The sequence below is a fragment of the Epinephelus lanceolatus genome, chromosome 9, assembly GCF_041903045.1.
Source record: "Epinephelus lanceolatus isolate andai-2023 chromosome 9, ASM4190304v1, whole genome shotgun sequence".
Taxonomy (NCBI): Eukaryota; Metazoa; Chordata; class Actinopteri; order Perciformes; family Serranidae; genus Epinephelus; species Epinephelus lanceolatus.
The window spans coordinates 2,331,360-2,439,980 of NC_135742.1; the positions used below are offsets into that span (position 1 = coordinate 2,331,360).

Below are 108,621 nucleotides of genomic sequence, written 5' to 3' on the forward strand. Positions count from 1 at the left end.
GCTCTTTGTGCTGATGATAACTTACAGGTTTTTGTGCTGATGATAACTTACAGCTCTTTGTGCTGATGATAACTTACAGGTTTTTGTGCTGATGATAACTTACAGCTCTTTGAGCTGATGATAGCTTACAGGTTTTTGTGCTGATAACTTACAGCTCTTTGTGCTGATGATAACTTACAGCTCTTTGAGCTGATGATAGCTTACAGGTTTTTGTGCTGATAACTTACAGCTCTTTGTGCTGATGATAACTTACAGCTCTTTGAGCTGATGATAGCTTACAGGTTTTTGTGCTGATAACTTACAGCTCTTTGTGCTGATGATAACTTACAGCTCTTTGAGCTGATGATAGCTTACAGGTTTTTGTGCTGATGATAACTTACAGCTCTTTGTGCTGATGATAACTTACAGCTCTTTGAGCTGATGATAGCTTACAGGTTTTTGTGCTGATAACTTACAGCTCTTTGTGCTGATGATAACTTACAGCTCTTTGAGCTAATGATAGCTTACAGGTTTTTGTGCTGATGATAACTTACAGTTCTTTGTGCTGATGATAACTTACAGGTTTTTGTGCTGATGATAACTTACAGCTCTTTGAGCTGATGATAGCTTACAGGTTTTTGTGCTGATGATAACTTACAGCTCTTTGTACTGATGATAACTTACAGCTCTTTGTGCTGATGATAACTTACAGGTTTTTGTGCTGATAACTTACAGCTCTTTGTGCTGATGATAACTTACAGGTTTTTGTGCTGATGATAACTTACAGGTTTTTGTGCTGATAACTTACAGCTCTTTGTGCTGATGATAACTTACAGCTCTTTGTACTGATAGAGAAGATAAGAGAAATTGGGGAGAAGCAATCTAAATATATATTAGGTTTTACAGCTGTGTTTGAGGTTAGATAGGTACTATCTGAGGACAGGAGGTCATGAATTTTGCCTCTAATAGTTAGAATTTTGTCATTAAAAAAGCTCATAAAATCATTACTGCTAAGGGCTAAAGGAATACAAGACTCAATAGAGCTGTGACTCTCAGTCAGCCTGCTACAGTGCTGAAAAGAAACCTGGGGTTGTTCTTATTGTCTTCTATTAATGCTGAGTAATAGTTTGCTCTGGCATTGCGGAGGCCCCTCTTATAAGTTTTGAGTCTGTCCAGATTAAACGAGATTCTTCCAGTTTGGTCAATCGCCAATTCCTTTCAAATTTTCGTGATATTTGTTTTAACTTACGGGTTTGAGAGTTATACCAAGGAGCGAACTTTCTTTGCTTTTTTAACTTCTTTTTAAGAGGAGCTACAGAGTCAAGTGTTGTTCGCAGTGAGCCTACGGCGCTATCGACAATATGATCAAAGTCGGTACAGGAAACCTCTGTTACTGAGGGACTTGGTATTGAATTTAACGACGGAGTAATCTTTTCCTTAAATTTTGCGACAGCACTATCTGATAAACATCTAGTATAGTAACTGTTGTTGAGTGGCGTGTAATCGAGTAAAAAGAAATCAAAAGTAATCAGATAATGATCCGATAGCGAGGGATTCTGTGGAAAGACTTTTAGGTTATCAATTTCAATTCCATACGTCAGAACTAGATGGAGGGTATGGTTAAAACAATGAGTGGGTTCATGTACACCCTGACTGAAACCAATGGAGTCTAATAATGAGATAAACGCGGTAGCCAGGGAGTCATTATCAACGTCGACATGAATGTTAAAATTGCCTACAATAATAACTTTATCTGATTTAAGAACTAAACTGGATAAAAACTCTGAGAATTCAGATACAAATTCAGAATACAGGCCAGGAGCACGGTACACTATAACAAATAAAAGTGGCCGCGAGGTTTTCCAGGTCAGATGTAAAAGACTAAGAACGAGGCTTTCAAATGAATTATAATCTAGTTTAGGTTTAGGGCTGATTAACAGACTAGAGTTAAAAATGGCTGCAACTCCCCCTCCTCGGCCGCTGCCTCGAGGAATGTGGGTATTATTATGACTGGGAGGAGTGGACTCATTTAGACTAACATATTCATCTTGACACAGCCAGGTTTCAGTGAGACTGAGTAAATCAGTATGATTATCTGATATTAATTCATTTACTAACACTGCTTTAGACGATAGAGACCTGATATTTAACAGTCTGCATTTAATTCTCCTGTTTTGTCTTTCTGTCACAGAAGGGGTTTTAATTTTTATGAGGTTGTTATGCACAACTCCTCTTTGTTTAATTTTAGATTTAAATAATTTAGGTGGTCGGGGGACAGACACCGTTTGTATAAAACTATGAAAACTATGGCTGGGTAACTGAACTAGAGGCTCAGAGAGGCGTATAGGACTGCGTCTCTGAGTCCTGATCTCAACTCTGGGTTGTCAGGGATTTAAATTGCTAATAACGTTTGCCAGGTTCCTAGAAATGAGAGCAGCTCCATCCAAAGTGGGATGAATGCCGTCTCTCCTAATAAGACCAGGTCTTCCCCAGAAAGTTTGCCAATTATTAACGAAACCCACATCGTTTGCTGGACACCACCTGGACAGCCAGCAATTAAATGATGACATGCGGCTAAACATGTCATCACTGGTCAGATTTGGGAGGGGTCCAGAGAAAACTACGGAGTCCGACATCGTTTTTGCATATTCACACACTGAGGCAATATTAATTTTAGTGACCTCCGATTGGTGTAACCGGGTGTCATTGCCGCCGACGTGAATAACAATCTTACTGAATCTACGTTTAGCTTTAGCCAGCAGTTTTAAATTTGATTCTATGTCACCCGCTCTGGCCCCAGGGATACATTTGACTATGGCTGCTGGTGTTGCTAAAATTACGTTTCTCAGAATAGAGCTGCCAATAACCAGAGTTTTATCCTCAGCGGGTGTGTCGCTGAGTGGGGAAAAGCACAAAAACTTACAGCTCTTTGTGCTGATGATAACTTACAGCTCTTTGTGCTGATGATAACTTACAGCTCTTTGTGCTGATGATAACTTACAGCTCTTTGTACTGATGATAACTTACAGCTCTTTGTGCTGATGATAACTTACAGCTCTTTGTGCTGATGATAACTTACAGCTCTTTGTACTGATGATAACTTACAGCTCTTTGTACTGATGATAACTTACAGCTCTTTGTGCCGATGATAACTGACAGCTTTGTGCTGATGATAACTTACAGCTCTTTGTACTGATGATAACTTACAGCTCTTTGTGCTGATGATAACTGACAGCTCTTTGTGCTGATGATAACTTACAGCTCTTTGTACTGATGATAACTTACAGCTCTTTGTACTGATGATAACTTACAGCTCTTTGTGCTGATAACTTACAGCTCTTTGTACTGATGATAACTTACAGCGCTTTGTGCTGATGATAAGTGAGAGCTTTGTGCTGATGATAACTTACAGCTCTTTGTACTGATGATAACTGAGAGCTTTGTGCAGATGATAACTTACAGCTCTTTGTCCTGATGATAACTGAGAGCTTTGTGCAGATGATAACTTACAGTTCTTTGTGCTGATGATAACTTACAGCTCTTTGTGCTGATGATAACTTGCAGCTCTTTGTACTGATGATAACTGAGAGCTTTGTGCTGATGATAACTTACAGCTTTTTGTGCCGATGATAACTTACAGCTCTTTGTGCTGACGATAACTTACAGTTCTTTGTACTGATGATAACTTACAGCTTTTGTACTGATGATAACTTACAGCTCTTTGTGCTGATGATAACTTACAGCTCTTTGTACTGATGATAACTTACAGCTCTTTGTACTGATGATAACTGACAGCTTTGTGCTGATGATAACTTACAGCTCTTTGTACTGATGATAACTGTGAGCTTTGTGCTGATAATAACTTACAGCTCTTTGTACTGATGATAACTGAGAGCTGTGTGCTGATGATAACTTACAGTTCTTTGTCCTGATAACTTACAGCTCTTTGTACTGATGATAACTTACAGCTCTTTCTACTGATGATAACTGAGAGCTTTGTGCTGATGATAACTTACAGCTCTTTGTACTGATGATAACTTACAGCTCTTTGCGCTGATGATAACTTACAGCTCTTTGTACTGATGATAACTTACAGCTCTTTGCGCTGATGATAACTTACAGCTATTTGCGCTGATAACTTACAGCTCTTTGTACTGATGATAAGTGAGAGCTTTGTGCTGATGATAACTTACAGCTCTATGTACTGATGATAACTGAGAGCTTTGTGCTGATGATAACTTACAGTTCTTTGTCCTGATGATAACTTAGTTCTTTGTGCTGATGATAACTTACAGCTTTTGTCCTGATAACTTACAGCTCTTTGTACCGATGATAACTTACAGCTCTTTGTCCTGATGATAACTTATAGTTCTTTGTGCTAATGATAACTTACAGCTCTTTGTCCTGATGATAACTTACAGCTCTTTGTCCTGATGATAACTTACAGTTCTTTGTCCTGATGATAACTTACAGTTCTTTGTCCTGATGATAACTTATAGTTCTTTGTGCTGATGATAACTTACAGCTTTTGTCCTGATGATAACTTACAGCTCTTTGTACCGATGATAACTTACAGCTCTTTGTGCTGATGATGACTGACAGCTTTGTGCTAATGATAACTTACAGCTCTTTGTGCTGATGATAACTTACAGTTCTTTGTACTGATGATAACTTACAGCTCTTTGTGCTGATGATAACTTACAGCTTTTTGTACCGATGATAACTTACAGCTCTTTGTGCTGATGATAACTGACAGCTTTGTGCTAATGATAACTTACAGCTCTTTGTGCTGATGATAACTGACAGCTTTGTGCTGATGATAACTTACAGCTCTTTGTGCTGATGATAACTGACAGCTTTGTACTGATGATAACTTACAGCTCTTTGTACTGATGATAACTGTGAGCTTTGTGCTGATAATAACTTACAGCTCTTTGTACTGATGATAACTGAGAGCTGTGTGCTGATGATAACTTACAGTTCTTTGTCCTGATGATAACTTACAGCTCTTTGTACTGATGATAACTTACAGCTCTTTCTACTGATAACTGAGAGCTTTGTGCTGATGATAACTTACAGCTCTTTGTACTGATGATAACTTACAGCTCTTTGTGCTGATGATAACTTACAGCTCTTTGTACTGATGATAACTTACAGCTCTTTGTGCTGATGATAACTTACAGCTTTTTGTACCGATGATAACTTACAGCTCTTTGTGCTGATGATAACTGACAGCTTTGTGCTAATGATAACTTACAGCTCTTTGTGCTGATGATAACTGACAGCTTTGTGCTGATGATAACTTAGAGCCTTTTGCTGATGCAGGTTTTCTGTATTTCCTGTATTTGTGACACAGGCAAACTGCACCAGCAAACACAACATTAACACTGGATGAGAATATTTTTGACAGTTTGCTCAGTAACAATAATCCCATGTTATACTTTATTACATGTATAGTTACTGGAGTAGTATTGAACACAGTAAAACATGCATATCTTGAATTACGATCGAATGAAAAACAGTCAAACTATCACTTTTTCATTTACAACTCTAACAGTTTAAATGTAACTATAACACAAATTCCTACTGTAATTATTTGTTTTTACTGGGCCTTTAACAACACAAACCTAAACTGGAATTACCACCCCCTACTTGTATGACTCCACCCACCAGTCCAGTGTCTCTGACAATCTCCATCCATGTCAGTGAAAACATGGATGCTTCACACACAGAAGATCTATACAATCAGCACAGTTTCAAGATTAGAGTCACCAATTCAGTATCTGACCAAATGTCTCCCCTTCTGTTCCTGAGATATGACGTTAAAACATGATGATGTCACAGTCAAGTTGACCTTTTATCCTGTTAGACATTTGAGTGAAGTATTTTCATAATTAGAGTATGAATTCTTGAGTTATGGCCTAAAACATATTTTGTTAGCTCACACTGACCTTCATCCTTCGACCACTGAAATCCAATCAGTTCGTCAATGAGTCCAATATTTGTGCCAAATTTGATGAAATTCCCCTGTGGCCTTCTTGAGATATTGTGTTCACAAGCATGTGATGTAAAGAAACCCTGAAAACATAATACACAGCTATCACCAGTGTGGAGGCATCAAAACAAACACTGACCCTAACCCTCTCCAAACTTCAGTTAGTTATTCTTTACAGAGCAGTTGTATTAAATTACCTTTAAAGGTTTCTGCTTCGTTCAGTTCAAAAATTCAGCAACCCTGATTTTGATAATTGCAGTTGTTAGCAGAGGAATAACCATACTTTTGTAGATGTGCACATTTTACTTTGAAAAAACATTCTAAAATAGTTTATATGTGATTGTATATGTTTAATGCTCGTTAACGAAGACACTGTTGGTCAAGAAAACATTTTGTTGTGGAACTTTTTGTCTCCAGTGACTATAAATCACAAACCATACGTTATACATAAGAATCAGAATCTCACACTGAGATATGAAACAAACGAATATTCTTGTCACTTTATTTTCAATTTAGTTTGTTTAGTTTGAAAATGATAAATTTCCAAGTTAAAACACCAAAAACATGTAAAATCATCTCACTGATTGACAAAAACAAATAAAAAAAAACACCCATATACAACAAAAAAACTAAATATACAAAATACCAACAAACATCTCTAAAAAGAAAAATTAAATGCGTGTGGAAATTATTTATTACAGTTAACACAATAACCTGTTAAAATAAATTGTAAACTTAACCCTTTTATGTTTGTATTTAAAAAAAAATCCACATTCAACAACAAAAAAAACAAAAAACAAAAACAAATAAAAAACAAACTAAATATACAAAATACTAACAAACAGTCCAAAAAGAAAAATTAATATGCATGTGGAAATAATCTATTACAGTAAACCCAGTACTGGCAAAGGTAACCCCAAAACCCAAGAGGCACTACACTAAAGGCCAAAACACCCTGTCAGCAAATGCCCCACATCCAAATACGCACATTCTTTTTAATGTACAACCCCACACTGGCGGTGCAAGACACACGTCGGCGCTCCTGGACGCGCTATCTTGCGATGCTTTATGCCACAGTCCTATTTCCAGCCTTGCTGCCCCCAGAATTAAATGCATTTTCCCCCACTTGCTCCCTGCTTGTACTTACAAGCTCACTTAGCAGCTCGACTTCTCTCTTTAGCATGGATGTATAAATAGAACTCTGTAGCTGTTGCTGTGTCTCGTGGGTGACAAAGATTAGATGAGGAGAAACTCGTTGCTGAGGTCAAGAAATGTCCCAAGCTAAACGACCCACAATCCCAACATTATAAAGACAATGGCAAAAAAGATATTGCCTGGTGAGTCATAGCTCAAATCAAGTTTAACTAGAGGCTTTGTCTACCAAGCGTTTTTAGTGTTTTCAGCATAGCTCAGTAATTTTTGCAGTGGGAGCACCACATATTTACACTTTAACAAATGGCAGCAGCATGACGAGGTGCTGAGGGTCTTTTCTGCGCTGTGCGTTGAACTTTGGCATTATTTTTCTGGTCAACGAGAGTTCAGAAATGCTTAACCAACGTGACTGACTATCACTGTCAAATCCTGCAAATACAAAGGGGAAAAAAGTGTTTTGTTGGGTAAACAGCTTTACAGTTTGGTAAAAAAGGTAAAACACTACCTCTTCCACTGAACTTGTGATAGATGGCAACAACGTCTGTATCCATGGTAACTGTATATAAACTGTATACATCAAAGATGGTGACAAGTCTGAATGCTTAGAGGGCCTAAAAAATGAAAACGTAGGACCCAGGTTGGCATTAGTGTGACATTGAAATAATTACGATTGTTCATGCGATGCAGCAGGACTGTTGCTCCTGTGGGGTCAAAAGTTTCTCTTTCAGCTCATTCATCTCTTTTTTGTGTTTTTTCTGCAGTTCATCCAGCTCTTCCTCCTGATCGTCTTTGTCCGGGCTCTTAACTTGCTTCAGTGCCTCCATTTCTTGTTCATGATTCTTCTGCAGTTCCTCTATTTTTTCTTTCTCATTTCTTTCGTTTTCTTCCAGAAGTTTCTGTTTGAATTCATCCAATTTTTGCTCATGTTCTTTCTTTAATTTGTTCAGCTGTTCCTTCTGGTTTTGTTGCTGTTGCATCAGAAATTCCATTTTCAGATCAATAATTTGTTGCTCATGTTGGATGGACAGCGTCTCCCGTCTTACGTGTTTAGTGTCTTTGGTTTGGGTTGAAAGTTCCTTGTCCAGGGCTTTCATTTCTTGTTTCTGTTTTTTCCTCAGTTTCTCCATTTGTTCCCTCTCTTTTCTTTTGTTATGGGCTAAAAGATCTTTTTTAAGGTTCTCCTCCTCTTTTTTGTGTGCTTCCTGCATTGCCCTTATTTTCCTCCTGTTTTCTTTCTTTTGGGACAAAAGTATCAGTATCAAGTCGGCCATTTCTTGTTTGTGTTTGTCCTGTAGTTTATCCATGGCTTGTTTCAGACTTTCTTCTTTGTGGGTTGAGAGATCGTTCAACCTGTCGTATTCCTCTTGCTTCTTTTGCATGTCTTTCTCCTGCTGTTCCTTCAGATCCTCGACTTCTTTCATGTGTTTTTCGATCATAGCTGCAAAGTCCCTTTCTTTACTCTCTCTGAATTCATTGAACTCTTCAGCTTTATTTCTGGCCTCCTCCTCGTACTTTTTCTTTATGCCCTCCAGTTTTGTCTTATAGTTTTCCTCCAACTCTTTCAGCTTCTTCTCCTCCTGCTCCTGTCTGATTCGGTCCTCTTCATTTCTTTTCTCTTCATACTTTTCTCTCATCTGATCATACTGATCTTGAAGTTTTTTCAGTTTCGTTTGCTCTTCCTGTCGTCTCTGTTCATTTTCTTGATTTCGTTTGTCCCACCATTCTTTTTGTTTCTTCTCCTCATGTTCTCTTTCTCTTTTCATCTCTTCTCTGCTCTCCTCCAGCTTTCTGTCAGTAGTTTCCTTTGATTCCGACTCTGATCTTATTTGTTGCTCCAAAGCTTCAACTTTTTGTTCCCACTCTTGTTGTTGTAATTCTTCCTGTTGTTTCCTCTTCCTGTCTTCTTCTTCTCTCATTTCCTGTTCTTTCTTCCTCTCCTCACGTTCTTTGTTGATGTTTTCCTCCATTTCTTTGAGTTGTTTTCCTCTCAGTTTTCTCTCTTTCTCAATGTCTGCTCTCTGTTCTTCCATTCTTCTTTTCATTGCTTCCATTTCTTCCTTATGTTTTCTTTGAAGTTTCTCCCTCTCTATCCTCATCTCTTCTTCCTTCTCCTTTAGAATTTTCTCCACTTCTTTCTTTATAGCTGCCTCGGCCTCTTTGAAGATCTCATTAGTGTAGCAGCTGCCTCCATTTGTCTTCACCATGGTGTCAATCTTCGTTATCAGGTCGCTGACTTGCATGTGGTTGCCGTCATCATAGTTATTGAACACATGGTATCTTCCTCCACAGTCAGTAATCATATTCTTAAATGACTGATCACATTTTTTTTCAATGTACTGCTCAATGGTCCGCTTCTCACGCTTCAGTTTATCTCCTCCAGTTAAAAGAATGAAGGTGAACTTCTTAGCATTCTTCCCAAAGACTTCCTTGATGAGTTTTAATGTCTCCTTCTCCTCTGGTGTAAATCTGCCGATTTGTAACACCAACAGGAAGACATGTGGTCCTGGAGCCAGAAGACTGATGCATTTCACCATCTCTTCAGTGACTTCCTCATGAGTTAAACTATTGTCAAACAGACCAGGAGTGTCGACCACAGCAACAGGACGACCGTCCACCTCACCCACTGCTTTCTGACAACGTTTGGTGACTGATGTTTGGCTTGCTTCGGCTTCAAACTCATCTCTCCCCAGGATGGTGTTTCCTGAAGAACTCTTTCCGCTGCCAGTCTTCCCTATCAGCACAATCCTGAGACACTCTGGGCTCTGCTGCTCATCATCACCTGTGAAATAAGAAGACCTAGAGTTACCTTAAATGGTGACAGTTTTAATATCCAGTGGATGGATGAGGACACAGAAAAAAGGTCATGATTTATTATTGTTCTAATGAAAATATTTAAATCTATATGGTACTTACAGCTGGCCATGTTTTTTGTTTTCAGGTCCTTCAGTTCAGCCTGCAGTGTGCTGATGTGTTTGTCTTGTTTTATGATCTTTTGTATTTGGACATATGCATATGTTTCTCTAGTGTAGCTGCATGTTTCATCTTGATTGGGTCTCAGTTTCATTTCTTCCACAGCATCCAACAGCTCTGGGATCTGCTGCTGGTCCTTGATGTTGAGAACAACATATCTTCCTCCACAGCTCTGACAGAGCTCCTGGATGTCTCCGTTTTGCTTTAGAAAGTTAACAAAAGCTGACGCTGTAGGATCTGACTCCACAGTGAACAGGATCAAGGTGAAGTCATTGACTCCAGAGCTGAATGTGTTCCTGATGGTCTCTAACTCTCCCTTGTCTTCATCAGTGAGGGGACGCACAGGTAGGACCAGGATGAAGGCATGGGCGCCCTCAGGATCACAGAGGGAGATACACCTGAATGATTCCTCCATCACTGCCTCCTGAGGTTTTCCATACAAGGCAGGCAGCTCCACCAGGGAAACCCAACGTCCACACACCTCTCCCTGATGTTTAACACACTCTGATGAGCTGGAGACTGAATGAAGCTCTGTCTGACCTAAAATGGCCTTGGCTGCTGAAGTCTTCCCTGCTCCTCTCCTCCCACACAGGACCAGGTTTAAAGCTGCTCTGATGGGTTCAGACTTTGGTCTGATGGGCTCTTCAGTGAAGGTGAGGAAGGATTCTTTGTTTTCATGCACAATGTTCTCAATCTTTTCCATTAACAGCTGGCGATCACTTTTAACCATGTTGTAGTGTCTCCCTCCACAGTCTTTAAGGAGCTGACTGACAGCAGGGCTTGCCTTATTCTCCTCGTGTGTCATGATGACCATCGAGTGTTTGAAGGCATCTTGATCAAACAGACTCAGGATGAACTTCAGTGTTTGTCTGTTCTTCTCTGTGAACTCAGAAGGTTTCACTAACAGCAGCAGAACATTTGGTCCAGGATGACAAAGACTTACACAGCTTCTCATCTCTTCTCTAAAGGCTTCCACAGACAGACTGAACATGTCTGGAGTTTTCACGACTTTCAAAGGCTTTCCTCTCCACTCTCCATGGGCGACCTCACATTGCTTTTTGGTGTTTATTTTATGTTGGACTTGTTTGCTTCCAATGATGAAGTTGCAAAGTGTCTTCTTTTTGACCTCCCTTCCAAACATCACAATCCTTAGTTCCTTTGCTATGAAATAACAACGCAAAAAAAAAAGAGTTAGTTAGACTATAGTGAGCACATTGGTATCCCTCATTAATTAATCACATTTACAATCTGACCTTAAGTTATCAAAAAGGGATGCAAACACTGATCAGTAATTGCTTCTTTTTTTAGTCAAAATCTGTGTACCTTCCACATTTCAATATATGGCCCTCTACCGCACAAATTCCAACATAACATGCCTGAGGGTTGTTACAGTTTGCACATTAAGGGTCCTTTCAGTCAGAGACACTGACTCACCAAAATGGTTGATTTCTTGTGGAGCAACATTTTGTAGTTTCTACTAAATCTGACGGATACAACAGATATCAACATCGTCATCAGTCAGTATGTTTATAAGCACAGTGAAGTGGAGCTACAGTCCCAGCTGGACGAGGACATCTAACTGGCCTACTGTCCTTGTCCCAGTATACAAGCACGGGAGGGGAATCCATTTATTGAGCCAAGTATGTGCGACTCCTCTATGATAGGTGGAGATATGCCCCCTTTCAGCTTGTTAGTATTGGACCTTTTTCCTGTTGACCTATTACGTCACAGACCAAACAATGGACAAACAAGTTAGCTACGGTTAGCTAGCAGCTAACTGCTACCATGGTGGACAACTTTACAGCTCTGTACATTTGGTCCGTCCAAAAAGTCACGGCTCTGGATGTAGATTTCTCCATGTTGTTACCGGCTTCTTCTTCTCTTACACATTTAATGCTATTGGACTTCAGGGTCAAAGCCCGGGGCGGAAACTGTGGAGCATGCTCAGAGCGCCTCGGCCAGCTTGGGTCTGATTGACTGTATACATGCAGGAGGAATTCAACTCCCAATCACATTTTCTGAGTGTGTTAGTCCAACTTAAATATTCACTTCAGTACGATTTCAGTTGGACAACATTTTTACATGTGTTTTAAAAGTCCAGTTTTAGTCGGACTGATACAATAAATCCATTTTCCCTAATGTCATGTAAACATACTGACTGTTACTTATTGCCCCTGTATGTATCTGAATAATAAAATTTGATTTACTTACACTGGTGGGACGAGGTTGTTTTTCTGATAACTGTAAAAGACACAGTAATATCAAGTACAGCAGTGTTATTGTACAGTCATTTGTGGTAATGATAAGATTCTCATTAACTGAATTACTGTCCTGCACTTACCAGCAGCTTTTGTAGGATCCAATTTATAACCGACGTCTTCTGGTTTTTTAAGGCTTTCTTGATCACAAGGTAAACTTTGTGTTACATCGTCAGACACATCACAGCTCATGTGTTCTCCATAGTTCTCTTTTACAATTTGACCCAATCGTGTTAACAGCTCTGGACGTTCAAGGTTCTTCTGCTTCAGGTATCTGTATCTACACATTCTGATCATGTCTTTTAAGGGCTGGTCTGGTTCATCTTTGAAACCTGAGCTCTCCTCTCTGGGTGTTGATATCAGTATCAATGAATGATCAAATGATTGATCACTGAAGAGTTTCAGGACTCTGCAGAGTCTCAGTTTGTGTTCCTCAGTGAAGTCTTCAGGCTGTAGAACCAGCAGGAACACATGAGGTCCAGGAGCAGAGAGTCTCACACAGTCTTCTACATGTTCTGACAGTTTGTCTTCAGAGATGTTGAGATGCAGCAGATCTGGAGTGTTGATCAGAACTATTTCTTTGTCCTTTATCTGTCCTCTTTCTGTCAGACAGCAGTCTGGTTCTTCTTCAGTGTTGAACTTAGTCTCTCCCAGTATGAAGTTCCCCACTGAACTCCTCTGAGACCAGCTGTTCCCCAGCAGAACAACCCTCAGCTCAGACACTGGAAAGTAAATGTGATCAATCATTTAATCAGAATTATTAGAATTATTGCATTAATAATAGAGAAACTTATGTAGCCTCTCTAAAGGATCACCCATTAAACACTGTAAATTGAAACCTAATAAAACACAAGAATCATTCTGGCTGGTTGGTGGTAGCATGTGATAGTAGTTGGCAGTTAAGGATGTTGGAACACTGTGCTACCAAGTTTGACTCACAGTCAGGTGGCAGAAATTCATAGCTCCTGCTGTGTTTCAGTGGCTGATGTTCATCTTTGACTGTAAGAACACAGAAACGTACACATTAATAGGCATGCTTGGGTTACAAACAAGGGGCTCATTTAAATATGCAATTATTCAGAGTTTCTGCATTAAGATACACTCAAAACATTTCATTTACAATGACATCTGAATGTGTCAATTAGCGTAACGAGACAAAAGCAAAGTGGAAGGCGAGTCCTTCTCCTCACAGAGTTCAAGCAGCCTCCCACTGCCACTATGTGGGCCTGGCTCTGTCCAGAGGCAAAACATCCCCCTATCAGCTCCTCTTAAGCTCACGCCTGCAAGGAATTTACCTCCTCCTTCACTGACAAAATCCAGAAAATTAGACAAGCAGTCAGTGCCTCCATATCAGGTACAGGATATGTGTTGTCCCTGTGTCCACTTAAGACCAATTCAAGTGACATGACACAATTTTACCCGATCAACTTCAAAAACCTGGAGGACATTATACAGCATCTGAAATCCTCCTCCTGCTGCCTTGATATTCTGCCAACGGGCTTTTTTCAAACGGTTTCTAACTGCATGGCCTCAGATCTACAGATTATGAACACATGTCTTCCCCCAGGCCCAGAAATCTGCCGTCATCAATCCACTCTTAAAAAAAACCCAGTCTAGACATCTCAGTAATGAACAATTATAGGCCCATATCAAACCTCCCGTTTCGCAGTAACATCATTCAAAAAGCTGCTTTTCAACAGCTAAACAATTTCTTGACTCTAAACAACTGTTTTGACGTCTTCCAGTCAGGATTTCGACCACACCACAGCACTGAGACTGCTCTTGTTAAGGTCTTCAGTGACATCTACTGAAACACAGACAGTGGCAGAATTTCAGTTTTAGTGTTACTGGATCTTAGTGCAGCATTTGACACAGTTGACCACACTATATTACTAGACCGACTGAAAAACTGGGTGGGACTTTCCGGAATTGTACTAAACTGGTCTGAATTCTACTTAAAGGACAGAGACTACTTTGTGTCTATAGGTAATTACACATCTGAGTGGATGAAAATGACGGAGTTCCTCAAGGCTCCATTCTGGGGCCTCTTCTGTTCAACATCTACATGCTCCCACTGGCTCAAATTATGGAAAACAACAAGATATCTTACCATAATTATGCAGACGACACACACATTTACATAACCATATCACCAGGGGACTATGGTCCAATACAAGCATTGCATAAATGCATCGAACAAATCAATGATTGGATGTGCCAGAATGTTCTTCAACTGAACAAAGATAAAACTGAAGTAACTGTTTTTGGAGCCAGAGAAGAACAATTAAAAGTCAGCACTCAGCTTCAGTCTGTAATGTTAAAAAGCACAAACCAAGCCAGAAATCTTGCTGTAGTCAACGCCACATTAAGACAGTTACAAAATCAGCCTACTATCACCTGAAGAACATATCAAGGGTTAAAGGACTGATGTCTCAGCAGGATTTGGAAAAACTTGTCCATGCATTTATCTTTAGTAGACTCGACTACTGTAACGGTGTCTTCACAGGTCTCCCTTAAAAATCCATCAGACAGCTGCAGTTGATTCAGAACGCTGCTGCTCGACTCCTCATAAGACCAAGAAAGTGAATCATATCACTCCAGTTCTCAGATCTTTACAGTGGCTTCCTGTCTGTCAAAGAATTTACTTTAAAATACTGTTGTTGGTTTATAAAGCACTGAATGGTTTAGGGCCAAAATATATTTCTGAGCTGCTGCTACGTTATGAACCATCCAGACCTCTCAGGTCGTCTGGGACAGGTCTGCTTTCTGTTCCCAGAGTCAAAACCAAACATGGAGAAGCAGCATTCAGTTTTTTATGCTCCACATATCTGGAACAAACTCCCAGAAAACTGCAGATCTGCTGCTGCAACTCTCAGTTCTTTTAAAGAGGCATCAGATAGGATTCGTTTTTTTTAGCTTAGTGCCACCTAGCGTCAGTGGTGTTGCGTCGCACTGTCGCAACGACTAAATTGACCGCGGGGATCAGCGATAATCAATAAAATGTAGGCTGTAAAGCCACCAGTATACCTCTATATATATGTAGAATGAGAAGGTGTGTGGACACTCTACTAAATAAATGAGTAAAGAGACCGAGCAACAATTATCAGATTTATCTGAAGAAAAAACAAATAGTAATGCAAATAATTATAGCAGAATGCACAGTACCAGTACAAACAGCTCACAGTAAATGATACCAATATGTACAGTATCAGTACAAACAACAGTAGACACAGTGGAATTATACCAATATGCACATGTAAACAGTCCCCATTCTAGAATAAACGCTACCGTATGGAAACCATGCGGCCGGTTGGAGCTCAAATTGAATGGGAAACAAAGTCCAGTGTTCACTTAGCTGGGCGTAACTTAGCTGGGCGATGTCCGTGGATAGCTGCCTCCGTGAGAAGAGAACAGAAGGAAGGGAGGGGGGTATCACTGTCCGAGGGCTGCCGTAGAATGGCAACCAGGATGTCAGCCGACCAACACTCGCTACCCGCTCCCTGGTTGCGGTGATTTGCGATGCTGGCCAGCTAGGAATGAACTAGCAGCCAGTACAGTACAGTCCTCTCTGGTCTAGCTAACATTTAGCCGTGTTACTTACTGATCCATTAGAAAGAAAGCTAGCTGGACATGGGTTTTGAAGCCTCTTTGGTCACGGAGCTCCCTCCATCTCTTGAACGCCTGACTGAGGTTTACTCTTGTTTTTCCTCTTCTTTTATCACTCTCCTTTTTGCTCTTCTTTGCCTCCTCACACAGAGGAGCTCCTTTTCTTTTGCTAGGCTGTTTTTTACTTGTCTCCAAACTTTGTCCGTCTGCCATTGTGCTCATGACTCAACTATCTCATGCCCAACTCCTCATAAGGACCAGCTCCAGTCCCTGATTGGCTGACTGACCAATTTCGCAATACATGACGCGTTTCCTGCCGTAAAGCAGATTTTTTCCGCAAAATTTCGGCACCAGTGGCAGAAGCTCATTGCAAAGATTGCAAAGCCACTAAGTAACCTATGTAAACGCTGATAATCTGATTTTACTGTGGCCACTACCCTGTGCAACAACTGACAGGTAAAGGTAGCACGCACATCCCAAAAACTTAATGCTGGGTGCTGGACCAAAAGGTAAGTATGAAATAAAAGATAAAGTCCACACACCAGAAGCTGCTGCTTGAAAATTTATTTAGACATAACATTTCGGGCCTTTATCAGACATGAAGGGCAGGAGCCCGAAACGTTACGTCTAATTAAATTTTCAAGGAGCAACTTCTGGTGTGCGGACTTTATCTTTTATTTCACTACCCTGTGTAACCCACATTATTTTCATAATGATATGTTTAGGAAAAGATGCTGTCTTTCCACGTCCACATACCACATGCAAGGTTCCCTGGGTGTGTTGGCTGTTCACGTTCTGGGACTCTGTGTCAAATTCTTTTCTTTCAAAATACGCTTCTGTTTTCACAGGAAATGTAACTTTTACATGCAGTCTTTTTCAAAATAAAAGCACAATGCAATTTCATTTTTTTTTCCCTTCAACAACAAAAACACGTGGTTGGGTTTAGGAAAAAAGAACAGAGTTTGGCTTTAGAATCTTAAGGGATACAAACATCGCTCTCTCAGGTGAAAGTCGGTGGTTGTTGGACCCATCCATCACCTCTACCGCCAGCCCCACTCAGACTTTTGCTGCCTTCACTTTCATTCTTGTCCCATTGTGATTCCCCCTGACGCTGCCGGGCACCATTAAACTAGAACAGCGAGCAGCTGCGCATCATTCAACATTAAAAGACGCCTTTTTATTAGTTTCTGGTGCTGCAAGTCACCACCCAAGAGTCGGATTTTGACGACTTCGGAGTGAGATCGTGCTCGATCCTGCGCTCCAGGCGCCTGTCGTTTTTGCCAGAGTGCGAACCCTTTGAGTTGAAAAAACTTAAACTCAGAGCAGAAAAGTGCCCCATGCCATCTTTGCTTTTTTTCCCACCGTGCAATAAGATGATTTAAGAGGCAGTCCTTCTGTGGTGGTCACGACAACAAAAGGTAAACAGTGGAGGAGAAACTGGTGCTAGCGGTTGCTGGATACCGCAGTTAGCACCATCTCAACAGAAAACTCAATTAGAAAATAGTCACCTCCAGCTTTCTGTGTGATCAAGCCAAAGATCATCCTAATGACATGAGCTCAACATTCAGTTTCACTCATTCAGTCTGGACTCAGTGCCGGCCAAATTTTTTTTCCAAAAATTAAAATCCAGTTGGGGCCAATCAGGGATCTGTACTGCAGTTAACAACAAAAACAGCCAGTCAGGGACTGCGCTGTAGTTGATGACGTAAAATGCAGGCCGTTGTTTGCAGACCAGTAATGGCGGCTCCCATAGCAACAGGCACTAACTCTAATGTTAGTAAAGACAGCAATAAGTGAAGTTACTGCAGGAATAGATTCAATGACAACAATTAAAGAAGAACAGAGTATGCACTCGCAGAGTTTCAGAGGAAAAGATGTTGTCACTGTTCTTCTGACAAATCTGTGTTTCTGTCAAAGGAGTCTGGTGACTGTGGACAGGGGGAGCAGCAAAACATAGTCTCATAAAAATATGATCACTTATATATTTAGCATATTTTCACAGCTTCACCCTGCCGTCAGACGGCCCTCTACGATGGGAGACTGACACCACAATGTCATGCTCTCTTCAAAGTCACCAGACTTTGCTCTCTTGTCCGTCTTTCCAAACTGGGAGTGTAATATTGATAACAACCAATTCTCAATAAAGGCTCAGTCACAGAGGACGCTCAGTGATGTCCTCCGCGCCGCTCGCCCTGCACCTGCCCCAGGCCTAGTCTGTGCCTGCACAGTGCTGCTGAGCATCCCTTTGCACAGCAGCACTACAGTGCTGCTGTGCAAAGGGATGCTCCTCAGAGGAGCCATGGACTGTGATTATTCTGTGCAGCATGCAGGGGAATGAAATATATTTGAATACATTTCTTGCTTTTTTCCAACACATCCTCACTGTGACCTCGTCACATGTCCATGTTTGGTCATGGACTTTCCACGTCCACATATGACGTCCAAGGTACCCTGGGTGTGTTGGTTGTTGACGTTCTGGGACGCCGTGTCAACTTCAGCCTGTTACATGCATTGTCTGTTTTCAAAATACACTTCTGTTTTCACAGGAAATGTACAGTTTGCATACAGTCTCTTTCAAAATAAAAGCACTATGTCGGTACAACACCACCAACTGATGTTTTTTTTCTTCAACAACAAACATCCCCAAGAATCTTACAGGATGCGAACACCGCTCTCTCGGGTGAAAGTCTGTGTTTGTTTAGCCCTCTTAACTTTCATCCTTGACCTGTTGCGTTTCCCCCTGAGGTCGCTGGGCGCCATTAAACCACAACGGCAATCGCCCGCCTATCGTGCCGATATTAAAGGGCGTTTTCTTCGTTGGTTTCTGACACCAAAAGTCACTGTCCAAGTGCCAGATTTTGACGACTTCGGAGCGAGACTGGGCTCAAACAGAATGTCGAGCTAATGTCATCTGGATGGTCTTACCAGGCTAACTGATCAGTGCTTTCATTCAAGAATGACAGTCAGTTTAACAATAGGCAGCCTTCTTATGAAAAAATAAGATGCAGTACTAATTATAATAGTTATAACATAATAATAATAATAATAACATTGTTTATTAATAATAATGTAAACATAGTTTTAATTCATAACCTGCTGGAGAAGGTACTGTTTTAATTGAATTTTTGGTCTCCTATTCAGCGCTGGGAAATGAGGCCATCCAATCAGACGAGCTCCTCTCAGAAGTCACAGTCCTGATTTACGCTGAGGACAAAGTTCTTTTTTATGAGGGTAATATGTGAACAGTGAGAGAAGACAGTGTGTTACTGAGCTAATAAAGTCTGACTGGACTCACCTGATGGTGCAGTCGCCATGCTGTACTCCAGTGAAAACATCAGAGACTAATTCACCTGGAGGGAAGAATAGAAAACAAATGTAGGTTCTTTTTCCTCCTTTTCATGCACACACACAAAAAACCACAATAAACTAATGAACGTGTGTTAAGTTAAAGTCACTGAGCAATCCAGGCGCACGCACAGACAGGTGGTGCTCACACACCTGCCCCTTTGCCCTCTGTAGAAGTGCCTGTTTTGCAAGACGTGTTTTTCTATTTCTTTTAATAATTTTGTATTTCAGTTTTTAAATTTGACCCATGGCATCAGTTCTTAGTTAAAAGTGTGTTGTGCCGACAACTGCATTTGAGTCGAGCCCCTACCCCTCCCTCTTCAACTTCCCTGGTGTCAGCTGCACGCAAATTGAGCTCCCTGCAGAGCAACATCACGTCACCATTATCTGCTGACATGGACAGCCAGATAACAATAGTGTTCGCCCTGAGCCTCAGCTTTGTTTGTCTCTGCTGTGCAACATTAAACCACTATTAAACCATCTCACACAGCCAGTCTAATTTAGGCAACAACACACCGTTAACAACCAGTAACACAGTCTGGTATAAAACCACACCGTCTCCCTCCAACTCTCAGATTCAGGTTCACCAGCTGCCCAGTGTAAGCTGACATAGACGCTGGATTGCTTTCCCACTTCTGTGTGTCTTTTTAGACCAAAACTTCACTTGAAATAAAGTTTGCGTCTCCCACATCTCCTCTCTGATAATTAATTGAAACAAAAATGACATGCGGTTTGGGGCTGTGCTGCAGTAAGAGCACAGGGGAGGAGGGAGAAGTGTGCAGCTGCACGTCTGTCCTCTGGGACTCTTAAACAATATTTAAAGCTTATTTAGAAGATAATTATACTGTGCACAGTTTTGTATGTGTGCAAAATAAAAAAAAAAAAAGATGGAGGAAGCGATGCCCTGTTTGTCGGGACAGTCAGAGAATACTTACATGTGTCAGTGTTGCTTCACTGAGGGTTTCTGCTGACGTCACAAGGCTCTGTGTCTCCGTCTGTCCTGTAACATGTCAACATCACCGTCAGCATCAGATCAGAGTAAAAACACAAGGTGACAACTGTGAAGTCTGACACATGATTTAAAATATGTTCTCAGGTGAAGCAGCTCTCAGGTTGGACTTTGACACTATGACTAACTGTGGGCCGCTCCTAAAAAAAAATCTCAGCAAGGCAGTTTCCTCTTCCTTTATCTGGTACACTTTGCCCAATGACCCTTGACCCTAAGGACATGTGACTCCACAGGTAGGGTCCACAGGTAGGGTCCTTTGGTCTAACACCTCTGCCAGGAGTCAATGATGTAAAAAGAACACACTACCCTGATAAACACTGCAGACACATGCACCAACATGACACTGACGTACAGAGAGTCCGTCAGCCAGTGAACCAGTCCCTACATGCCCACAGTGTTCTTCTTGAGAAACCTGAAAGTATCGACACTTTCCTAAATGTCCGTGAATGTAGCATGGAGGAGTTTTAATGGCTCTTGTTCCTCTTTCTGCAGAGACACCGGTCAAACATGGCGGAATCACCTCTGATATTAATCTGCCAGAGATAAAACGCTGAAAGCTTGAACCTGAGCTGCACATACACATTTAAGAGAAAATGTTTTTTACAGTTTCATCTGTGAAACGACTTCCTCTGAATCCTCAGCTCCACTGAAACACAAAGTGTCGCAGTTTCCTTGCAGACACTTTGACAGGATCTCTGAGCGGATGTTTGTCTTGACAGACCCGAGTTCAGACAGACCTCACTTACCTCCTTTATTTATTCCTTCACTGTTACTGATCTGGTTTGAACTCTTTCCTCACCAGCTGAAGGTCACATGCTGCGCCATCAGTGCAGGACAAAAGCGAAAGTTCCAAGTCAAAAAGGCGGGACTCCTCGTCATCAGGTGACGTAAAAAAAACAATAAAACCTGTGATCAAATCAGTGAAGAAGAACTACAGCCTGTGTTTATGGTTAAGTAATATTTCCTAAAAATAATTTTGACTTTATAAAGGAAACATCTGGAAATGATCATTTACTTCTCAAACGATTTGATTCGTCTGATGTGCATTTGGACATGTTTGTTTCATTTCATATTTCCTGTGTGAACTTGGGTTTTAAATCAAGAGATATGATTCATATTGTCCCAGTGATGTTGCATACATGATCTTCCTGTCATCCAAAATGAACAGAGTGTGTGCAGAAAAGCAGATTGCTATAAAAGCTGCAGAGCTGTTGCTTTTTCACTCTTTATTCATAAAACCTTCATTTTATATCAGTCAAGTCCAAATGCTGGTTAGGTTGTTTATTCCAGCTGCTCTGGTTCAGCCTGTCAAGTGTCACACGTCTTCCTTCGGTGTGTGATGTTACAGCGCCACCTGCTGGACACACACAGGTCATGTCAGGATGTGGGGAAACTATTTAAGAAGCACTCGGACCTCCACCTGTTTCTGACACATTTGAAAGAGTATTAAAACACTGGGAGGAGGTTGGTGAATGTGTGTGTTGAGAGATTATATGAATCACGTTTAATACAGATATTTGACTGATTTGATCACAGCAACAACACGTGTCTGCCCACTTCATGTGTCTCCTTCTCTCTGTTATCATATGCTCTGTAGGGTGACCTTGGGTGTTTTGGAAGGAGGCACGTTTTAAATAAAATGTATTATTATTATTAGATACATGTTGCTCTTACCTTCATGAGCATCAGTGTACCCTTGGTGACCAGAAAATTAGGAACCCAGCAGGCTGAAATGTGCTGCGGTCCTGTACAGGCCTGTTACAGAGCCTGCAGAGGAGATGCATCTTTGTGGTCGTGCTGTGTTGTTTGTATCAGACCAAATAAAACACACTTCATTTAATATAATCCAGTTCAGCAAACTAGCTGCAGCCTCTGAAACTAATCTCTGCGTCTCCTCTTCTCTGCTCACTGAGAGTTTTACAGTCTCCACTTCCTGACTGACCCCAGAGCTCTCACATCTCTCCATGAAAACATCAAATATCACCTCTCTCACCTCGAGGTCTCTGCAGGAGCTTTCTAGCATGTCATATGACTTCTTCAGCAGCACAGTTGCCCAGTTGCCATCAGTAGATTTCCATTTTTTTCTGATCACTTTAAGGACGCTGATTAAAAGCTGAGATTAAATCTTAAGCTTGGAAACAGCACTTTACAAAACAATCTCACCTCAGGGTCCATGACATCTGGAAAACTGCTCCTAGCCACTGGTTCAGATATGTGGATGGCACCTGGGTCAAAATCAAAACTGAGGAAGTGGAAACCTTCACAGAACACATTAATGCAGTGGACCCCAATATCCAATTCACATGGGACGATGCCAGAGGAGACAGTCTACCCTTCTTAGACTGTGCAGTACACATTGAAGAGGACAGAAACCTGAACATTGGGGTGTCCAGAAAACCTACACACACACCAGCACCTGCTGTTTGACTCTCACCACCCACTGGAGCACAAGCTGGGAGTCACCAAGACCCTGAATCACCGGGCTGAAAACGTGCCCACCAGGACAGAGGGGAAGGTGAAGGAACAGAAACACATCAGCGACCCCAACTGGGCCAAAACCTCAGACAGACCCAGAGCAGACAGAGAGGAAGAGACACAAGAACCAGACAACACTGTCATTCCTCATGTCGCAGGAGTGTCGGAGAAACTCAGGAGGATCTTCAACAAACACCACATCCCTGTGCACTTCACACCCAGTAACACACTGAGACAGAAGCAGAGTCATGTAGTGTGAGCAGTTCAGGGAGGGGAAGTGGAAACAGGTGGGCAGGTGGGAGTCAGGTGACTGGGACAGGTGGGAAAGTCTGAGGACACCTGGTGGACAGGTAGAGAATGAGATGAAGGGTCCTGGGGACGTAGAGATGCAGCTGAAGGGAGGGACACAGAGGCAGGAAGTGACGGCTCATAAGTTCAAACTTCATCAACACTGACATCAGAGATTTACACATCACTACATTAAAACAGGCTGCACATCACAAACTAGTTCCTACACACACACACACACACACACACACACACGAGTTGTGACTGTTGACACACACTGTCTGCCAGGTGGAGCTGTTACACTGTTAGGTCACTGAATTAGCTAACTGACAGAGCTAACGTTAGCATGGGGTCTTTAGACACAATATCTGACCTGACTCTTCCAGTGTGCTCTCATAACTATGGAACTTTAAATGACATGAAACAGAAACACACATTATAGCTCAGATTATAAAGCAGGAGCCTGATAATAAAGGCTACATGAACACATGTTGTTTATTAGCTTGGCTACAGATTACAGGAGCATCATGTAGCTACACATATAATGTGTTTCATGTGTTTTAGACACACAGCTCAACAACAGTCCACACTGAACTACACACAGACACTTTATTCATCTTTTATAATGAGAGAAAGAAAAAGATCAAATACAGAACATGTGATTACAGACTGGTCTGAATTATGATCTAAATGAATGAAATCAGTAAAGCATCCACTCATATTTGGCATGTAGCAAAGCACAGGAACATCAAAGCTTCATCGTCTGTGACGTTAGTCTTCATCAGTGTGACTCATCTGATAAGCAGTTTATAATAATGTTGGTTTAATATTTCATATTTGATGTGTGATGTGTGATTTGGGTGTTGCAGACAAAAGAGGCTGAATGACATCTGAACATTTCATCTCACATCACAAACGTCATGTTCTCATGTTCATTTGTTTGTAATGACACAGATAAGTTGTGACAATACTCAACATATTTAAGGTTACATAGTAAAAACATATAAAATATGATCCTTATTTTAACAAACTTTACAGAAAACACAGTGAAACACCACAAGTTTTAAACATGTTATTGTACAGAGTCAGAGAGTTACTGAGGTTTTAAAGCTTGCTTTGTCACTGAACAGACATTTTGTTCATTTAAAGAGTTCAAGTCAAAGATACAGAAGAATCTAGACCTGGGATATATCAGCAGGGATAATCTGACTGCATTTCATCTGATCACTGATGTATCTGTATTGATCTCTTTGCACGAAGGAACATTTATTGATGTCAATAATTTGGCAGCACCGTTGATGTGATTTTTCTAAAGGCCTGTTTTTTAGGGAATGTTTGTTTGGGTTTTTTTTTTAAGTCATGTTTTTGAAGGTAACAGTCAGCCAAAGCAGTTCATAGATTAACCCTGCAACTCTCAACACATCACTCAGGTCAAACAACTCTTTACCCACCTGAACCAACCTGGATTATCAGACAGCGAGTTGCTAACCAAAGACAAGTTGATCATGTCTAACGTTAGAGCATCTACAGGCGGCTATACTGAACCGTTTTTCATTGAATATCATCATCGTACACTTCGCTCGTGAACGTTGTAATCAGTTACACCTCATCTAAGATCAGCTGTGTCATCAGTGCACCTCCACGTCAACATGTTCACAGCCTGGGACAAAAGCTGCACAACAACTCTGTCTCTTACAAAGTCTTGTATTCTGCACCAGGCTTTAGTTTCACCAGTCAGAAAACTGAGCTGTCAGTACTGTTGCTATAGTTACCTGCACTTTAAAGCCACAGTTCACTCAATATCTCCTCCCCTCTGTGCTGATGTGAGGATGGGTGAAGATCTCCAGTTCACAAAACGCTCCTTGAGTTTCAGCAGAAAACAGCATTGCAGCCAAATCCAGTGTAACTGAAGTGAACGGTGACCAGTTTTAAATGTAAAAAAGAAGAACACACACAATCCAAGTGTCAGCAGGCCGCGACGTTCAAAGTTCAACCCCAAAAGATGCCATTGACACCATGTCTTTAGCCTAAATATCAACTGTAGCCTCTCAGACTGGAGCCGCGTGCATGTTCGTGAGCACACGCCTAAAGCACGAACACAAGCGACGTCATGACATGAGATCTGGCGATACCTGCACACCTGTGTTTCCATGCTACCTGGAAGCCACTCACACAACAGAGAGAGATCTGCCTGGTTTTCAGGAAGCAACACGTGTCGGATCTAAAATAACATTTCAGATGACAAGAAGCTGTTTTAGCTTCTATTATTGGCACAAATATTGAAACTGATGGTTCCAGTATGTTCTTTGTCTGGATGCTTCATCCAAGAGCAGCGTGTAAGAACGGTACATTACCACAGACTACCGCTACATGAGCCATACAGACTATGGCTGTGGCTAACGGCTCTTTGTCTGGATCTCTACTCCTCTGTTGAATCACTCAGATCAGCCCTGGTGTGTAGTGAACATTTTTCACCAGAGGATTATCGTCTTCCTCGTGTTTGTGTACGCGCTTCAGGCGTGTGCTCACCAACAGTTGACATTTAGGCTAAAAACATGGTGAAAATGGTCTCTTTCAAGTCAAATTTGAATGTCGCAGCTTTCGGACACTTGGATTACATCACATGAGACATTTTGTTTTGTTTTTTTACATTTAAAACTGGTCACCGTTCACTTCAGTTACACTGGATTTGGCTGCAACGCTGTTTTCTGCTGAAACTCCAGGAGTGTTTTGTGAACTGGAGATCTTCACCCATCCTCACATCAGCACAGAGGGGAGGAGATATTGAGTGAACTGTCATTTGTGAGAGAACTATCCTTTAATATTGTCTCCAGTGAGGACGCATTTTAGTCCCGCCCCCACCAGTGGAGTATGACGCTGCTGAGACACCTGGCAGCCACTGAAAACCATTTTGTGTTGCCATGACAAACATCACAGTGACGTCTCTGCTTCTTTAAAGTTCCAGATATTGAAACCAAATAACAGCAGAATAAAATCATCTGAACCTGCTCTGCTGTCACATTTACATGAGACAAGTCCTCATAAAATGTGACACCATGATGTGTCCTCTTGTGTCAGAAGTGTCTGTATCAGGTCACTCATCTCTCTGTCATGTGTTTTCTGCAGATCCTTCTTCTCCTCCTCATTTCTCACCTGTTTCAATTCTTGTTCCTGTTTTTTCTGTAAGTCAGTGATTATTCCCACATTTTCTCTCCTTCTGGTCACACATTTCACTAAGTCCGAAATGTCTTCCTGCTTTTTCTTCAGTTGTTCTTCACTGCTGTCTGAACGAGCCTTTAAGAGTTCATACTGCTGCTCTTTGTCTTTCAGTTGTCTCTCATGCTCCTGCTTTAGAGCTGCACATTCCTTCTTGTATTTCTCTTTGAATTCACTGAACTCTTCAGCTTTCTCTCTGGCCTCCTCTTCATGTCTCTTCATCAGATTCTCCATTTTCTTCTTATAGTTCTCTTCCATGTCTTTTTCCTCTTGTTCTCTTCTGAGTCGCTCCTCTTCTTTTCTCTCCTTTTCATATCTCTCTCTCTCCTGATCGTATTCTTCTTGAAGCTTTTTCAGTCTTGTTTGTTCTTCCTGTCGTCTCTGTTCATCTTCTTCATATCGTTTCTCCCACCATTCTTTTCTTTCTTTCTCCCAGTTCTCTCGTTCTTTCCTCATCTCTTCTCTGCTCTCCTCCAGTTTTCTGACAATAGTTTCCTTTGATTCTGACTCGAACTTTAATTTTTGCTCCAAAGCTTCAACTTTTTGTTCCATCTCCTGTCGTTGAATTTCTTCCTGTCGTTTTCTCTTCCTGTCTTCTTCTTCTCTCATTTCCTGTTCTTTCTTTCTCTCCTCACGTTCCTTGTTGATCCTCTCCTCCTTTTCCTGAAGTAGTTTTTCTCTCAGTTTTCTCTCTTTTTCAATTTCTGCTCTCTGTTGTTCTTCAGTTTCTTTTCTCTCTTTTTCCTCTTGTTCTCTTCTGAGTCGCTCCTCTTCTTTTCTCTTCTTTTCATATCTCTCTCTCTCCTGATTGTATTCTTCTTGAAGCTTTTTCAGTCTTGTTTGTTCTTCCTGTCGTCTCTGTTCATCTTCTTCATATCGTTTCTCCCACCATTCTTTTTGTTTTCTCTCCCAGTTCTCTCGTTCTTTCCTCATCACCTCTCTGCTCTCCTCCAGCCTTCTGACAATAGTTTCCTTTAATTCTAACTCTAACTTTAATTTTTGCTCCAAAGCTTCAAATTTTTGTTCCATCTCCTGTCGCTGAATTTCTTCCTGTCGTTTTCTCTTCCTGTCTTCTTCTTCTCTCATTTCCTGTTCTTTCTTTCTTTCCTCACGTTCCTTGTTGATCCTCTCCTCCTTTTCCTGAAGTAGTTTTTCTCTCAGTTTTCTCTCCTTTTCAATTTTTGCACTTTGTTCGTCCTCGACTTCTTTTCTCTCTTTTTCCTCTTGTTCTCTTCTGAGTCGCTCCTCTTCTTTTCTCTTCTTTTCATATCTCTCTCTCTCCTGATCGTATTCTTCTCGAAGCTTTTTCAGTCTTGTTTGTTCTTCCTGTCGTCTCTGTTCATCTTCTTCATATCGTTTCTCCCACCATTCTTTTTGTTTTCTCTCCCAGTTCTCTCGTTCTTTCCTCATCACCTCTCTGCTCTCCTCCAGCTTTCTGTCCTTTGATTCTAACTCTAACTTTAATTTTTGCTCCAAAGCTTCAACTTTTTGTTCCCACTCCTGTCGTTGAATTTCCTCCTGTCGTTTTCTCTTCCTGTCTTCTTCTTCTCTCATTTCCTGTTCTTTCTTTCTCTCCTCACGTTCCTTGTTGATCCTCTCCTCCTTTTCTTGAAGTAGTTTTTCTCTCAGTTTTCTCTCTTTTTCAATTTCTGCTCTCTGTTGTTCTTCAGTTTCTTTTCTCTCTTTTTCCTCTTGTTGTCTTCTGAGTCGCTCCTCTTCTTTTCTCTTCTTTTCATATCTCTCTCTCTCCTGATCGTATTCTTCTTGAAGCTTTTTCAGTCTTGTTTGTTCCTCCTTTTGTCTCTGTTCATCTTCGTCATATCGTTTCTCCCACCATTCTTTTTGTTTTCTCTCCCAGTTCTCTCGTTCTTTCCTCATCTCTTCTCTGCTCTCCTCCAGCCTTCTGTCCTTTGATTCTAACTCTAACTTTAATTGTTGCTCCAAAGCTTCAAATTTTTGTTTCCACTCCTGTCGTTGAATTTCTTCCTCTTCTTTTCTCTTCCTGTCTTCTTCTTCTCTCATTTCCTGTTCTTTCTCTCTCTCCTCAAGTTCCTTGTTGATCTTCTCCTCCTTTTCCTGAAGGTCCTTCTTTTTTGTCTCTCTGAATTCATTGAACTCTTCAGCTTTATTTCTGGCCTCCTCCTTGTACTTTTTCTTAATTTCCTCCAGTTTTGTCTTATAGTTTTCCTCCAACTCTTTCCACTTCTTCTCCTCCTGCTCCCTTCTCATTTTATCAGCTTTTGTTTTGTTTTCATATTTTTCTTTCTCCTGTTCATATTCTTCTTGAAGCTTTTTTCGTCTTGCTTGCTCCTCCTTTTGTCTCTGTTCATCTTCTTGTTTTCGTTTCTCCCACCATTCTTTTCTTTCCTTCTCCCGATTCTCTCGTTCTTTCCTCATCACCTCTCTGCTCTCCTCCAGCTTTCTGTCAACAGTTTCCTTTGATTCTGACTCTGATCTTATTTGTTGCTCCAAAGCTTCAAATTTTTGTTCCATCTCCTGTCGTTGAATTTCTTCCTGTCGTCTTCTCTTCCTGTCTTCTTCTTCTCTCATTTCCTGTTCTTTCTCTCTCTCCTCACGTTCCTTGTAGATCTTCTCCTCCTTTTCTTTAAGTTGTTTTTCTCTCAGTTTTCTCTCCTTTTCAGTTTCTGCTCTCTGCTCTTCCATTCTTATTTTCATCTCTTGCATCTCTTCCTCATGTTTTCTTCTCAGCTCCTCCCTCTCTCTCTCCATCTCTTCTTCCTTCTCCTTCAGGATCCTCTGCACTTCTTTCTTTATAGCTTCCTCGGCCTCTTGCAGCATCTCATTAGTGTAGCAGCTGCCTCCACTTGTCTTCACCATGGTGTCAATCTTGATTATCAACTCACTGACTTGTTTGTGGTTGTGTTTATCATAGTTATTGAACACATGGTATCTTCCTCCACAGTCAGCAATCAGCTTCTTAAAGGAGTCATCACAATATTTTTCAATGTATTCTTCAATAGACATCTCCTCATTTTCCAGTTTATCTCCTCCAGTTAAAAGAATGATGGTGAACTGTTCAGCATTCTTCCCAAAGCCTTCCTTGATGAGTTTTAATGTCTCCTTCTCCTCTGATGTTAATCTGCCGATTTGTAACACCAACAGGAAGACATGTGGTCCTGGAGCCAGAAGACTGATGCATTTCACCATCTCTTCAGTGACTTCCTCATGAGTTAAACTATTGTCAAACAGACCAGGAGTGTCGACCACAGCAACAGGACGACCGTCCACCTCACCCACTGCTTTCTGACAGTGTTTGGTGACTGATGTTTGGCTTGATTCGGCTTCAAACTCATCTCTTCCTAGGATGGTGTTTCCTGAAGAACTCTTCCCACAGCCAGTCTTCCCTATCAGCACAATCCTGAGACACTCTGGGCTCTGCTCCTCATCATCACCTGTGAAATAAGAAGACCTGGAGTTACTTTAGAGACATTTTCAAGTATTTTCTTTTATTTTTCTAATGTCAAATGTTAAAATGATAAAAATATTTCTGATGAATCTTGAACACAGGGCAGAAACCTCATATCTTTATCTGTATTTTTACATAAATCAGTGCTATTGGTCACCCTTTACATCTGTCTGGGTTTTACAAATATTTAACCTGTAAAAATAATTAAAAGAGGTTGCAGGTAATCATAATAACTCCATTGGATCCTCAAACTGTCGACAGAAACTCATGCCTCCACCTATGGATATAGAAACATAGATGCTTTAATGACCGCTGGATCGTATGTCAATGGTGCCACCATATGGGAGAGAGCAAGACTTGTCTGTAAGTAAATGCAAGTATTGAGGGAACTGCGTCTTCAGTTAAGTAAAATCTTATTATTTAGGCTATAATCACTGCTGGACGATCAATACATAAGTGTGTTTGGCCAACATGAACTGAATTATTTATGGTATGAATAATTCATTGTCAAATGAAACTGTAAAAACACCTGGATGTGTCTTATTCTCTGTGGTTAATTATTGTGGACTCCTCCCTATATATTATAATTTAATATGGAGGTAAACAACTTTTCAACCAGTTAGCCTGCTAGCTAGCTAACATTGTCTGCTTATCACCAACTCCTTGATCAGAACAGAATATAGTAACTTTCACCTCTGCTCATTTTAGAAGGGACACCACAAGAAAACGTGTTTTTTGTTTTTATTAGATTGGTTCCCATCTGCATGATTGATTGATTTACCCTGGGAAAATAAAGGCTCACTAGCACTAGCGTGCTAGCTACATTAGCTGTTGCTGATCACTGCCAGCCAGAAACAGATATCTATTCATGGTATGAAGAGGGAGGTTTTCTACTTTGGAGAAGAGAGAAAATGGCAGAATTACAGTGTAAAGTGAGGCATTTATTGTATTAGCACAAGTTTGCTGTTTGTGTCCTGAGATTTGTTTGGAAATCTAAAACAACTCTGATCACTTTGCTTGCTTGAGTCAGGCTTCACCTCTGGGGCACTGACTATTAAATTATGATTGTCTTTTTATCACTAAAAGTTCAATCAAACAGTTGACATCTGTCTATTACTAATTATTGTGTTGTTTTATTTCGTGGAGCCATTTTAATGAAAGAGCTCGCCTCCCCATATGCAAATGTTCCACCAAAATAATGTGTTCAGTCTGAGTTATTTTATTTTTTTAACCACTGAAAAATTAACTGTTATTTGGCAGGCAATCAAAATGTCTACATTTCATGCCAAAGTTTGGCATCAGTTAGTTGAGGTAATTGAGAAAATTGGCAACATTTGCTGCTGTCACTGTTAGCAGCAGATAGTAAGACTTGACACTGTAGTGATGGAGGAGGAAACACACAAAGCGGTGGCTAATTTGTGTACGCTTTACTATAGGAATGATAGTTAAGAATGAAAACATTCTTTTTCTATTAAATTACTTACAAGTGACTGTGCTCTTTGTCTTCAGTTCATTCAGCTCAGCTTGCAATGTGGTGATGTGTTTCTGTTGTTGGAGGATTGTATCCATCTTGCCATGTGCAAAGATCCCTGTTGTATAACAGTGTGGTTTATCCTCGTAGGCTCTCATCTTTCCCACAGCATCCAACAGCTCTGGGATCTGCTGCTGGTCCTTGATGTTGAGAACAACATATCTTCCTCCACAGCTCTGACAGAGCTCCTGGATGTCTCTGTTCTCCTTTAGAAAGTTAACAACAGCTGGAGCTGTAGGATCTGAGTACACAGTGAACAGGATCAAGGTGAAGTCATTGACTCCAGAGCTGAATGTGTTCCTGATGGTCTCTAACTCTCCCTTGTCTTCATCAGTGAGGGGACCCACAGGTAGGACCAGGATGAAGGCATGGGCGCCCTCAGGATCACAGAGGGAGATACACCTGAATGATTCCTCCATCACTGCCTCCTGAGGTTTTCCATACAAGGCAGGCAGCTCCACCAGGGAAACCCAACGTCCACACACCTCTCCCTGATGTTTAACACACTCTGATGAGCTGGAGACTGAATGAAGCTCTGTCTGACCTAAAATGGCCTTGGCTGCTGAAGTCTTCCCTGCTCCTCTCCTCCCACACAGGACCAGGTTTAATGCTGCTCTGATGGGTTCAGACTTTGGTGTCATTATCAGACCTGCATCCTTGTCCTCAAACACATCACAGCTCACATGCTCTCCATTGTTCTCCTTTGCAGTTTGACCCAATCGTGTTAACAGCTCTGGACGTTCAAGGTTCTTCTGCTTCAGGTATCTGTATCTACACATACTGATCATGTCTTTTAAGGGCTGGTCTGGTTCATCTTTGAAACCTGAGCTCTCCTCTCTGGGTGTTGATATCAGTATCAATGAATGATCAAATGATTGATCACTGAAGAGTTTCAGGACTCTGCAGAGTCTCAGTTTGTGTTCCTCAGTGAAGTCTTCAGGCTGTAGAACCAGCAGGAACACATGAGGTCCAGGATCAGAGAGTCTCACACACTTTTCTACATGTTCTGACAGTTTGTCTTCAGAGATGTTGAGATGCAGCAGATCTGGAGTGTTGATCAGAACTATTTCTTTGTCCTTTATCTGTCCTCTTTCTGTCAGACAGCAGTCTGGTTCTTCCTCAGTGTTGAACTTAGTCTCTCCCAGTATGAAGTTCCCCACTGAACTCCTCTGAGACCAGCTGTTCCCCAGCAGAACAACCCTCAGCTCACACACTGGAAAACAAACACTGAATTAGAAAAATCTACTCAGTACTGACTTTGTAAAAAATGAACACAATACCATTGGGTTTTTAACCAATGAGGAAGTCACAGATTTTTAAGATGGACTTAAGTGAATGCAACATTTCCAGGTAGAGATAGTGATTGATTCTTTTTTACAGCAGCACTGCTGCTGAATACATACAGGGGAAACACTGGACACTGTTGGCTGTTGTCTTGACACTTCAATTCACCAGTTAGTTTGAAAATATTCAAATAAAATGTGTTCAAACCCACCACATATAAACACTGTAGTGAGATATTAAAGCAAAACTTACCTTTCTGGAATTTTTACACTCTTTTTTTGTTTAGGTTAAAATACTATTAATAAGCTGATGGCACACTAAAATGTAAATGAATTAATGTATGAATTCAAAATGTAAATGAAATGATCACCCTGAGCGCACACACGTGAGCGCGGAGCACACAGAGGCAGTCAGAGCTACAGGCTACAGTGAGGCTACAAACAGAGTTCATATGACGTTTTTCCAAACAACTTTTTATGTCGGGGCTTCAGGACACTTGGATCACTATGGATGAGCAGTATGGAGATACTCTGTGGATTCAATTTTGTGTTCTTGGACGTTAGTCTGGGGCGCAGTCTGCCACTAGGTGTGCTAGCCGCTCCCCCTGCTGATCTCCGCAAGTGATGTGAGGACTCTAAAACTTCACCTGAGCCTCCATCGGCATATGGGTGAGTAGATAATGGCTGAATTTTCATTTTTGGGTGCACTATCCCTTTAAATACTTGATTCTGACTGGTCAATCAACAAAAGTCTGCGGTGTTCATTTCTTGAGGTATCACCGCTGCTCTGCTGCTCTGTTGCTAGGGATGCCATAGCAACGGCCTTCGACTGAGGAGCGTCAAAATCAGTTAATGTTAGTCCACACAGACCAAATATGATCGGAGTGGCAAAATGCAGCATTTTCAGGGCATCACTTTTAACGTTTTTAGAGAGGACAAAACGCTTGATGTTTGGCTAAACAATGACATGTCCCCAGCAAAAAAGAAAAAGAAAGGAAGAGAAAATCGCAGGGCTGTCAGGAGCAAACCGGCACAAACAACTAGAAGACTCTGAGATTGACCAGATTGAAGCGGACAGACACGAAAAACACAAAGAAGAACACAGCATGGGCCATCAACGTGCTAAAAGACTGGTTAGAGGAGAAAAAAATTGAAACTGATCTTGAAATCTATGATGCCAAGCACCTAAATCAGGTACTGAGGTCCTTTTATCCATCATTACAAAATTCTGTCACCAGCTATGTCTCTCTCAGATCTTGGATATCCTGTCACTTCTCCAAATTCGACATCTTAAAAAGTCCCTCTTTCACATCCAGCAACGGGGTGTTCAAATCAGTGATCAAAACCCTGCGCAAAAACGGGCAAGATGTGAGCGGGCACCATCCCCCCCTCTCAGCCTCAGACTTACTGCTCATCAGGTCATCGGCAGCACTGTCACCAACCACAGCCAGCATGGTGGTAAAGATAGTGTGGTTTGAGGTCCAGCTCCATCTAGCCAGACGTGGCAGAGAGGGGAACCGTGACCTGACGAGGGATGCATTTAAGCTGAAGACGGATGAAAATGGAGTGGAGTATTTTACCCTTTCCCACAACCCCAAAACGAAAAATCACAAAGATCCCAGAGATCCATGCAAACAAATTTACAGAGGATGCATATTCGGAGAGCCACAAACCCAAATTGTCCCGTCAAATTTATTAAAAAATATTTATCACTTTGCCCCCCTGATGCTAAATCATTTTACCTGCACCCGCTTAAAAAGATCAAGATGTTCTCAACAGAGAGGCTGTGTGGTACTCTTGGGAGCCCATGGGCCACAACTTACTCGGGCAAATGCTGCCCAGGATCAGCGAGGCCGCCGGGCTCTCTCTCTCGAAGATACGCTAACCACGGCCTGAGGGCCACGGCTGTGCAGTTGCTCTCCCAAGCTATCCTGGAGAGCAGGGATATCATGTTGGTCACTGGCCATAAATGTGAGGGCAGCCTTCGCAGCTACTGGGCACCCAGCATCTCCGACCGGGAGAAGCAGTCTGAGTGGGTGGAAGTTCGCTGCATAGATCAGCCTCTCATTGGGTGGAACGAGCCACCTGCTGAAGTCCCGCCCTACCACCTCCGGTCCTCATAGTCGACAAACGTCCTTTACTAACTTTTGCGGTGTTTGATCTTGCGGGGATGTAGCCATTTTTCTGTCATGGTTCGCGTCCTGTAGGCGATATTTTTGTGGGCGTGTTACACCAAAACCTGTTTCCCCCCGGTAATATTTTTGCAAGCGCACCATTGCTGTGGCACCGCCCAGAACGACTGTGATTGGTTGAAAGAAATAAACCAAAGAGAGAAAAGAAAGACCTTTCTTTTCTTGAGAAAGGTCTGGTGAGTGAGACTAGGGAGAAGTGGAGTAAAATCCTCTCCTCCGCTCCAGAAAACGGCAGCAGTTTGTCTGGTGAATGCCTCTCCTCTGTCAATACACTCTGCCAGCAATTTAATAATATTGATGCCAGTTGTAACACTTGTAACAATTGACCTATGGCTAAGTCCTACCCTCAAACGTGATGAGCCAATCACAGTGCGTATAGCCATTCCCATACACTGGGACATTCTCTGCCTGGACGTCCATTGAAATGCATTACAGAAAGTCAGTTTTGTTCAGTTTTATGAGCTTTTTCTGAGATTTGAAGTTTAAAAATGGTCAAACGGTGTGCATGGGGTACATGCAACTCTGACACAAGGTATCCTGAGAGGCTGGGCGACCAGGTGTATTTTTTACACTTTAAACCACATCTCAAGCGAGAAAAGTGTCTCCTTTGGATAAAGTTGTGTGGTAACGTTAGACCACAACATCAACTCAACGTGAATAAGATTAACAATGATGTCTACATCTGTTCTAAGGTAAGTCAACATTGTGTTTGAGGCAACATATTGTCACTTTGCTGGAAAGAAATATAAAGTTATCTTTAACATCTCTAGCTAACGTTAGCTAAAGTTAGCCTAACGTTAGCTCCTAGCTGCGTTGTTCATCATGTCACCTTGTTTGCTGGGAGTTCATTAGCCTATTTTGTTCTAGTTTTGTACTTTGGTGATCGTACATCATTGTTAGCTGTTGTCCAAAGGGCTCTAGTTAAGCTAACGTTAACTTCTGGAGCTTAGCTTCATTAACTTATCTGTAATGGCAGAGATAACAAAGGTTGGCAAACGTTATGCTGAATGATTCAGTGTAAATACTGTAGCACCAAACTAACGGAGAGACACTCTTGGTAAAGATGGTAAAAAGGCCGTTATCCTTTTCTCATATTCTGAGCCAAAAACCTTAACTTCAGTGGAACTTTAACTTGTTGTCTTTGATGGTGACGGCAACCAGATGCGGTTCACAAGCGTACACTGTGACCTGTAAATTTTGGCTTGTAATTTAAGCTTTTCATCGACCTTCTCAACAATAAAATGATGAATATATCCCTCCAATGCGTAGTTTAGGCCCTTTTGGTTACTTCTCAATGACATCTGATCGTTATGTCTCCAAAAATCATCAATTGCCTCCTGTGAAATGCCGTGTACTGTGACACCTGCCATAGCGCCGCTCACTGAATGTTGATAGTTTGTCAGTGGTGGAAGGGGGCGTGGCTTAGCCATAGTCAATTGTGTTTTCAGGTACAGCAAATGGTGCAGTGGAAGGAGAGGAAGAAAAAACAATCAACATCAACGTCCTAAAAGAGCTACCATTCTCCCTCTCTCACGTCCAATTCAATATTAATTATCATTAGGCTCCCGTTGCCATGGATACAGAGTACAGACACATTCCTTTTTGCGAATTTTGAATCAATAAAACATGCTTTAATTATTATTTTGTGTCACATCACTGAATGTTTTAGTAGTAAGCCATGTTCTTAGCGGAATAATATATAGTGAGCCGGTGACATTTGAAAAATAACTCCCTTCAAAGAAATGGAACCTGTCGGGAGTTATTTTTCAACTGTCACCGGCTCACTATACATTACCGCTTACATAATTATACCATTCTCATATGGTTCCCTGAACCTCTGTATTATCTTCCTTGTTTGTTGCCAGTCACCAGTACTATCTAACATTAGCGTTTATGTTATATTATAAAACTCATCAGTCATCACTGACCCCGGTTGAGTTTAAAAACTCTGGGGTTGCGTTTGACTGTCTTGGCTGTAACGTTAACGTTGTAGTAACCAGACCTAGTTTAGCATATTTCTTCTTCTCTTGGTGTGTTACACTCGCTCTCCTCCTCGGTGTATCTAATGTTGCCTTGCCAACACCTACGTCTATCATAGACGTAATGAGGACATAATGGAGGAGGGGAGAGTAGGCCTTTGGTGGGAGGCGGAGTTGTGGATGTTCAAATTTTTCTCTTATTTTATTAATTTTTTTCAAGTGCTGTGTGAAATGCAAGAAAGGTAAGAGTTGCTTTAATATACAGAAGAATAATTCTGAGTCAGTTCAGTTTAACTCACTGGTCGGTGGCAGCCGTTCATAGCTGCTGCTCCGCTTCACAGGTTGCAGATCATCTGTTTCTGTAAAAACACACAACAATGATTCACTCACATGTGAATTCATTCACAACCTTCAATTAAGGACACGCTGCTGTTGATTTATGTTGGTTCTTATTAATGCCATCCTGAATACCATCTTTTGGGCTCCTTACATTTGCTAGTAATTTGTAAAGAATTTTCAAATCTTTGGCCAGGTTATTGGTTCCCATACACATTGGTAATTTTTAAGCATGTTATGGAAATGATTGTACAGGGCTGTACGGTGAATTTTTTTTTGCATAAAACAGTGGTGCTACAGAAGTTTAAAGTTTTGTAGCACAAGCCATAAAAGTGTAGTGCAAATATTAAAGTATCATGTAAATCTGTTGTAGTTTGAGACCATGAGATTAACTGGACTGCAGACTGGAGTCTCACTGACAAACTCACAGCTGACTCATATGAACAGGTCGAGCGTGTTTATTTTAAACTGGTAAAAAGGTTTCTGCCATGTTCTTCTGGAGCAGACTCAACAACAGCGTGGCACATCTCTGAGAAACATCTGAATATTTAATCCCAGAATGCAGACACCTCAGGGCATGACTAAAAACTGATTATACAAGGTGTCAGCTTGAGTCTAATCCAGAAAGTATAAAACTGCTAGTGTCTTCTTGTTACCCTGGACCAAGGAACACAATACTTTATTCTGATGTTAACACTGCTGAGTTTGGAAATATGACACATACAGCAAAATAAAAAATATACAATCTTTTGCACAATGTCAGGTTTAGTCAACGAGGCCTTGATTCATGTTTGCACACAAAGTGCCCATTTAAAGAGGGTGATGGGAACTGTAGTTACAGATGTTTGATGAAATGATGTTTTTGCCTTGGAACATACAGTAAGACACATTTCAGAACAATGTTCTGATAATACAAAGAAGCCATGTCCCAGTAAACACTGGATAAGTCCACAGGAATGCTACTGTAGGTACAACAGTTATAATAATACATCCACAACAACATTTATCAGCAGAAGTGGACATGACGCTGTAGAAACCCAATGACTGTTCATGCAGGAAGAAGGAAGAGGATGCTGTTGTGACGCAGATGATGAGAGCAGACAGTGTGTTATCCAGAATAATAAAGTGTGACTGAACTCACCAGGTGCTGCAGTCGCCATGATGTCAGGCAGTCAGTCAGAGACTGATTCAACTGGAAACCAACAGCAGGATTGTAGAACCTAAAAAGAGAATATAAAATGTTCAAGTGTCTGGGTGACCTGTCTAACCTCGTCTGTTGCTTCCTCGTGTTACACACCATGAAAGTAATAATATTTTACAGGACTGGTCAAGCCCCGTCCAGGAGTCTCTCATCTGGACACTTCCCATAGAAAAGCTGATCCTCAGTGGAGGTGGTAAAGTTACCAGACACACACTTAACAAAAACAGCCACTGAGCTCACACTGAATATTTCACAGGTAACATTGTGACACATTTAACTGTAGAGCAGGGAGACTGTCTGTCTGTCTGTCTGTCTGTCAATTGTCTCTCAAATAGGTGTGAGGAGCAAAGAACATCTCTCACCGTATCAGATGGCAAGAGGAGAAACCTTCACATTTCCAGTTTAGATTTTAACACATGACAAATCAAATGTGGTCCAGTGAATCCCAACAGTGTGTTGATTGAGTCACGTCGTCAGCTTGTGCACTGAGTATCATTACAAGCTGATGTTCCACCTTTAAAATCCCGGCAGTCGGCCCAGTGAATTACTGCAAGACGCAGCAAAACATCCTTTCATTTTATAGTTACAGTTTACTAATAAAACTCTCCACAGTATGAACAGTGGTTACATGAGCCTCAAAACCAGACACAACTCAGCCCTGAGCAGAGTGACCGTCCTCTACTGACCAATCAGACTGCAGTGTTCACAGCTCCACCTTTTAGTACCACATCTGTGTGCTAGGTACCCCAACAGAGGGGGGACCAAACATGGGGACGCTAAGGAACGCTTCTGTTGGTACCTTCCACAACTTTTACTTGTGGGAACAGGAAAAAAGCGCAGCGAACTGAACCATGCTACCGTACTGCTCGGTGGAAACAGGGCTTATTTCTGCAGCCTGCTGGGAGCCGAGTGAACAGGGACTGTCTACAAAGGGCAACACTGAAAAGAGGAACATTCAATTGAATTCACTCTTATACACTGTGACCTGCCGTCATGGACAGCCAGGTAACGATACTGTTTCCCTGAGACTCAGTATTGTTTGTCTCTGTTGTGAAATTAAACCACTGTTAAAACATCTTAAGACAGCCAGACTAACTGAGACAATAACGCAGAGATGAGAAGAAGGAGAGGAGAGGAGAACGCACTCACAGAGTCTCACATCACACACGGCTTGTTTGGAAAGGAGAACAGGGGTCGTCGGGGGTTGGCTGCAGTTGGCGAGATGTCACCGCTGCCTGCATGAAGGTGGGCGGCCGAGGTTTTGGACCTACTCCTGAGAAGGTCCATGTCTGGCGCTGCTCGACATGGCACAGTGCATCTGAACTGATAATGGAAACACAAATCGGCGCGGCATGGCCTGACTTGATGTGGCAGAGAGCGACAATGGAAAAGGGTATTTGTAGTTCAGAGGGCAGATTGGTTTGTTATTTTATATATTCAGAGAACGGCATTTTTCAATTTTGTATAAAGATTTGTTGATTGTGATGGTTATTTGCTTTATTGTTTCCTGTTATGAAATGATAAATGTAAAAAGTGAAGGTGTAGCAGCTGCTGGGTGTATATAGTATAGATATTTAGACACCTCATATATCAGCTAGACAGACATTTCCCTGCTCATTACTGTGCACAGATGTACTGTATTTAGACCTCCAGCTCAAGAAACCCTCTGGTGCTGACAGACAGAAACCTCTCTGCAGGATGCACTTTGCGTGTGCACAATTTTTTATGTGATGGTGGCAGGGATTCGCTTTTTTCCACTTGACCACCTGCCCTGCCAAATATCAGTGCATGGCACTGGGACAGTCAGAGAATACTTACATGTGTCAGTGTTGCTTCACTGAGGGTCTCTGCTGACGTCACAAGGCTCTGTGTCTCCGTCTGTCCTGTAACATGTCAACATCACCGTCAGCATCAGATCAGAGTAAAAACACAAGGTGACAACTGTGAAGTCTGACACATGATTTAAAATATGTCCTCAGGTGAAGCAGCTCTCAGGTTGGACTTTGACACTGTTACTAACTGTGGGTCAAATGAATTTCTTGGACATTTTGATAATCAAAGAAAATAACAATCTTAAAACAGACTTATATCGCAAGCCCACCGACAGAAATTCTCTCCTCCATGGTGACTCATATCATCCCACAGCTCTTAAGAGAGGCCTACCAGCCTCCCACTTCAACAGAATCAGAAGAATCTGTAGCTCAGATGAAGACTTCAACACCCAATCCAAGGAGCTGGAGAGAAGATTCAGAAACAGAGGTTATAAAGAGTCTTGGATCAATAAAGCTGCTAATCGTTTTTCAAATGTGTCACAATCTGATTGTCTGATCACCACCAGACCTAGACTGGGAGTCCTAGAGTTGTATGTGCTGTTGAATACTCACCTGTTGCTAAACACATAGAAAATGTGATTAAAGAACACTGGCACATCATTGATACGGACCCTGTTCTTAAAGACTGTTTTAAAAAAAAACACGGATGATCTACAAAAGACCCCCTAACCTGCGGAACATGTTGGTGAGGGCCGACCTCCCCCCACCTCTCCATCACATTTTCTGAGCAATGTTCCATCGGGCAATTACCCCTGCGGCCACTGTCAACGTCACTTCACACACAAAACTAAACATTTTTTCCATCCTCACACAGGAAAAAGATACAACATAAAAGGAGTCATTTCCTGTCTCACATCCAATGTTATTTACATGCTTAAATGCCCGTGTGGTCTGGCATACATTGGTAAGACTTCTAGATCTTTGAAAACTCGCATAACACAGAAGTAATATCAGACATCATGTTGCATCAAGTCCTGTGGCTGCTCATTTCTTTGAAGCCCAACATAACATTGGAGGGGGGGCATTAACTCCTTGCTCCTTAAACGAGAACTTTTCTGGATCTACACTCTGGGTACCATGGCTCCTAAGGGCCTTAACGAAGACTGTGACACCAGACCATACCTGTGACCTTGTTGTTTGTTATGCTGATATGCATACTTTATGCTGCCTGTGTGTGTATACTTACTGAATCATATCATATCATCATATTGTCTGCATGTGGATTTATATTACTTTGGTATGTAGGTGCCTTCTATGTACGTCTCGGTGTACCTTGCTGTATTTTTCAAATGTATTTTCTTAATATTTTTCTATATATTTTTCTAAGTATTTTTCCAAACTGACTGATACCAATTGACACCAGGTGTGTTAAATCACGTGTTGTATGGGCGGATATCTTTTGAAGCGACCAACTCTCTGTCTATCCAAACTAACAGCAGTTTGAGAAAGAGCCTTGTGCTCGAAACGTCACAGCGCAAATAAAAAAGCCTTCAATGGGAGCTGAGACTTGGTGTGCGGTACATTTTTTCCGTTTTCATGACTTTATATATATATGTATCCAGCACCCACTCCAAATGGACCTTGGGATGTGCATGTTTTTTGACTATTTTTGCTTAACTGTGGGTCGCTCATAAAAAAAATCTCAGCAAGGCAGTTTCCTCTTCCTTTATCTGGTACACTTTGCCCAATGACCCTTGACCCTAAGGACATGTGACTCCACAGGTAGGGTCCACAGGTAGGGTCCTTTGGTCTAACACCTCTGCCAGGAGTCAATGATGTAAAAAGAACACACTACCCTGATAAACACTGCAGACACATGCACCAACATGACACTGACGTACAGAGAGTCCGTCAGCCAGTGAACCAGTCCCTACATGCCCACAGTGTTCTTCTTGAGAAACCTGAAAGTATCGACACTTTCCTAAATGTCCGTGAATGTAGCATGGAGGAGTTTTAATGGCTCTTGTTCCTCTTTCTGCAGAGACACCGGTCAAACATGGCGGAATCACCTCTGATATTAATCTGCCAGAGATAAAACGCTGAAAGCTTGAACCTGAGCTGCACATACACATTTAAGAGAAAATGTTTTTTACAGTTTCATCTGTGAAACGACTTCCTCTGAATCCTCAGCTCCACTGAAACACAAAGTGTCGCAGTTTCCTTGCAGACACTTTGACAGGATCTCTGAGCGGATGTTTGTCTTGACAGACCCGAGTTCAGACAGACCTCACTTACCTCCTTTATTTATTCCTTCACTGTTACTGATCTGGTTTGAGCTCTTTCCTCACCAGCTGAAGGTCACATGCTGCGCCATCAGTGCAGGACAAAAGCGAAAGTTCCAAGTCAAAAAGGCGGGACTCCTCGTCATCAGGTGACGTAAAAAAAACAATAAAACCTGTGATCAAATCAGTGAAGAAGAACTACAGCCTGTGTTTATGGTTAAGTAATATTTCCTAAAAATAATTTTGACTTTATAAAGGAAACATCTGGAAATGATCATTTACTTCTCAAACGATTTGATTCGTCTGATGTGCATTTGGACATGTTTGTTTCATTTCATATTTCCTGTGTGAACTTGGGTTTTAAATCAAGAGATATGATTCATATTGTCCCAGTGATGTTGCATACATGATCTTCCTGTCATCCAAAATGAACAGAGTGTGTGCAGAAAAGCAGATTGCTATAAAAGCTGCAGAGCTGTTGCTTTTTCACTCTTTATTCATAAAACCTTTATTTTATATCAGTCAAGTCCAAATGCTGGTTAGGTTGTTTATTCCAGCTGCTCTGGTTCAGCCTGTCAAGTGTCACACGTCTTCCTTCGGTGTGTGATGTTACAGCGCCACCTGCTGGACACACACAGGTCATGTCAGGATGTGGGGAAACTATTTAAGAAGCACTCGGACCTCCACCTGTTTCTGACACATTTGAAAGAGTATTAAAACACTGGGAGGAGGCTGGTGAATGTGTGTGTTGAGAGATTATATGAAGCACGTTTAATACAGATATTTGACTGATTTGATCACAGCAACAACACGTGTCTGCCCACTTCATGTGTCTCCTTCTCTCTGTTATCATATGCTCTGTAGGGTGACCTTGGGTGTTTTGGAAGGAGGCACGTTTTAAATAAAATGTATTATTATTATTAGATACATGTTGCTCTTACCTTCATGAGCATCAGTGTACCCTTGGTGACCAGAAAATTAGGAACCCAGCAGGCTGAAATGTGCTGCGGTCCTGTACAGGCCTGTTACAGAGCCTGCAGAGGAGATGCATCTTTGTGGTCGTGCTGTGTTGTTTGTATCAGACCAAATAAAACACACTTCATTTAATATAATCCAGTTCAGCAAACTAGCTGCAGCCTCTGAAACTAATCTCTGCGTCTCCTCTTCTCTGCTCACTGAGAGTTTTACAGTCTCCACTTCCTGACTGACCCCAGAGCTCTCACATCTCTCCATGAAAACATCAAATATCACCTCTCTCACCTCGAGGTCTCTGCAGGAGCTTTCTAGCATGTCATATGACTTCTTCAGCAGCACAGTTGCCCAGTTGCCATCAGTAGATTTCCATTTTTTTCTGATCACTTTAAGGACGCTGATTAAAAGCTGAGATTAAATCTTAAGCTTGGAAACAGCACTTTACAAAACAATCTCACCTCAGGGTCCATGACATCTGGAAAACTGCTCCTAGCCACTGGTTCAGATATGTGGATGGCACCTGGGTCAAAATCAAAACTGAGGAAGTGGAAACCTTCACAGAACACATTAATGCAGTGGACCCCAATATCCAATTCACATGGGACGATGCCAGAGGAGACAGTCTACCCTTCTTAGACTGTGCAGTACACATTGAAGAGGACAGAAACCTGAACATTGGGGTGTCCAGAAAACCTACACACACACCAGCACCTGCTGTTTGACTCTCACCACCCACTGGAGCACAAGCTGGGAGTCACCAAGACCCTGAATCACCGGGCTGAAAATGTGCCCACCAGGACAGAGGGGAAGGTGAAGGAACAGAAACACATCAGCGACCCCAACTGGGCCAAAACCTCAGACAGACCCAGAGCAGACAGAGAGGAAGAGACACAAGAACCAGACAACACTGTCATTCCTCATGTCGCAGGAGTGTCGGAGAAACTCAGGAGGATCTTCAACAAACACCACATCCCTGTGCACTTCACACCCAGTAACACACTGAGACAGAAGCAGAGTCATGTAGTGTGAGCAGTTCAGGGAGGGGAAGTGGAAACAGGTGGGCAGGTGGGAGTCAGGTGACTGGGACAGGTGGGAAAGTCTGAGGACACCTGGTGGACAGGTAGAGAATGAGATGAAGGGTCCTGGGGACGTAGAGATGCAGCTGAAGGGAGGGACACAGAGGCAGGAAGTGACGGCTCATAAGTTCAAACTTCATCAACACTGACATCAGAGATTTACACATCACTACATTAAAACAGGCTGCACATCACAAACTAGTTCCTACACACACACACACACACACACACACACGAGTTGTGACTGTTGACACACACTGTCTGCCAGGTGGAGCTGTTACACTGTTAGGTCACTGAATTAGCTAACTGACAGAGCTAACGTTAGCATGGGGTCTTTAGACACAATATCTGACCTGACTCTTCCAGTGTGCTCTCATAACTATGGAACTTTAAATGACATGAAACAGAAACACACATTATAGCTCAGATTATAAAGCAGGAGCCTGATAATAAAGGCTACATGAACACATGTTGTTAATTAGCTTGGCTACAGATTACAGGAGCATCATGTAGCTACACATATAATGTGTTTCATGTGTTTTAGACACACAGCTCAACAACAGTCCACACTGAACTACACACAGACACTTTATTCATCTTTTATAATGAGAGAAAGAAAAAGATCAAATACAGAACATGTGATTACAGACTGGTCTGAATTATGATCTAAATGAATGAAATCAGTAAAGCATCCACTCATATTTGGCATGTAGCAAAGCACAGGAACATCAAAGCTTCATCGTCTGTGACGTTAGTCTTCATCAGTGTGACTCATCTGATAAGCAGTTTATAATAATGTTGGTTTAATATTTCATATTTGATGTGTGATGTGTGATTTGGGTGTTGCAGACAAAAGAGGCTGAATGACATCTGAACATTTCATCTCACATCACAAACGTCATGTTCTCATGTTCATTTGTTTGTAATGACACAGATAAGTTGTGACAATACTCAACATATTTAAGGTTACATAGTAAAAACATATAAAATATGATCCTTATTTTAACAAACTTTACAGAAAACACAGTGAAACACCACAAGTTTTAAACATGTTATTGTACAGAGTCAGAGAGTTACTGAGGTTTTAAAGCTTGCTTTGTCACTGAACAGACATTTTGTTCATTTAAAGAGTTCAAGTCAAAGATACAGAAGAATCTAGACCTGGGATATATCAGCAGGGATAATCTGACTGCATTTCATCTGATCACTGATGTATCTGTATTGATCTCTTTGCACGAAGGAACATTTATTGATGTCAATAATTTGGCAGCACCGTTGATGTGATTTTTCTAAAGGCCTGTTTTTTAGGGAATGTTTGTTTGGGTTTTTTTTTTAAGTCATGTTTTTGAAGGTAACAGTCAGCCAAAGCAGTTCATAGATTAACCCTGCAACTCTCAACACATCACTCAGGTCAAACAACTCTTTACCCACCTGAACCAACCTGGATTATCAGACAGCGAGTTGCTAACCAAAGACAAGTTGATCATGTCTAACGTTAGAGCATCTACAGGCGGCTATACTGAACCGTTTTTCATTGAATATCATCATCGTACACTTCGCTCGTGAACGTTGTAATCAGTTACACCTCATCTAAGATCAGCTGTGTCATCAGTGCACCTCCACGTCAACATGTTCACAGCCTGGGACAAAAGCTGCACAACAACTCTGTCTCTTACAAAGTCTTGTATTCTGCACCAGGCTTTAGTTTCACCAGTCAGAAAACTGAGCTGTCAGTACTGTTGCTATAGTTACCTGCACTTTAAAGCCACAGTTCACTCAATATCTCCTCCCCTCTGTGCTGATGTGAGGATGGGTGAAGATCTCCAGTTCACAAAACGCTCCTTGAGTTTCAGCAGAAAACAGCATTGCAGCCAAATCCAGTGTAACTGAAGTGAACGGTGACCAGTTTTAAATGTAAAAAAGAAGAACACACACAATCCAAGTGTCAGCAGGCCGCGACGTTCAAAGTTCAACCCCAAAAGATGCCATTGACACCATGTCTTTAGCCTAAATATCAACTGTAGCCTCTCAGACTGGAGCCGCGTGCATGTTCGTGAGCACACGCCTAAAGCACGAACACAAGCGACGTCATGACATGAGATCTGGCGATACCTGCACACCTGTGTTTCCATGCTACCTGGAAGCCACTCACACAACAGAGAGAGATCTGCCTGGTTTTCAGGAAGCAACACGTGTCGGATCTAAAATAACATTTCAGATGACAAGAAGCTGTTTTAGCTTCTATTATTGGCACAAATATTGAAACTGATGGTTCCAGTATGTTCTTTGTCTGGATGCTTCATCCAAGAGCAGCGTGTAAGAACGGTACATTACCACAGACTACCGCTACATGAGCCATACAGACTATGGCTGTGGCTAACGGCTCTTTGTCTGGATCTCTACTCCTCTGTTGAATCACTCAGATCAGCCCTGGTGTGTAGTGAACATTTTTCACCAGAGGATTATCGTCTTCCTCGTGTTTGTGTACGCGCTTCAGGCGTGTGCTCACCAACAGTTGACATTTAGGCTAAAAACATGGTGAAAATGGTCTCTTTCAAGTCAAATTTGAATGTCGCAGCTTTCGGACACTTGGATTACATCACATGAGACATTTTGTTTTGTTTTTTTACATTTAAAACTGGTCACCGTTCACTTCAGTTACACTGGATTTGGCTGCAACGCTGTTTTCTGCTGAAACTCCAGGAGTGTTTTGTGAACTGGAGATCTTCACCCATCCTCACATCAGCACAGAGGGGAGGAGATATTGAGTGAACTGTCATTTGTGAGAGAACTATCCCTTTAATATTGTCTCCAGTGAGGACGCATTTTAGTCCCGCCCCCACCAGTGGAGTAAGACGCTGCTGAGACACCTGGCAGCCACTGAAAACCATTTTGTGTTGCCATGACAAACATCACAGTGACGTCTCTGCTTCTTTAAAGTTCCAGATATTGAAACCAAATAACAGCAGAATAAAATCATCTGAACCTGCTCTGCTGTCACATTTACATGAGACAAGTCCTCATAAAATGTGACACCATGATGTGTCCTCTTGTGTCAGAAGTGTCTGTATCAGGTCACTCATCTCTCTGTCATGTGTTTTCTGCAGATCCTTCTTCTCCTCCTCATTTCTCACCTGTTTCAATTCTTGTTCCTGTTTTTTCTGTAAGTCAGTGATTATTCCCACATTTTCTCTCCTTCTGGTCACACATTTCACTAAGTCAGAAATGTCTTCCTGCTTTTTCTTCAGTTGTTCTTCACTGCTGTCTGAACGAGCCTTTAAGAGTTCATACTGCTGCTCTTTGTCTTTCAGTTGTCTCTCATGCTCCTGCTTTAGAGCTGCACATTCCTTCTTGTATTTCTCTTTGAATTCACGGAACTCTTCATCTTTCTCTCTGGCCTCCTCTTCATGTCTCTTCATCAGATTCTCCATTTTCTTCTTATAGTTCTCTTCCATGTCTTTTTCCTCTTGTTCTCTTCTGAGTCGCTCCTCTTCTTTTCTCTTCTTTTCATATCTCTCTCTCTCCTGATCGTATTCTTCTTGAAGCTTTTTCAGTCTTGTTTGTTCTTCCTGTCGTCTCTGTTCATCTTCTTCATATCGTTTCTCCCACCATTCTTTTCTTTCTTTCTCCCAGTTCTCTCGTTCTTTCCTCATCTCTTCTCTGCTCTCCTCCAGTTTTCTGACAATAGTTTCCTTTGATTCTGACTCGAACTTTAATTTTTGCTCCAAAGCTTCAACTTTTTGTTCCATCTCCTGTCGTTGAATTTCTTCCTGTCGTTTTCTCTTCCTGTCTTCTTCTTCTCTCATTTCCTGTTCTTTCTTTCTCTCCTCACGTTCCTTGTTGATTCTCTCCTCCTTTTCTTGAAGTAGTTTTTCTCTCAGTTTTCTCTCTTTTTCAATTTCTGCTCTCTGTTGTTCTTCAGTTTCTTTTCTCTCTTTTTCCTCTTGTTCTCTTCTGAGTCGCTCCTCTTCTTTTCTCTTCTTTTCATATCTCTCTCTCTCCTGATTGTATTCTTCTTGAAGCTTTTTCAGTCTTGTTTGTTCTTCCTGTCGTCTCTGTTCATCTTCTTCATATCGTTTCTCCCACCATTCTTTTTGTTTTCTCTCCCAGTTCTCTCGTTCTTTCCTCATCACCTCTCTGCTCTCCTCCAGCCTTCTGACAATAGTTTCCTTTAATTCTAACTCTAACTTTAATTTTTGCTCCAAAGCTTCAAATTTTTGTTCCATCTCCTGTCGCTGAATTTCTTCCTGTCGTTTTCTCTTCCTGTCTTCTTCTTCTCTCATTTCCTGTTCTTTCTTTCTTTCCTCACGTTCCTTGTTGATCCTCTCCTCCTTTTCCTGAAGTAGTTTTTCTCTCAGTTTTCTCTCCTTTTCAATTTTTGCACTTTGTTCGTCCTCGACTTCTTTTCTCTCTTTTTCCTCTTGTTCTCTTCTGAGTCGCTCCTCTTCTTTTCTCTTCTTTTCATATCTCTCTCTCTCCTGATCGTATTCTTCTCGAAGCTTTTTCAGTCTTGTTTGTTCTTCCTGTCGTCTCTGTTCATCTTCTTCATATCGTTTCTCCCACCATTCTTTTTGTTTTCTCTCCCAGTTCTCTCGTTCTTTCCTCATCACCTCTCTGCTCTCCTCCAGCTTTCTGTCCTTTGATTCTGACTCTAACTTTAATTTTTGCTCCAAAGCTTCAACTTTTTGTTCCCACTCCTGTCGTTGAATTTCCTCCTGTCGTTTTCTCTTCCTGTCTTCTTCTTCTCTCATTTCCTGTTCTTTCTTTCTCTCCTCACGTTCCTTGTTGATCCTCTCCTCCTTTTCTTGAAGTAGTTTTTCTCTCAGTTTTCTCTCTTTTTCAATTTCTGCTCTCTGTTGTTCTTCAGTTTCTTTTCTCTCTTTTTCCTCTTGTTGTCTTCTGAGTCGCTCCTCTTCTTTTCTCTTCTTTTCATATCTCTCTCTCTCCTGATCGTATTCTTCTTGAAGCTTTTTCAGTCTTGTTTGTTCCTCCTTTTGTCTCTGTTCATCTTCGTCATATCGTTTCTCCCACCATTCTTTTTGTTTTCTCTCCCAGTTCTCTCGTTCTTTCCTCATCTCTTCTCTGCTCTCCTCCAGCCTTCTGTCCTTTGATTCTAACTCTAACTTTAATTGTTGCTCCAAAGCTTCAAATTTTTGTTTCCACTCCTGTCGTTGAATTTCTTCCTCTTCTTTTCTCTTCCTGTCTTCTTCTTCTCTCATTTCCTGTTCTTTCTCTCTCTCCTCAAGTTCCTTGTTGATCTTCTCCTCCTTTTCCTGAAGGTCCTTCTTTTTTGTCTCTCTGAATTCATTGAACTCTTCAGCTTTATTTCTGGCCTCCTCCTTGTACTTTTTCTTAATTTCCTCCAGTTTTGTCTTATAGTTTTCCTCCAACTCTTTCCACTTCTTCTCCTCCTGCTCCCTTCTCATTTTATCAGCTTTTGTTTTGTTTTCATATTTTTCTTTCTCCTGTTCATATTCTTCTTGAAGCTTTTTTCGTCTTGCTTGCTCCTCCTTTTGTCTCTGTTCATCTTCTTGTTTTCGTTTCTCCCACCATTCTTTTCTTTCCTTCTCCCGATTCTCTCGTTCTTTCCTCATCACCTCTCTGCTCTCCTCCAGCTTTCTGTCAACAGTTTCCTTTGATTCTGACTCTGATCTTATTTGTTGCTCCAAAGCTTCAAATTTTTGTTCCATCTCCTGTCGTTGAATTTCTTCCTGTCGTCTTCTCTTCCTGTCTTCTTCTTCTCTCATTTCCTGTTCTTTCTCTCTCTCCTCACGTTCCTTGTAGATCTTCTCCTCCTTTTCTTTAAGTTGTTTTTCTCTCAGTTTTCTCTCCTTTTCAGTTTCTGCTCTCTGCTCTTCCATTCTTATTTTCATCTCTTGCATCTCTTCCTCATGTTTTCTTCTCAGCTCCTCCCTCTCTCTCTCCATCTCTTCTTCCTTCTCCTTCAGGATCCTCTGCACTTCTTTCTTTATAGCTTCCTCGGCCTCTTGCAGCATCTCATTAGTGTAGCAGCTGCCTCCACTTGTCTTCACCATGGTGTCAATCTTGATTATCAACTCACTGACTTGTTTGTGGTTGTGTTTATCATAGTTATTGAACACATGGTATCTTCCTCCACAGTCAGCAATCAGCTTCTTAAAGGAGTCATCACAATATTTTTCAATGTATTCTTCAATAGACATCTCCTCATTTTCCAGTTTATCTCCTCCAGTTAAAAGAATGATGGTGAACTGTTCAGCATTCTTCCCAAAGCCTTCCTTGATGAGTTTTAATGTCTCCTTCTCCTCTGATGTTAATCTGCCGATTTGTAACACCAACAGGAAGACATGTGGTCCTGGAGCCAGAAGACTGATGCATTTCACCATCTCTTCAGTGACTTCCTCATGAGTTAAACTATTGTCAAACAGACCAGGAGTGTCGACCACAGCAACAGGACGACCGTCCACCTCACCCACTGCTTTCTGACAGTGTTTGGTGACTGATGTTTGGCTTGATTCGGCTTCAAACTCATCTCTTCCTAGGATGGTGTTTCCTGAAGAACTCTTCCCACAGCCAGTCTTCCCTATCAGCACAATCCTGAGACACTCTGGGCTCTGCTCCTCATCATCACCTGTGAAATAAGAAGACCTGGAGTTACTTTAGAGACATTTTCAAGTATTTTCTTTTATTTTTCTAATGTCAAATGTTAAAATGATAAAAATATTTCTGATGAATCTTGAACACAGGGCAGAAACCTCATATCTTTATCTGTATTTTTACATAAATCAGTGCTATTGGTCACCCTTTACATCTGTCTGGGTTTTACAAATATTTAACCTGTAAAAATAATTAAAAGAGGTTGCAGGTAATCATAATAACTCCATTGGATCCTCAAACTGTCGACAGAAACTCATGCCTCCACCTATGGATATAGAAACATAGATGCTTTAATGACCGCTGGATCGTATGTCAATGGTGCCACCATATGGGAGAGAGCAAGACTTGTCTGTAAGTAAATGCAAGTATTGAGGGAACTGCGTCTTCAGTTAAGTAAAATCTTATTATTTAGGCTATAATCACTGCTGGACGATCAATACATAAGTGTGTTTGGCCAACATGAACTGAATTATTTATGGTGTGAATAATTCATTGTCAAATGAAACTGTAAAAACACCTGGATGTGTCTTATTCTCTGTGGTTAATTATTGTGGACTCCTCCCTATATATTATAATTTAATATGGAGGTAAACAACTTTTCAACCAGTTAGCCTGCTAGCTAGCCAACATTGTCTGCTTATCATCAACTCCTTGATCAGAACAGAATATAGTAACTTTCACCTCTGCTCATTTTAGAAGGGACACCACAAGAAAACGTGTTTTTTGTTTTTATTAGATTGGTTCCCATCTGCATGATTGATTGATTTACCCTGGGAAAATAAAGGCTCACTAGCACTAGCGTGCTAGCTACATTAGCTGTTGCTGATCACTGCCAGCCAGAAACAGATATCTATTCATGGTATGAAGAGGGAGGTTTTCTACTTTGGAGAAGAGAGAAAATGGCAGAATTACAGTGTAAAGTGAGGCATTTATTGTATTAGCACAAGTTTGCTGTTTGTGTCCTGAGATTTGTTTGGAAATCTAAAACAACTCTGATCACTTTGCTTGCTTGAGTCAGGCTTCACCTCTGGGGCACTGACTATTAAATTATGATTGTCTTTTTATCACTAAAAGTTCAATCAAACAGTTGACATCTGTCTATTACTAATTATTGTGTTGTTTTATTTCGTGGAGCCATTTTAATGAAAGAGCTCGCCTCCCCATATGCAAATGTTCCACCAAAATAATGTGTTCAGTCTGAGTTATTTTATTTTTTTAACCACTGAAAAATTAACTGTTATTTGGCAGGCAATCAAAATGTCTACATTTCATGCCAAAGTTTGGCATCAGTTAGTTGAGGTAATTGAGAAAATTGGCAACATTTGCTGCTGTCACTGTTAGCAGCAGATAGTAAGACTTGACACTGTAGTGATGGAGGAGGAAACACACAAAGCGGTGGCTAATTTGTGTACGCTTTACTATAGGAATGATAGTTAAGAATGAAAACATTCTTTTTCTATTAAATTACTTACAAGTGACTGTGCTCTTTGTCTTCAGTTCATTCAGCTCAGCTTGCAATGTGGTGATGTGTTTCTGTTGTTGGAGGATTGTATCCATCTTGCCATGTGCAAAGATCCCTGTTGTATAACAGTGTGGTTTATCCTCGTAGGCTCTCATCTTTCCCACAGCATCCAACAGCTCTGGGATCTGCTGCTGGTCCTTGATGTTGAGAACAACATATCTTCCTCCACAGCTCTGACAGAGCTCCTGGATGTCTCTGTTCTCCTTTAGAAAGTTAACAACAGCTGGAGCTGTAGGATCTGAGTACACAGTGAACAGGATCAAGGTGAAGTCATTGACTCCAGAGCTGAATGTGTTCCTGATGGTCTCTAACTCTCCCTTGTCTTCATCAGTGAGGGGACCCACAGGTAGGACCAGGATGAAGGCATGGACGCCCTCAGGATCACAGAGGGAGATACACCTGAATGATTCCTCCATCACTGCCTCCTGAGGTTTTCCATACAAGGCAGGCAGCTCCACCAGGGAAACCCAACGTCCACACACCTCTCCCTGATGTTTAACACACTCTGATGAGCTGGAGACTGAATGAAGCTCTGTCTGACCTAAAATGGCCTTGGCTGCTGAAGTCTTCCCTGCTCCTCTCCTCCCACACAGGACCAGGTTTAATGCTGCTCTGATGGGTTCAGACTTTGGTGTCATTATCAGACCTGCATCCTTGTCCTCAAACACATCACAGCTCACATGCTCTCCATTGTTCTCCTTTGCAGTTTGACCCAATCGTGTTAACAGCTCTGGACGTTCAAGGTTCTTCTGCTTCAGGTATCTGTATCTACACATACTGATCATGTCTTTTAAGGGCTGGTCTGGTTCATCTTTGAAACCTGAGCTCTCCTCTCTGGGTGTTGATATCAGTATCAATGAATGATCAAATGATTGATCACTGAAGAGTTTCAGGACTCTGCAGAGTCTCAGTTTGTGTTCCTCAGTGAAGTCTTCAGGCTGTAGAACCAGCAGGAACACATGAGGTCCAGGATCAGAGAGTCTCACACACTTTTCTACATGTTCTGACAGTTTGTCTTCAGAGATGTTGAGATGCAGCAGATCTGGAGTGTTGATCAGAACTATTTCTTTGTCCTTTATCTGTCCTCTTTCTGTCAGACAGCAGTCTGGTTCTTCCTCAGTGTTGAACTTAGTCTCTCCCAGTATGAAGTTCCCCACTGAACTCCTCTGAGACCAGCTGTTCCCCAGCAGAACAACCCTCAGCTCACACACTGGAAAACAAACACTGAATTAGAAAAATCTACTCAGTACTGACTTTGTAAAAAATGAACACAATACCATTGGGTTTTTAACCAATGAGGAAGTCACAGATTTTTAAGATGGACTTAAGTGAATGCAACATTTCCAGGTAGAGATAGTGATTGATTCTTTTTTACAGCAGCACTGCTGCTGAATACATACAGGGGAAACACTGGACACTGTTGGCTGTTGTCTTGACACTTCAATTCACCAGTTAGTTTGAAAATATTCAAATAAAATGTGTTCAAACCCACCACATATAAACACTGTAGTGAGATATTAAAGCAAAACTTACCTTTCTGGAATTTTTACACTCTTTTTTTGTTTAGGTTAAAATACTATTAATAAGCTGATGGCACACTAAAATGTAAATGAATTAATGTATGAATTCAAAATGTAAATGAAATGATCACCCTGAGCGCACACACGTGAGCGCGGAGCACACAGAGGCAGTCAGAGCTACAGGCTACAGTGAGGCTACAAACAGAGTTCATATGACGTTTTTCCAAACAACTTTTTATGTCGGGGCTTCAGGACACTTGGATCACTATGGATGAGCAGTATGGAGATACTCTGTGGATTCAATTTTGTGTTCTTGGACGTTAGTCTGGGGCGCCGTCTGCCACTAGGTGTGCTAGCCGCTCCCCCTGCTGATCTCCGCAAGTGATGTGAGGACTCTAAAACTTCACCTGAGCCTCCATCGGCATATGGGTGAGTAGATAATGGCTGAATTTTCATTTTTGGGTGCACTATCCCTTTAAATACTTGATTCTGACTGGTCAATCAACAAAAGTCTGCGGTGTTCATTTCTTGAGGTATCACCGCTGCTCTGCTGCTCTGTTGCTAGGGATGCCATAGCAACGGCCTTCGACTGAGGAGCGTCAAAATCAGTTAATGTTAGTCCACACAGACCAAATATGATCGGAGTGGCAAAATGCAGCATTTTCAGGGCATCACTTTTAACGTTTTTAGAGAGGACAAAACGCTTGATGTTTGGCTAAACAATGACATGTCCCCAGCAAAAAAGAAAAAGAAAGGAAGAGAAAATCGCAGGGCTGTCAGGAGCAAACCGGCACAAACAACTAGAAGACTCTGAGATTGACCAGATTGAAGCGGACAGACACGAAAAACACAAAGAAGAACACAGCATGGGCCATCAACGTGCTAAAAGACTGGTTAGAGGAGAAAAAAATTGAAACTGATCTTGAAATCTATGATGCCAAGCACCTAAATCAGGTACTGAGGTCCTTTTATCCATCATTACAAAATTCTGTCACCAGCTATGTCTCTCTCAGATCTTGGATATCCTGTCACTTCTCCAAATTCGACATCTTAAAAAGTCCCTCTTTCACATCCAGCAACGGGGTGTTCAAATCAGTGATCAAAACCCTGCGCAAAAACGGGCAAGATGTGAGCGGGCACCATCCCCCCCTCTCAGCCTCAGACTTACTGCTCATCAGGTCATCGGCAGCACTGTCACCAACCACAGCCAGCATGGTGGTAAAGATAGTGTGGTTTGAGGTCCAGCTCCATCTAGCCAGACGTGGCAGAGAGGGGAACTGTGACCTGACGAGGGATGCATTTAAGCTGAAGACGGATGAAAATGGAGTGGAGTATTTTACCCTTTCCCACAACCCCAAAACGAAAAATCACAAAGATCCCAGAGATCCATGCAAACAAATTTACAGAGGATGCATATTCGGAGAGCCACAAACCCAAATTGTCCCGTCAAATTTATTAAAAAATATTTATCACTTTGCCCCCCTGATGCTAAATCATTTTACCTGCACCCGCTTAAAAAGATCAAGATGTTCTCAACAGAGAGGCTGTGTGGTACTCTTGGGAGCCCATGGGCCACAACTTACTCGGGCAAATGCTGCCCAGGATCAGCGAGGCCGCCGGGCTCTCTCGAAGATACGCTAACCACGGCCTGAGGGCCACGGCTGTGCAGTTGCTCTCCCAAGCTATCCTGGAGAGCAGGGATATCATGTTGGTCACTGGCCATAAATGTGAGGGCAGCCTTCGCAGCTACTGGGCACCCAGCATCTCCGACCGGGAGAAGCAGTCTGAGTGGGTGGAAGTTCGCTGCATAGATCAGCCTCTCATTGGGTGGAACGAGCCACCTGCTGAAGTCCCGCCCTACCACCTCCGGTCCTCATAGTCAACAAACGTCCTTTACTAACTTTTGCGGTGTTTGATCTTGCGGGGATGTAGCCATTTTTCTGTCATGGTTCGCGTCCTGTAGGCGATATTTTTGTGGGCGTGTTACACCAAAACCTGTTTCCCCCCGGCAATATTTTTGCAAGCGCACCATTGCTGTGGCACCGCCCAGAACGATTGTGATTGGTTGAAAGAAATAAAAAAAAGCCGGGGCGTTTTTTTCTCCAATCTTAAAGTGAGAGTCGGCGCAGCCAGACCTTTCTTTTCTTGAGAAAGGTCTGGTGAGTGAGACTAGGGAGAAGTGGAGTAAAATCCTCTCCTCCGCTCCAGAAAACGGCAGCAGTTTGTCTGGTGAATGCCTCTCCTCTGTCAATACACTCTGCCAGCAATTTAATAATATTGATGCCAGTTGTAACACTTGTAACAATTGACCTATGGCTAAGTCCTACCCTCAAACGTGATGAGCCAATCACAGTGCGTATAGCCATTCCCATACACTGGGACATTCTCTGCCTGGACGTCCATTGAAATGCATTACACAAAGTCAGTTTTGTTCAGTTTTATGAGCTTTTTCTGAGATTTGAAGTTTAAAAATGGTCAAACGGTGTGCATGGGGTACATGCAACTCTGACACAAGGTATCCTGAGAGGCTGGGCGACCACGTGTATTTTTTACACTTTAAACCACATCTCAAGCGAGAAAAGTGTCTCCTTTGGATAAAGTTGTGTGGTAACGTTAGACCACAACATCAACTCAACGTGAATAAGATTAACAATGATGTCTACATCTGTTCTAAGGTAAGTCAACATTGTGTTTGAGGCAACATATTGTCACTTTGCTGGAAAGAAATATAAAGTTATCTTTAACATCTCTAGCTAACGTTAGCTAAAGTTAGCCTAACGTTAGCTCCTAGCTGCGTTGTTCATCATGTCACCTTGTTTGCTGGGAGTTCATTAGCCTATTTTGTTCTAGTTTTGTACTTTGGTGATCGTACATCATTGTTAGCTGTTGTCCAAAGGGCTCTAGTTAAGCTAACGTTAACTTCTGGAGCTTAGCTTCATTAACTTATCTGTAATGGCAGAGATAACAAAGGTTGGCAAACGTTATGCTGAATGATTCAGTGTAAATACTGTAGCACCAAACTAACGGAGAGACACTCTTGGTAAAGATGGTAAAAAGGCCGTTATCCTTTTCTCATATTCTGAGCCAAAAACCTTAACTTCAGTGGCACTTTAACTTGTTGTCTTTGATGGTGACGGCAACCAGATGCGGTTCACAAGCGTACACTGTGACCTGTAAATTTTGGCTTGTAATTTAAGCTTTTCATCGACCTTCTCAACAATAAAATGATGAATATATCCCTCCAATGCGTAGTTTAGGCCCTTTTGGTTACTTCTCAATGACATCTGATCGTTATGTCTCCAAAAATCATCAGTTGCCTCCTGTGAAATGCCGTGTACTGTGACACCTGCCATAGCGCCGGGCACTGAATGTTGATAGTTTGTCAGTGGTGGAAGGGGGCGTGGCTTAGCCATAGTCAATTGTGTTTTCAGGTACAGCAAATGGTGCAGTGGAAGGAGAGGAAGAAAAAACAATCAACATCAACGTCCTAAAAGAGCTACCATTCTCCCTCTCTCACGTCCAATTCAATATTAATTATCATTAGGCTGCCGTTGCCATGGATACAGAGTACAGACACATTCCTTTTTGCGAATTCTGAATCAATAAAACATGCTTTAATTATTATTTTGTGTCACATCACTGAATGTTTTAGTAGTAAGCCATGTTCTTAGCGGGATAATATATAGTGAGCCGGTGACATTTGAAAAATAACTCCCTTCAGAGAAATGGAACCTGTCGGGAGTTATTTTTCAACTGTCACCGGCTCACTATACATTATCGCTTACATAATTATACCATTCTCATATGGTTCCCTGAACCTCTGTATTATCTTCCTTGTTTGTTGCCAGTCACCAGTACTATCTAACATTAGCGTTTATGTTATATTATAAAACTCATCAGTCATCACTGACCCCGGTTGAGTTTAAAAACTCTGGGGTTGCGTTTGACTGTCTTGGCTGTAACGTTAACGTTGTAGTAACCAGACCTAGTTTAGCATATTTCTTCTTCTCTTGGTGTGTTACACTCGCTCTCCTCCTCGGTGTATCTAATGTTGCCTTGCCAACACCTACGTCTATCATAGACGTAATGAGGACATAATGGAGGAGGGGAGAGTAGGCCTTTGGTGGGAGGCGGAGTTGTGGATGTTCAAATTTTTCTCTTATTTTATTAATTTTTTTCAAGTGCTGTGTGAAATGCAAGAAAGGTAAGAGTTGCTTTAATATACAGAAGAATAATTCTGAGTCAGTTCAGTTTAACTCACTGGTCGGTGGCAGCCGTTCATAGCTGCTGCTCCGCTTCACAGGTTGCAGATCATCTGTTTCTGTAAAAACACACAACAATGATTCACTCACATGTGAATTCATTCACAACCTTCAATTAAGGACACGCTGCTGTTGATTTATGTTGGTTCTTATTAATGCCATCCTGAATACCATCTTTTGGGCTCCTTACATTTGCTAGTAATTTGTAAAGAATTTTCAAATCTTTGGCCAGGTTATTGGTTCCCATACACATTGGTAATTTTTAAGCATGTTATGGAAATGATTGTACAGGGCTGTACGGTGAATTTTTTTTTGCATAAAACAGTGGTGCTACAGAAGTTTAAAGTTTTGTAGCACAAGCCATAAAAGTGTAGTGCAAATATTAAAGTATCATGTAAATCTGTTGTAGTTTGAGACCATGAGATTAACTGGACTGCAGACTGGAGTCTCACTGACAAACTCACAGCTGACTCATATGAACAGGTCGAGCGTGTTTATTTTAAACTGGTAAAAAGGTTTCTGCCATGTTCTTCTGGAGCAGACTCAACAACAGCGTGGCACATCTCTGAGAAACATCTGAATATTTAATCCCAGAATGCAGACACCTCAGGGCATGACTAAAAACTGATTATACAAGGTGTCAGCTTGAGTCTAATCCAGAAAGTATAAAACTGCTAGTGTCTTCTTGTTACCCTGGACCAAGGAACACAATACTTTATTCTGATGTTAACACTGCTGAGTTTGGAAAGATGACACATACAGCAAAATAAAAAATATACAATCTTTTGCACAATGTCAGGTTTAGTCAACGAGGCCTTGATTCATGTTTGCACACAAAGTGCCCATTTAAAGAGGGTGATGGGAACTGTAGTTACAGATGTTTGATGAAATGATGTTTTTGCCTTGGAACATACAGTAAGACACATTTCAGAACAATGTTCTGATAATACAATGAAGCCATGTCCCAGTAAACACTGGATAAGTCCACAGGAATGCTACTGTAGGTACAACAGTTATAATAATACATCCACAACAACATTTATCAGCAGAAGTGGACATGACGCTGTAGAAACCCAATGACTGTTCATGCAGGAAGAAGGAAGAGGATGCTGTTGTGACGCAGATGATGAGAGCAGACAGTGTGTTATCCAGAATAATAAAGTGTGACTGAACTCACCAGGTGCTGCAGTCGCCATGATGTCAGGCAGTCAGTCAGAGACTGATTCAACTGGAAACCAACAGCAGGATTGTAGAACCTAAAAAGAGAATATAAAATGTTCAAGTGTCTGGGTGACCTGTCTAACCTCGTCTGTTGCTTCCTCGTGTTACACACCATGAAAGTAATAATATTTTACAGGACTGGTCAAGCCCCGTCCAGGAGTCTCTCATCTGGACACTTCCCATAGAAAAGCTGATCCTCAGTGGAGGTGGTAAAGTTACCAGACACACACTTAACAAAAACAGCCACTGAGCTCACACTGAATATTTCACAGGTAACATTGTGACACATTTAACTGTAGAGCAGGGAGACTGTCTGTCTGTCTGTCTGTCTGTCAATTGTCTCTCAAATAGGTGTGAGGAGCAAAGAACATCTCTCACCGTATCAGATGGCAAGAGGAGAAACCTTCACATTTCCAGTTTAGATTTTAACACATGACAAATCAAATGTGGTCCAGTGAATCCCAACAGTGTGTTGATTGAGTCACGTCGTCAGCTTGTGCACTGAGTATCATTACAAGCTGATGTTCCACCTTTAAAATCCCGGCAGTCGGCCCAGTGAATTACTGCAAGACGCAGCAAAACATCCTTTCATTTTATAGTTACAGTTTACTAATAAAACTCTCCACAGTATGAACAGTGGTTACATGAGCCTCAAAACCAGACACAACTCAGCCCTGAGCAGAGTGACCGTCCTCTACTGACCAATCAGACTGCAGTGTTCACAGCTCCACCTTTTAGTACCAGATCTGTGTGCTAGGTACCCCAACAGAGGGGGGACCAAACATGGGGACGCTAAGGAACGCTTCTGTTGGTACCTTCCACAACTTTTACTTGTGGGAACAGGAAAAAAGCGCAGCGAACTAAACCATGCTACCGTACTGCTCGGTGGAAACAGGGCTTATTTCTGCAGCCTGCTGGGAGCCGAGTGAACAGGGACTGTCTACAAAGGGCAACACTGAAAAGAGGAACATTCAATTGAATTCACTCTTATACACTGTGACCTGCCGTCATGGACAGCCAGGTAACGATACTGTTTCCCTGAGACTCAGCATTGTTTGTCTCTGTTGTGAAATTAAACCACTGTTAAAACATCTTAAGACAGCCAGACTAACTGAGACAATAACGCAGAGATGAGAAGAAGGAGAGGAGAGGAGAGGAGAGGAGAACGCACTCACAGAGTCTCACATCACACACGGCTTGTTTGGAAAGGAGAACAGGGGTCGTCGGGGGTTGGCTGCAGTTGGCGAGATGTCACCGCTGCCTGCATGAAGGTGGGCGGCCGAGGTTTTGGACCTACTCCTGAGAAGGTCCATGTCTGGCGCTGCTCGACATGGCACAGTGCGTCTGAACTGATAATGGAAACACAAATCGGCGCGGCATGGCCTGACTTGATGTGGCAGAGAGCGACAATGGAAAAGGGTATTTGTAGTTCAGAGGGCAGATTGGTTTGTTATTTTATATATTCAGAGAACGGCATTTTTCAATTTTGTATAAAGATTTGTTGATTGTGATGGTTATTTGCTTTATTGTTTCCTGTTATGAAATGATAAATGTAAAAAGTGAAGGTGTAGCAGCTGCTGGGTGTATATAGTATAGATATTTAGACACCTCATATATCAGCTAGACAGACATTTCCCTGCTCATTACTGTGCACAGATGTACTGTATTTAGACCTCCAGCTCAAGAAACCCTCTGGTGCTGACAGACAGAAACCTCTCTGCAGGATGCACTTTGCGTGTGCACAATTTTTTATGTGATGGTGGCAGGGATTCGCTTTTTTCCACTTGACCACCTGCCCTGCCAAATATCAGTGCATGGCACTGGGACAGTCAGAGAATACTTACATGTGTCAGTGTTGCTTCACTGAGGGTCTCTGCTGACGTCACAAGGCTCTGTGTCTCCGTCTGTCCTGTAACATGTCAACATCACCGTCAGCATCAGATCAGAGTAAAAACACAAGGTGACAACTGTGAAGTCTGACACATGATTTAAAATATGTCCTCAGGTGAAGCAGCTCTCAGGTTGGACTTTGACACTGTTACTAACTGTGGGTCAAATGAATTTCTTGGACATTTTGATAATCAAAGAAAATAACAATCTTAAAACAGACTTATATCGCAAGCCCACCGACAGAAATTCTCTCCTCCATGGTGACTCATATCATCCCACAGCTCTTAAGAGAGGCCTACCAGCCTCCCACTTCAACAGAATCAGAAGAATCTGTAGCTCAGATGAAGACTTCAACACCCAATCCAAGGAGCTGGAGAGAAGATTCAGAAACAGAGGTTATAAAGAGTCTTGGATCAATAAAGCTGCTAATCGTTTTTCAAATGTGTCACAATCTGATTGTCTGATCACCACCAGACCTAGACTGGGAGTCCTAGAGTTGTATGTGCTGTTGAATACTCACCTGTTGCTAAACACATAGAAAATGTGATTAAAGAACACTGGCACATCATTGATACGGACCCTGTTCTTAAAGACTGTTTTAAAAAAAAACACGGATGATCTACAAAAGACCCCCTAACCTGCGGAACATGTTGGTGAGGGCCGACCTCCCCCCACCTCTCCATCACATTTTCTGAGCAATGTTCCATCGGGCAATTACCCCTGCGGCCACTGTCAACGTCACTTCACACACAAAACTAAACATTTTTTCCATCCTCACACAGGAAAAAGATACAACATAAAAGGAGTCAATTCCTGTCTCACATCCAATGTTATTTACATGCTTAAATGCCCGTGTGGTCTGGCATACATTGGTAAGACTTCTAGATCTTTGAAAACTCGCATAACACAGAAGTAATATCAGACATCATGTTGCATCAAGTCCTGTGGCTGCTCATTTCTTTGAAGCCCAACATAACATTGGAGGGGGGGCATTAACTCCTTGCTCCTTAAACGAGAACTTTTCTGGATCTACACTCTGGGTACCATGGCTCCTAAGGGCCTTAACGAAGACTTTGACACCAGACCATACCTGTGACCTTGTTGTTTGTTATGCTGATATGCATACTTTATGCTGCCTGTGTGTGTATACTTACTGAATCATATCATATCATCATATTGTCTGCATGTGGATTTATATTACTTTGGTATGTAGGTGCCTTCTATGTACGTCTCGGTGCACCTTGCTGTATTTTTCAAATGTATTTTCTTAATATTTTTCTATATATTTTTCTAAGTATTTTTCCAAACTGACTGATACCAACTGACACCAGGTGTGTTAAATCACATGTGTTGTATGGGCAGATATCTTTTGAAGCGACCAACTCTCTGTCTATCCAAACTAACAGCAGTTTGAGAAAGAGCCTTGTGCTCGAAACGTCACAGCGCAAATAAAAAAGCCTTCAATGGGAGCTGAGACTTGGTGTGCGGTACATTTTTTCCGTTTTCATGACTTTATATATATATGTATCCAGCACCCACTCCAAATGGACCTTGGGATGTGCATGTTTTTTGACTATTTTTGCTTAACTGTGGGTCGCTCCTAAAAAAAAATCTCAGCAAGGCAGTTTCCTCTTCCTTTATCTGGTACACTTTGCCCAATGACCCTTGACCCTAAGGACATGTGACTCCACAGGTAGGGTCCACAGGTAGGGTCCACAGGTAGGGTCCTTTGGTCTAACACCTCTGCCAGGAGTCAATGATGTAAAAAGAACACACTACCCTGATAAACACTGCAGACACATGCACCAACATGACACTGACGTACAGAGAGTCCGTCAGCCAGTGAACCAGTCCCTACATGCCCACAGTGTTCTTCTTGAGAAACCTGAAAGTATCGACACTTTCCTAAATGTCCGTGAATGTAGCATGGAGGAGTTTTAATGGCTCTTGTTCCTCTTTCTGCAGAGACACCGGTCAAACATGGCGGAATCACCTCTGATATTAATCTGCCAGAGATAAAACGCTGAAAGCTTGAACCTGAGCTGCACATACACATTTAAGAGAAAATGTTTTTTACAGTTTCATCTGTGAAACGACTTCCTCTGAATCCTCAGCTCCACTGAAACACAAAGTGTCGCAGTTTCCTTGCAGACACTTTGACAGGATCTCTGAGCGGATGTTTGTCTTGACAGACCCGAGTTCAGACAGACCTCACTTACCTCCTTTATTTATTCCTTCACTGTTACTGATCTGGTTTGAACTCTTTCCTCACCAGCTGAAGGTCACATGCTGCGCCATCAGTGCAGGACAAAAGCGAAAGTTACAAGTCAAAAAGGCGGGACTCCTCGTCATCAGGTGACGTAAAAAAAACAATAAAACCTGTGATCAAATCAGTGAAGAAGAACTACAGCCTGTGTTTATGGTTAAGTAATATTTCCTAAAAATAATTTTGACTTTATAAAGGAAACATCTGGAAATGATCATTTACTTCTCAAACGATTTGATTCGTCTGATGTGCATTTGGACATGTTTGTTTCATTTCATATTTCCTGTGTGAACTTGGGTTTTAAATCAAGAGATATGATTCATATTGTCCCAGTGATGTTGCATACATGATCTTCCTGTCATCCAAAATGAACAGAGTGTGTGCAGAAAAGCAGATTGCTATAAAAGCTGCAGAGCTGTTGCTTTTTCACTCTTTATTCATAAAACCTTTATTTTATATCAGTCAAGTCCAAATGCTGGTTAGGCTGTTTATTCCAGCTGCTCTGGTTCAGCCTGTCAAGTGTCACACGTCTTCCTTCGGTGTGTGATGTTACAGCGCCACCTGCTGGACACACACCGGTCATGTCAGGATGTGGGGAAACTATTTAAGAAGCACTCGGACCTCCACCTGTTTCTGACACATTTGAAAGAGTATTAAAACACTGGGAGGAGGTTGGTGAATGTGTGTGTTGAGAGATTATATGAAGCACGTTTAATACAGATATTTGACTGATTTGATCACAGCAACAACACGTGTCTGCCCACTTCATGTGTCTCCTTCTCTCTGTTATCATATGCTCTGTAGGGTGACCTTGGGTGTTTTGGAAGGAGGCACGTTTTAAATAAAATGTATTATTATTATTAGATACATGTTGCTCTTACCTTCATGAGCATCAGTGTACCCTTGGTGACCAGAAAATTAGGAACCCAGCAGGCTGAAATGTGCTGCGGTCCTGTACAGGCCTGTTACAGAGCCTGCAGAGGAGATGCATCTTTGTGGTCGTGCTGTGTTGTTTGTATCAGACCAAATAAAACACACTTCATTTAATATAATCCAGTTCAGCAAACTAGCTGCAGCCTCTGAAACTAATCTCTGCGTCTCCTCTTCTCTGCTCACTGAGAGTTTTACAGTCTCCACTTCCTGACTGACCCCAGAGCTCTCACATCTCTCCATGAAAACATCAAATATCACCTCTCTCACCTCGAGGTCTCTGCAGGAGCTTTCTAGCATGTCATATGACTTCTTCAGCAGCACAGTTGCCCAGTTGCCATCAGTAGATTTCCATTTTTTTCTGATCACTTTAAGGACGCTGATTAAAAGCTGAGATTAAATCTTAAGCTTGGAAACAGCACTTTACAAAACAATCTCACCTCAGGGTCCATGACATCTGGAAAACTGCTCCTAGCCACTGGTTCAGATATGTGGATGGCACCTGGGTCAAAATCAAAACTGAGGAAGTGGAAACCTTCACAGAACACATTAATGCAGTGGACCCCAATATCCAATTCACATGGGACGATGCCAGAGGAGACAGTCTACCCTTCTTAGACTGTGCAGTACACATTGAAGAGGACAGAAACCTGAACATTGGGGTGTACAGAAAACCTACACACACACCAGCACCTGCTGTTTGACTCTCACCACCCACTGGAGCACAAGCTGGGAGTCACCAGGACCCTGAATCACCGGGCTGAAAACGTGCCCACCAGGACAGAGGGGAAGGTGAAGGAACAGAAACACATCAGCGACCCCAACTGGGCCAAAACCTCAGACAGACCCAGAGCAGACAGAGAGGAAGAGACACAAGAACCAGACAACACTGTCATTCCTCATGTCGCAGGAGTGTCGGAGAAACTCAGGAGGATCTTCAACAAACACCACATCCCTGTGCACTTCACACCCAGTAACACACTGAGACAGAAGCAGAGTCATGTAGTGTGAGCAGTTCAGGGAGGGGAAGTGGAAACAGGTGGGCAGGTGGGAGTCAGGTGACTGGGACAGGTGGGAAAGTCTGAGGACACCTGGTGGACAGGTAGAGAATGAGATGAAGGGTCCTGGGGACGTAGAGATGCAGCTGAAGGGAGGGACACAGAGGCAGGAAGTGACGGCTCATAAGTTCAAACTTCATCAACACTGACATCAGAGATTTACACGTCACTACATTAAAACAGGCTGCACATCACAAACTAGTTCCTACACACACACACACACACACACACACACGAGTTGTGACTGTTGACACACACTGTCTGCCAGGTGGAGCTGTTACACTGTTAGGTCACTGAATTAGCTAACTGACAGAGCTAACGTTAGCATGGGGTCTTTAGACACAATATCTGACCTGACTCTTCCAGTGTGCTCTCATAACTATGGAACTTTAAATGACATGAAACAGAAACACACATTATAGCTCAGATTATAAAGCAGGAGCCTGATAATAAAGGCTACATGAACACATGTTGTTAATTAGCTTGGCTACAGATTACAGGAGCATCATGTAGCTACACATATAATGTGTTTCATGTGTTTTAGACACACAGCTCAACAACAGTCCACACTGAACTACACACAGACACTTTATTCATCTTTTATAATGAGAGAAAGAAAAAGATCAAATACAGAACATGTGATTACAGACTGGTCTGAATTATGATCTAAATGAATGAAATCAGTAAAGCATCCACTCATATTTGGCATGTAGCAAAGCACAGGAACATCATAGCGTCATCGTCTGTGATGTTAGTCTTCATCAGTGTGACTCATCTGATAAGCAGTTTATAATAATGTTGGTTTAATATTTCATATTTGATGTGTGATGTGTGATTTGGGTGTTGCAGACAAAAGAGGCTGAATGACATCTGAACATTTCATCTCACATCACAAACGTCATGTTCTCATGTTCATTTGTTTGTAATGACACAGATAAGTTGTGACAATACTCAACATATTTAAGGTTACATAGTAAAAACATATAAAATATGATCCTTATTTTAACAAACTTTACAGAAAACACAGTGAAACACCACAAGTTTTAAACATGTTATTGTACAGAGTCAGAGAGTTACTGAGGTTTTAAAGCTTGCTTTGTCACTGAACAGACATTTTGTTCATTTAAAGAGTTCAAGTCAAAGATACAGAAGAATCTAGACCTGGGATATATCAGCAGGGATAATCTGACTGCATTTCATCTGATCACTGATGTATCTGTATTGATCTCTTTGCACGAAGGAACATTTATTGATGTCAATAATTTGGCAGCACCGTTGATGTGATTTTTCTAAAGGCCTGTTTTTTAGGGAATGTTTGTTTGGGTTTTTTTTTTAAGTCATGTTTTTGAAGGTAACAGTCAGCCAAAGCAGTTCATAGATTAACCCTGCAACTCTCAACACATCACTCAGGTCAAACAACTCTTTACCCACCTGAACCAACCTGGATTATCAGACAGCGAGTTGCTAACCAAAGACAAGTTGATCATGTCTAACGTTAGAGCATCTACAGGCGGCTATACTGAACCGTTTTTCATTGAATATCATCATCGTACACTTCGCTCGTGAACGTTGTAATCAGTTACACCTCATCTAAGATCAGCTGTGTCATCAGTGCACCTCCACGTCAACATGTTCACAGCCTGGGACAAAAGCTGCACAACAACTCTGTCTCTTACAAAGTCTTGTATTCTGCACCAGGCTTTAGTTTCACCAGTCAGAAAACTGAGCTGTCAGTACTGTTGCTATAGTTACCTGCACTTTAAAGCCACAGTTCACTCAATATCTCCTCCCCTCTGTGCTGATGTGAGGATGGGTGAAGATCTCCAGTTCACAAAACGCTCCTTGAGTTTCAGCAGAAAACAGCATTGCAGCCAAATCCAGTGTAACTGAAGTGAACGGTGACCAGTTTTAAATGTAAAAAAGAAGAACACACACAATCCAAGTGTCAGCAGGCCGCGACGTTCAAAGTTCAACCCCAAAAGATGCCATTGACACCATGTCTTTAGCCTAAATATCAACTGTAGCCTCTCAGACTGGAGCCGCGTGCATGTTCGTGAGCACACGCCTAAAGCACGAACACAAGCGACGTCATGACATGAGATCTGGCGATACCTGCACACCTGTGTTTCCATGCTACCTGGAAGCCACTCACACAACAGAGAGAGATCTGCCTGGTTTTCAGGAAGCAACACGTGTCGGATCTAAAATAACATTTCAGATGACAAGAAGCTGTTTTAGCTTCTATTATTGGCACAAATATTGAAACTGATGGTTCCAGTATGTTCTTTGTCTGGATGCTTCATCCAAGAGCAGCGTGTAAGAACGGTACATTACCACAGACTACCGCTACATGAGCCATACAGACTATGGCTGTGGCTAACGGCTCTTTGTCTGGATCTCTACTCCTCTGTTGAATCACTCAGATCAGCCCTGGTGTGTAGTGAACATTTTTCACCAGAGGATTATCGTCTTCCTCGTGTTTGTGTACGCGCTTCAGGCGTGTGCTCACCAACAGTTGACATTTAGGCTAAAAACATGGTGAAAATGGTCTCTTTCAAGTCAAATTTGAATGTCGCAGCTTTCGGACACTTGGATTACATCACATGAGACATTTTGTTTTGTTTTTTTACATTTAAAACTGGTCACCGTTCACTTCAGTTACACTGGATTTGGCTGCAACGCTGTTTTCTGCTGAAACTCCAGGAGTGTTTTGTGAACTGGAGATCTTCACCCATCCTCACATCAGCACAGAGGGGAGGAGATATTGAGTGAACTGTCATTTGTGAGAGAACTATCCTTTAATATTGTCTCCAGTGAGGACGCATTTTAGTCCCGCCCCCACCAGTGGAGTATGACGCTGCTGAGACACCTGGCAGCCACTGAAAACCATTTTGTGTTGCCATGACAAACATCACAGTGACGTCTCTGCTTCTTTAAAGTTCCAGATATTGAAACCAAATAACAGCAGAATAAAATCATCTGAACCTGCTCTGCTGTCACATTTACATGAGACAAGTCCTCATGAAGTCCAACAGATTGATGGGTTGTCTTGTATCAGAAGTGTCTGTATCAGGTCACTCATCTCTCTGTCATGTGTTTTCTGCAGATCCTTCTTCTCCTCCTCATTTCTCACCTGTTTCAATTCTTGTTCCTGTTTTTTCTGTAAGTCAGTGATTATTCGCACATTTTCTCTCCTTCTGGTCACACATTTCACTAAGTCAGAAATGTCTTCCTGCTTTTTCTTCAGTTGTTCTTCACTGCTGTCTGAACGAGCCTTTAAGAGTTCATACTGCTGCTCTTTGTCTTTCAGTTGTCTCTCATGCTCCTGCTTTAGAGCTGCACATTCCTTCTTGTATTTCTCTTTGAATTCACGGAACTCTTCAGCTTTCTCTCTGGCCTCCTCTTCATGTCTCTTCATCAGATTCTCCATTTTCTTCTTATAGTTCTCTTCCATGTCTTTTTCCTCTTGTTCTCTTCTGAGTCGCTCCTCTTCTTTTCTCTCCTTTTCATATCTCTCTCTCTCCTGATCGTATTCTTCTTGAAGCTTTTTCAGTCTTGTTTGTTCTTCCTGTCGTCTCTGTTCATCTTCTTCATATCGTTTCTCCCACCATTCTTTTCTTTCTTTCTCCCAGTTCTCTCGTTCTTTCCTCATCTCTTCTCTGCTCTCCTCCAGTTTTCTGACAATAGTTTCCTTTGATTCTGACTCGAACTTTAATTTTTGCTCCAAAGCTTCAACTTTTTGTTCCATCTCCTGTCGTTGAATTTCTTCCTGTCGTTTTCTCTTCCTGTCTTCTTCTTCTCTCATTTCCTGTTCTTTCTTTCTCTCCTCACGTTCCTTGTTGATCCTCTCCTCCTTTTCTTGAAGTAGTTTTTCTCTCAGTTTTCTCTCTTTTTCAATTTCTGCTCTCTGTTGTTCTTCAGTTTCTTTTCTCTCTTTTTCCTCTTGTTCTCTTCTGAGTCGCTCCTCTTCTTTTCTCTTCTTTTCATATCTCTCTCTCTCCTGATTGTATTCTTCTTGAAGCTTTTTCAGTCTTGTTTGTTCTTCCTGTCGTCTCTGTTCATCTTCTTCATATCGTTTCTCCCACCATTCTTTTTGTTTTCTCTCCCAGTTCTCTCGTTCTTTCCTCATCACCTCTCTGCTCTCCTCCAGCCTTCTGACAATAGTTTCCTTTAATTCTAACTCTAACTTTAATTTTTGCTCCAAAGCTTCAAATTTTTGTTCCATCTCCTGTCGCTGAATTTCTTCCTGTCGTTTTCTCTTCCTGTCTTCTTCTTCTCTCATTTCCTGTTCTTTCTTTCTTTCCTCACGTTCCTTGTTGATCCTCTCCTCCTTTTCCTGAAGTAGTTTTTCTCTCAGTTTTCTCTCCTTTTCAATTTTTGCACTTTGTTCGTCCTCGACTTCTTTTCTCTCTTTTTCCTCTTGTTCTCTTCTGAGTCGCTCCTCTTCTTTTCTCTTCTTTTCATATCTCTCTCTCTCCTGATCGTATTCTTCTCGAAGCTTTTTCAGTCTTGTTTGTTCTTCCTGTCGTCTCTGTTCATCTTCTTCATATCGTTTCTCCCACCATTCTTTTTGTTTTCTCTCCCAGTTCTCTCGTTCTTTCCTCATCACCTCTCTGCTCTCCTCCAGCTTTCTGTCCTTTGATTCTGACTCTAACTTTAATTTTTGCTCCAAAGCTTCAACTTTTTGTTCCCACTCCTGTCGTTGAATTTCCTCCTGTCGTTTTCTCTTCCTGTCTTCTTCTTCTCTCATTTCCTGTTCTTTCTTTCTCTCCTCACGTTCCTTGTTGATCCTCTCCTCCTTTTCTTGAAGTAGTTTTTCTCTCAGTTTTCTCTCTTTTTCAATTTCTGCTCTCTGTTGTTCTTCAGTTTCTTTTCTCTCTTTTTCCTCTTGTTGTCTTCTGAGTCGCTCCTCTTCTTTTCTCTTCTTTTCATATCTCTCTCTCTCCTGATCGTATTCTTCTTGAAGCTTTTTCAGTCTTGTTTGTTCCTCCTTTTGTCTCTGTTCATCTTCGTCATATCGTTTCTCCCACCATTCTTTTTGTTTTCTCTCCCAGTTCTCTCGTTCTTTCCTCATCTCTTCTCTGCTCTCCTCCAGCTTTCTGTCCTTTGATTCTAACTCTAACTTTAATTGTTGCTCCAAAGCTTCAAATTTTTGTTTCCACTCCTGTCGTTGAATTTCTTCCTCTTCTTTTCTCTTCCTGTCTTCTTCTTCTCTCATTTCCTGTTCTTTCTCTCTCTCCTCAAGTTCCTTGTTGATCTTCTCCTCCTTTTCCTGAAGGTCCTTCTTTTTTGTCTCTCTGAATTCATTGAACTCTTCAGCTTTATTTCTGGCCTCCTCCTTGTACTTTTTCTTAATTTCCTCCAGTTTTGTCTTATAGTTTTCCTCCAACTCTTTCCACTTCTTCTCCTCCTGCTCCCTTCTCATTTTATCAGCTTTTGTTTTGTTTTCATATTTTTCTTTCTCCTGTTCATATTCTTCTTGAAGCTTTTTTCGTCTTGCTTGCTCCTCCTTTTGTCTCTGTTCATCTTCTTGTTTTCGTTTCTCCCACCATTCTTTTCTTTCCTTCTCCCGATTCTCTCGTTCTTTCCTCATCACCTCTCTGCTCTCCTCCAGCTTTCTGTCAACAGTTTCCTTTGATTCTGACTCTGATCTTATTTGTTGCTCCAAAGCTTCAAATTTTTGTTCCATCTCCTGTCGTTGAATTTCTTCCTGTCGTTTTCCCTTCCTGTCTTCTTCTTCTCTCATTTCCTGTTCTTTCTCTCTCTCCTCACGTTCCTTGTAGATCTTCTCCTCCTTTTCTTTAAGTTGTTTTTCTCTCAGTTTTCTCTCCTTTTCAGTTTCTGCTCTCTGCTCTTCCATTCTTATTTTCATCTCTTGCATCTCTTCCTCATGTTTTCTTCTCAGCTCCTCCCTCTCTCTCTCCATCTCTTCTTCCTTCTCCTTCAGGATCCTCTGCACTTCTTTCTTTATAGCTTCCTCGGCCTCTTGCAGCATCTCATTAGTGTAGCAGCTGCCTCCATTTGTCTTCACCATGGTGTCAATCTTGATTATCAACTCACTGACTTGTTTGTGGTTGTGTTTATCATAGTTATTGAACACATGGTATCTTCCTCCACAGTCAGCAATCAGCTTCTTAAAGGAGTCATCACAATATTTTTCAATGTATTCTTCAATAGACATCTCCTCATTTTCCAGTTTATCTCCTCCAGTTAAAAGAATGATGGTGAACTGTTCAGCATTCTTCCCAAAGCCTTCCTTGATGAGTTTTAATGTCTCCTTCTCCTCTGATGTTAATCTGCCGATTTGTAACACCAACAGGAAGACATGTGGTCCTGGAGCCAGAAGACTGATGCATTTCACCATCTCTTCAGTGACTTCCTCATGAGTTAAACTATTGTCAAACAGACCAGGAGTGTCGACCACAGCAACAGGACGACCGTCCACCTCACCCACTGCTTTCTGACAGTGTTTGGTGACTGATGTTTGGCTTGATTCGGCTTCAAACTCATCTCTTCCTAGGATGGTGTTTCCTGAAGAACTCTTCCCACAGCCAGTCTTCCCTATCAGCACAATCCTGAGACACTCTGGGCTCTGCTCCTCATCATCACCTGTGAAATAAGAAGACCTGGAGTTACTTTAGAGACATTTTCAAGTATTTTCTTTTATTTTTCTAATGTCAAATGTTAAAATGATAAAAATATTTCTGATGAATCTTGAACACAGGGCAGAAACCTCATATCTTTATCTGTATTTTTACATAAATCAGTGCTATTGGTCACCCTTTACATCTGTCTGGGTTTTACAAATATTTAACCTGTAAAAATAATTAAAAGAGGTTGCAGGTAATCATAATAACTCCATTGGATCCTCAAACTGTCGACAGAAACTCATGCCTCCACCTATGGATATAGAAACATAGATGCTTTAATGACCGCTGGATCGTATGTCAATGGTGCCACCATATGGGAGAGAGCAAGACTTGTCTGTAAGTAAATGCAAGTATTGAGGGAACTGCGTCTTCAGTTAAGTAAAATCTTATTATTTAGGCTATAATCACTGCTGGACGATCAATACATAAGTGTGTTTGGCCAACATGAACTGAATTATTTATGGTGTGAATAATTCATTGTCAAATGAAACTGTAAAAACACCTGGATGTGTCTTATTCTCTGTGGTTAATTATTGTGGACTCCTCCCTATATATTATAATTTAATATGGAGGTAAACAACTTTTCAACCAGTTAGCCTGCTAGCTAGCTAACATTGTCTGCTTATCACCAACTCCTTGATCAGAACAGAATATAGTAACTTTCACCTCTGCTCATTTTAGAAGGGACACCACAAGAAAACGTGTTTTTTGTTTTTATTAGATTGGTTCCCATCTGCATGATTGATTGATTTACCCTGGGAAAATAAAGGCTCACTAGCACTAGCGTGCTAGCTACATTAGCTGTTGCTGATCACTGCCAGCCAGAAACAGATATCTATTCATGGTATGAAGAGGGAGGTTTTCTACTTTGGAGAAGAGAGAAAATGGCAGAATTACAGTGTAAAGTGAGGCATTTATTGTATTAGCACAAGTTTGCTGTTTGTGTCCTGAGATTTGTTTGGAAATCTAAAACAACTCTGATCACTTTGCTTGCTTGAGTCAGGCTTCACCTCTGGGGCACTGACTATTAAATTATGATTGTCTTTTTATCACTAAAAGTTCAATCAAACAGTTGACATCTGTCTATTACTAATTATTGTGTTGTTTTATTTCGTGGAGCCATTTTAATGAAAGAGCTCGCCTCCCCATATGCAAATGTTCCACCAAAATAATGTGTTCAGTCTGAGTTATTTTATTTTTTTAACCACTGAAAAATTAACTGTTATTTGGCAGGCAATCAAAATGTCTACATTTCATGCCAAAGTTTGGCATCAGTTAGTTGAGGTAATTGAGAAAATTGGCAACATTTGCTGCTGTCACTGTTAGCAGCAGATAGTAAGACTTGACACTGTAGTGATGGAGGAGGAAACACACAAAGCGGTGGCTAATTTGTGTACGCTTTACTATAGGAATGATAGTTAAGAATGAAAACATTCTTTTTCTATTAAATTACTTACAAGTGACTGTGCTCTTTGTCTTCAGTTCATTCAGCTCAGCTTGCAATGTGGTGATGTGTTTCTGTTGTTGGAGGATTGTATCCATCTTGCCATGTGCAAAGATCCCTGTTGTATAACAGTGTGGTTTATCCTCGTAGGCTCTCATCTTTCCCACAGCATCCAACAGCTCTGGGATCTGCTGCTGGTCCTTGATGTTGAGAACAACATATCTTCCTCCACAGCTCTGACAGAGCTCCTGGATGTCTCTGTTCTCCTTTAGAAAGTTAACAACAGCTGGAGCTGTAGGATCTGAGTACACAGTGAACAGGATCAAGGTGAAGTCATTGACTCCAGAGCTGAATGTGTTCCTGATGGTCTCTAACTCTCCCTTGTCTTCATCAGTGAGGGGACCCACAGGTAGGACCAGGATGAAGGCATGGGCGCCCTCAGGATCACAGAGGGAGATACACCTGAATGATTCCTCCATCACTGCCTCCTGAGGTTTTCCATACAAGGCAGGCAGCTCCACCAGGGAAACCCAACGTCCACACACCTCTCCCTGATGTTTAACACACTCTGATGAGCTGGAGACTGAATGAAGCTCTGTCTGACCTAAAATGGCCTTGGCTGCTGAAGTCTTCCCTGCTCCTCTCCTCCCACACAGGACCAGGTTTAATGCTGCTCTGATGGGTTCAGACTTTGGTGTCATTATCAGACCTGCATCCTTGTCCTCAAACACATCACAGCTCACATGCTCTCCATTGTTCTCCTTTGCAGTTTGACCCAATCGTGTTAACAGCTCTGGACGTTCAAGGTTCTTCTGCTTCAGGTATCTGTATCTACACATACTGATCATGTCTTTTAAGGGCTGGTCTGGTTCATCTTTGAAACCTGAGCTCTCCTCTCTGGGTGTTGATATCAGTATCAATGAATGATCAAATGATTGATCACTGAAGAGTTTCAGGACTCTGCAGAGTCTCAGTTTGTGTTCCTCAGTGAAGTCTTCAGGCTGTAGAACCAGCAGGAACACATGAGGTCCAGGATCAGAGAGTCTCACACACTTTTCTACATGTTCTGACAGTTTGTCTTCAGAGATGTTGAGATGCAGCAGATCTGGAGTGTTGATCAGAACTATTTCTTTGTCCTTTATCTGTCCTCTTTCTGTCAGACAGCAGTCTGGTTCTTCTTCAGTGTTGAACTTAGTCTCTCCCAGTATGAAGTTCCCCACTGAACTCCTCTGAGACCAGCTGTTCCCCAGCAGAACAACCCTCAGCTCAGACACTGGAAAACAAACACTGAATTAGAAAAATCTACTCAGTACTGACTTTGTAAAAAATGAACACAATACCATTGGGTTTTTAACCAATGAGGAAGTCACAGATTTTTAAGATGGACTTAAGTGAATGCAACATTTCCAGGTAGAGATAGTGATTGATTCTTTTTTACAGCAGCACTGCTGCTGAATACATACAGGGGAAACACTGGACACTGTTGGCTGTTGTCTTGACACTTCAATTCACCAGTTAGTTTGAAAATATTCAAATAAAATGTGTTCAAACCCACCACATATAAACACTGTAGTGAGATATTAAAGCAAAACTTACCTTTCTGGAATTTTTACACTCTTTTTTTGTTTAGGTTAAAATACTATTAATAAGCTGATGGCACACTAAAATGTAAATGAATTAATGTATGAATTCAAAATGTAAATGAAATGATCACCCTGAGCACACACACGTGAGCGCGGAGCACACAGAGGCAGTCAGAGCTACAGGCTACAGTGAGGCTACAAACAGAGTTCATATGACGTTTTTCCAAACAACTTTTTATGTCGGGGCTTCAGGACACTTGGATCACTATGGATGAGCAGTATGGAGATACTCTGTGGATTCAATTTTGTGTTCTTGGACGTTAGTCTGGGGCGCAGTCTGCCACTAGGTGTGCTAGCCGCTCCCCCTGCTGATCTCCGCAAGTGATGTGAGGACTCTAAAACTTCACCTGAGCCTCCATCGGCATATGGGTGAGTAGATAATGGCTGAATTTTCATTTTTGGGTGCACTATCCCTTTAAATACTTGATTCTGACTGGTCAATCAACAAAAGTCTGCGGTGTTCATTTCTTGAGGTATCACCGCTGCTCTGCTGCTCTGTTGCTAGGGATGCCATAGCAACGGCCTTCGACTGAGGAGCGTCAAAATCAGTTAATGTTAGTCCACACAGACCAAATATGATCGGAGTGGCAAAATGCAGCATTTTCAGGGCATCACTTTTAACGTTTTTAGAGAGGACAAAACGCTTGATGTTTGGCTAAACAATGACATGTCCCCAGCAAAAAAGAAAAAGAAAGGAAGAGAAAATCGCAGGGCTGTCAGGAGCAAACCGGCACAAACAACTAGAAGACTCTGAGATTGACCAGATTGAAGCGGACAGACACGAAAAACACAAAGAAGAACACAGCATGGGCCATCAACGTGCTAAAAGACTGGTTAGAGGAGAAAAAAATTGAAACTGATCTTGAAATCTATGATGCCAAGCACCTAAATCAGGTACTGAGGTCCTTTTATCCATCATTACAAAATTCTGTCACCAGCTATGTCTCTCTCAGATCTTGGATATCCTGTCACTTCTCCAAATTCGACATCTTAAAAAGTCCCTCTTTCACATCCAGCAACGGGGTGTTCAAATCAGTGATCAAAACCCTGCGCAAAAACGGGCAAGATGTGAGCGGGCACCATCCCCCCCTCTCAGCCTCAGACTTACTGCTCATCAGGTCATCGGCAGCACTGTCACCAACCACAGCCAGCATGGTGGTAAAGATAGTGTGGTTTGAGGTCCAGCTCCATCTAGCCAGACGTGGCAGAGAGGGGAACCGTGACCTGACGAGGGATGCATTTAAGCTGAAGACGGATGAAAATGGAGTGGAGTATTTTACCCTTTCCCACAACCCCAAAACGAAAAATCACAAAGATCCCAGAGATCCATGCAAACAAATTTACAGAGGATGCATATTCGGAGAGCCACAAACCCAAATTGTCCCGTCAAATTTATTAAAAAATATTTATCACTTTGCCCCCCTGATGCTAAATCATTTTACCTGCACCCGCTTAAAAAGATCAAGATGTTCTCAACAGAGAGGCTGTGTGGTACTCTTGGGAGCCCATGGGCCACAACTTACTCGGGCAAATGCTGCCCAGGATCAGCGAGGCCGCCGGGCTCTCTCTCTCGAAGATACGCTAACCACGGCCTGAGGGCCACGGCTGTGCAGTTGCTCTCCCAAGCTATCCTGGAGAGCAGGGATATCATGTTGGTCACTGGCCATAAATGTGAGGGCAGCCTTCGCAGCTACTGGGCACCCAGCATCTCCGACCGGGAGAAGCAGTCTGAGTGGGTGGAAGTTCGCTGCATAGATCAGCCTCTCATTGGGTGGAACGAGCCACCTGCTGAAGTCCCGCCCTACCACCTCCGGTCCTCATAGTCGACAAACGTCCTTTACTAACTTTTGCGGTGTTTGATTTTGCGGGGATGTAGCCATTTTTCTGTCATGGTTCGCGTCCTGTAGGCGATATTTTTGTGGGCGTGTTACACCAAAACCTGTTTCCCCCCGGTAATATTTTTGCAAGCGCACCATTGCTGTGGCACCGCCCAGAACGACTGTGATTGGTTGAAAGAAATAAACCAAAGAGAGAAAAGAAAGACCTTTCTTTTCTTGAGAAAGGTCTGGTGAGTGAGACTAGGGAGAAGTGGAGTAAAATCCTCTCCTCCGCTCCAGAAAACGGCAGCAGTTTGTCTGGTGAATGCCTCTCCTCTGTCAATACACTCTGCCAGCAATTTAATAATATTGATGCCAGTTGTAACACTTGTAACAATTGACCTATGGCTAAGTCCTACCCTCAAACGTGATGAGCCAATCACAGTGCGTATAGCCATTCCCATACACTGGGACATTCTCTGCCTGGACGTCCATTGAAATGCATTACAGAAAGTCAGTTTTGTTCAGTTTTATGAGCTTTTTCTGAGATTTGAAGTTTAAAAATGGTCAAACGGTGTGCATGGGGTACATGCAACTCTGACACAAGGTATCCTGAGAGGCTGGGCGACCAGGTGTATTTTTTACACTTTAAACCACATCTCAACCGAGAAAAGTGTCTCCTTTGGATAAAGTTGTGTGGTAACGTTAGACCACAACATCAACTCAACGTGAATAAGATTAACAATGATGTCTACATCTGTTCTAAGGTAAGTCAACATTGTGTTTGAGGCAACATATTGTCACTTTGCTGCAAAGAAATATAAAGTTATCTTTAACATCTCTAGCTAACGTTAGCTAAAGTTAGCCTAACGTTAGCTCCTAGCTGCGTTGTTCATCATGTCACCTTGTTTGCTGGGAGTTCATTAGCCTATTTTGTTCTAGTTTTGTACTTTGGTGATCGTACATCATTGTTAGCTGTTGTCCAAAGGGCTCTAGTTAAGCTAACGTTAACTTCTGGAGCTTAGCTTCATTAACTTATCTGTAATGGCAGAGATAACAAAGGTTGGCAAACGTTATGCTGAATGATTCAGTGTAAATACTGTAGCACCAAACTAACGGAGAGACACTCTTGGTAAAGATGGTAAAAAGGCCGTTATCCTTTTCTCATATTCTGAGCCAAAAACCTTAACTTCAGTGGCACTTTAACTTGTTGTCTTTGATGGTGACGGCAACCAGATGCGGTTCACAAGCGTACACTGTGACCTGTAAATTTTGGCTTGTAATTTAAGCTTTTCATCGACCTTCTCAACAATAAAATGATGAATATATCCCTCCAATGCGTAGTTTAGGCCCTTTTGGTTACTTCTCAATGACATCTGATCGTTATGTCTCCAAAAATCATCAGTTGCCTCCTGTGAAATGCCGTGTACTGTGACACCTGCCATAGCGCCGCTCACTGAATGTTGATAGTTTGTCAGTGGTGGAAGGGGGCGTGGCTTAGCCATAGTCAATTGTGTTTTCAGGTACAGCAAATGGTGCAGTGGAAGGAGAGGAAGAAAAAACAATCAAGATCAACGTCCTAAAAGAGCTACCATTCTCCCTCTCTCACGTCCAATTCAATATTAATTATCATTAGGCTGCCGTTGCCATGGATACAGAGTACAGACACATTCCTTTTTGCGAATTCTGAATCAATAAAACATGCTTTAATTATTATTTTGTGTCACATCACTGAATGTTTTAGTAGTAAGCCATGTTCTTAGCGGGATAATATATAGTGAGCCGGTGACATTTGAAAAATAACTCCCTTCAGAGAAATGGAACCTGTCGGGAGTTATTTTTCAACTGTCACTGGCTCACTATACATTATCGCTTACATAATTATACCATTCTCATATGGTTCCCTGAACCTCTGTATTATCTTCCTTGTTTGTTGCCAGTCACCAGTACTATCTAACATTAGCGTTTATGTTATATTATAAAACTCATCAGTCATCACTGACCCCGGTTGAGTTTAAAAACTCTGGGGTTGCGTTTGACTGTCTTGGCTGTAACGTTAACGTTGTAGTAACCAGACCTAGTTTAGCATATTTCTTCTTCTCTTGGTGTGTTACACTCGCTCTCCTCCTCGGTGTATCTAATGTTGCCTTGCCAACACCTACGTCTATCATAGACGTAATGAGGACATAATGGAGGAGGGGAGAGTAGGCCTTTGGTGGGAGGCGGAGTTGTGGATGTTCAAATTTTTCTCTTATTTTATTAATTTTTTTCAAGTGCTGTGTGAAATGCAAGAAAGGTAAGAGTTGCTTTAATATACAGAAGAATAATTCTGAGTCAGTTCAGTTTAACTCACTGGTCGGTGGCAGCCGTTCATAGCTGCTGCTCCGCTTCACAGGTTGCAGATCATCTGTTTCTGTAAAAACACACAACAATGATTCACTCACATGTGAATTCATTCACAACCTTCAATTAAGGACACGCTGCTGTTGATTTATGTTGGTTCTTATTAATGCCATCCTGAATACCATCTTTTGGGCTCCTTACATTTGCTAGTAATTTGTAAAGAATTTTCAAATCTTTGGCCAGGTTATTGGTTCCCATACACATTGGTAATTTTTAAGCATGTTATGGAAATGATTGTACAGGGCTGTACGGTGAATTTTTTTTTGCATAAAACAGTGGTGCTACAGAAGTTTAAAGTTTTGTAGCACAAGCCATAAAAGTGTAGTGCAAATATTAAAGTATCATGTAAATCTGTTGTAGTTTGAGACCATGAGATTAACTGGACTGCAGACTGGAGTCTCACTGACAAACTCACAGCTGACTCATATGAACAGGTCGAGCGTGTTTATTTTAAACTGGTAAAAAGGTTTCTGCCATGTTCTTCTGGAGCAGACTCAACAACAGCGTGGCACATCTCTGAGAAACATCTGAATATTTAATCCCAGAATGCAGACACCTCAGGGCATGACTAAAAACTGATTATACAAGGTGTCAGCTTGAGTCTAATCCAGAAAGTATAAAACTGCTAGTGTCTTCTTGTTACCCTGGACCAAGGAACACAATACTTTATTCTGATGTTAACACTGCTGAGTTTGGAAAGATGACACATACAGCAAAATAAAAAATATACAATCTTTTGCACAATGTCAGGTTTAGTCAACGAGGCCTTGATTCATGTTTGCACACAAAGTGCCCATTTAAAGAGGGTGATGGGAACTGTAGTTACAGATGTTTGATGAAATGATGTTTTTGCCTTGGAACATACAGTAAGACACATTTCAGAACAATGTTCTGATAATACAATGAAGCCATGTCCCAGTAAACACTGGATAAGTCCACAGGAATGCTACTGTAGGTACAACAGTTATAATAATACATCCACAACAACATTTATCAGCAGAAGTGGACATGACGCTGTAGAAACCCAATGACTGTTCATGCAGGAAGAAGGAAGAGGATGCTGTTGTGACGCAGATGATGAGAGCAGACAGTGTGTTATCCAGAATAATAAAGTGTGACTGAACTCACCAGGTGCTGCAGTCGCCATGATGTCAGGCAGTCAGTCAGAGACTGATTCAACTGGAAACCAACAGCAGGATTGTAGAACCTAAAAAGAGAATATAAAATGTTCAAGTGTCTGGGTGACCTGTCTAACCTCGTCTGTTGCTTCCTCGTGTTACACACCATGAAAGTAATAATATTTTACAGGACTGGTCAAGCCCCGTCCAGGAGTCTCTCATCTGGACACTTCCCATAGAAAAGCTGATCCTCAGTGGAGGTGGTAAAGTTACCAGACACACACTTAACAAAAACAGCCACTGAGCTCACACTGAATATTTCACAGGTAACATTGTGACACATTTAACTGTAGAGCAGGGAGACTGTCTGTCTGTCTGTCTGTCTGTCAATTGTCTCTCAAATAGGTGTGAGGAGCAAAGAACATCTCTCACCGTATCAGATGGCAAGAGGAGAAACCTTCACATTTCCAGTTTAGATTTTAACACATGACAAATCAAATGTGGTCCAGTGAATCCCAACAGTGTGTTGATTGAGTCACGTCGTCAGCTTGTGCACTGAGTATCATTACAAGCTGATGTTCCACCTTTAAAATCCCGGCAGTCGGCCCAGTGAATTACTGCAAGACGCAGCAAAACATCCTTTCATTTTATAGTTACAGTTTACTAATAAAACTCTCCACAGTATGAACAGTGGTTACATGAGCCTCAAAACCAGACACAACTCAGCCCTGAGCAGAGTGACCGTCCTCTACTGACCAATCAGACTGCAGTGTTCACAGCTCCACCTTTTAGTACCAGATCTGTGTGCTAGGTACCCCAACAGAGGGGGGACCAAACATGGGGACGCTAAGGAACGCTTCTGTTGGTACCTTCCACAACTTTTACTTGTGGGAACAGGAAAAAAGCGCAGCGAACTAAACCATGCTACCGTACTGCTCGGTGGAAACAGGGCTTATTTCTGCAGCCTGCTGGGAGCCGAGTGAACAGGGACTGTCTACAAAGGGCAACACTGAAAAGAGGAACATTCAATTGAATTCACTCTTATACACTGTGACCTGCCGTCATGGACAGCCAGGTAACGATACTGTTTCCCTGAGACTCAGCATTGTTTGTCTCTGTTGTGAAATTAAACCACTGTTAAAACATCTTAAGACAGCCAGACTAACTGAGACAATAACGCAGAGATGAGAAGAAGGAGAGGAGAGGAGAACGCACTCACAGAGTCTCACATCACACACGGCTTGTTTGGAAAGGAGAACAGGGGTCGTCGGGGGTTGGCTGCAGTTGGCGAGATGTCACCGCTGCCTGCATGAAGGTGGGCGGCCGAGGTTTTGGACCTACTCCTGAGAAGGTCCATGTCTGGCGCTGCTCGACATGGCACAGTGCGTCTGAACTGATAATGGAAACACAAATCGGCGCGGCATGGCCTGACTTGATGTGGCAGAGAGCGACAATGGAAAAGGGTATTTGTAGTTCAGAGGGCAGATTGGTTTGTTATTTTATATATTCAGAGAACGGCATTTTTCAATTTTGTATAAAGATTTGTTGATTGTGATGGTTATTTGCTTTATTGTTTCCTGTTATGAAATGATAAATGTAAAAAGTGAAGGTGTAGCAGCTGCTGGGTGTATATAGTATAGATATTTAGACACCTCATATATCAGCTAGACAGACATTTCCCTGCTCATTACTGTGCACAGATGTACTGTATTTAGACCTCCAGCTCAAGAAACCCTCTGGTGCTGACAGACAGAAACCTCTCTGCAGGATGCACTTTGCGTGTGCACAATTTTTTATGTGATGGTGGCAGGGATTCGCTTTTTTCCACTTGACCACCTGCCCTGCCAAATATCAGTGCATGGCACTGGGACAGTCAGAGAATACTTACATGTGTCAGTGTTGCTTCACTGAGGGTCTCTGCTGACGTCACAAGGCTCTGTGTCTCCGTCTGTCCTGTAACATGTCAACATCACCGTCAGCATCAGATCAGAGTAAAAACACAAGGTGACAACTGTGAAGTCTGACACATGATTTAAAATATGTCCTCAGGTGAAGCAGCTCTCAGGTTGGACTTTGACACTGTTACTAACTGTGGGTCAAATGAATTTCTTGGACATTTTGATAATCAAAGAAAATAACAATCTTAAAACAGACTTATATCGCAAGCCCACCGACAGAAATTCTCTCCTCCATGGTGACTCATATCATCCCACAGCTCTTAAGAGAGGCCTACCAGCCTCCCACTTCAACAGAATCAGAAGAATCTGTAGCTCAGATGAAGACTTCAACACCCAATCCAAGGAGCTGGAGAGAAGATTCAGAAACAGAGGTTATAAAGAGTCTTGGATCAATAAAGCTGCTAATCGTTTTTCAAATGTGTCACAATCTGATTGTCTGATCACCACCAGACCTAGACTGGGAGTCCTAGAGTTGTATGTGCTGTTGAATACTCACCTGTTGCTAAACACATAGAAAATGTGATTAAAGAACACTGGCACATCATTGATACGGACCCTGTTCTTAAAGACTGTTTTAAAAAAAAACACGGATGATCTACAAAAGACCCCCTAACCTGCGGAACATGTTGGTGAGGGCCGACCTCCCCCCACCTCTCCATCACATTTTCTGAGCAATGTTCCATCGGGCAATTACCCCTGCGGCCACTGTCAACGTCACTTCACACACAAAACTAAACATTTTTTCCATCCTCACACAGGAAAAAGATACAACATAAAAGGAGTCATTTCCTGTCTCACATCCAATGTTATTTACATGCTTAAATGCCCGTGTGGTCTGGCATACATTGGTAAGACTTCTAGATCTTTGAAAACTCGCATAACACAGAAGTAATATCAGACATCATGTTGCATCAAGTCCTGTGGCTGCTCATTTCTTTGAAGCCCAACATAACATTGGAGGGGGGGCATTAACTCCTTGCTCCTTAAACGAGAACTTTTCTGGATCTACACTCTGGGTACCATGGCTCCTAAGGGCCTTAACGAAGACTTTGACACCAGACCATACCTGTGACCTTGTTGTTTGTTATGCTGATATGCATACTTTATGCTGCCTGTGTGTGTATACTTACTGAATCATATCATATCATCATATTGTCTGCATGTGGATTTATATTACTTTGGTATGTAGGTGCCTTCTATGTACGTCTCGGTGCACCTTGCTGTATTTTTCAAATGTATTTTCTTAATATTTTTCTATATATTTTTCTAAGTATTTTTCCAAACTGACTGATACCAATTGACACCAGGTGTGTTAAATCACATGTGTTGTATGGGCGGATATCTTTTGAAGCGACCAACTCTCTGTCTATCCAAACTAACAGCAGTTTGAGAAAGAGCCTTGTGCTCGAAACGTCACAGCGCAAATAAAAAAGCCTTCAATGGGAGCTGAGACTTGGTGTGCGGTACATTTTTTCCGTTTTCATGACTTTTATATATATATGTATCCAGCACCCACTCCAAATGGACCTTGGGATGTGCATGTTTTTTGACTATTTTTGCTTAACTGTGGGTCGCTCCTAAAAAAAAATCTCAGCAAGGCAGTTTCCTCTTCCTTTATCTGGTACACTTTGCCCAATGACCCTTGACCCTAAGGACATGTGACTCCACAGGTAGGGTCCACAGGTAGGGTCCACAGGTAGGGTCCTTTGGTCTAACACCTCTGCCAGGAGTCAATGATGTAAAAAGAACACACTACCCTGATAAACACTGCAGACACATGCACCAACATGACACTGACGTACAGAGAGTCCGTCAGCCAGTGAACCAGTCCCTACATGCCCACAGTGTTCTTCTTGAGAAACCTGAAAGTATCGACACTTTCCTAAATGTCCGTGAATGTAGCATGGAGGAGTTTTAATGGCTCTTGTTCCTCTTTCTGCAGAGACACCGGTCAAACATGGCGGAATCACCTCTGATATTAATCTGCCAGAGATAAAACGCTGAAAGCTTGAACCTGAGCTGCACATACACATTTAAGAGAAAATGTTTTTTACAGTTTCATCTGTGAAACGACTTCCTCTGAATCCTCAGCTCCACTGAAACACAAAGTGTCGCAGTTTCCTTGCAGACACTTTGACAGGATCTCTGAGCGGATGTTTGTCTTGACAGACCCGAGTTCAGACAGACCTCACTTACCTCCTTTATTTATTCCTTCACTGTTACTGATCTGGTTTGAACTCTTTCCTCACCAGCTGAAGGTCACATGCTGCGCCATCAGTGCAGGACAAAAGCGAAAGTTACAAGTCAAAAAGGCGGGACTCCTCGTCATCAGGTGACGTAAAAAAAACAATAAAACCTGTGATCAAATCAGTGAAGAAGAACTACAGCCTGTGTTTATGGTTAAGTAATATTTCCTAAAAATAATTTTGACTTTATAAAGGAAACATCTGGAAATGATCATTTACTTCTCAAACGATTTGATTCGTCTGATGTGCATTTGGACATGTTTGTTTCATTTCATATTTCCTGTGTGAACTTGGGTTTTAAATCAAGAGATATGATTCATATTGTCCCAGTGATGTTGCATACATGATCTTCCTGTCATCCAAAATGAACAGAGTGTGTGCAGAAAAGCAGATTGCTATAAAAGCTGCAGAGCTGTTGCTTTTTCACTCTTTATTCATAAAACCTTTATTTTATATCAGTCAAGTCCAAATGCTGGTTAGGCTGTTTATTCCAGCTGCTCTGGTTCAGCCTGTCAAGTGTCACACGTCTTCCTTCGGTGTGTGATGTTACAGCGCCACCTGCTGGACACACACCGGTCATGTCAGGATGTGGGGAAACTATTTAAGAAGCACTCGGACCTCCACCTGTTTCTGACACATTTGAAAGAGTATTAAAACACTGGGAGGAGGTTGGTGAATGTGTGTGTTGAGAGATTATATGAAGCACGTTTAATACAGATATTTGACTGATTTGATCACAGCAACAACACGTGTCTGCCCACTTCATGTGTCTCCTTCTCTCTGTTATCATATGCTCTGTAGGGTGACCTTGGGTGTTTTGGAAGGAGGCACGTTTTAAATAAAATGTATTATTATTATTAGATACATGTTGCTCTTACCTTCATGAGCATCAGTGTACCCTTGGTGACCAGAAAATTAGGAACCCAGCAGGCTGAAATGTGCTGCGGTCCTGTACAGGCCTGTTACAGAGCCTGCAGAGGAGATGCATCTTTGTGGTCGTGCTGTGTTGTTTGTATCAGACCAAATAAAACACACTTCATTTAATATAATCCAGTTCAGCAAACTAGCTGCAGCCTCTGAAACTAATCTCTGCGTCTCCTCTTCTCTGCTCACTGAGAGTTTTACAGTCTCCACTTCCTGACTGACCCCAGAGCTCTCACATCTCTCCATGAAAACATCAAATATCACCTCTCTCACCTCGAGGTCTCTGCAGGAGCTTTCTAGCATGTCATATGACTTCTTCAGCAGCACAGTTGCCCAGTTGCCATCAGTAGATTTCCATTTTTTTCTGATCACTTTAAGGACGCTGATTAAAAGCTGAGATTAAATCTTAAGCTTGGAAACAGCACTTTACAAAACAATCTCACCTCAGGGTCCATGACATCTGGAAAACTGCTCCTAGCCACTGGTTCAGATATGTGGATGGCACCTGGGTCAAAATCAAAACTGAGGAAGTGGAAACCTTCACAGAACACATTAATGCAGTGGACCCCAATATCCAATTCACATGGGACGATGCCAGAGGAGACAGTCTACCCTTCTTAGACTGTGCAGTACACATTGAAGAGGACAGAAACCTGAACATTGGGGTGTACAGAAAACCTACACACACACCAGCACCTGCTGTTTGACTCTCACCACCCACTGGAGCACAAGCTGGGAGTCACCAGGACCCTGAATCACCGGGCTGAAAACGTGCCCACCAGGACAGAGGGGAAGGTGAAGGAACAGAAACACATCAGCGACCCCAACTGGGCCAAAACCTCAGACAGACCCAGAGCAGACAGAGAGGAAGAGACACAAGAACCAGACAACACTGTCATTCCTCATGTCGCAGGAGTGTCGGAGAAACTCAGGAGGATCTTCAACAAACACCACATCCCTGTGCACTTCACACCCAGTAACACACTGAGACAGAAGCAGAGTCATGTAGTGTGAGCAGTTCAGGGAGGGGAAGTGGAAACAGGTGGGCAGGTGGGAGTCAGGTGACTGGGACAGGTGGGAAAGTCTGAGGACACCTGGTGGACAGGTAGAGAATGAGATGAAGGGTCCTGGGGACGTAGAGATGCAGCTGAAGGGAGGGACACAGAGGCAGGAAGTGACGGCTCATAAGTTCAAACTTCATCAACACTGACATCAGAGATTTACACATCACTACATTAAAACACGCTGCACATCACAAACTAGTTCCTACACACACACACACACACACACACACACGAGTTGTGACTGTTGACACACACTGTCTGCCAGGTTTTGATTTGATTTTATTTGGATCTCTTTTAGCCATTGGCTAATCTTCCAAGAGTCCACATCAAGATTAAAAACAATTAAACATACAGTAATCATAACACTTAAATATATAATCATATACATATATAGATTCACTCACTCACGCACACACACACACACACACACACACACACACGCACCCACCCACACACACACACACACACAGACACACACACACTCAGCCAAAATACATTAGCACAATTTGAGTACCATATATGTCTACATATATACACACATTCATTCAAACAAATGCATGTATGAAATGAAATATTCATGTGAATGAGATATTCATTCACAGAAATACCACTACTGTGCAAACCTACTTGCAATATAATATTGTGACAATAACAACATTTAAAATACAAATACAAATCCTACAGTCAACAATCCAACTGCCAAACCACTCCTGAGTAATTATTGTAATGAATTCCATAATTTAATGGTTCTGAAAATGAAAGTCCGCCTTCCCATTTCAGTTTTTATTTTTGGTAATACATAATGATTTTTATCTCTTATTCTAACGTTGACTTGATGTTTTTCACGCACTAATAACAACTTGTCCTTGATACTCACTGGCTTGCTAAACTTTTGAATCTTTGAAATTAGTGCAATAGAATGTTGTCTCACATGCTCTACTACTGTGGGCCATCCCATCATAGCATGAAGTTCACTTACTGCTTTTTCAAACCCACATCTTAAGACCATTCTAGCTGCCTTGTTTAATGTAATCTGCAGCCTCCTCATATCTCTCAGAGCTGCATTACCCCACACTGCACAGCAATAACTAATGTGACTATAGATTAGACTATGACATATTACCTTAAGAGTGTCTTTAGATAAAAACTTTACAATTCGTCCAATCATTCCTGCCATTTTCATCACTCTTTTAGAAAGATCAGTAATATGAGCTGCCCAAGAGAGATTGTTTTGTTTTCTGACCCCCAATAACTTTACTTCTGTAGCCTCTTCGATGTGAACACTGCCATATGTTAAGTGCCATGGCTTCAATTTCCTCCTCTTTCGTGTAGTGCATATAATCATATACTTTGTTTTAATTACATTTAACACTAATTTATTATTTTCCACCCATTTGATAACGGATTTAAAATCATTAGACAAATATTCATACAACCGAGTTTGTGAGTCTGCTGCTGCAGTGATGGTTGTATCATCCGCAAACATATGTGCATTTGAGTTGGCTAACACTAAGGGAAAATCATTCGTGTATATAATAAACAATAATGGCCCTAGGCAACTCCCTTGTGGAATACCACATGTAAGTGTACGTGGGGAAGAAAAGGAGCCATTAACATAGATGGATTCCTTTCTACCATTTAAGTAGGAACTCATCCAATTGATAGCATTCTCACTGAAACCATAATGAGTCAACTTTTTCAGTAGAATAGTGTGATCTATCAAATCGAATGCTGCAGTAAAATCAAGAAGTAATAAGGACACTAGTTTACCTTGATCAAGGGCACTTAGCCACTCATCTGTCATATCTATCAATGCAGTTTCAGTAGAATGATTTTTACGATATGCATGTTGAGCACGGGTTAAAAGGTTATTAGATTCCATATATTTCCAAATGTGGTGACTAACAACTCTTTCTAAAATTTTACTTAAAGAGGAGAATAAGCTAATTGGACGACTGTTGCTTGCAGTGAAAGATATTTTAGCATCTTTAGGAATGGGGCAGATTTTTGCATGTTTCCACTCTGTGGGAAACACTCCTTGTTGCAGAGAAAGGTTAAATAGATATTTTACAGGTCTCATAATATATGGTGCGGCATATTTCAACAGTTTATTGTCAATAAGATCATACCCTGGGGATTTATCATCAGGAAGTGAACTCAAAATTTTCTCAATTTCATCTACTGATGTGTCAGGTAACACAAAACTGCAGTTTTTCCCTTTCATAATCTTATTGTCTATTTTGCCCACCAATAACTCGTTTGATACATTACTGATCATATGGGACCTGAGATCATTTATCTTTGATTCAAAATAGTCTGCAAAATGATTTGCAATATCCATTGGTTTTGTGCTGATCTTCCCATCAACCTCAACACTCACAGGACTAACACTATTTGACCTACCAAGTAAACCATTCACTGTGTGCCATATCTGTTTTGAATTGTTTCTACATTCCTCGAAAGCTGTATTGTAATATAGGGTCTTTTTCTGACGATTGAGTTTTACAACAAAATTTCTGTATTTTCTATATATCATAATATCTGAATCCAATCCTGATCTAGATGCTATAATTTTTGCCTCATCCCTCTGGGATATTGCTTCTCTCAGTTGTTGGTCAATCCAGGGGGATGGTTTGGCTTTAATTGTGCATTTCCTTATAGGAGCATGAAGCTCAATCACATTTGTAAACAATTTCGTAAAACAATCAACAGCACAATCCAAGTCATCTTCAAGATACACAAGGTCCCAAGGAACAGCAGCCAAATCTCCCTGATAGTCTTCTAGGACAAATTTTTTAAAGCTCCGTTTAACAATCACTCTAGGAGGTCTTTTTGGTACTTTGGTGTATTTAGTAATGTACACAATATTATGATCTGTCCAGGACACCAGGGCAGACTTGGCATTCGAGCACTTATTTGGATCATTGCTAAATATCAGATCAATAATGCTTTCAGTTTTATGCCCAAATTTGTTTCTTGAGGACCTCGTGACATCCTGTACCATTTGATATAAATTACGACTCTCTATATATTGAGTAAACTTAGTCTTATTACCATCAGAATGTTTACTTTTCCAGCCAATGTTGTAGTCCCCAAGCATAAATAATTCTTTTCTATCGTCCAGAGCAAGATCAATACTTTCACATATCTTATCCAGGTATAAAGCATCTGATTTTGGGGGTCTGTAAATACATCCAATTAACGTTGGTTGTTGGAAAGGAAGGTGAATTTGAATCCACAGGATCTCCAGTCCATTCACACATAGATCATCTCGCACTTTAAACAGCAGGTGCTCTTGAATATATATGGCGACACCTCCTCCCCTTCTGTTCCTGTCCTTCCTTATGATATTGTACCCTCTCAATTCAATTTGTCCATTTGTTATAGTTTGGTCAAGATGAGTCTCAGTGATAGCAAGCACATGCAGATTGTTCCTCTGGACAACATTCAATACCTCATCCACCTTATTTGCCAAACTGTTTACATTCACATGAGCGATATGTAACCCTTTCTTTGGCAAGTGTAAATTAATAGAGTCAGAAAGCATCATTTAAACATTAAAATAAAAAATAAAATACATACATGTACACATAGGCATACATATGCATACACACACATACACACACACACACACACACACACACATAAAACATACACAACATTCAAACTTTAAAACAGCCATGGGGTGATCTCTGAATCTCTGTACAGCTGTCCATCTATATATAATCTGTCCACAATTAAGGAGACTTTGTGGTTTCTGATCCTGTGTTCTCTCAGGATGGGAGTTAGTTTCCGCCTTCTGTCATTAATCTCCGCAGGAAAATGATCATTTATCCAAAAGTTTGTGCCCTTAAGATCCTTGCCTCGAGACCTCACTAACTCCTTCTGTTTAAAATGTTCGAACCGAGCGATAATGGGGCGAGCTTTATCCTTCCCCTTCTTTCCCAGCCTATGGACCCTCAAGAAGGAAATTTCATGTACTGATTTCTGGGATAACTTTAATTGGTGGCACATAAATTCCCGTATGGATTGTTCAGCGTCATCATTCTCTCTCTCAGGAATCCCGGAAAAAATCAAATTGTCCCGCATTGATCTAGTTTGCACATCAAGCACCGTTTCCCTCAACTGTTTGTTTTCTTTTGTGACAGTCTCCAGAGTCTTCTGAATCACAAACACAGTACCTTTCAAAGAGTCGTTCTCCTTCCGCAGATCGTCAATTTGAGCTTGGCTGAATTCCAAACTTTGTCTCAGGTCGCGGAGATCTTTTTGCAGCTCAACCAGTATATCCAACTTGCCGAGTCGCTCATTTATTGATTGCATTAAAGATATCTCCACTTCCATTGTTTGTTCCTCTGCGCTTTCCGAAGAAGCCGACCTGTTGCGGGATTTTTTGTGTCGGGGCGCTCCGTAACCTGGCATTTTCTTCGCGGCTCTGTATTGTCTATCAATAAAACTTTCCAGAGCCCCGATTGACTCTGATGAATCCGATGAATCCAGATTAACATATATCCGGTCGGAAATTTTAATTTGCTGGCCGAGACAAAAGTTATTAATAAATATAGGGAGCAATATCCAAAACAAAGCCAAGTCCACAGCCCGGAAGTGTCTGCCAGGTGGAGCTGTTACACTGTTAGGTCACTGAATTAGCTAACTGACAGAGCTAACGTTAGCATGGGGTCTTTAGACACAATATCTGACCTGACTCTTCCAGTGTGCTCTCATAACTATGGAACTTTAAATGACATGAAACAGAAACACACATTATAGCTCAGATTATAAAGCAGGAGCCTGATAATAAAGGCTACATGAACACATGTTGTTAATTAGCTTGGCTACAGATTACAGGAGCATCATGTAGCTACACATATAATGTGTTTCATGTGTTTTAGACACACAGCTCAACAACAGTCCACACTGAACTACACACAGACACTTTATTCATCTTTTATAATGAGAGAAAGAAAAAGATCAAATACAGAACATGTGATTACAGACTGGTCTGAATTATGATCTAAATGAATGAAATCAGTAAAGCATCCACTCATATTTGGCATGTAGCAAAGCACAGGAACATCAAAGCTTCATCGTCTGTGACGTTAGTCTTCATCAGTGTGACTCATCTGATAAGCAGTTTATAATAATGTTGGTTTAATATTTCATATTTGATGTGTGATGTGTGATTTGGGTGTTGCAGACAAAAGAGGCTGAATGACATCTGAACATTTCATCTCACATCACAAACGTCATGTTCTCATGTTCATTTGTTTATAATGACACAGATAAGTTGTGACAATACTCAACATATTTAAAACTCCTGTCGTTAAAACTGGTCACCGTTCACTTCAGTTACACTGGATTTGGCTGCAACGCTGTTTTCTGCTGAAACTCCAGGAGTGTTTTGTGAACTGGAGATCTTCACCCATCCTCACATCAGCACAGAGGGGAGGAGATATTGAGTGAACTGTCATTTGTGAGAGAACTATCCTTTAATATTGTCTCCAGTGAGGACGCATTTTAGTCCCGCCCCCACCAGTGGAGTATGACGCTGCTGAGACACCTGGCAGCCACTGAAAACCATTTTGTGTTGCCATGACAAACATCACAGTGACGTCTCTGCTTCTTTAAAGTTCCAGATATTGAAACCAAATAACAGCAGAATAAAATCATCTGAACCTGCTCTGCTGTCACATTTACATGAGACAAGTCCTCATAAAATGTGACACCATGATGTGTCCTCTTGTGTCAGAAGTGTCTGTATCAGGTCACTCATCTCTCTGTCATGTGTTTTCTGCAGATCCTTCTTCTCCTCCTCATTTCTCACCTGTTTCAATTCTTGTTCCTGTTTTTTCTGTAAGTCAGTGATTATTCGCACATTTTCTCTCCTTCTGGTCACACATTTCACTAAGTCAGAAATGTCTTCCTGCTTTTTCTTCAGTTGTTCTTCACTGCTGTCTGAACGAGCCTTTAAGAGTTCATACTGCTGCTCTTTGTCTTTCAGTTGTCTCTCATGCTCCTGCTTTAGAGCTGCACATTCCTTCTTGTATTTCTCTTTGAATTCACTGAACTCTTCATCTTTCTCTCTGGCCTCCTCTTCATGTCTCTTCATCAGATTCTCCATTTTCTTCTTATAGTTCTCCTCCATGTCTTCCTCTTGTTCTCTTCTGAGTCGCTCCTCTTCTTTTCTCTTCTTTTCATCTCTCTCTCTCTCCTGATCATATTCCTCTCGAAGCCTTCTAAGTCTTCTTTGTTCTTCCTGTCGTCTCTGTTCATCTTCTTGATCTCGTTTCTCCCACCATTCTTTTTGTTTTCTCTCCCAGTTCTCTCGTTCTTTCCTCATCACCTCTCTGCTCTCCTCCAGCCTTCTGACAATAGTTTCCTTTGATTCTGACTCTGATCTCTTTTTTTGCTCCAAAGCTTCAAATTTTTGTTCCCACTCCTGTCGTTGAATTTCCTCCCGTCGTTTTCTCTTCCTGTCTTCTTCTTCTCTCATTTCCTGTTCTTTCTTTCTCTCCTCACGTTCCTTGTTGATTCTCTCCTCCTTTTCTTGAAGTAGTTTTTCTCTCAGTTTTCTCTCTTTTTCAATTTCTGCTCTCCGTTGTTCTTCGATTTCCTGTCTCTCTTTTTCCTCTTGTTCTCTTCTGAGTCGCTCCTCTTCTTTTCTCTTCTTTTCATATCTCTCTCTCTCCTGATCATATTCTTCTTGAAGTTTTCGAAGTCTTGTTTGCTCTGCTTGTCGTCTCTGTTCATCTTCTTCATATCGTTTCTCCCACCATTCTTTTTGTTTTCTCTCCCAGTTCTCTCGTTCTTTCCTCATCTCTTCTCTGCTCTCCTCCAGCTTTCTGTCAATAGTGTCCTTTGATTCTGACTCGAACTTTATTTTTTGCTCCAAAGCTTCAACTTTTTGTTCCCACTCCTGTCGTTGAATTTCTTCCTGAAGTTTTCTCTTCCTGTCTTCTTCTTCTCTCATTTCCTGTTCTTTCTTTCTCTCCTCACGTTCCTTGTTGATCCTCTCCTCCTTTTCTTGAAGTAGTTTTTCTCTCAGTTTTCTCTCTTTTTCAATTTTTGCTCTTTGTTGTTCCTCGATTTCCTGTCTCTCTTTTTCCTCTTGTTCTCTTCTGAGTCGCTCCTCTTCTTTTCTCTTCTTTTCATATCTCTCTCTCTCCTGATCGTATTCTTCTTCAAGCTTTTTCAGTCTTGTTTGTTCTTCCTGTCGTCTCTGTTCATCTTCTTCATATCGTTTCTCCCACCATTCTTTTCGTTTTCTCTCCCAGTTCTCTCGTTCTTTTGTCATCTCTTCTCTGCTCTCCTCCAGCTTTCTGTCAGTGATTTCCTTTAACTTTTCCACTGATCTTATTTGTTGCTCCAAAGCTTCAACTTTTTGTTTCCACTCTTGTTGTTGATTTTCTTCCTTGTGTTTTCTCGTCCTGTCTTCTTCTTCTCTCATTTCCTGTTCTTTCTTTCTCTCCTCAAGTTCCTTTTTGATCTTCTCCTCCTTTTCCTGAAGTTGTTTTTCTCTCAGTTTTCTCTCCTTTTCAGTTTCTGCTCTCTGCTCTTCCATTCTTCTTTTCATCTCTTGCATTTCTTCCTCATATTTTCTTCTCAGCTCCTCCTTCTTCATCTCTTCTTCCTTCTCCTTCAGGATCCTCTGCACTTCTTTCTTTATAGCTTCCTCGGCCTCTTGCAGCATCTCATTAGTGTAGCAGCTGCCTCCATTTGTCTTCACCATGGTGTCAATCTTGATTATCAACTCACTGACTTGTTTGTGGTTGTGTTTATCATAGTTATTGAACACATGGTATCTTCCTCCACAGTCAGCAATCAGCTTCTTAAAGGAGTCATCACAATATTTTTCAATGTATTCTTCAATAGACATCTCCTCATGTTCCAGTTCATCTCCTCCAGTTAAAAGAATGATGGTGAACTGTTCAGCATTCTTCCCAAAGCCTTCCTTGATGAGTTTTAATGTCTCCTTCTCCTCTGATATTAATCTGCCGATTTGTAACACCAACAGGAAGACATGTGGTCCTGGAGCCAGAAGACTGATGCATTTCACCATCTCTTCAGTGACTTCCTCATGAGTTAAACTATTGTCAAACAGACCAGGAGTGTCGACCACAACAACAGGACGACCGTCCACCTCACCCACTGCTTTCTGACAGTGTTTGGTGACTGATGTTTGGCTTGATTCAGCTCTGAACTCATCTCTTCCTAGGATGGTGTTTCCTGAAGAACTCTTCCCGCTGCCAGTCTTCCCTATCAGCACAATCCTGAGACACTCTGGGCTCTGCTCCTCTTCATCACCTGTGAAATAAGAAGACCTGGAGTTACTTTAGAGACATTTTCAAGTTTTTTCTTTTATTTTTCTAATGTCAAATGTTAAAATGATAAAAATATTTTTGATGAATCTTGAACACAGGGCAGAAACCTCATATCTTCATCTGTATTTTTACATATATCAGTGCTATTGGTCCCCCTTTACATCTGTCTGGGTTTTACAAATATTCATATAATAATACCATATATATTCCCATCTGCATGATTGATTGACTTACCCTGGGAAAATAAAGGCTAACTAGCACTAGCACGCTAGCTACATTAGCTGTTGCTGATCACTGCCAGCCAGAAACAGATATCTATCTATGATATGGAGAGGGAGGTTTTCTACTTTGGAGAAGAGAGAAAATGGCAGAATTACAGTGAATGTGAGGCATTTATTGTATTAGCACTAGGGATGCACTGATCCAATATTAGGATCAGATATCAGCTGCGATATCAACATTATAGCTGGATCAGGTATCTATAAAAGCAGCCAATCCGTAAGACCGATCATTCCCCTTTAAATCTTTGAAACACTGGCTATGTCATACGGCACGTGTGCACTATGTCGTGAGAGTTGTGTGCAGCATGCCGTGAGAGTTGTGTGCAGCATGCCGTGAGAGTTGTGTCCCGCATGCCGTGAGAGTTGTGTGCAGCATGCCGTGAGAGTTGTGTGCCGCATGCCGTGAGAGTTGTGTGCCGCATGCCGTGAGAGTTGTGTGCAGCATGCCGTGAGAGTTGTGTGCAGCATGCCGTGAGAGTTGTGTGCAGCATGCCGTGAGAGTTGTGTGCAGCATGCCGTGAGAGTTGTGTGCAGCATGCCGTGAGAGTTGTGTGCCGCATGCCGTGAGAGTTGTGTGCCGCATGCCGTGAGAGTTGTGTGCAGCATGCCGTGAGGGTTGTGTGCCGCATGCCGTGAGAGTTGTGTGCCGTTGGCCGCGAGAGTTTTGTGCCGCATGCTGTTGTGTGCCGCATGCTGTTGTGTGCCGCATGCAGTAGTGGATCCTGATAAGGGCTGAGTGGGCATTTGCTCAGGGCGGCACACACTGTTACACACTATCCATAACAATAACTATATCAGGTAACAAACTGCGTTGGAGTCGGGTTGGGTTCTGTCAGGAAAATGCGTCCCAAGCCGCGCACTAGTGTGCTCACCTGTAAGTGTGCACACGTGTCTGTGTGTGTGTGTGTGCACGCGCCCGTGTGTGTGTGCGTGTACATTGGGGCGGAACCGCCGTGCGAGATACAGAGAGCAGAGGAGATTTGTAAAAGGCGACCATGTAGAGACAGATGACACTGTGTGGTGTAAATAAGTTAAATAACATAAGGCTGTTTAGTTTGTTTAATAAAAGGACAAGGTATAGACCTGTTCTATAGGAAACGTAACCTAAAATGACTTCTGTTGTGATCTGGTGTTATATAGAAAATAAAATTAAATAAAATGAACTTGACCTTCAAGAGGGGGCGGGGGTGCTGTTGGGAGGGGCGGGGTGCCCCCCTAATATAATGGTAGGGGAAACGCTGCTTGTGGTTCTCAGTTCACAGGCCAAATAATAAAACCTTCTTAGTTGTTACCTAATTTTTTTTAGTGGGGTGTCGCCCAGGGCCCCATTTAGGCTAGAACCGATATTGGCCGCATGCCGCAAGAGTTGATTAGAGAGTGGCAAACACAAGCAACAATGAGCGAACAAACAGGTCTGCTATATGGAGGTATTTCACCCTTAGCACGCCAGCTAGCTCGACGGGAGTTTGCAATGTCTTGTGTTCATGTGTAAACCCTCCTCTGGCAGTGCAATAGACTGCAGACTGAATCAAAAGAAGAGGAGCTGCACATCAGAGGACTGTGCTGCCCTTTGCTGGCTTAAAGAAGAAACACAAAGATGGACAGTGGGATAGATGAGTTTTTGGTTCAGAATGTAGGAAAGGATGTAAGAGAAAAGAAATAACACCATCGTCTATTTTGTTATAACTGTTATATTCTCTTTTTATAGAAAAAATCAAACTGCAAAAATCAAACAGAATCTATCTTTAATAGATAAACCTCAGAAATAAATCACTAAACCAACTGGCACACACAGGAAGGAAGATTTCCTCTCCTTCTCTGCCTTTCTAGTGTACTACTATTTGTTTTAATATTTGGTTACTGTGTGTATGATTGCTGTTTCTATGTTTGCCCAATTCAGTTTCAGCTGCAACATTTGTATTTCTTTCTAAGAAGATTGTATTTACCTGAATCTAAATGCTGATGCATAAGTTATTGCTGCTTTTGCACAATTGTTTACTTTTGTAACAAATAAATGGTTTGCTGCATTAAGTTGTTTAATCTTATTATATTTTGTCTCAGGAAAGAAAGGTGGAGTCACACCTTTAGTGTGTTCGTCTTGTTAAGGTTTGTAGCTTCTTAAATCAACAATATCGGATCGGTATCGGGTATCAACCGCTACATAAGGCATCAGCATCGGAACTGAAAAAGTCGGATCAGTGCATCCCTAATTAGCACCCCCTCCAAAAGGCACAAGATTGCTGTCTGTTGTAAGATTGTAATGTTGAGATGGGATGTGTTTAAATTACTTACAAGTGACTGTGCTCTTTGTCTTCAGTTCATTCAGCTCAGCTTGCAATGTGGTGATGTGTTTCTGTTGTTGGAGGATTTTATCCATCTTGTCATGTGCAAAGATCCCTGTTGTATAACAGTGTGGTTTATCCTTGTAGGCTCTCATCTTTTCCACAGCATCCAACAGCTCTGGGATCTGCTGCTGGTCCTTGATGTTGAGAACAACATATCTTCTTCCACAGCTCTGACAGAGCTCCTGGATGTCTCTGTTCTCCTTTATAAAGTTAACAACAGCTGGAGCTGTAGGATCTGACTCCACAGTGAACAGGATCAAGGTGAAGTCATTGACTCCAGAGCTGAATGTGTTCCTGATGGTCTCTAACTCTCCCTTGTCTTCATCAGTGAGGGAACCCACAGGTAGGACCAGGATGAAGGCATGGACGCCCTCAGGATCACAGAGGGAGATACACCTGAATGATTCCTCCATCACTGCCTCCTGAGGTTTTCCATACAAGGCAGGCAGCTCCACCAGGGAAACCCAACGTCCACACACCTCTCCCTGATGTTTAACACACTCTGATGAGCTGGAGACTGAATGAAGCTCTGTCTGACCTAAAATGGCCTTGGCTGCTGAAGTCTTCCCTGCTCCTCTCCTCCCACACAGGACCAGGTTTAAAGCTGCTCTGATGGGTTCAGACTTTGGTCTGATGGGCTCTTCAGTGAAGGTGAGGAAGTTTTCTTTGTTTTCATGCACAATGTTCTCAATCTTCTTCATTAACAGTCTGTGGTTATCTTCCAACATGTTGTAGTGTCTCCCTCCACAGTCTTTAAGGAGCTGACTGAAAGCAGGGCTTGCTTTACTCCCCTCATGTGTGCTGATGACCATCGAGTGTTTGATGGCATCTTGATCGAACAGACTCAGGATGAACTTCAGTGTTTGTCTGTTCTCCTCAGTGAACTCAGAAGGCTTCACTAACAGCAGCAGAACATTTGGTCCAGGATGACAAAGACTGAAGCACCTCCTCATCTCTTCTCTCACTGCTTCCTCAGATAGACTGAAGATGTCTGGAGTTTTCACTGCTGTTAGAAAGTTTCCTCTCCACTCTCCACAGGCGGCCACACACAGTTTGTCATGTTTTGGGGAATGAAAACTTTGATTGTTTACAATGGAGTTACCAAGCATTGCCATTTTGTCCTTACTTTTCCCCACCAGTAAAATCCTGGGTGCAGACACTGCAATAAGACAGAGAGAGGAGAGAGAACAAATAGAGAGGGAATTAAGACAGTTTAGAGTTGGTGGCAACAGAGGAGTGGACCCAAATTTAGATATTAGGATACAGTTTGATGGAAAATTGTCTGGACTTCTTTTTTAGCACCCTGGCATAGACTTTTCCTGGAAGACGATGTCTCATAATTGAAGGTATGCAATCAATAATTAAACTTGCAGTCCCGTTTCTTAAGATGAGAACCACCACTGTGGTATGCCTGTACACATGCACTGCCTGCACCCTAACATGACACTGTGGGTGTGTGAATTAAGACAATCCAACATCGTCCACTCCTGGCACCTTGCCACTGTGGAACTTTTTAACTACTCCAGTTAATGTCACTTCTGAAATCACATAAGCCACAGTCCCTGTAGCCTCCTGATAAATATCTCCTGCCTCAGGAGCTCCCTGAGAGGCCTCCATTTTTAACTTGACTGCCCTCATTGCTGGCATCTCCCAGCAGGTTCCTTGGTTGCTATCTAAACAGGCACAAATGGCCTTCAGACCACAAGTACTTTGTCACCACAAGTACAGCACTGAAGATGGTCCACTCTGGTCCCATGTCCCCAGCGTGCATAGATCTACCTCATTACCTGATCAAACTTTACACCAAGTGATGATCAGTTGAAAGCTCAGCTGCTCTGTGTTTGACAAAGTCAATCATAGGGCTTTTGGCTGAAGGTCTTCTTGTATCAGATACAGCTGAACACTGAACCACCATATGATTTAGAATAGTGTTCATTAAGTAGTACAAAGTTCAATAGCAAAGCATCACTGAAGCTGTAATTGGGAAGGCCGTTCCCCTCATTCACCCCTCTGGGTTTTTTCAGCCATTACCCACCTGGGGCATTAACTTTCCTGAGCAGAAATACAAAGTCACCTCGGGGGGGTACCCTGTCTAGGACCCATACCAGCAGTGGTCAAATTGAGGGGGGATGTCATCCCCTTTGTTAGAAAATTGACCAAAAAGCATCCCCCTTTTTAATCTAGAATCTGTGTGCAGGCACGGATGTAACTTGAGGGGAGGACACAGGGCACATGTCCCCCGCACTTCCCGTATCTGTGCCCTCTGTCCCCCGCACTTTTTACAGCTGTTATCACTGTTCAATTCGTTTTTAACATGTGGTAATGTATTTTTCTGAGCCGTCTTTACACACGCCATGAGTAGGCAGCATGCACACGCTGTCATGTTGTGATCAGAATCAATAGCACACAGACAGAAGTGTGCTGCTGTGTGTTAACTATGTTCAGCAAACCAGCCAGCAAAAAGCAAAAAACCTTGCACAGTTTGTTCCAAACAAACCATGTAAGTTGAGTAATGCTGTTGCATGTAGATAATGTTAGTTAATGATGACTAATTACTAGAAGCCAATAAGTTAAGCTAGTTAACAAGGATACTAATGTTATTGTTACCTATGTTAAATACCTTGCTAGCTAGTTTCATGCTAGGAATAAACCCACTCCTCCTTAATTTCTGCGCAGAACTTGTGCTCACTATTGCTTTGCACATATTTTTTTAATCTTTATTGCCACAATAGAAAGAGCAGGGTCAGGGAGGAGACAGTGGACCAGAGGCCAGCAAGGATGATCATGCAGGGTCTTCACAGGTGAGGAGAGATTGTAACTGGCTGAGAGAAATTATCTAGAGCATAAAAGTGACTGTGCGATTAATTTCCACAGCTATGTCACCACTACGATTCTTAATTCTATTTCTAAATTTTGCTTTGCACATTTATTATCTATATTATTGCAATAGATAGAAGAGGGACAGGGAGAAACCAGGCAGGTATCAGGACAGGGACCTGACAGCAGCACCAATTATCAGCCCAAGGCTTCACAGGTAAGGAGAAATTATAACTGGCTAAGGAAATGTCTATAGGATAAGAGTGACTCTAAGATTAATTTTCACAGCTATTTCAGAACTACTTTTATTTATACTCTAAAATGTTTTTTTGTCTGTATTGCAATAGCAATACTACTGCATTATTTGTGTTTTTAAAGGCAGCAGGTATAGGTCATGTCATTTTTCTTTATCTTGATTAATTTGCACATCTGTGCTGTCATGTCTGATGATGTGTGCACTCAAAAAAAATCAAAGCTACACTGCATCCCCCTTGTTAAAAATTAACAATTCGACCACAGCATACCAGAGACTCTAATTTACACACATGTGAGGGCTTATGAGTATCACTCCACCTCTGCAACACCTCTCATCCTGGGCAACTGTGGAAAAGCAGGAGAATAGGGACGAGGAGGCTGTTTCCCTCGTTTTGGAGAGCCAAGCCCATTTCTGTTGTTCATGCTAGCTAGCCTGAAGGATCAGAGCATTTTTGGAACAAATCAACATCTCAAGACTGCCATTGCAAACAAAATCTTCTCCATCAGTGATTAAATACACTTTACTTAGTGTGTTCAATACTTTTTCCCTGTATTATTCAACTTGATTGCACTTGGACTGAAATGTCACTTTTAGTATTTATAGTTTAATTGAGTTGATACCAACATCTAAATGTGTGTAAATGAAAGAAATGTTGATGCGGTGAATACTTATTTCCACCACTGTCATTATGAATATTAGATTTCATTTTTGCCAATAGATCCCCCTAAATCCTACTCCCTTTAAAAAATAACTAATTCATTGTTAACAAGTAACCAGCCTATGGAGGAATTTACTGATAAACAGCTGCTAGTTCAGCCCCGGGTCTGTTGTCACAGTAGCTACAGGGTTCACTTTTGACAAAATCCCCTAATTCTAGACACTTAAGACACTCATCAGTCGCTAACTTCAGCAATCCAGCTAAGAAGTCAAAATGCAATTAACAGAACCTCAAGTTACCAGGAGTCTTATTTCTATTTTGAATGAGACTGGCTGCAGCCCCCCACCTAATTAAGCTGTGCTGCGATTAGTGACTGTAATGTGATTATTTACTTGTGAATTGTAAAACTGTACACCAGGGGTTCTCAACCTGTTGTAACTTAAGGCCCACTCCTGATTGTAAAGAAATATCCGAGGACCACCTTCCCACATAGATGATGAAAAGAAAAAAAACACTACATGACCGAAAGGGAGAAAAAAAAATGTGGCTGTAAATATGTGTAATGCCACTGTCACTTTTTCTTTCTTTTTTTTTTACACTGGTAGCTTGTGTTTTCCCCTGGCGATGAAGTGTGTGATGCAGGTCTAGATTTAATCCCTGCTATAAGATGAAACCATAAATATTAACTACAGCATATCAACTTCCTATTAGATCTGTATAAATAAATAATAAATATTAACTAATGTACTCACAGTTGGTGAAATCCTTTGTTGCTGAATACAGAGTGCTTGACATATATATTATTACTCGTATTATGTATATTACTATATAAGATATTTTTCCCCATAAAGAAGACAACACCATCAGCTGAAAAAACCCTTAACTTAATATGCAAACCTGATCATGGATCAGTTGTATTCATAAAATGATAAAAATTACTCCTGCACTCTGTGGTACCTTGAAGAGGATCCAAGTTGAAATGATCTCCTTCCCCTTGTTTCGAGCTCTGATGACCACCAGGTAATTCAGATGCTGCATCTTTGAAAACATCACAGCTCACATGCTCTCCATTGTTCTCCTTTACCATTTTGTCCATGAGTGTTAGCAACTGTTGACGTCCAAGGTTTTGGTGCCACAACAAACTGGATCTACATTTTCTGATCATGTCACCTAACAGTGGATTTTGCAAATATTTTTCCATGAAACCTGAGCTCTCCTCTCTGGGTGTTGATATCAGTATCAATGAATGATCAAATGATTGATCACTGAAGAGTTTCAGGACTCTGCAGAGTCTCAGTTTGTGTTCCTCAGTCAAGTCTTCAGGCTGTAGAACCACCAGGAACACATGAGGTCCAGGATCAGAGAGTCTCACACAGTTTTCTACATGTTCTGACAGTTTGTCTTCAGAGATGTTGAGATGCAGCAGATCTGGAGTGTTGATGAGAACTATTTCTTTGTCCTTTATCTGTCCTCTTTCTGTCAGACAGCAGTCTGGTTCTTCCTCAGTGTTGAACTTAGTCTCTCCCAGTATGACGTTCCCCACTGAACTCCTCTGAGACCAGCTGTTCCCCAGCAGAACAACCCTCAGCTCAGACACTGGAAAGACAAACACTGTATTAGAAAAACCCTCTTGGTGTAGACATCTACCAACATGAATTACAATAAAATTGGGTTTACAACCAGTGAGGAAGTCACAAACTTTTCTTAGGTGGACTTCATCATCTTGAAAACAATCACAAATGAACTTGCAAATATTACAATAAAATTAAATGTGAGTATGTACTCACCAACTACAAACAATGTAATTTTAGATATACTATACATTCTGACTCAGTTTAACTCACTATCAGGTGGCAGCCATTCATAGCTGCTGCTCCGCTTCAGTGGTTTCAGATCTTCTGTCACTGTAAGGATGCAGAAAACTGATTTAAGAGGGCACTTGCTGTTGATGTTTGTGTATTCATATGTTATGTGACTGTGTTGTCACTTGCTCAAGTTAAAACTATATAAATAAAGCTTCTGCCTTTGATCCAGACAAAAACAGTCTCCAGACAAAACTCAGATCAGGACTGAGGAACAACATGGTGCATCTCTGAGAAACATTTGAGTATTTTCTTCCAGAATTCAGACACCTTAATGCATGATTACACTAGGTAGGAGATTCAACCAAGTATTTAATCAGAATCAGCTTTAATGGTCAAGTATGTGTGCACATGAATGGGATCTGACTCCATTTGTTTTGTTGCTCTCATTGTACATATGCAGAAACAGACAAAGCTAAACACGCTAAACAAATGTTTGAGTTGTACATACAGGTAAAGCTATCTATCTATCTATGACATTGAAATCACTACTGAAACCTCTACTGGAAACCAAAAAAATATCACGGGATGCATACGACCATTTAATACCCACAGCTAACGCCACCCCCCAGATATATATGGAACACCAAAAATACACAAGAAAGACACCCCACTGCGCCCCATTGTTGACAACATCAGATCAGTCACATACAACCTCTCAAAAGCTCTGGTTGAAATAACCAAACCCCTCCTCGGTACAACAGAACACCATTGCAAGAACTCCAAACAACTGGCACAAGAACTCAACAATGTAACAGTAGACAAGACAAAAGACAAAGACAAAATCCTCATTTCACACGACGTCATGTCACTATTCACAAAAACCCCGTTAACGTCACTCTACACATTGTACAAGAACGCCTCAAGGAAGATAGGACCCTCAAAAAACGCACAAATCCAACAGTTGAAGACATCTACACACTTTTACACTTCGTTGCAAAATCCACCTATTTTCAGTTCAAAGGAAGAATTTACAGACAGAAAGAAGGCTTTGCAATGGGAGATCCACTATCCGCAATAATGAGCAGTTTTTTCATGGAGGACCTGGAAACCAAAGCCATCCATACAGCACCCACACACTGTAAACCCACACTCTGGAAAAGATACGTTGATGACATCCTGCAACAAATAAAAGCTCACAGATCATCTGAACACCATGGACAACACCGGCAACATACACTGCACACATGAAGAGGAAATAAACCGGACCATATCATTTCTGGACATGAACATTCACCACAGAGAAGATGGCTGCATTAAAATCACAGTTTACTTGTGATTTGCTGCTGTTGTGCACACCCTCCATCTATCATTCATTTGCTAGTCTTTGCAGATTCATCAGCCTGTCAGTCTCAGGGGGGATTTCTCTTGCTGCTGCTGCTCAGGGCAGACACCATGTAGAGTCTAAGCACCAAAGTTAAATCATCACATTTGTTGTAACCTGTATTAAACAACTGTCTTTACTTCATTTACCTGTCTCTCCTGGTTAAACATGAATTTGCCGCGATATTTACAAGCCAATCACATATTGCCTTCAAACTTTAAATCTAAGTCTCCTCTCCGCTACTGTCATTTCAGGCGAAACATGCAACCCTCCTCAACCCAGTTCACCTCCAGTTCTCATCATTCCAGCACACAGGGTTCCTTCCCTCAGAAGTCCTGCTTCACATCACATCCATCCAGATTTTCAGGCTTTTCCCTGCAACCCATCCTCCACCACTACTTGTGTCTAAACTCCATCTCAGGGACACTCACTGAATCTCTACCCCCTAAAATTTTGATGACATGGCAATGGAGTCACCAAAGACTCATATTTCCACCATCTGTGCACGAGGTCAATATTTGATTTCAAATTTTGATTAAGCCTCTCCCGATTAAAATAAAGTGTGACTGAACTCACCTGTTTCTGAAGTTGCCATAATGTCTCTAATGTCACTCTGCTGGAAACATCAGAGACTGACTCAAGTGGAAACCAACTGCTGGGTTTAGAAACCTAAAAAGAAGAACATTAAATGTTTAGCTTTCTTGTTTGTTAAATTGTCTTATTTGATCTGTTGTTGCCCCGTGTAAACATCCCAACACACACACACACACACACACACACACACACACACAAAGCTTCTCAAAAATAATCATAATGTAGAAGCCATATGTGTGTGTGTCATGTTGGTAAGTCTGAATGTCTATGTGATGTGGGTGAGTACACGCTATTGGTGTTTGGGTGGTGGGCGTGTCACTGTGTGGTGCCCTCTGTGATTGCAGATGATTATGCTCAGCTGTTGTCAGTTCTGTGTTTGTCCACGAAGGAGGGTGAGTTAAGCTAACGCTTAAACCATCACGTTATTAATCCTGTTACTTGTATCATTATTTTACCTTGCACTAGCGCATGTGTCAAATGCATGGCTTTGTGATATGGCATTAAAGAGAAATGAACCGAGTAAAGGTGAGAGTGTGAATCAGTTTGTGGGCGCGTCAAAGTTATCTCCTGTGCTTAGCCTCCTGCGGCGTGCCGGTTTTATAGTGATCGTCAGTCAGCCGCAATACATAATACTGATGATTAGAATTTTGCCAAGACAACCTCAACAATATATCTCGCACTAATTCAGGCATATTTTAAAGGATCACTACGACACCGTTTAGGACTCTCTTATTCAGATGACTCTGATACAAAAGTTAAGGGAGGAAGCTGTACACTTTTCTTTCACCTGTTAAAATGACAAATGTCGTCAACAGCATGTTATGAACTCGAGGGAAACTGAAGTGCAGGACACAGGATGGGGATGCTGAAAAGGGTTATTGTCACAAGAAATGAGAATGATCATGATCTGGGGTCCGGGGCCTGTGGAATGGAGTGGAGGAGGCTGAGAGGAGGAGAGACTAGACGGTAGGAGAAGGATGATCCTGAACACGGGAAAAACGCACAAAGAATAAAGTTAGGAAGAATGTCTTAGTTGAGGTTATCTACCACTCAGCTGAACAACGATCTGGCAGAGAGTGGTTAAAGAGCTGGAGGACAACTATTGCATGGTAATGAGCAGATGGCAGGTAGGTGAGTATGGTGAGCAGAGGCAGGAACCAGGGAAACCAGGAAGGGAGACCACGCCCACACCACAACACACATATTGAAAAAAAAAAAAACAACCTTCTTCCAACACTAGAATTAAGATAAAAATATTCACACAAAACGCTAATGGTCAGTGATAAGTAGTGTTTAACTTTTGATTGAACACTAAATTAAAACCCTCGGCGCACACTGCAGCACAATCAAACAGATGCGCAACTCAGAGCATCAGAAGTGTCTCTGACACCAGACTCAGAGCGGACCGGTGGAACTGGAAAATGCATATTAGGCCTACTAGTTACTACTAGTTACTACTTACGTTTTTCAAGTGATTTCCCAAATTTGTTGTTGAGTTGTGATATGCCAATTGCTTTTGGCAAATCTGGCACTCTGCTTTCTGGGGGTTGTCGGGGCATATTTTAAAGTGCAACCACACATCTGATGACCTCCTGGACATGTCTGCAGCTCTGAGTGCGCTCGTTGTCAGTATGGGACTGGTGGGGGTTAGTGTTGCGTTTAAAGGTATAATATGTAGTTTTTCCACATAAAAATATCTAAAAATGACTAAACCAATATTATATATTTTGTTTAGTTGTGTACTTTGATTATCAGAAATGTTTCCAACAATTTTTCAAACCCAGATAAATATGAAATATTAATAAAAGTTACGGACCGTGTCATTAGGTCGCATGTCAATGGCAACGTAACTCCAGTTACCATAGCCATTAAATGAAGGAGAAGAAGAAGAAGAAGCAGACCGGATGAGATGTCAGAGAATGAACGTCACTGTTGCTAGGCTAAGCTAACTCGTCATGGATCATGATTATGCACTGATGGTTGCTGCACCTTGACACCGAAGCTGTCCCGGTAAACAAGCCGGTAAAATGGAAGCGTACGGGTCAACCAAGCGATCCCAGAAGAATTTGGGATAAGAAGAGAGCTAAATTAAGGATAAATATTGGTGTGGCCTTTCCGAGATGGAGAAAGCTTCGTGAAAATCTAGGACTACAATTCGACGCCGACCTCGCGTGTGTTCTACTAGACAGGTAAGCAAACATCTGGCTGATGTTACCGAAATATTAATCATTTCCACCAATGTATTGCAAGCACTGCTGCCCGCCGGGGCACCAACACTCCGGCCAGCGGCCTCCGCTGCGGAGCGGAGTGGAGGCTGGCTAACCACAACATCTAACGATGGGTTTCTATAATGCTGAGCTGATTCCGGTAAATGAACTGCATTTATAAAAGAGGCAGAGGAATAGCTAAACATAAGACGCACTGAGCAAGACAGAGCAGCAGAGAGGGAGAAGCCATCGCTTCTAGCAACTAGCAGATTGCTAACCGCTCAGCTAAAGTAAGTAGCTTGCTCTGCCAAAAAAACCTGCCACTGTCAGTTTCGGTTTCACGGAGTGAGGAATGTCAGATCTGTATCTGTTATATGACTACAACTCCCATGATCCCACGCTACTTCGTGACATCATCCAACTCCGTCTTCTGCTATTGTTTTGGTTTGAGACCCCCAGCAGCAGAAAATTACATATTGCACGTTTAAGGCCCCCCCCCCAAAAAACGGAAAAAAAGTGCCAAAACTTCAATTTTTTTTTTCACAATCGAATCCCGTGCCATCGAATGAGGCTTCGAATTTTTTGGGTCAGCCCTAACTACTATAAGCATTGCTGTCCCCCATGTTGTTGTCTATTTGCACATACTACATTCACTTTGCACCAAATATGTTCACTTTTTATCCACTGCTCATCATTACTATTATTATTATTATTATCATTATTATTATTATTTATTGCTGTTTCTTGTATTTTTTTGTGCTTTTTTTGCACGCCTAGTTTTTTAAGTCTTTAAATACTGAAATCTTTAATCTGACTCTTTCCCCTTGACTGCTGTAACACTGGAATTTCTCAATCGAGGGATCAATAAAGGTGTATCTTATTTTACACACACACACACACACACACACACACACACACACACACGTATATACAGCTGCTGCCATCATCATAAATGGACGTTGCTTCACATCACACTTCAGAGGAAAATTTGTTTAGTTCAGGGGCTGCAGCCCAATTTGACCTCAAGTGCTCAACATCAGGTG

At 41.7% G+C, this 108,621-nt stretch overlaps 3 protein-coding genes across 4 annotated transcripts; all 3 read right to left on the reverse strand.

Annotated features, from left to right (window-relative positions):
• Window positions 1-6,449: 6,449 nt before the first annotated feature.
• On the reverse strand, window positions 6,450-40,267 carry LOC117252686 (uncharacterized). 2 transcript variants are annotated; one of them, XM_078171036.1, is made up of 8 exons: window positions 21,061-21,212; window positions 20,241-20,305; window positions 19,256-19,310; window positions 13,294-13,353; window positions 12,438-13,076; window positions 12,308-12,337; window positions 10,040-11,257; window positions 6,450-9,905 (listed from the first exon to the last, which is right to left on the reverse strand). In XM_078171036.1, exons 3-8 carry the CDS (start codon window positions 19,293-19,295, stop codon window positions 7,801-7,803), a joined length of 4,092 nt encoding a protein of 1,363 aa, XP_078027162.1. In that variant the 5' UTR covers window positions 19,296-19,310; window positions 20,241-20,305; window positions 21,061-21,212; the 3' UTR covers window positions 6,450-7,800. The 2 variants fall into 2 exon arrangements, with proteins under 2 accessions (XP_078027162.1, XP_078027163.1); XM_078171037.1 differs by lacking the exons at window positions 20,241-20,305; window positions 21,061-21,212 and adding an exon at window positions 40,061-40,267.
• LOC144464337 (uncharacterized) lies at window positions 23,673-63,719 on the reverse strand. The gene is made up of 12 exons (XM_078171061.1): window positions 63,615-63,719; window positions 61,633-61,765; window positions 61,350-61,414; window positions 59,462-59,540; window positions 58,284-58,343; window positions 52,453-53,712; window positions 47,367-50,954; window positions 44,134-44,377; window positions 40,406-40,476; window positions 37,005-37,064; window positions 31,205-32,464; window positions 23,673-29,706 (listed from the first exon to the last, which is right to left on the reverse strand). The coding sequence occupies exons 4-12, from the start codon at window positions 59,478-59,480 to the stop codon at window positions 26,117-26,119; spliced, it is 10,152 nt and encodes a 3,383-aa protein (XP_078027187.1). The 5' UTR covers window positions 59,481-59,540; window positions 61,350-61,414; window positions 61,633-61,765; window positions 63,615-63,719; the 3' UTR covers window positions 23,673-26,116.
• A 2,505-nt stretch (window positions 63,720-66,224) lies between these two features.
• On the reverse strand, window positions 66,225-106,341 carry LOC117252559 (uncharacterized). Its single transcript, XM_078171062.1, has 13 exons — window positions 106,159-106,341; window positions 105,354-105,446; window positions 103,436-103,495; window positions 102,549-103,187; window positions 97,808-99,019; window positions 92,626-95,217; window positions 86,703-86,946; window positions 86,543-86,615; window positions 86,296-86,357; window positions 82,958-83,028; window positions 79,557-79,616; window positions 73,757-75,016; window positions 66,225-72,258 (listed from the first exon to the last, which is right to left on the reverse strand). The coding sequence occupies exons 2-13, from the start codon at window positions 105,370-105,372 to the stop codon at window positions 68,669-68,671; spliced, it is 9,882 nt and encodes a 3,293-aa protein (XP_078027188.1). The 5' UTR covers window positions 105,373-105,446; window positions 106,159-106,341; the 3' UTR covers window positions 66,225-68,668.
• Window positions 106,342-108,621: the final 2,280 nt, after the last annotated feature.

Coding starts and splice junctions, on each gene's coding strand:
- LOC117252559 (XM_078171062.1), bottom strand. Junction 99,020..102,548: donor CAACTTGGATCCTCTTCAAG/GTACCACAGAGT, acceptor GTCTTATTGCAG/TGTCTGCACCCAGGATTTTA. Junction 72,259..73,756: donor GACAAAGAGCACAGTCACTT/GTAAGTAATTTA, acceptor CTTATTTCACAG/GTGATGATGAGGAGCAGAGC.
- LOC117252686 (XM_078171037.1), bottom strand. CDS start 19,295: ATGTTTTCACTGGAGTACAGCATGGCGACTGCACCATCAG. Junction 12,338..12,437: donor GGATCCTACAAAAGCTGCTG/GTAAGTGCAGGA, acceptor TGTCTTTTACAG/TTATCAGAAAAACAACCTCG. Junction 9,906..10,039: donor AACAAAAAACATGGCCAGCT/GTAAGTACCATA, acceptor CTTATTTCACAG/GTGATGATGAGCAGCAGAGC.
- LOC144464337 (XM_078171061.1), bottom strand. Junction 32,465..37,004: donor TGAACGGCTGCCACCGACCA/GTGAGTTAAACT, acceptor TTTGTTTTCCAG/TGTGTGAGCTGAGGGTTGTT. Junction 29,707..31,204: donor GACAAAGAGCACAGTCACTT/GTAAGTAATTTA, acceptor CTTATTTCACAG/GTGATGATGAGGAGCAGAGC.